The sequence below is a fragment of the Carettochelys insculpta genome, chromosome 26 (assembly GCF_033958435.1).
Source record: "Carettochelys insculpta isolate YL-2023 chromosome 26, ASM3395843v1, whole genome shotgun sequence".
In the NCBI taxonomy this organism is placed as follows: domain Eukaryota; kingdom Metazoa; phylum Chordata; order Testudines; family Carettochelyidae; genus Carettochelys; species Carettochelys insculpta.
This window is the reverse complement of record NC_134162.1, coordinates 2479278-2604232: the sequence shown is the minus strand read 5'-3', so window position 1 is coordinate 2604232 and position 124955 is coordinate 2479278. Positions and strand designations below refer to the sequence as shown.

The 124955-nt window shown below is 60.4% G+C and overlaps 5 protein-coding genes across 10 annotated transcripts; 1 reads left to right on the top strand and 4 right to left on the bottom strand.

The window, feature by feature from the left end:
• Positions 1 to 13971: 13971 nt before the first annotated feature.
• Positions 13972 to 15327, bottom strand: GPR61 (G protein-coupled receptor 61). The gene has a single exon (XM_074977680.1). It carries the CDS (start codon positions 15325 to 15327, stop codon positions 13972 to 13974), a length of 1356 nt encoding a protein of 451 aa, XP_074833781.1.
• A 47166-nt stretch (positions 15328 to 62493) lies between these two features.
• AMIGO1 (adhesion molecule with Ig like domain 1) lies at positions 62494 to 68616 on the top strand. The gene has a single exon (XM_074977714.1). It carries the CDS (start codon positions 62638 to 62640, stop codon positions 64144 to 64146), a length of 1509 nt encoding a protein of 502 aa, XP_074833815.1. The 5' UTR covers positions 62494 to 62637; the 3' UTR covers positions 64147 to 68616.
• A 3205-nt stretch (positions 68617 to 71821) lies between these two features.
• On the bottom strand, positions 71822 to 86218 carry CYB561D1 (cytochrome b561 family member D1). 2 transcript variants are annotated; one of them, XR_012642578.1, is made up of 4 exons: positions 86037 to 86218; positions 84176 to 84213; positions 82746 to 83313; positions 71822 to 73338 (listed from the first exon to the last, which is right to left on the bottom strand). XR_012642578.1 is itself a non-coding variant. In XM_074977468.1 (3 exons), exons 1-3 carry the CDS (start codon positions 86158 to 86160, stop codon positions 82810 to 82812), a joined length of 666 nt encoding a protein of 221 aa, XP_074833569.1. In that variant the 5' UTR covers positions 86161 to 86218; the 3' UTR covers positions 75355 to 82809. The 2 variants fall into 2 exon arrangements, 1 of the variants encoding a protein (XP_074833569.1); XM_074977468.1 differs by lacking the exon at positions 71822 to 73338 and having other exon boundaries at positions 75355 to 83313.
• A 2641-nt stretch (positions 86219 to 88859) lies between these two features.
• On the bottom strand, positions 88860 to 104514 carry ATXN7L2 (ataxin 7 like 2). 5 transcript variants are annotated; one of them, XM_074977378.1, is made up of 12 exons: positions 104179 to 104293; positions 101518 to 101595; positions 99610 to 99678; positions 98405 to 98509; positions 96829 to 97033; positions 95893 to 96206; positions 94708 to 94790; positions 94163 to 94407; positions 93723 to 93915; positions 93276 to 93397; positions 91046 to 91889; positions 88861 to 89533 (listed from the first exon to the last, which is right to left on the bottom strand). In XM_074977378.1, exons 3-12 carry the CDS (start codon positions 99626 to 99628, stop codon positions 89519 to 89521), a joined length of 2145 nt encoding a protein of 714 aa, XP_074833479.1. In that variant the 5' UTR covers positions 99629 to 99678; positions 101518 to 101595; positions 104179 to 104293; the 3' UTR covers positions 88861 to 89518. The 5 variants fall into 5 exon arrangements, with proteins under 5 accessions (XP_074833480.1, XP_074833476.1, XP_074833477.1 ...); XM_074977379.1 differs by lacking the exon at positions 101518 to 101595 and having other exon boundaries at positions 88860 to 89533; positions 99610 to 99681; positions 104179 to 104514; XM_074977375.1 differs by lacking the exon at positions 101518 to 101595 and having other exon boundaries at positions 88860 to 89533; positions 104179 to 104391.
• A 4900-nt stretch (positions 104515 to 109414) lies between these two features.
• SYPL2 (synaptophysin like 2) lies at positions 109415 to 123866 on the bottom strand. Its single transcript, XM_074977380.1, has 6 exons — positions 123728 to 123866; positions 123577 to 123648; positions 118815 to 118939; positions 113729 to 113930; positions 112982 to 113173; positions 109415 to 112376 (listed from the first exon to the last, which is right to left on the bottom strand). Exons 1-6 carry the CDS (start codon positions 123773 to 123775, stop codon positions 112248 to 112250), a joined length of 768 nt encoding a protein of 255 aa, XP_074833481.1. The 5' UTR covers positions 123776 to 123866; the 3' UTR covers positions 109415 to 112247.
• Between the last annotated feature and the right edge of the window lie 1089 nt (positions 123867 to 124955).

The following is a 124955-nucleotide window of genomic DNA, read 5'->3' as shown; positions in this document are numbered from 1 at the left end:
CGCGGCCGTAGGGGGCTGCCGTGGGACCAGGTTTCCACTGTGTTCGCCGGCACTGCTCACTGGGGCCCATCTGCACCCCCCAGCCCTGGGGGCACACCCACCCCAGCGCCTGGCTAGGAGCCCAGGAACAGCTGGCACAGACCATTGCTGCTGGCAGCACCGCACGCCCTGGTACGCACCCGGCGCTCTCCCGTGCATGCCGCTCCCACTGGGAACGGCACAGCCGCCGCAGGGCTAGATCCCAGCTCCCTCCCTGCTCCTTGTGCGAATAGCCAATTGCTCTGGGCTGCGTGGAGCTTAGGGCAAAATAACATGGCAGCGCTCACTCCAGCCCGCAGCTGCAGCATTGATTGTAGGCACCCACCTCAGGGCGTAATAGTGGGGACACCACCCCCACGGCATGGGCATAAAACGCAGCTGGTAGGTGCGCAGCAGAGAGAGGGCCAATGCACACCCATAGCTGGAATTTGGAACTGGACGATTTGGACAGGAAATAAGGTGTAAATTTTAACGGAGAGAGTAATTCAGCAGCTGAACAGTTCCCTTGTTTCAGTGGAGAGGGGCTGGTTTTTTCCTAAAAGATTAGCTCGAGGAATTATTTTGGGGCTGGTCTCTGGCCTGTGTTGCGCAGGAGGTGAGAGGGGACAATCACAGTGCTCCTTTCTGGCTTGGGAACCTGAGAAGTCCCCGCACTAGCCCTTTTACCTCTGGCACCCAAATAACTGAGCACTGTGGAAACTCTGGCCAGAGACTCACTGCAGCACAGGGCTCTGAGTTACAAAACATCACCTGCTACTTGCACTGGTGGGGTGTGAAGCCCAGACTGGTAAGCAAGGGGTTAAGTGTACAGTTCCTCTGGGCCCCATCCTGAACAGGACTGGACTAGTCCTGGCCAGTTTAGAAGGCAGTAGAGGTGAACTAACCTACTCCTGAGGTCATGGGATGTAGCACCCCAGGGGCCCTGCTGCTGCCCAAGATTCACCTTGTAGAAATTTTGTTACACAAAGGCAGAGTTGATGATGGCTATTGCTTTACCACTGGGAAACGGGCCTGGTGAGGACCCAGGGCGTGTGTTAGGTGTCTGGACTGAACCCTGGTGAAGAGGGCTGGCCTCAGAGACCTGGGTTCCCCTGCTGACCCAAATGGTGTGGAGAGGGGACGGGACAATTGTAGCAGACATACCTGCTTTCTTGGCGGTCTCTGGATAACGAGTAGAATGTCTTCATGTCACCCTCCCATTTGTGAGTCCTGACCAGCCTGATTCCAGAGCTGAGGGTGTTGGTAGCTGTTGGAAGGGAGTGGAACCGCTACACCCCGAAATGCACACAAAGAAACCAGGAATAATCTGGGCAAGGAAAGACCCTGAAGCCCATTGCCTAACCTATGGAGATACCCCAGTAGTTTCTATGGCCTGAGAAGGGGAGGACAGAAAGGAGTGACCAAGCTGGACTGGAGAAGACAGCCACATGGCCACAGCAGCTGCCCCCACTCCTACTCTGCCTCTGCTTGATCACAAGGGGTTTCCCTCATCTCTACTGGGCCCCCAGCCTCCCAGCAGCACTAGGGCCACAAGGCACGTTGCCCCCTTTGGGGCAGTCCAGCTATGCTCCTACTAGGGATCCTTCACACCCAAGTCCTCCCTGAGGGTGAAGAGGGAGCAGGCTGTGAATGTGTAACAGCCCACAGGCAAGTATCAGAGAGGTAGCCGTGTTAGTCCATAGCTTTGAGAACAACAAGAAGTCTTGTGGCACCTTATAGACTAACAGATATTTTGGAGCATAAGCTTTCGTAGGCAAACACCTGCTTCATCAGATGCATGAGTGGGGTGGTGGTTTCAGAGGGGTATTTAAAGAGGGGGGTCCCAGTAAGAGGGAGGGCCAGAGCTGACAAGGTCTATTCAGCAAGGTGGAAATGGCCCAGTATCAACAGTACTTATCAAAAGAGGAAAGAACAAGTCAGATCAGACAGGCAGAGTCAAACCTGGGACCTCAAGGCAGGCTCCTCTACAACTTGAGCTAAAGGCCAGCTGGGTCTCAGCTTAGGCTGTAGAGGACACTTATTCTTTCTCTGTGAAGTGGGCTAGGTACCATTTCATGGGACAGTTAACCACACCTTGGTGTGTGGGGTTAGGGTTGCACCTGGAGGACAGGAGCAGGGAGTATCATGAGCCCAGAGAGGGTGTAGTCGTCTTCTCCATTTTTAAACATGTGGAAGGTTGGGGTCACACACTGCAGATGGTATGTCTGGGCGGGTCTCGTATTTTTGGTATGAATTCAGTGCCAGGCCTGTCAGCTCTTGGCAATGGGCCCTCAATGCCCCAGCAAGTCATAGAATCATAGAACACTAGGACTGGAAGGGACCTTGAGAGGCCAGCGAGTGCAGCCCCCTGCCCCAATGGCAGGACCAAGCACTGTCTAGACCATCCCTGGTAGACACTTAACTAACCTGTTCTTAAATATCTCCAGCGATGGAGATTCCACAACCTCCCTAGGAAATTCATTCCAGTGTCTGACCACCCTGACAATTAGGATCCTCTTCCCAATGTCCAATTTCAGGGCATGCTACTGTGCCACAGTGTCCCCTGCCCATGTCTCCACCCTCGCCCCAGGGAAACCCTCCAAAGTATTCAATCTGTTGTTACAGCCACAGTCGCTGTTCTGAGGATGCCACCCATCAGTACCCAGCCTGGTGCCAACTTTTGTGATGTAACCAAACAGCAGTCCCGTAGACTTTAAAGACTAACAAAATGATTTATTAGGTGATGAGTTTTCATGGGGCAGACCCACTTCTTCCAGAAAAGTTTCCAGATCTGAAGAAGTGGGTCTGCCCCATGAACGCTCATCACCGAATAAATCATTTTGTTAGTCTTTAAAGTGAACATAAGGACAACAGAACGGCCAGACCGGTTCAGATCAAAGGTCCCTCCAGCTCAGCGTCCTGTCTGCCAACAGCGGCCAATGCCAGGTGCCCCAGAAGGAGTGAGCCGAACATACAACGATCAAGTGATCTCTCTCCTGCCATCCATCTCCAGCTTCTGACAAACAGAGGCGAGGGACACCATTCCGACCCTTCCTGGCTAAGAGCCGTCCATGGACCTACCCTCCGTGAATTTACCTAGCTCTCCTTCAAACCCTGGTAAAGTGCGGCAGGGCTGCTTTTCGGTTTTGTGATGATACAGACTGACACGGCCACCTCTCTGGGACTATCATGTGATGAAGACACCTGTCTGTGGAGCCAGCCTGAGACCCACCAAACTCATCCGTCCTGGAAAAAGAGCCCCCCTGCACTGGCAGCACCCCTGGAGCACTGCCAATGGGAGCATTCAAGCCAGTGGCTTTTTATTACCGACTCCCAAGCCACGTGCTTCCCAAGGAGCCCAATGCGCCTTGCCAAGAGCTAGCACTGAAGGCTTCTGCCTACCCATCTAGGATGGCAAGAACCTCTAACCCTATCCCTCCCCACAAGCAATAAGCACTCCCCGCTCCGCATTAGGGAGCAGAACACAGCCCCATCTCCTCCCCAGGCTGGATGGACACACAGACACACTCTCCGGCAGCTGCTCCCAGAACAGCCGCCACAAAGGAAATAAAAAAGCAGTAAAGTAGCACTTTAAAGACTAGCAAAATAATTTATTAGGTGATGAGCTTTCGTGGGACAGACCCACTTCTTCAGACCAGAGCCAGACCAGAACAGACTCAATATTTAAGGCACAGAGAACCAAAAATAGTAATCAAGGTTGACAAATCAGAAAAAAATTACCAATGTGAGCAAATAATCGATAATTATAATTAATTATAATTAATAATATTATATAATTATACAATAATTATAATTCTATAATAATATAATTAATAATGTAATTATTAATGGTATTATAAACACTTATAATTAATCAATAATTACCTTGATTTTTTTTTTCTGATTTGCCAACCTTGATTACTACTTTTGGTTCTCTGTGCCTTAAATCTTGAGTCTGTTCTGGTGTGGCTCTGGTCTGAAGAAGTGGGTCTGTCCCACGAAAGCTCATCATCTAATAAATTGTTAGTCTTTAAAGTGCTACTTTACTGCTTTTTTTTTTTTTTGATAGTATACAGACTAGCATGGCTCCCTCTCTGTCACAAAGGAAATATTGTGTCTGCCACCAGCCTTCTCCAATCTGTTTGCCAGATATAGAGAAGTCGCCATAAGGGGCCTTCTTCCGCCCTCTTGTGCCTGCTGTGGTCCATAACATCAGCACGGTTGAAAGAAATCCCCAAGCAGGTTCTGAAGTCCAAGAGCGGGCAGAGCCTTCCAGGGGTACGCTAGCAATGAGCAAGGTGCATCCTTGGCATACCTGGAAGGGACAGGGCAGAGCACTGCCCCCTGATAACCAGACCATTTGTGAAAGGCATAGCCTGAGGGCCACAGGTCTGGCATGGCCAGCCAAATCCCAGCCCAGGAAGGGCTTATTGGCCAGGGATGTGTGTTCCAGGCGGGGTGCTGTAGGAGGCCTTGGAGGGAGCAAGAGAGAGCTGGGGGCTGGGGGGGCGGAGAGGAACTCACCCTGTGTATGTGTCAGTACAGGAAGCATTAAGCATCCCAGGGAGCAGCAACCATGTGTGAAAAATAGGTGGGGAGGTATTTAAACCCATGACCTGAGGCCCAACCTGTGTTGCAGCATAGGGGTGGTGAGTGGCAGGGGGAAGCCCTGACATCTCTTTTGTCCCTGCAGGAGTAGTAATGAAGCAGTTAACTCCCGTTTCCAGCACGCAGCCAGCAAGGCTGCTAGAGGAGGTGGGTTTCAATGCCTTTTATATCCCACGCCAGGGGACAATGCAAGCCCTGGCTTAGCCCCTCCTGCAGCTCGCTCAGACACAGCCAGGGGCTGCCAGGCTCAGGGGTTGACCCACGGGCTTATACCCGGCTAGGCTCCAAGGCTAGTGAGTGCATTAGGGGCCTCAGGGCCACTCCCCATGGCACTCAGCAGCCGCAGCTCAGAGGGGCCCTGCCCCGGCCAGCAGTCCCCCTCCCTCCATTGCAGGGCTTGCTCCTGCTCCAGGAATGAGCAAGACCCCAGTCCCCAAGGCAGGAGCATCCCTAGTGAGATGAGGTGGGGAGCGAGCAGTGGCCTTGCCAGGCTCAGGCTGGCTGGCAGAGCAGCTGGGCACGCCAGGGACCAAATGACCACGCAGTTGGCTCTCCCCTGGTATGACAGGAGCCAGCCCTTTCCCGTGTCCCAGGCAGGGTCCCAAAGGAGGGAGGCTTGGCAGACGGCCCAAACGCCACGCGGTCCCAAGAGAAGCTGCTCCATCCCGCCCGCAGGCTTGCACCTGGGGCCAGCCTGGCTCCTGTGTCCCTTTGCTGCCTGGCTCCATGACCCGGAGAGCTGACCTCAGCGATTGCAAGGCTGGCCCTCCCGGCCCGGCCCTGCCCTGCCCTGCCCGGGCGTGGAGGACGCGCTCGTCAGAGCAGAGCTGTTTCTGGAGGCTCTGGGCTCCAAGGGAGAAGTGCAGGAGACAGCGCAGCGCACACGGGGAGGCTCTGCAGAGCACGAAAGGTCAGAGCTGCTGGATCCTGCCGAAGGAGCGGGAGGAGGAACGGAGCAGGAGGTCCCGGTGTGCAGTGCAGGGCTGGTGCGTCCATTTGGGAAGGACGCGCTCGTCTGGGGGGTGGCTTAGCCCATGGGCCTGGGGAGACTCCAGGAGAGGACCCAGGAGCAGGGCTGCTGGGATATCGGCTGCATCACAAGGCAGGTGGCGTTCGGCTTTTCCTCACACAGCCATTCCCAGCCGGCGGGGCTGACCCCCATGGCATGGCCTGGCCTTGAGGCGTGGAACGGAGCTGGGTGTCTCTGTGCCTGACCCAGCACCATAATGGCTCAGAACTTGATTGTGTGCCAGAGAGCTGGGGAGGCCAGCCTGGGGAGGAGGAAGGAGAGGTACGGGGGTGCATGGGACTCAGGCGCCCCAGAGGGAGCCAGTCCCCTCCTACCGCCCAGGCTCCGGCCGTGAAGGGTGCAGAGACTCCGACAGTAGCTGGCTGCGGGGGAAATCACTCCTTTGCCCTGGCTGTCAGGGTTTAACCGCCTCCCCGCAACCCTTTCACACGTGGGGGTTGCTCCCTGGGCTGCTTAACACTTCCTGTGCTGACAAGGAGCAAGGAAACATTGCTAAGGCCAGAGCAAGGGCCAGAGCTCACAGCCCCCAAGCAGCTGCCTCCCCCAGAGTCCTGTGCATAGGTGGGCAGGTGAACAGGTAAGGACATGGGGTCCCGTGTCCCATTCCCAGCTCCATTGTCCCAGGGCCGGTCCTAGCACCTACCTACCTCTGTGCCGTCACTGGATCAAGGCCCTCAGCCGGATGGCATGCTGCCTCCTCTGCCCAAGGACTGACTCTGAGCCTGCAGCAAGGCAGGTCTGTCTCCTCTTCCAGGGAACGCTAAGCAGGAAACTGTGGCATGGAGCAGCCTTATGCTTAATTTTCCCAGGTGCTGAGTGTCCAAAGGTCAAGGGTGCTGCCGGGCTCTCAGCACTGTCGGACAACCAGTGCCTCAGTGTGGATGTGGGAACCTGGTCTCATGCCCATTTGAGAGCCTCTTGGCCTGGTTACAGTCCCAAGATTACATGCGGCACAGGACGCACATGTGTGACCAGAGCCCTGTGCTGAAATCACTGCCCTCTGCAGCTCAGCGACAACTGACAAGGCCAGGAGAGAGGGGCAGAAGCTTCCATTACCGCAAGACCCACTGCCCGTGGATAACAGCCCCATCAGAGCAGAATGACGTCCCTGAGGTCCTGCTCAGGTACCTTGGCTCTGAGCACTGAGGCTCGGGGCCTGCAGGTCCTTCTCAGGCAGGAAGCCATGCCTCAGGGGAAAGAATTTTATTTGGTGCTGCAGGAGGAAACTGTCTGTTATGAATTTGGGGAGTTTGCGGTAGCCTGGCTGGATGTTCTTATGAACATCGCTAAAACAAAACCAGTGGTATCTGGAGATAAGGAAACAGGAAGGAAGATCAGTACAGATGGGATTGAACTCAAGAATGGGGAGAAGTTCATGTATCTGAGGAGCAACACAATGCACGATCTAGACCAGTGTTTCCCAAAGTGTGGTCTGCGACCCGGTACCAGTCCTTAGAAAAAAAATACCCGTCCTCAGAAAATACATAAATTATCGCTATATACTATTATTATGGTGAATAAATAACAAAGAGTGAAAATGTATTCATTTTTCATTTTTTTATAAGTTGTTTATGTTTCTGGGCCACAAAAAAGGGTACTGAAAAAAACCGGGTCCCAACTATATAAAGTTTGAGACACCCTGATCCCGAGTGTAAGAAGGAAATAGCAGCTAACAAAGCAAAAGCAATAGCGAGTTGGAAGGTGATGAGTAAGATCTGGAAAAGCAAAGCGATTAGCTTAGGAATGAAGCTGTGTGTCTTGAAAACATGTGTATTCAGCAGCGTGTTGTACGGATGTGAGACACAGGTGATAACGAAAGATTCAAAGAGAAGAATGTTGGTATTCAAGAGGAGGTGTCATAGAAAGAGCCTGAGAAGAAGATGGGTGCAGAAGGTCACCAACAAGGAATTACATGGGAAGATACAGCTGAAAGAGAACCTATGGTAGAAGGTTGTACAACGGAAGTTACAGCTATTCGAGCATATTTGCAGAATGAACGACAAACAAAAAATCAAGACCCTGGTATTCGGCATAACGGACGGTTCGAATAGGAGAGGCAGACCCCTCAGAGAATGGGCAGATGATAGTGTAGATTGGTGTGGAGCTAGTCTACAGAAACTAAGCCACTCCGCACTGGACAGGGAAAGATGGAAGGAAATAGAAGACCAAGGTTATACCTCGGCCTGTTCGGGAAGAGCCCGGCACTCCTGTGATCACAGCTGCTGGTACCGTCCTTAAGGGCTTCGACAAGTTCCACAAGCTTGGAAGTGTACTATCCTCTAGTGTAAACATGGATCACGACATATCTGCTCAGTTAGCCAAGGCCAGTGCTGCCTTCATATACTTGACCAAATGCCTGTGGAATTACCATGGTACTAAACTCCACACCAAGGTAGCAGTTTATCAAGCAGTTGTCCTGAATATCCTGCTCTATGGTTCAGAGTCATAGACAAGATATCACCGTCTTGTTTGGAAACTTGATCAGTTCCATATGTGCGGTCTGAGGACGATCGCCCACAAAACTCCTAACGTGGACGTTCTTAAGCTGTGTGGTGTCATGGGCGTGGAAGCAATGCTTATGAACAAAGAGTTTCGCTGGATTGGTCATGGTATGAGAATGGATGATACACGGCTACCAAAGATGGTCTTCTCTGGCCAGCTTGCTCATGGAAAGAGCTCTATTGGTGGTCAGTATAGCCGTGTCTACACGTGCACGCTACTTCGAAGTAGCGGCACTAACTTCGAAATAGCGCCCGTCGCGGCTACACGCGTCGGGCGCTATTTCGAAGTTAACTTCGACGTTAGGCAGCGAGACGTCGAAGTCGCTAACCTCATGAGGGGATCGGAATAGCGCCCTACTTCGACGTTCAACGTCGAAGTAGGGACCGTGTAGACGATCTGCGTCCCGCAACGTCGAAATTGCTGGGTCCTCCATGGCGGCCATCAGCTGGGGGGTTGAGAGATGCTCTCTCTCCAGCCCCTGCGGGGCTCTATGGTCACCGTGGGCAGCAGCCCTTAGCCCAGGGCTTCTGGCTGCTGCTGCTGCGGCAGCTGGGGATCCATGGTGCAGGCACAGGGTCTGCAACCAGTTGTCGGCTCTGTGTATCTTGTGTTGTTTAGTGCAATTGTGTGTGGGAGGGGCCCTTTAAGGGAGCGGCTTGCTGTTGAGTCCGCCCTGTGACCCTGTCTGCAGCTGTGCCTGGCACCCTTATTTCGATGTGTGCTACTTTGGCGTGTAGACGTACCCTCACAGCGCCTATTTCGATGTGGTGCCGCGCAACGTCGAAGTTGAACGTCGACGTTGCCAGCCCTGGAGGACGTGTAGACGTTATTCATCGAAATAGCCTATTTCGATGTTGGCTTCACGTGTAGACGTAGCCTATAAGCGCTATAAAGACAGCTTAAGAGCCAACGTGAAATCATGTGGCTTATCTCTAAATGATCTAGAAATTCTAGTCCAGGACAGGTTGTCCTGATGGCAAACCATCGTACAGGCTCTCGCGTGCTTCTCAAAGCGGCGTACCCAGGCTCTACAGGAAAAGTGTAGGATCTGAAAGGAACATACAACAGGTGCAGGTGGCGGATTTTTAGGTGACATCTGTAATCAGCGCTGCTGGCCAAGGACTGGTTTAGTCACTCATCAGCGTTGTCATAGAAGATGAGATCTGTCAATCGAGAGCTCAGTCCACACACACCACGACAGTCAGATCACTGTTCCACTAACTGACCTTACCAGAAAAAACAACCAAACACAGTCAAGTGGATGGACCAGTCTTAGGTAGCTCTTGAGTGGCTTAAGGTTGCCCTGATGTCTGACCTGGACTCAGATCCCCCGACTATGCCAAGCCTTTCGTCATCACCACAGAAGCGTAGTGTAGGGGCAGTTCTGATGCAGACACGACCCGATCAACAATTCCACCCTGTTGTATTTCTCACCAGAATCTCCCTTGGAGGGACAGCCACTGGTCTGCCTCAGGGAAAGAATGCTGGGCTCTTGTATATGCTCTAGAGAAGCTACAACCATATGTGTGGACCAACTATTCTGCACAGAAGTGGCTTCACGGTCAAAAAGTCTACCAAAAAACTCCTTCGATGGCATTCAGCCCTCCAAGACTTTGACATAGAACATATTTCAGGAGCATCTAATAAAGTGGCTAATGCACTCTCTCGTGAGGGGTTTCCAGACTCAGCTATCTAGGATTCCTCCTGGATATCAGGCATTGTACTCCACAAATATCCAAGTGTTTTGTTGGTTCTTCATGTAGTCTATAGTAATGTCAAAGTGTGCACAGATATTATTAACTATGTTTTCTCCTAAACCTCAAGAAGGAAATTACAGCCAATGTGGATGTACCCTCCAGCGCTCTCTGTAATTTAGAGGGGAGTAGCGTTACGATTGGGAGCTGCAAGGGAAAGTTACCTGGAGATCCAGGAAAGGGTGAAGCTAACCTGCCTCTGAAGAAGGAGATTGGAGGAAGGTGGCATAGAGCCAATAGGAGTTAGCAGAAAAATTCAAACCTGCAACTGAATCACAGCAGCACCTCCTTTGTTAGAAATGGAAACTGAAAAAAAAAAAGAGACGGATTGCTCTAGGGAGGGAGCAGAAGCAATGAGCTCTTCCTGAACAGATCCCCTGGGCTCATCCGAATGTGTAAGTACGGAAAAGCTTAGATAGTTGCATAAGGTTTATTCTTTTCATTCTTCAGGGGGCTGGAAATTACGTCTGAGCTGATTATTTGTTCCTTTTGTTCTCTACTGTAACCAAGAATCTGACCCAGGGAAAAATCCCTCTGTGGTGTTTCAGTTCCTGGTTGGGTTTTTTTTAACACCAAGTCATTTGCAATGCTTGCAAAGATAGTCTTGTTGCTTGCTTTAATAATAAGAGTGCTTTTTTCATTGTTAACAAGTACTGGTTTATTCTTTGTGTCTTACAGGGGCTTCAAACTATATGCCTGGCTGCAGACGTGTTACTAGAGAGCACACAGCTCCCTGCAAGGTTTTTATTTGTGGGGTGCTCTGATTATTTTTTTTAACTCCTTGAGAAAAGGTGGTTGGCATTTTGCCCTCAGGAAAGAGGTTCCAAGTGATTTGTTTCCTGGAAAAGGGGGATTTTGTACACTCGGTGGTGGCAGCTGCAAGTTGATTTTGGGGAAAACTGAAATCAGGAAAACTTTTCAGTCTCTGGGAACTCAGAGACAGGGTCTAGCAATGGTTTATTTGGCTAGCCGGCCCCATTACCTGCACTTGAAGCATCAGGGTGGGGAATCAGCAATGTCACCGTCCTACGTGCGCATCCTTGAATCCCCGCGCTCGGGAAGTGGTGACAGTGCTCAACCTGTACTGCTCAGCTGGGTGTGCTGGCTCAGCTCAGCACATGGGGCCCCATGGAGAGGGGGCTTCCAGCCAGAGCGAGATCGTGCAGGCTCAGAGGTCAGGATGCCCTACCTTGCACTTAGTGTATAATCCCATGACAAAGGTGTGTCTTCTCCCGGCTATTTCCCATTCTTCAGCCCAGCCGGGAAAGGCTCAGTGACTACAGGGGGACCTTCAGTCCCAGTTCTGTCCATGCCTGGGGCAGTTTTGCCAGAGATCCTGGCCGGCTGAGCAGCAGAGGCGTGAGTGCCATTATGCACTCTGACAGCAGAGAAGAGGCAAAACCGGAACGTACCCGGCCCCACTTCCACCCATGCGCCTCACTGCTCTGCACTGAGCTCTCTAGGGGTCAGAGCAACAGAACCTGTCTCAGAGCCAGTCTCTTGTTCTACCAGCCCACAGCCTGACCACAGAGATCTTGCCAGACCCGAACCCCCTCCCTTCCGTTTCATGTGACAGAGAGGGGCCAGGTGCAAGCAGAGAAGGAGGTTGGCTCTCATGGCCCCACAGCCTGGACCACATGATGGGCAAAGGCTCAGGTTCGGCTCAGCTCTAATCGGACACAAACCCACGACCCACGTCTGTGCTGTGGGGGACCACTTGGCCCTATGACTGCCCCACTCACGTGTCACAGGGGCCACTCGCCTTAGATTCCCCCCTGCCCCAGGTGGGCGGGCCAGCGGGGGTGGGTCTGGAGGGGAAAGATGATGGTTATCAGTGCAAGTCACCACTGCTTTCTTCCTCCTACCCAGAGGCCCGGGACTGCCTGCCCTGGGGCACTGCTTCCCAAGGCGCTGCACCTTGCCGGAGGGGGCTCAAGGGGACGCGATCCAGCCAGTGTTCCCTCTAATCTTTCCCATCCTGGTGCAAAATAAATTTTATTACCTGCGCAGAAGCAGTCATGGCTGTGCACCCCCAGTAGAGCCCCACGCGGCCGGCGGTGGGCCCTCTGCCAATCAGCTGGGCGGCACCTGAATCTCTCCTGAGCGGCTGTCCAAGCGCTGAGCTTCCAGGGAGCTCTGGGTCCAACCCTAGGCCATGGAGCAGCAGTGGGGGACAGGGCAGGAGAAGCGTGAGGACTGGGAGAAGCGTAGGCCACAGCACTGGAGGTGCAGGGGCATGGGGAAGAGACCCACAGTGGCTCCCAGGCCCCACCTCCCTCTTGGCAAGCGCCGCCCATACAGCAGCTCTGCGAGGAGTGGGAGACAAAGCAAAGGCCTGGGCCAGCTGGGCGGAGGAGACCCTGGGAGAGGGAGGGAGACCGGGCGGCAGCCGGGCTACGTTCAGGGCGTGCCTGGCAGGAGGTGGGTTGGAGGCAGGGTGGGGTGCTAGAAAACCCCTATCCCGGCCAGAGGAAAGGCCACTTGCTCAGCTACGCTCCCGTGAACTGGTTCACCTCTCAGCCTGCTCCTTGCGCCTGCTCCATCCGTGTCCTGGCACTCCCCCTCTCCCTCGAAGGGGTCTCAGCAGGAGCAAATAAGGGAAGTGCTTTGGAGATGCCCAGTTCTCGACTGGAAAGTCAGGTCAAAAAGGGGACCAGCCCTTGACTGGACACCGAAGCCTGGTGACTGTGAGCAGGGGAGGCAGCGGGAGATGCCTCCTAACTGTGTCGGGGGACTGAAGGTCCTGGTCCCGGTTCTGCAGACAAGTCCTCTCTGACACTTACAGCTGGGGGGCGGGGGTGTTAGCAAGCAATGGTAGGGAGTGGGAAAGGGGAGTGGACGGGGCAGGGCCTTGGGAAAATAGATGGCCTCAGGGGAAAGAGGCGGGGCAGGGGAGGTTTCAGCTGGAGTCAACGTTCCTGCTAATATTTTCCATCCAGGGGCAGAATAAATTTTGTTCTGTACACAAGGCCTGTGTGGAGGTGCACCACCCATAGATGCACACATGGGTGCCTGTGGGCACGCTGCTAATCATCTGAGCGGCACCTGAATCTCTCCTGGGCGGCCGCCCAAGCGCTCAGCTTGCAGGGAACCCCGCTGGGGTGCCCAGGTTCTAAATGCTACCTACCTGAGCTGGGACAGAGGTAGGTTCACAAGGGAGTGAGGGAAGTGGGGATCAGCTTAGAAAGGGTTAAGAGGCCGTCACAGAACCACAGGGCTGGAAGAGACTCAGGACCATGGATGGTGTTTGGTCCCAGAGCCCTGGCAGCGAGGCGCAGGAGCCAGCTGGGACTCCGGTGAAGGGAGCCCTGGTTGGGCCCAGGCAGTCGAAGCTGGGCCAGCAGCAGGCAGGCAAGGAGCAGGGGCTGGGGGGATGCAGCGGGAAGCCGGTGGTGTCTGGGGAACCCCCACTGGGCCAGCAGCAGCAGAAGAGCACAGCCGGGAGTCCCAACAGGGGCTGGGAAGCCGCAGCCAGGGCTGGTGGCCAGGAATGGGCCAATGGCCCAGAGGGGAGCCCAGGAGCAGGGCCGGCTGGCAGCGGGGAAGCATCCACCTCCCTGTGATCCATCAAAGTCCCTGGTTCGGGGCCACCCAGGTCTCAAGGATGCCAGACCAGGGAGATCCAACCTGTATTTGCTATTGAATTAGAGACCCCAAAATATCTGTGTTCTCCCAACAGACTCATAGAAACATGGAGCAGGAAGACAGCGAAGAGACCAGCTCGCCCAGCACCCACCTCCCCTCCGGCCCGTGGTAAGCCAGGGCTCCCCGGCCACTTACAAGGGGCTCATTGGAAAGTCCAGGGACTTTTGAACCCCCAGAGGCTGTTTCTGTGCCAGGCCAGAAGGGACAAATCCCAGAAATGCTGCGCTATTGATCTCAGCCAGGCAACGTGACTCAGCCACCAGAGCCAGCTGCTTGTCAGCGGGGGCGCGCAGGTGGAGGGAGGACACGTCCGTCGCCATGGTGGTGTTTATTAGGAACTCGGGCCCTGTTGACAGCTGGGCTCGGCATCATTCCAGCCATCAGGCAGACCAAGACGCCAAGTGCCAAGGGCTGCTACAGCTCAGGCTTGGGTGTGGGCGCAGCCCGGATGTAGCTGTCGGAGACCAGGATGTGCTGGTCAAGGAACTCAGAGGTCTCCTCTGCAATCTGCCCAGGGATTCGGAAATCGACGCCAGGTGGCTCCCTTTTGGGAGAAGGCTGGGCGAGAACATTCCTGTTCTCCGTGTTGCAGCCTGTCCCCTGCAGAAACTGCAAGAAGTTCTCCTCGATGGAGCCTTCGCGGCTGGGCAGCCGGAGGTCCTCCTCCGGCGGCTGCTTGAAGAAGCAGCTGAGGTGCCTGCTGAGCTCCCGACGAATCTGCCGGTTGAGGCACCCGTAGAAGAAAGGGTTGGAAGTGAAGCAGAAGTAGCCAATCCAGGTGACCACGCTCTCCACCTGCCGGCCCGGGAAGGGCTGGGAGCTCAGTGCCGAATAGATCTGGAAGGAGAAATAGGGCAGCCAGCAGAAGAGGAACTGCCCTCCGACCGCCAGGAGAACGATAGCAGCCTTCCCGCCCCCGAACGTCCTCTGAGGGGTGGTCCGAGGGCCACCAGAGCTGGTCACCATGGTGGACCTGCTGCTGAGGGATTCCGATCGTTGCCGCGGGGTGTCCATCCAGGTGGGGAGCGGGCCGTGGTGCAGGGCAGCCACCCTGGCCACCTTGAACATGCTGCAGTAGACCACTAGGATGATCAGGACGGGCAAGAGGAAGTAGCAGACGGCAAAGGAAACCACAAAGACCTTGCAGTAGGAGCTCTTGCTCCACTGCAGCGAGCAGCTGCGGCTGCTGTAGGCGGGGGCGGTGCCCATACGATCCGGAGAGAGCCAGCCCAGGACAGGGATGACAGACATGACCACCGCCTTGATCCACACCCCCACCAGGACACAGACCACCAGGCCCACGGTCATCTTGACCTCGTAGCGCATGGGATGCACCACGTAGTAATAACGCTCCACGTTGATGGCGGAGATGGAGAGGACGCACAGGCAGATGAAGCAGACGCTCAGGAAGAGGTAGACGCGGCAGACGGCCTCGCCGAAGATGGTGCTGTTGAAGAAGGCGGAGCTGGACAGCATGGCCAGGGGCATGAGGGTCAGGGCGGCCAGAAGATCCACCAGACAGAGGTGGAAAACAAAGACAAATTTCCTCAGTGCGGGTGTCTTGATGATGACGGTCATCACGGCCACGTTGCCCACAATGGCCGTCAGGTCAATCAAGAGCATGAAGAAGAGCCCGATGGACTCTGAGGCCACGTCCTTGGTCTTGGTGTCCAGGCTGGAATTGGGGTGCATGGTGCTCTGGGACGTATGGAGGAGCCTGCCCGGCCTGGAGGAATTCCAGGCCCATTGGGTAGGGAGCGAAGGCTCCATGGAGACCGGTGTTGACACCCACGGCACCTCCCCTCGCAGGTCCATCACCCATCCTATTCCGGGTCCCTTGGAGTGATTAGAGAGAATTAGCTCACAGCAAGGGAGCAGTCCCAGCCAACGCACTCACATGCTGGCTGGCCCCTTCACCGGCCGCCAAGCCCCCAGGGCAAGTCCATGCACCGAAGTCTTTTACGCGTTCCAAGGCAGCTGGGTTACACCAGCCATTGTGCTGCTCAGCTGGGCTGGGTTTAGCCCCCTTGTTTGTATCCCGCTGCACTGGGCTTGGATGGCTGATGCCGCTGCTCCGGAAAAGCCATGGAATTGCAGAAGGGGCTGTGCCCTGGCTAAGGTTCTCCGGCTAGTTTGCAGCCCTCTTGGTACGTCATCTCACTGCTCGCGTTCCCCCAGCAAAGCTTAGCCCCTGCAAAGCAATATCATTCTGCATTAGTTGCAGCAGTGGCCACGCCGGGAGCCAGGGCCAAACCTGGCTCAGTCCGGCAACAGGAATTGTGCTGTAAGGACGGACGTACAGGAGCACAGGCTTGCATGCCAGCTTTTTGGCGAGGGCTTTGCTGAATCAGGACCACAGGTCTGAGCAGACCCAAAGGACAGTGATCAGGTTCTGTCCCCCAAGATGGGCGAGGCAGACAGACCCGGCTATCGTTATCAGGACTCGGGAGAGCTCTCCCTGGAGCGGGCGGGGAAGGCGAGATTAACCCAGCTCTGCCTACTCCTGGGGCTTTCCAGTCCCAGACAGCATCCCAGGCCGGCTGGACCCTAGATCTGACCCAGCCTGGCACTTCTCAGGCTCTTGCAACCCTTTCACCACTCACGTGAGGTCTGCTGCTTCTGCAGCCAGGTCGCAGGAGTGCCCAGTCCACTCAGAATTCTGCCCTTTCCCCTGCCGCATCAGGAGCCGCCAGGTCTGATGCCGGCCAGTGAGTGGCTGTTCCGTACCCCAGCACTGAGGAAAGGCACAGGAAGGATGAGCCATGCAAAGAAACCAGCCAGGGACCCCTAGGAAAACAGCCACAAAGGGCCATAGGTGGCTCCGGGGGGCTGATGCCCCATCAGCCTTCTCCAGCCACCCCCCACCTCCCTGTTCTCAGCCAGCCCAGAAATTATCCTTGTGCTGAGTCCTTGAGCAGAGCCTTGGGTGGGATAAATCAGCACAGCTCCCCTGCAGGGTCATAGCTTCAGATGGGTCAGTGGAGCAATGGGGATTCACACCAGGTCCTAGCCCTGAGCTGCAGGTTCTCCCATCCCACTGCGTTGGCCGGCTCTGCGCCTGAGCTAGCCAGATCTCACCCACGGGCTCTGCATGTTTCAAAGTGGTGGGACCGCCCCGGGCGCAAGTATCCAGCGTATTGCTGCATGCAGCGAGGCAGCAGTCACTTTGCTCATGACTGAAATGCGGCCGCTTCTGGAGCAGAGCACAACAGCTGTTTAACAGCACACAGCAACACTGCCCACCAGCTGATGACAAAGAGTGAAGAAGACTATAAGCACATGCTCATCACAAGGGGAATTTCAGGCACCCAAACGTAAGGTCTTAACCTGGAATTTGGCCAGGACACTGGGATTCACGTCCTTACCTTCAGGGGAAGCACGCTCACGACAGAGACCAGAGCCCACCTTTCTGAGAAGTGTAAAACCCCCCGGCACTTGGGGACCCATCTCCCAGGCCTCACACTTGGCACAGTCCTTTCTACCTGTGTGTCTTGCTGCCGGAGCTTTATAAGTTGACCTCACTGTGAATCCCAGGGCTGGGCCCCCTGGCACATCTTTGAGATGGGAACGGATCACAGATGTCCTACTCCTCTGGACAGAACAGCAGCTCCCATTCACGGGTCATATGGCACACTCCAATTGTAGCAGGCGCTCTCCCAAACTAGCATCAGAATCTGCCTCAGTTTCCCCTTACAGTCGCCCACTCCCAGTGCTTTTGGGTCACTGCAGTGACTCAGCCCTCCAGCCGCGCCCACCCCTTCTGGGCTTCAACTTCTGGTCCAACACCTCAGGGCTTGGCTCTTCCACCCGGGAAGGTGAGCTGGGACCCAACTCCACAGCTACAGAAACTGCTGCATGGCACAATTTGGTCACCCTCCAGCCAGGGAGGGGCTCTCCAGCTGCAGCGGGCATCCACCTCCCTTAGAGACAAGGGCAGCTTTGTCCTAGCTCTGTCTACATCGGGGGCCGGGTCAGCTGAGTGTACCCTGGGTGGTGACAAGTATCAGAGAGGGAGCCGTGTTAGTCTGTAGCTTCAAGAAGTCTTGTGGCACCTTTTAGACTAACAGATATTTTGGAGCATAAGCCGCAAGACTTCTTGTTATACCCTGGGCAGCACAGCTGGGTGGACGACGTGTTAGTGTAGACATGGCCTTGAAGGGCTGCCTCACCCCACCACCCCAGCATCGGGGTGCGCCTACACTCCAGAGACCAGATCTCCAGAACCTGGTAGCACAGACGCCGCATACGCTGTAGGCCAGCCTAATTCTGTCACTTCGGAGAGCCACCTCCCCAATCCAAGCTAGGACGTTGCAAGCCCCTTCTATCTGCTGCGTTGCAGCTGAGCTTGGGGGGGTCTGTGCATGTACCGCGATGAGGGAGTGGATTTTTCACATCCCGGGCCAATGTAGCTGTGCAGGACAACCGGTCAGCGCTTACCACTTCTAGGCACGCGCAACCCGGTGAAATTAACCAAAGTGAAGGAAACAAACAGCAATGTCTGGCGTGCACTGAACACAGCCTGGCCCAGCCAGCTTGCTCAGGGGTGTTCCTGTACGGGTCCGTCCCCCCAGTCTAGACACAGCTAGACTGGCAGGAGACTGCTTGGAGCTCCTGCCACTTGGAGAGGTGGATTGACTACAGACAGGGACCAAACAACTCCTCCCCCTGCCATAGGAAGTCTCTACGTAACAGCGATACAGCACATAGCACTTGGCTGCAGCCCTGGTAATGGACACATGGGCAAAGCCTCCAGCACTGTAAAAGGGAGGGAACTTATTGCCACCAGCTGTGGAAGTGTCTGTGTCCCCGAAGCCAAAGGCCCTGGGGATTCAGGTCGATTTTGCTGCAACTCTCCGGACAGGTGCAAAAAGTTCCAGCAGCGTTGCAAACTCCTGCCCGGACATTCTCCGTATGAAACTTCTCACTGCGGGGGTTTGAAATAACCCTCCGTGCTGGGTGCCTCTGGTACGAGGCTCTGCCCTTGCATGCAGGTCTGGGCAAAAGAAGTAAAAAACAAAGCACCAGAAGTCTTTTTTTCCACAATTTTGCTACGGGGAGAATTTGAAAATGCTCCGTTTGCACTCTGATTGGGAGTGAGGCCAGGCTCAAACCTCGGACCTCTGGAGCATCGACGGTTGAAGCTAAAAGCCAGCTGGGGCTCAGCTCAGGTCGGAGGGGAGCCTCCTTCTTTCCCTCTGTAGGTGATCCAGCTGCCACTCCCTGGGACACTGAGCTCCACCCAGCAGCAGTGTGGGTTACACCCGATTTGGAAAGCTCAACATTCTTTGCAGCACACGACTGCCATCCTCCGCCCCAGTCTAGTTCTGGGGTGTTATGGGGGGACCTGAGCTGCTCGCCCCAGCAGAGCTCTGGATCGAGACTCCAATGCAGAGAGCCGACATTCCTAATCCCCAGCTGGCAAACCCCGGCCTCGCTTCCTTGGCTCAGGCTGAAGATGTGGCCCTACAAGGACTTGCTGTGGTGGCACAGCACCCCCAGGAGAAGCAGTGCTCAGGGATCTGGAGAGAAGGGCAGCTCGAGGAAGGGACGGACAGGGCAGAAGTTCAACCAACAGCAGGCACATGTGCAGTGGTGGGAACAGTTAGAGATTGACCACTGGGGGAAGTGAGTGCCATGGCTGAAACCAGCTCAGAAATCTGCTGCGTGCGCCAGCATCTCTGCCTTACGTGGGGAACCGGGTAGGACTCACCTGGGGACAGCAGGGTCGGGTCCTGCCAGGCCAATTCCAAACACCGGCCTGCCTCTTGGCCACAGGCAGCAGCTCTGTACCACTCTGAGAGCCGGGAGGGACCTGGCGTCGGGGGTAATTTGCTCCCTGTGCAATGGGAAGGGGCCGCTGGGCTGTATTGGAGGAGTGGGGCACAGTGCCCCTGAGCAGGAGGCTGGAGAACTGGGGTCAGCCCTGACAGCAGGAGAAGAGCACCCTGAGAGGAGCTCCGTGCCTAGCACCAGGCCGGGCGCTGCAGTCTTCCCTGTCTCGCCCGCAGGGCCCTGCTGGAGCAGCGGCATCAGCCCAGGGCTCGCCTGGCCCAGCCGGGTCCAGGTCACAGCAGTGAACGGTCTCAGCGCCAACGGTTCATACGAGAGCCCAGCGCTGGCGCTCACTGGCTGCGTCTGGCACGACGTGCGGCGCACGGGGAGGTGCAAGCAGTGCAGGTCACTTGGGGTGCAAAGCAGCTCTGCCTTTGTGGGACGCACCCCAGGAACATCCCCCCGGCCCACACTGCCCCCCCGAGCGGAGGCCCCGGGAGCCCGCTCTGCCCCCGCCGGAGGAGCAGCGCTGCAGCAGATGGGCCCCTGTCTCGCGGATGACTCCTGCTCACGTTCAGCGAATCGCCCCGTCCTGGGGGAGGCGCAGCCCTGCGGCCGGAGCAGGGCAAAGGCACCGGGGCAGGAACCCCGGGGAATGTTCAGCCCTAGCAGGAGCAGGTGCAACTCCAGCCCATTCAGCGCAGTCCCACCCGCTGGCTCCAGGCCTGGAGCAGGGCTGCCTGGCATCAAAGGTTCATCAGCTGTGATGCTTCAGGGCACCCACGGGGGAGCGGTCCTTCCTCTGCAGCGCCCCGGCTCTGCCACCAGGCTGGAGGGCTCGGTGTTCTCCTTCCCCTGCCCACCCCCAGCAACGCGCCCTTCCGCTGCTCTGGTCTCAGCCCTGGGCCCCATGGCCGGACGCCCTCTGCCCAGCCAACACGCCCCGGGGTGCGGAGCCCTGGTTGCATGTGCCAACCTGACCGATCCCAGGGGGACACCCCTCCTGTCCAGTGTCTGCCCCAGCTGCCCCCACAGCCTCCTGTTGGCCCTTCTGTCCACACACCCTTCCCCGGCAGGGCCCGGGTTCTTACCCCACACCTGCGCACTGAGCCCCATAGCAGGCCCCAGCTGGGCGCAGGGCACCACAGCTGGGCTAGGATCCAGCTGGGCCCTGCTCACTCCTGCGCCCTGGCACTGCTGGGCTCGCGCCCGGCTCAGGGCCTTGCCCTGCCATTCCCACAGACCTTCCCATCCCTGGTGGCTGGAGCTCAGGTGCCCAGCCCCAGCTCCTGGAGGCTTCAGCCAGGAGAAGGAACCTGGCCCAGTGCATCTCTCCCACCACCCAAGCCACTGCAGGCACCTGGGGGTGCAGAGGGAAATGCTGGAGCCTCGCTGGCCCCAGCCCTCTCCTGGCCCCAGTGCAGGCGTCAGCACCTACCTTCCCCAGTGCAGCTGCCAGAGTCCTGGGGACCAGACCTCTCAGCTGATGCTCCTCCACTGGAGATGGTGCACGGAGCCACTGCAGTGAAGGGTGAGAGGCAGCCGGCAGCATGGAGATCATCAAGGATGCTGGGTCCTAAAGACCTCCTGCTTTGCTCGTCAGGGTACCTGTTCCTGCCCCTGGGCACGGCCCACACTGAGAGGTGTGGAGAAGGAGTGGCGGGTCCTTACCTGCAAAGCAATCAGCCCCCTGCTCACACCAGCACAGCCTCAGCGGCTCCCAGGGAGTCAGGCCACTGCCATGGACAGCTTCGGCCAGCCTGCCTCCGACGCCTGCCAGCAGCCCCTGCGCCAGGAACAGCACATCCTGGGCCCGGGCTGGGGGGTCCAGCGTACCCACCCACCCACGGCAGGCTGTCTCCTGCAGCAGGCCGGGCTCTGCCACTGCAGAGGTGGGGCGTGGCCAGGTGGAGGGAGCACTTTCAGGAGCCCTCGGGCCACCCTGGGCAATGGAGCGTTCCCAGACAACGAAGGCCATAAACTCCAGCAGCCCAGCCCCCTGCCCTCGGCGCAGGGAGGTGGAGGAGGAAAGCATTTGACAGCCCCATCTGCAGCCTGGGTTCCCAGCTTCCCTCCTTGTTTCTAAGTCGAATTCCCCAGGGCCAGCGCATGCAGAGACAGGAGGAGGCCCCAGTAAAGGAGACCAGCCTGGATTTGCACCCCGGCACAGGCCGTGATAGGTCCTCAATGCAATGAACTCAGCCACTCTTTTCCCATTGCAACACCAGGTCGCCGCAGAGCTGCAGGAGAGGATTCAGGTGTGGCCCATGGACTCGTCCGAACCCGAAGCGCCCACAAACAGGTTTAAAATAGCTGTAGCATGAGCCAGGGGGTGGGATGCAGGCCTGGCAGTCAGCCAGTTAGTCCCACCTGAGTCACATTCTGCCTCAGTTTCCCCATGTGCGACAAAGGAGCAATGACCCTGGTCCTCCTTCATAAAGGTGACTGCTAGAGAAGCGGTGTTACCTCTCCTGTGCCTGGGACAGGACCACCGGTGGGGGGCTGTGCATCTCTGGTGGTCTAGCCGGGGGGCAGACATGCTATAGCTGGGGAAGGTGAAGCTTAAGTGGGGAGAGAGACGCGCTTCCACCAGAAACCTGCGTCTCCTGCAGGGACAGCTTGGGAGAGGCGCCACGTCCAGGGGGGTGAAGGACACAACCAACGTTCCCTGAAAGCAGAGCGCCCGGGCGGCTGCCCAGAAGAGGCCAAGCACCCGCCGCTGGCAGCATCTTCTCATGGGTGGTGCGCATCGGCCCATGCCTTGGTGCACACAACCAACTTTATTCCCTCCATGGCTGGAAATTAGCAGGAACTCTGGACACAACGGAAGGGACCCGGACAAGAAGGGTTGCTACTGGGGCAGGCGCGACATCACGCAGGGAAGCAGATGGGCAGTGACCCTCCTGGGGCAGGGGCTGGGGGCTGCAAAGGGCCCCACCCCAAATGCTGCGCAGGGGGCAGAGTGGGTAAGAGGGAAGGCCAGTGGGGCAAAGCAGGGTGGCTCAGGCATGATGGCTGACCAGTAGCCCTGGGGAGGGACCAGGACGAGGAGGGGCCTGGGGGCTAGAGGGTGATGGGGAGAGAGGGAGGGCAGCTGCGGGTGCGTCTCCCCCTCGAGCCTACGGGGCCCTGGTTTCCAGCCAGGGAACACCCCGCTTGGGCAGCAGCGCTGGGTTAGTGTACTTAGCATGGGGCTGGGGACCAGGACTCCAGGGTTCGGTTTGCAGTAGCAGCACTGCCATGCCATGTCCAGGGGCTCCGGCCATGCCATGCCCAGGGGGTGAAGCGTAGGCAGCCGAAGTTCCCCACACCGCATGGACAAATCCAACTGCTCCAGTGTGGCCTTTGCAGATGAAATGCTGATGGGGTGGGGCTTAATGCCTCCCGGGCTGGGCTAAGGCACCCTAGGGGCAGGGGTGCCTCCCTCTGCTCCCCTCCTTCCCGCTAAGTCCCCTGCCACAGCCCATGGGACACCAGCGTCCAAACCCCTTGGAGCAGGGACTCGAGACCAGGTGTGAGTCCCCGCTGCGTGCTGTGACCCTGGGGTATCTGCCTGCTTCAGCCAGCACCCAGAGAGCCCACCCTGCTCTGCCCGGCCGGCTCCCGGGGGCTTGCACATGCTCAGCGCCCCTCTGAGGACTTGGTGTCTGCTGAGTGGTAGCGTCTGGGGCATCGGTGACTCCTCTGACCATGACACAAAGCCTCACGGGGCACATGGAGCAGAGGCAGGACTGGCGCCTGGGGGAACCACAGAACCATCCGGCCTCTGCTCCCAGCTCAGCTGCTGCCTCTCGGGGCCCCCGGAGCCGGTCATTTCCCCGCCCCGTGCCTCAGTTTCCCCTCAGCTTGCCAACCCTCCTGGATCGTCCTGGAGTGACCAGGAATTAAAGAACAGCAAGAAGCCCTGTGGCGCCTTACAGACTAACAGATATTTTGAGCATAAGCTTTCGTGGGCAAAAACCCGCTTCATCAGATGCATGAGTGGGGGGTGGTTCCAGAGGGGTGTTTAAAGAGTGGGGTGCCAGTAAGAGGGAGGGCCAGAGCTGACCAGGTCTATTCCGCAAGGTGGGAATGGCCCAGTATCAACAGCACTTATCAAAAGAGGAAAAAACAAGTCAGATCAGACAGGGGGATGTGAGCCTTTGTCAGAGTCTAATGGGGAGACATTAGCACCCGGAGCAGAGAAGCTGCATTTGTAAGCTGTGAGCCGCTCCCAGTCTCTTGTTTAATCCAGGGTTAATGGAGTCAAACTTGCAAATAAGCTGCAGCTCAGAGATTTCTCTCTCCCTTTGATTTCTGAAATGTCTTTGTGTCAGGGCTGCCACCCTTAAATCTGCCACTGAGTGTCCAGGGAGATTGAGGTGCTCCCCCCCAGGCTTCTGCACATTACCGTTCCTGAGCTCTGATTTCTGTCCATGTATTGTTTTAAATGAAAAGGAATTAAACACGTCGTCATGCGATGAAACCTCCAGGCACGTGGCCAACCAAAACCGCCAGCCTTGTGTCCGTGCACAGGACCGGCAGCAGCTCTGAGACCAGCACATGGACACAGAGAAACTACGCAGATTGAACCTTTCAGAGAATAAGCTCCCTGGTCCCCCAACCTCGCCCCGGGCACCCAGGTTGGTGGGCTGAGTCAGCCAGCGGGGCAAAGCACATGGGCCTGGTTCCTCTCCTGCATCTCACTAGCAGGACTCTTTTCGCATCAGCTTCCCCCGGGAGACCGTCCCCCACACGGTCAGTAGCCTGACCCCAGCCTTCAGCCTGCTCCTCATCTCAGTCCCTCCTTTCTTCATTGCAACACTGCCGCTGCACGAGGAGAGAGAACAGCCGTGAGCTCCCTCCTGGCAGGGCCCCGGGCCTGGGATCTGCCACCTGCACAGCCAGCTCCCTTGCAGCCCTGCCCTGCCCAGCCCTGCAGCGGGAAAAGGGGGCAGGCCGAGCTTGGCAAACCCTTTGTAGTTGGCTGCGTTGGCAGCCGAGGAGCGGCTTGGAGAAAGTAATGCATATTCAGGCTGCAGCCACTGCTGGTCACATGCGCCGATTGCTAGGTTACAAGGACCCAAAAATAAACCCTTCCAAACGAGATTAGAAACGGTGGGACCTCAGACGACCTGCACTCGGGCGGGAGAGCTGCCGGGGCCGGGATCCTGACGAGTGGCAGAGGGGGAGACTCCGGGAAAATCCCTGCCAGGAATGGAGGGCTGCCCCGGACAAAGCAAGGGGCTGCTCCCCCCGGCTCCTGCTGACCTCTCGTGCTTTGTCTTTGCACGCCGCCGGGGAGGGTGCTGGGCTGCTCTGACCAGGGCTGGCAAGCAGGGCTCACAACTGGGGGGCCGAAAATGAGTCACGGTCCCTTCCCCAGACCAGCCGCCTGCCCCCTGCAGACAGAGAGCCGCAGGCAGGCCCGTGCATCACCCAGCCAGCAGGGCATGGCCTTGCAGAGCTCCACCCGTCCCCCCGGGGACCTCCATGCACCTGCTGTGTCAGGGACCAGCTCCCAGCCTCTGTCAATCAGCACAGCTCCACTGGCAAGCCAGCCCCACGCTGGTGCAAATGGCTGCATTGGAGCCAGCAAGGCAGCCTCCCCCCCAGCGCTGTCGCCTACCCCTGGCTCAGCAGGGGGCTGGTGCGGCAGACAACGCCAAGTCTTGGAGGCAGGACCTTCCGCTGCTAGTTTAAGGCAGGAGGCAGTGGTAATCTGTCCTGGCTCGTCAGCCACACCCATCACCAGGGAACCAGTTGGAGTGGGGCTTCAGCCAAATTAGCCTAACCTTGCAAACACGGGCTCCGGCCACCGGTGCGTTAAGCGGGGCTTGAATCCCACCCCCCCGTGTAAATCAGGGGCCAACCCACTACGCCTGGTACCCCCCTCTGCAGTGGGCCTCCGGAGTCACTGCGCGAAACGGGGAGCAGACCGGCGCAAAGAAGTACCTGCTGCACATGGGCCTTTGGGAGCGGGAAGAAGGCGCTATTCAGGAGCCTGGAGCTGGGCGTTCCAGCCCTGGAACCGAGACCATCTGCAGCCAGCGGAGAACGCAGGAACCCCAGGCTGCAATCCCGCCATCTGACCGGGCCGGCTTGAGTCGCTGTCGCCTCAGAACAGGCGTGTCGACCTGCACAACTCTCTGCGACGCAGGGACACCAACTCTTGTGGGCAGGGAATCCAGCAATGCCGTCTGAGGAGCAGCGAGCTCGAGTCCTGGGGGTCTGATGAAGCCCTGGGACACCGCGGGGCATGGAGTCCGTGTTTGCTTCTAGCAAGACTCTCTGGCTTTCCTTTGGGCATTGGGGACTGACTCAGACATAGTGACTGGCCCGTCCTTTAATCACAAGCTATTAGTGCTCTCCAAGTCGCCAGGCAGATGCCAGACTCTGCACGCAGCCAGGGACGACGCTCCGGCCGTGTCTGTGCAAGGTTGGCCGTGCCCCAGCTAGACACCTGCTGGATGTCAGAGAGGCAGGAGGGCTGCACACCCGTGAGGGAACCGAAGGTGCTGAAGGAACCGGAGCAGCTCTTGCTGGAGGGGCTCGGCCCAGAAGGCTGTCCTGGCCCAAGCTAGCAAACATGCCAGGGATTCCACCGTGCCCACAGCCATGAGCAGGAATGTCCAGTTCGTGGCCCAGCATTGGGAAAGGCCTCCAGGGCCTCCAGGACCAAAGTTCCCTCTAAATTTTAGCATCTGGGGCAGAATAAATTTTGCTATGAGTACCCAGGCCTGTGGGGATGTGCACCACCATAGAACCACACACTGCCGGCTGTGGGCCCTCTGCTAAGCTGGGTACCACCTTGTGATGGAGTGGGTGGGAGTGCATGTGTGAGACTCAGGCTGGATGTGCATGAGACAGGCAGAGCAGCTCTCAGTGGCTAAGGATGACCCATGGGCTGTAACCTCGGCTGGCAGGTAACACCTCTGCCCTGAACAAAGAGCAGGGAGGAGCTGAGCTGGGTTTGAACTGGAGGCGGCAGTGAGAAGCTGGGGGAGAGGGAGCTGGAAGGCAGCCAGCCGGGCGAGGGGGAAGCTACACCCCAGAGGGGCACCCCTCGGGCTCCTCTCCCCAGGATGGGTTGGACGACTGTCTCTGCCGGCTGTACTGACACCTCTGTGCTGAGCTGGGCCTCTGTCGGCTAATAAACTTCCCATTCTCCCTGCTGAGTGAGAGTCACTCCTGCCTGCAGCCGGGGGCAGAGCTTGGGGACCCCTGAACCCCACCACACACCTGAATCTCTCCCGGGTGGCTGCCCAAACGCTCAGCGTCCGAGCACCGCTGGCCAGGACCTCTGCTGGGCGCTTGGGCCCACAAATATTCCGGATGCCTCGGGATCCCCAAGCTTCTGGGAGAGCAGAGGGGCCAGCGCAAACCCAGAGAGGCGCTGCTCCGCAGCCGTCCTTTCCTAGTGCCGCTCGCCCACGGAGCAACGGCAACACATAGCACAACAGCCGCCCTGCAAAGCTGAGGAGGAGGCGGCTGCTCTCGAGGATGAGCTGCATCCTTAAATGGCCGCGTCTCACCCGAGCGCCGCATGCCGACACAGGAGGCGTCGGATGGCAGCTCAGCCCAAGGGAGCTGCCAGGGCTGGGGTGGAACAGACCTCGTCCTTGTGCAAAAGCCTAGGTCAGCCTCAGGCAGGACAGCCGGCGGGTTATACATTCGGGGCCAGCTCCTCAGCTGGTGTAAATCAGCGTAACCGTGGAGCTCGAGGGAGCCCCCGTCACTCACGTGGGCTGTGAGCCGGGCCTGGCCTGCGCTGTGCTCTGAGGCAAGTACTGGACTGGATCTTGTACCAGAAGTTAGGAACGTTGACTCTGCCCCACGTTCCCGATGGCTTTGCTGGGCTGGAGAGCCGGAGCCGAACCCCCTCCGCTGCCTCTTCCAGCTTCCTTCCCCGGAGCTCTGGGTGTGTCCTTCCCCGGCCCTCACCTCCTTCGCCCTGGAGGCCGCCCTGCCCAGCTCCCCCAGCTGCAGCTACCTTCACCTCACCACCTTGCCGGGCTGTCCAGGACCAGCACCTCCAGCCTCTGCTGCAGGCTGCTCCGACGCGTGGGGATCTGCCAGAACCTCCCGCATCTCACCCCGTCCCTCACAGCAACGAGCCTCCTCACGGAGACGCTCTCCACTACCACAGAGGGTTGGCCACCCCGCTGGGGCCTCGCACTGCCCAGGCTGTAGCACCCGTTGGTGCAATTGCCCCATGTTCAGCCAGCACAGAGGCCGTGTGGACTCACGGCCCAGGGAACTCCTCCCAGGGGCCGGCAACCTTGGGCCCTAGCCCGTCTGGCTGCTCTTTAGAGCTGTTTCTCTCCATCTTCGCCCCTGCGGTTGGGTTCCCAGCTGCAGGCTCTGGGGTGGAGGGCTTCTCCCAGAGACAGAGCTGCTGCTTCCCGAGGGGGAGAAGCTCTGCCATCGGGGCAGGTAGGACCATCACTGAGTGCTGCCAGAGCTCCTCCAGATCTCTGTTCCTGGGCCCTGCTGTGGCCAGCTAAAGCCCTGCTCAGCTGGCTTGGTGGGGGCAGAGCCTTCTAACCTCTCCCCGCGGATGCAGGGACTTGCCCTCTCTCCTTTCCAAGACCATAGCCTCCCGCCCTGCTTTTCTGTGCCTGACACACCCAACGCTATCCTCAGAGGACGTCGTGAAGGCCAAGACCGTAGCAGGCTGAGAAGGAGAACTAGAGATGATCCTGGAGGACAGGCCCATGGGTGGCTTGTAGCAGGCTGGGCAGAGCTCCTGTCTCTGGCCCCTGTGTGCCAGACACTGGGAACGGGCTCAGGAGCTGGATTAGCTCAGGGCCGTGGGCCAGCGTTCTCCCTCTCAGGACACAGGGACAGCCACAGCCAGCCAGACACCCCGGCCAATGGGCCAGCCCTACCGCAGGCTCTGCTCTCGGCACCGCCAGTGTGGAGAGGGCGGCTGCCCCCGAGAACTGGGCGTGCCTGCCCCCCAGTTAGAAGGAAAGAGGAATGGGTGGGAAGTCCAGCTTCCCTGGGCACGTCCCCCGGTGGGGCTCAGCCCCAGAGGAGAACGCCAGCCCTAGCATGGAAAGGGCTGGGTTTGTCCCCGGCCGGTAAACGAAGCACATCTGGTTTAGTCTGTGGGAAGCTTTTCTCTTGGGGCCAGATCCTTAGCTGGTGTAAATCAGTGCAGCTTCATTGGCTTCACCTCAGCTGAGGCTCTGCCCCAGGGTTTCCACTGAAGGCCAGGGGGATACGCCGTGGGGAGGGCTTCGGACAGGCCCTCAAAGGTGCTGAGTGTGCAAACCAGGCGTCTGTGCCAAAACACAATGAGGCCTCGGCCCTTGCACCCTCGTTCGCAGCTCGGCAAAAGGGGCCAGCGCTAAAACAGAGTCCCTGCAGTTGCCTGTGTGCTCTATGGGCATGGGGCTTGCGCATGCTGCATCCCAAAGACAAGCTTCCCGCAGACGGTCAGCCCCGAGTGCAGGGCGGGCAGGCCCCTGCGTGGCTTGCTAGCTCATCGGGTGCGGCCCCTGCTGCTTTAATGGCTTTCCTGTCCAGCCCCCGTCCCATCCCAGGCTCAGCGCTGGTGCTGATCTGTCTGGGGGCGTCACCCACTGCACAGCCCCCCCTGGAAGAAGAGAGACACGGAGCATCTCCGGCTTGCAGGAGAGCGGAGAAGCAAACAGATAAACCCGCTGCCCTGCTTGGCAAATTGTAGCGGGTTTGCTGATAACCTCCCACGACTTCTCTGGGCAGGGCCCTGTGGAACTGACAGATTAACAGAGGTTTTGGAGAAAACGCTTCCGTGGGCAAAGCCTCGTCAGGTGCGGCGGTGCTGGCAACGTTACCGTGTCAGTGCCCACCGCAGCCGCAAGCATCTCCCCCCTTCCACGGCCAGGTCACGCTGGAGGAGTGCCACAGGGAACCCTGGGAGTCGACCCTGGGGGAGTGGAGACCCCCATGCCTTGGATCTCTAGGGCACTTAGAGGGAACTGAAACCACAGGGCCAGAAGGGCCCTCAGGGGCCAGCTTGTCCAACCCCCCCACGGTGTAGGGCTTCTGTGTAACCCATCCTAGCCAGCTGCTCTCCAGCCAGGGAGCTTCCCCAGCCTCCCTAGGGCCTGTCCCGCTGCCCAGCTCTTCCGACAGGCTGGGAGAGTGTCCAGACACATCATCTCCGTGTGCTGGGCTGCAGCTTGGCCCCATCGCCTCGTCCTGCCCTCTGGGGCCAGAGAACCACTTGTTTTAAGGCAGCCGTCCCCGGAGCCCCAGCCTGGCGTCAGGGCCCTCTGGGGTCTCCTGTTTGCAGACTGACCGCGCCCGGGCCCTGCAGCCTGGGCTCATATGAGTTGCCTTCCATTCCTGGGCAGCGCCCGGGTCGACTACTGGGGAAGCTGCCGCCCCCAGCCTCCCTCCGTCCTCCTGAGGCCACACCACTCCACACACACACCCCCAGAAGCCAGGTGCCCCCCTGCAGGACTCTGCCCCAGGCTAGCTCCCTGAAGCACTGGGCTGGAGGTCCCAGCCCCGGAGCACCAGGAGAGCAGGCGGCTGGGGCCCCAGCACTGGAAGAATGGGCCTGAGCTGGGGCCACAGCCAGCGGGAAGCAGGACAAGGGGCCTGGGGTCAGAGCACCAGCAGGGCCATGCCTGACTGTTTGAGGCATCGGCGCCATGGCCCAGGATACCCACCAGGCAAGAGTCCATCACTTCGATCGTCTTTGGCAGCCACCCCTGTTCCCCACAGCCTGGCTCTGGCCCCCATTGCGTCCAACGGGGGCTCAGCCCCATGTGCAGGAAATTAGGTATCTGCATAACCTGAGCCTAAGGGTCCGCCACGGACCTCGGCCTTGGGCTGTAGGACCATTGCACGGCCGGGAGATGCTAGAGGGCAGGCTGGAGCTATGCCGGCGTCCGAGCTACAGACCAGCAGCTGCACTGTAGCCTGACAGCCCGAGCTGGCTACCAGTGCAGTGTGGTGCAGACATCCTAAGGGCCGTGCCCCAGGTCACACAGGGAGAGGAACGCAGGTTTCCTGGAACCACGAGGCCACACTTTCTCCAGGCTGTCAGGAAGCTGGGAAGATATCGGAGGCAAATGCTGGTGGTTAAAGCAACCTTGTTCTAGGAGCAAATCCACTCCCCTGCCACGCTCTGGGTAATAGCACGGCGCTGCCGTGCAACCCGGCCCTGCATGAAGCCATTTCGCCAGCTTCCTCTGAGCTGTGCCAGCCTGGGGGTCTTGGGGGGACTCCAAACCAGGCCACCGGGTGCTTTTCCTAAAGCAGGGCTGAATCTCCCCTGGGCCGTCCACCCTGCAGGCACGGCCCTGAGCCACAGGAGGGCAGCATTACTTCAGCTTCAGCCCCCAGCAGGCGTGATTTCGGGGGGCACCAGGGCACAGGCGGCGTTGGGGGCCAGGGAACAAGGGATTCTGGCACCAGGGACAGACACACACTGCAGGAGTCTCTGCAAGCCCCAGGCACCCCCCTCATCAGGTCCATACTCCCAGCCTGTGCCCCCCACTGTGAGGGTCTGTGGTCCCTCAAGCCAACCCCTGCACTGGCCAGCAGGGGTTGCTGCAGAGGGGTGCAGGCCTGGCCTGTGAGACCAGCTGGAGGGGGTCTAGATTGCAGGGCTGGGGGACCAGGGGGATCTTCTTACCCGACCTACAGAGCAGCACAGCCCCGAGCCCTGTCCCTGCCATTGCCAAAGCCCGGCAGTGGGGGCTCCCTTGTCCTCAGTGCTACAGACTGCACCTGGCACAACCACCCGGGGGAGCCTGGCAGGGCTGATGCGGGGAAGGCAGAGCTGGACGCTGGCTCGCCCCCGCCATGGGGGTCAGACCCTTGCTGCTGCGACCGACAAAGCTTCCCGGGATCCCTGGCTCAGCACCAGCCCTGGGGCCTCCAGAGCTCAAGGAGCCGCAGCCGGGAAGGGAGGGAGCTAGGGCCCCTGCTCCGTTTCCCAAGGAGCTAGGGAGCTGCCCCTCTGCTTCTCCCATAGGGCAGTCCCCGAAGTCCTGGGGAGTCAGTGGAGACACTTGCAACCTGCATGGGCTTGGCATGAAGGCTGCAGGACAGATGACCACGCCAGGGCTCCCAGGCTGGTAGGGTAACCTCCCTGCCCTGCCCTGCCCCAGGAGGCACCCCCCCGGGATCAAAAGCTGCAAAGCCCAGATCCAAATGCCCTTATGGGCTGGGGCTGGAGTTGGTCTGAGCTTCCCAAGACCCTGGCCAGGCTCAGACTCCTGGGGTCCCCGTGTGCTAGAAACAGCCTGGCTCGTACAGCTCCCTGGGGCTGGGTTACAGCCACAAGGGCATGGGAACAGGAGGCTGCTCTGTGCAATAGAAACACGGGGTCTTTGCTAACCCTGCATGGGGGTCCCAGAGCTTCACAACATTGCTGGCATACTCTGCAGGGCCGCAAGGGGCTTCCCTATGGCCAGGCCCCCCCTACCCCCCGGGAGGCATCCCTGGGGCTGGGGCATATGCAGGCAGAGCTACAGCCAGCCCAGAGAGTGGCAGCTCAGCACGGATGGGGGCACTGTGTCTCCACTAGCACTAGGAGCAGCAGCCCCTGGCCCCAGCTCCTCCACCCAAGCCACTGGCCCGCAGGCTGCAGTGGGAGGCACAGCCAGCTGCAGAGCCCTGCGCTGAGCGCTAAGGCAGGCTGCTCCCTGGTGCCACCGAGCAGCAGCTGGGCTGTGCGGTGACCGGTCCCCCCTGGGCTGAGGACAGGGCCACTCCTTTGGGCATCATCTCTGGCCCTTTCCTGCTCCAGCTTTTCCTTCCTCTCTCCCTGCACCTGTCCTTCTCGCCTGCCTGCCATCCATCAGCCTCCTCCTCCGGCCACACTCATCCCGGAGCAGGGGAGGTTCCTGGCTGACGACAGCCGACCCCTGCTGCCCCCGGGGCCCAAAGGCAGGCAAGAGGCTTTGCACCCTGTTGCCAGCATTCCCAAGGGCCAGCACCGGCTGGGCAAACACAGCTGCTCAGTTGCTGGTGGGAGCCAGGCTGGAGGTGGGTTTCCCCAGAGAGCTCCAGACCAGACTTGCTGTGCTCAGTGCCCATCCCGGAGCTGGATTCTCCCTGCCTGGCAGCTGAATCAAGGCCAGGTTTTCCAAAGCCTGCACCCCTGCTATACTCCCAGCATGCGGAGCTCCCCAGCCCCGGAGCAGGCAGGGGCCGTGGATGGGAGCAAGGAAGTTCAGTAGGAGCTGCCAGCCAGAGCCGAGCCTGTGCTGCTTAAACCCTGGTCCCTGGACAGTCCCAGCCTGCCCCGTCCATCCCACGCTCTGTGCAGCTCCAGGCTTCCTCCGAGGGATTCTCTAACTAATTATTTCAAGCAGGGCCCGGCTGCTTCTAGCCAGGAGTCTTGCAGGCGAGTCCCAGACCTAGTTGGGGGGCAGCTGAGCTGGGTACAGATCCCAGCCCGAGGCAGGGCCCTATGGCCTGACTCAGGAGTGCCCACTGGCAGGGGAAGCAGCTGCAGATCCTGGCTCTGGGCTGCAGGTCCTTTGCCTCTCCTGCAGCAGATGGGCAGTTAGAGCCTGATCCTGCTCCTGTCGCCCCACCTGTTGTGGGGAGAGCCACAGCAGGGAACCGGGAGTCACAGCAGAGGCTGTAATCCATTACCCCATCCTTCCAGGCACACAGGCACCTCCAGCTGGAAGAGCCCAGGTTTAGGTAACTTGCACTAGCTAGTGGTTAGAGCTGTGGGGCTGGGGTCCTGGGTTCCAGTCCCAGCTGCAGGAGGGCAGTTGGGTGTAGTAGTTAGAGCACCTTGGGCTTCAGTTTCCCCTCTGGATAAAGGGGGTGATGCTGCCGTGACAGATGATTCTCAGCGCTGGTTTTATGGGGAAGATCTGTCCCAGCTGGCTCAGAGCCCTCTGCTGCCTGAGGGCACCACGCCCGGCCTTAGGGCAGAGGGAGCAAGTCGGTGGCCTTGGGCCCTGTGCCCCACTGGCAGCGTGCCCCTTGGTGGGGCCTGGAGAACACCCCCCCCAGGGCATGTACTGCCCCACACTGCTGGGAGGAGCCAGCCAGAAGCAAGGGTCTGAGAGGGGACCAGGCCCTGCAACTGATCCAGAAGGAAACCCTCCCCCCCTGTTTTGTGAGACAACCCACCTGGGGAGGGGGTTGAACCTGGCAGGCCCCACACTACCGCCACCTCTCAGAGCTTGATGGTCCCCTGCCTGGAGCCCCTCCCCAGGCTGCTGCATGACCCCCCCGTCCCCAGCACTCTGGGCCCAAGTCACTGCCCCCCAGCTCCCACCTCTCCCCTGGTTCCCATAGCTTCCACCCACTTGCTCCCCAGGGGCTGGCTGGCGGTGGCTTTGCAGCTTATGTTAACGATCAGATGTGCAGTGGGGCTCAGGCCCGGCTTTGAAGGCAGCGTGCGCTGGAATCAGCTCCCACTAGGGCTGGCTCTGTGTGGTGCAGACCCACCACCCACCAGCTGGCCCTTCTGCCCCTTGGCGCCACGCCACCCAAGGGCCACCAGCTCAGAAGAGGCCTGGGCGCCAAAGGGCAGGAGCAGCCGCAAAGGAAAGGCCAAATCCCGAGCCAGTGTAAATGGATGTAGCTTCAGCGCCGTAGCAGAGGGGTGGCCAGTTACACCTGCTGAATAGCCGCCCCAACGCCACTTCTGCATGAGGCATTGCCCTGCCGTGCCTCAGTTTCCCTGTCTGACCCTTATAAAGGGCACGGAGACAGATTGCTCATCCCTGCTATCACAGAACCACGGTTAGTTTTTGCTCACTGCTTGTCAAGGCGTGCACACCCTTTTCGTTAGCAAAGGCAGGGGCTGAGGCAGGGTCTGTTTCCTGCCAGACGCTAGAGGGAGAATTGTCTGTTACTTCACACCCCTTTGGGGTTCGCCTTTTGGCTTTGAGTTCACTTCCCCTTTCTGTGCTTTTCTCCAGGTAGCAGGGTAGCTCTGACCTCAACAGACCCTGCCTCAGTTTCCCCATCTGCAAAATGGGAATCATGTTACTGACCTCCTTCGTAAAGGGCTTTCAGATCTACAGAGTATCTTTAGTTCAAGAACCATACACTGGTGACTATGGCCGTATGCCCCCGCTGTCCCCATGGGTATCATTACCTCTCTTTTACAAAGGGGGAACTGAGGTACATGGCAATGAGGTGGTTTCCCCAGGTTCTGTTCTTGTGCAGTGTTTGTCACCCTAGTGCCTGAGCCCCTTCCAGCAGGGGCCTCCAGGGCACAGCTACACACCAGCTCGCTGCTTTCCCCTCCCCAGCAGAAACCCCCTCTGCTCCTGCCAGGAGCGGCTGGTGCAAGGCTCCAGCTGGCCATCCTGCCTGCCTGGGACTGACCAGCGAGGCGTTTGTGGCTCCTGCAGAACCTTCGCCCCTGCTGCGGAGCATTCAGCTGCGCTAGAGATGCTGGTTTGTAACCAGCGCTGGGGCCCTTTCAGACACCTTGGCCGCACCCCATGGAGAGCCATGCAGAGACCCCCTGTGGGTTTCATGCCCTGTGGTGCATGGGTACAGGTGAGGGGCTGCCCTGCAGCAGTCAGTACCCGCTGACTGCTTCGTGTCCAGGCCAGTCGCACAGGGAAGACAATGAGAACCTCAGGCTCCATCACACCTGTGATGGAGTGGGGGATACCTGTGTGTGTGTGAGGGGCTCACAGAGGGTGTGGGGCTCCTGCTGAGGGTAACCCTGACGACCAGGTAACACCTTTGTACTGCAGACAAAGGAGGAGGTGGAGCCTGAGGGGTTTGAATTGGAACTGGGAGTTGGAAGCGGTTAGTCTGGGCTGAGAGAGAGAGAGAGACAAAGAAGGGGGCAAGGCCCCAGCTCTGGGGGCCCCTCGGGGCCTCCTCTCCTCAACATGGATGGGACTGGCTGTCTCTGCCGGCTGTACTGACTCCTCTGTACGATGCTGTGTCCTGTCGGCTAATAAACCCGCTGTTCTCCTGCTGAGTGAGAGACTCTCCTGCCTGCGGACAGGGTGCAGAGCTTGGGGGACCCCAGAACCCCATCACAACACCCACCACGCTGGGACAGACACTAATGTGTTACTTGCAGCTGCTGCTGTAGAGCAGCTCAGTGCCTGCGAGGAACCCACAGCACCCCCCCACCCCCCCCACTAGTGGGGGATCAGACGGGCAGCCCTGGACAGGCCAACGGAGTCAGAGCCAAGACCAGCTTCCTGGGGCCTGGCCTGTAACCCCCAGGCCACGCTCTAGTGCCCCAACCCGAGACCATTGCTCGGACCTGAGCGCATTCTTCTGCGCGATCCCAGACTGAAGCCTCTTTGACTCCAGCCACGTCGTGCACCGCCCAGCTTTACACGGCCACGCTCGGAGAGCCAGACGCTGGGGCTTTGCAGGTTCCGGCTGCTATGGTGTGATTACGTTCTCAGCTCAGACTCCGAGGCACAGCCCTGGTTCTGCTCTTCATGCCAGCCATCCTCTGGAGACACAGGGCTGTCCCACCCACCGCCCTGGACTCCACTTGGTTCCTTTGAGAAGGTACAAGCAGGTATCTCCAAGGCTCTGCTACAGGCCTTGGACATAAGGAACCTCCAGCAATACAATGCTGCAGCAGCAAATTGGGGCGTGGGGCCCGACACCAGTGCAGCTCAAGGGCCCTCAGGCCCAGGTCCTACAGCGCCATGCCTTCGCAGCATTAACTCGCGGGAATGCAGCTCCTCAGAGGAAGGCCAGGCCGGCTTGGCAACCTTGAGCTTGAGTTCAAGCCTATCAAGTATTTTCAGGCCTCAGGCCCCTGCTTTCAAATCTCACAACGGTTCTGGGCTGAAGCACCCAGGAGGGCTGTGAGGACTGGCACAGCAGTAGGCTGTGCAGCCTCAGTCAGGGTGCTTGGCCCTGGTGCGCCAGGTGCTGCACATGCTGTGACATCCCCCCCTCCTCTGGTCCTCAGGGCACCTGCATTTCCAGGGGGCTCCTTGGGTGCCTCAGAGATTCAGGGAGGGCCTTTTGTTACCCTGGAGCTTCCCAAAGGCAAGGGGCTCCCTTTACCCAGCCATTCTCATCACAGGCCAGAGCCGGAGCCTCTCCACCAGACTTGGGCTGCCCCAGTTTGGGAAGGGTGCAGGGAGTCCAGTCCCACCCACTGCCCTGGACTCCAGCCCAGGGACCCTAGGAAGGAAGGCAGCTGGGCGGGAGGGGAGCTTTTGCCCCTGCCCCACGGCAGTGACCTTTCCCTGAGCCTCTGCACCTGGTTACCTGATGGCTGGCATCCCTTGGCTTTGCTCAGCCCATCCTGCTCTCCCCTCCAGCCTCCTGCTCTGCACGCCACTCTCCTGGCTGCTGGCTGGAGAAAACCTTTTATAGGGAGCCTGGAGGCTTTAACTGGTAGCAGGTGCTTGACTGCAAGCAGTGGCTGGCTGACTCCTAATGAGCCCCAGCTGCCTATCCCGCCTGCAGGTCTGCACCCCCTGGGCACGTAGGAGGGGAACAAAAACGTGTTTCTCCAGCTCCCGAAATGTTCACCCTCCATCAGGCATTTGCCGGCTGCCGATTCTGGCCTGCCACAGTGGAGATAACAAAGAGAGGAGAAAGGAAGGGTGGGCCAGGGGGTCAGAGGCCAGCCTGGGACAGGGGAGATGTGGGTTAAGTCCCTGCTTTACCACAGACGGGGTGATGCTGGCAAGTCCCTTCGTCGCAGGATCTCCACTGGCCATTCCCAGCAGAGGCCGCCCTCGGCTGCTCTGCCCTGCTGGCAAGGCCGGGGAGAGGGATGCATGCAGGATAGGCCGCCCTGGAGCCATTCTCTGGCTCACAAGGCCCAGGCAAGACACACGCACCTAGCGAACGGGGCATAAAACCTGCCACTGCAGCTCCTCAGACCTCTCCTGTGGGAGCCCCCAGGGCCGTCCTGCGGACAGCAGTTGTAGGTCGATTATCCGTCCTGTGGATCGGGCCCCTAGAGGGCAGCAGCTCTCTCGGGTGCACCCCCAGTGTGGGGAGAGTAGGGCTCCCCCACTGTCAACACCCTCTCCCTGCCCTCTGCTGAGAGGGGGCTCCTGCCTGGCGTCCCACCCCCTCCCAGCGCGGCTCCACCGCTGGGAAAAGGGCTGAGGGCTTCTTCGGGGGGAGCAGAGGGCATCGTAACCTCCAGGAACAACCCTGCCGGTGGGCCTGGCTCCCTGTTCAGAGCCCACCTGATGGTCAGCTTAGGGGTCGGGAGGGAATTTTCCCCAAGGGCCCTTCTTTCACCTTCCTTTGCAGAGTGGGGTCGGGGGGGTCACCTGTGGGGACCCTCTTGGCATCTCCCCTTCATCCCCTGCCACCGCAGGGCCTGCCTGGCAGCCGGGTCTGCCCTGCGCTGTGCCCGAAGGCAGGTGAACCTCCGGAGGAGAAAGACGCCCCAGACGAACCCAGGTTATTGGGCTCCACAGAGAAGTACCCGGGCACAGTTCAGCGGCCGATGCTACACAGGAGCGAATGCTATGAAATCCCACCTGGGGGCAGCGTGGCAGTCTGAAAGGCAGCAGTAACTAGGGGTGAGAGCACCCAGTCTGGCCATCCACTGAATCTCCCCCACCCAGAACAGGGCACAGCCCCAGCGCTGGCAAGGCCAACCCAGCCTCTTGAGGGCCGGTTTCCTGCCTGCAGCAGCAGCCTTGCCTCCTGTCCTTTGCCAGCTCACTAATCAGCAGTGCAGAGAAGAACCCACCAGCTGTCTCCTTCCGCCCACCTGCTCCGCACTGTGCTCAGCGGGGACAGCACAGCCTGCCGTCTGCGACTGCCCACGGGCCGTCAAAACGCCGCCGTCCCCAGGACCTCAGCAGGACACAGGGGCCTCCAGGCAAACGCCGGGAGGGTTGGACTCTCCGAGAGGCAGCTCACAGCGCTGTCAAAGAGGGGTTTGTCCATGTCCTGCATGCCCACCTGCCTCCAGCCAGAGCAGCAGGAGGGCTCTCCCCTGTACGTGGAGAGCCCCAGGAGAGCCGAGCTCCCAGGAGGGACGGGTGGGTGTGCAGCTTCAGCTGCATGCCAAGGAATGAGGCAGCTCCTCCGCCTGGTCTTCCCAGGCCCTCTCGTGTGCAGGGAGAGCCCCAGGCCCGGACGTCGCGCTCCAAAGGCCACCTTGGAGGGAAGCGCAGCTTCAAAGCTCACAAGCCGAGCAAGTTGCTCCTCCCCAAGGTTCACCCCCCTCCCCAGCAATGCAGGTGTCGGCGCCTGCCGCCCAGCCTCCGTCCTGCAGGCACAAGGGCAACCCACGCGCTTATATGTTGTTAACTGTCCCATGCAGTGGTACCTAGCATGCGTCCCAGAGGAAGAGTAAGTGTCCTCTTGTGCTCCAGCTGGCAAGGTGCCTCCAGTGAGCTCAGGAGGTCCCAGGTTCAAGACCCCCTGTGGGAAGTTACACAAGCAGCTCTGCAAACTAGCCACAAGGGCTGAGAGCTGCCTTCTGGGGGGAGCACACCTGTGCAAGCCACCCCCTTAGCCTGGGGATGTATCACAGGCCCTTGGGACTGGCTGCCAGGTGTGGAGCTGGTCACTGCAACAGCTGCCCATGAGCTCCTTTACTGTCCCCTAAATAAAAGTGATACATCTCTCAAAAAGTGCATCTGCTGTGAGCAGGGATATTACAGGATTTACAGACCAGCATGCACAGGGTTAGGAGCAACAGACAGGAGAGTCGGGTCATTCATAAGGGTGTTTTTCAATGCCTCCCTGTGTAGCTTACCTCACTATGCTCACCTTATTGCCCTGGTGTGTAGTTGCTCATAACTAGTAGCCAGGCAATCTGCCCGGCCCTCCAGCCTGGCATGAAATTTTCCTCCTTATTCTCAAAAAAGGTAGCACGCAGTGGTCTGTCCCCCACCTGGCCTGGCACTCCCCAGTGCCCCACAGTGGTCTCTCCCCCCCCCCCGGCCTGGCACACCCCAGTGCCCCTCAGTGGTCTCTCCCTCACCTGGCCTGGCAACCACCCCCAGTGCCTCTGCAGTGGTATCCCCCCCACCTGAAGTCTAACTGAGTCAGGAGGCTTCTGAACCTGGCTTTTAAATGGCCAAGGGCACATTCTACTCCCATTCTGCACTTGCTCAGCCTGCAGTTGAATTGCTCCTTACTGTGGTCCAGGCCACCTGCGTCTGGCTTCAGGAGCCAAGGGAGTAAGGGGTAAGCTGAGTCAACCAGAATCAGTCACTACCCTTCGTAGCGGAAGGGAGCTGATTGCCTTGGCTACCTGGAGCACAGCAGCCCCCAGTGGGGATTTGCGCACTTGGAATTGACTGCCCACCGACCAGCAGCTGTCTAGCATTGCAAACGTCAACAGAGCTCTTGTCACGCACTTCTGAACTGTCAGAGCAGGGCTCATTTTGGTATCCCAGCACTTCAGGGCGAGGAAAATCCATGTGCAAAGTTCCAGGAACATGGCCTTCCCCTTGCAGAAGTTTCGGAGCTGCTGCAGCTGGTCCCACACCCGCAGAGCAAGGCGGTCCCACGAGGCTGAGCTCACTCCACCGCACCAGAGTCAGCACTCCACAGCGTGCAAAGCACCGAGCTCAGGCAGCATCTCCCCATCCCCCTGCTGCAGCAGCTTCTATTCATATAGGTCTGCGTCTTCCTCGGGGCCTCCCTCGCTCCGACAGCTGCTCAGGCTCTGGATGTACTGCAGCACAAGGCATGGGGTGCTCAGCTTACCTGCCACAACTGCTCTAGCCTTCATGGGCTCCTTCAGTGCTGTGCCAACGAGGAGGCCCAGGCAGCAGGGCCAGATCCTCAGTGGCTGGAGGAAAGCATAGCACCAGTGAAGTCAGTTTACGCCAGCCCAGGATCTGGCCTTGGAGGTTTGCTAAAAGCTGGTGCAGTCTGATAGATGTTTGGCAGCCTCAGGGGGAGGAAGCAGGGAACTGGGCCCGGTGGGGTAACCCCTCATTTAGGGAAAGGGGAACCGGGTGTAGAGGGGTTACTCCTGATTTACACCAAGCAGAGGGACAGGGAATCAGGCCCAGTGGCGTTACCCCTGATTCAGGCGGGTGGGAGAGGGGAACTCAGTCCAGCGGGGGTTACTTCTGATTTACACCAGGGAGAAGGAACAGGGAATAGGCCCAGTGGCGTTACCCCTGATTTACATGCACATCAGCAGCATTGAACTCGGTGCCATTACCGACAGCACAACTTGACCTATGGCCTCTGCTTTGGGCTCTAGGCTCCCTGCCCACAGCTCCGGCTCCCCACACGCTGGCCGAAGCCCTGGCCTCCAGCCGCGCAGCAGCTGCCTGCTCCTGGCCCGGGCCCAACTGCAGAGGCCAGGGAAAGGGGCTCTCCAGTGGGGTTCAGAAAGCCTCATTTATGCCCATCAGTCTGGGCCTGATCTGCTAAGAGAAGAAGGGCAACTCACAGTGAGGCTCGGTGCCTCAGTTTCCCCATCTGTCAAATGGGCACGGCAGGCGTGGCTGTGCTCTGTAAAGAACTTTGCTGCCTATCGGTGATAACGGCCCAGCGTTAATAGTGTGAAATGGCTTTGTGCTCGCCATGCAGGGAGCTGGGTGATGAATACACTGTTACACTACCCTACCCTTTATGGAAATTGGCTTACGGATGTGAATATGCATCACTCGAGAACGCTTTCTGCAAACCAGGTCACGTGATGTAGCATTTTAAAGTTGCAGTCTGCTGAATTTCTATCTCCTGGTTTTGTGCGGGTCTCGTCCTTGTATGTGAAATTAGAAATATGACGTGTGAATCGGGTTTCAATGCTCAATGCGTTGAGGAGGGCCATTCCTGACATTTCAGGAACTTACTGAGCCAGTACTCGAACCAACCTCCTCTGAACGGGTTTATTTTTCCTACAGGGGTCGCTGTGTCGGCCTGTAGCTGCAAAACCCACCAGCAGTCCTGTAGCACCTTAAAGACTAACGGATTTGTCAAGGCAGAAGCTTTCGTGGGCAAACCACACTTCATCAGATGCCCTGGAGTGGAATTATGGGGATATATATGCACTAGCAGAGGTGACTGGTGTGAGGATGCCAGGGGGGCACCTACCATGTGCCCAGGTCACCCCCACCCTCCCCTACTCCTCCCCCACTCACCTCTTCCTGCAGTTTCCTGCCCCTGCCCCTGGGAGCAGCACAGCCTGAGAGGAGCACAAGCTACGAAGCATGCACTGCTCCTTGGCTGTGCAGGAGAAGAGGGAGGAACTGCCCCACACCCACCAGAAGCAGGGGGGAGTGAGGGGTGGGTTGCATGTTATCTCCTGTGACCCCCCCCCCACACACATTATCTCTGTGTACTAGCGTGTTCCCAGCGCTGACGGGGAGGTGTGGATACCCGGAGAGGGGAACTTGCCATTGTAGTGAGAGAGCCACTCCAAATCCTTATTCAGCCCTCGTGCAATGGCCTGACGTTTGCAAAAGCATCGTGGCTCTGCTGTGTCTCCTGGGAGCTGCTTTGCAGGGTGGCTACATTTAAATTTCTTACGGAGTGTCCAGGGAGGCTGAAGTCTTCTCCTAGCGGGTGATGGGGGTTCCCTTTCCTGTGGGTCCACTCAGCCTTTGGAGCAGAGACCGTCCAGTTTGGTCGAAAGACACGGCAGAGGGGCAGTAAAGTGCCAGCCAGGGGCTCGGGGCTCTGGCCGAGGGAGGTGGGCAGGGAGCCCATTGATTGCTCTGTCGTGGGGCCTGGAATGGCCTTCGGCAGGCCTGCCTCCAGTGCTCCAGTGTGGGCCTCCTCTGCCTACCTCCTCCAGTCGCCCCATGGTACAGGCTCAGCCTCCCCAGACCTGGCCGGCTCCTTCCCTCATTCCTACAGCCCTGGCCGAGCACGCCTGTAACTCAGCGTGGTTTGCCCCAGCCCTGGCCAGTCCCCCCTAGTAACACTCTTCTCCTCTCACTCTCCCCAACGACCCTCTGGGGCAGCCATCCCCTGCAGCCCTCCCCCGCCGGCCCCTCTCTGCACCTCTGTCACCCCTTATGCGGCCCAGGTGTCTCCTGTCTACTCCCGCGGAGAGGCAGGTGATGAGTTACGTGGGCACATGGCTGCCCCCTGAGATTGAATCATAGACTCCTAGGGCTGGAGGGGACCTCAGGAGGTCACCTAATCCCACCCTCTGCCCAAAGCAGCATCAACCCCAACTAAATCATCCCAGCCAGGGCTGTGTCAAGCTGGGACTTAAAAAGCTCTAGGGATGGAGATTCCATCACCTCTCTAGGCAACACATTCCAATGCTTCACCACCCGCCTGGGGAAAGAGTTTTTCCTAATATCCAACCTGCACCTCCCCCTCTGTAACTTCAGCCCATTGCTCCTTGTTCTGCCATCTGACACCAGCCTCTCTCCATCCTCTTTAGAGCCCCCTTCAGGGAGGTGAAGGCTGCTATTAAATCACCCCTCAGTCTTCTCTTCTGCAAACTAAATCAGCCCAAATCTCTCAGCCTCTCCTCACAGGTCTTGTGCTCCAGCCCCTTAATCATTTTTGTTGCCCTCTGCTGAACCCGCTCCAGCAAGTCCACATCCTTTTTATACTGGGGGCCCAAAACTGGACACAATATTCCAGATGTGGCCTCACCAGTGCTGAAAAGAGGGGAACAACAACCTCTTGATCTGCTGGAAATGCTCCTCCTAACGCACCCCAATATACCGTTAGCCTTCTTGGCTACAAGGGCTCACACATGTGCAGATCCCTCCTGGTGCAGATCCCTCTCTGGGGCGTCTCTCCCTGCCTCTGGGGCACCCTCTGGTTTTGAGGGGTCTCTGAGACATGGCTTCTCTTGCTTATGCATCACAGCTCCGGGGTGAAGTTGCAGGGATTCCCCCCATCAGCATCTGCATTGCCGTCAGCTCACCCGGGACAGTGACTCTCGCCTGGATGCGGGGCTTGCCCCAGGGCCATGCCCGGGGCGTTTGCCTTCTGAAAATGGTTTGCACAGACAACAGCTTTCCAGCTCTCCACGATGCTACTCACTGCCTGCAGCTTGGCTACCCTCAGCTCCCAACAGCACTCACCTACTGGCGTTCAGCTGGTGTTAGCTGTGGGGCGTTTCTACAAGCTCGAGCTCCCCCGTTGTACCCCCTCGGCTGGTGACACTCGAAGCCCAGAGCTGGAAGAGGTTGGACCCAGGGCTGGTTCTCTCAGACCCATTGGCTGCATGGTCCTGGGGCCACTGCCAGCCACCCAGAGGCCCATATGAAGTGAGTTTGCTGGGTCTCAGTTCAATGCTGTGTGGGCAGGTGTCCCAGTCGGTGGCACAAGGCACTACCTCCCTCTGAAGAAAGGCCCATGCCCAGGCTGGTGGACTTCTGTCTCAGCCCCACATCCAGTGGTGAAGCTTGTGAGAGGCACAGCTCAGGGGCCCCTGGCGCCTTTCAGCTCAGGGAGTGGCAGAACTCCCAGGTTCAAGCCTCTGGCTGTTCTCCGAGCTGTTATCTCGTGTCTCTGTCCCCGCCAGCCACATTGTGGTGTGACAGGCCCTTTCCAAACAGAACGCCAGCCCTGGCCTCTACTCCAAAGCAGCTCCAACCTGACCTAGACTCAGCTGGTCCGTGGCAGGGCTGTCCCTGGGGCAGGGTGAGGCACGGCCCGAGGGATCCACCAGGTGGAAGCTGAGGCCAGCGAAGTGCAAACTCAGGCAGGTGGCTGAGCAGGGGCTGTGGCACATCCTGCCTCTCTGGGGGTCGATAATCTGCAACAGGCCAGCTCCTGGTCTAGCTCAGCCACACGCTCCGGGCTGGCTGCAGGAGCGCGTGGGGCTGCGCAGCTCAGACCAGGTGCTCGAAGGTCCCCTCTGGCTCTGAACTCTCGGAACCGCGTGCTGGGGTGGGAGGGGGACCGCATGCCCTGTCCCTCTTCCGGGGAGACGCCAAGGGCCCAGGGCTGCCCCTCTGCCCGCCCAGAGACTGGCTGGGCACCAAGGTCCCAGCAGCACGGAATTCACTGCCGGAAAGCCAGGACAATCCCCACTGGCAGGACCCACCCAGGACATCACAGCATGAGACTCACTGCTGCCCGGCAGTGCCTAACCCTTCTGAGAGCAGAGCCAGGCATGTCACTTTAAAGCCCCCCCTCCGCATCCGCAGTCCTATGGCTTTGTCCTTTCAGCTGGCGTCCTCCCCTTCCAAAAACAGGTCAGCGCGAGCTGCCTGCCAGGGCTCCCCACAGCCGGCCCACACCCTGGCGGGAATCGCACCTTCCCCAAAGCCCTTCTCTTGTGCCCCAGGGCAGCCTACAGCGGGGTGATGCTGCAGCCTCAGGCCCAGGCCCAGGCCCAGGCATGCTGCTCGGTTCCTGGGCTCCCCGCACCCCCAGCATCGCCTTCGCTCGCTCTCCTGACAGTTTTCTTCACAGCTCTGCCAGCTGCTCCCCGCCCGCCCAGGCTGGGTTCCCCAGCAGCTGAGGCCGCCAGATCACACCATGGCAACGGTGCAGGGTGTGCGGCCCCGGCATCCCCATCCCAGCCGGGAGCACGGGCCTCGCGGCTCTCTGCAGAGAGGGCAGCCTGGCGGGGGCAGTAAAGGGTGGCAGGGCCCTGCTGTGCCATGTGGCTCCCAGCCCCAGCCCCAGGGAGGCTCAAGGCAGCAGGAGCTGGGCCCGGTTTTGTTTCCCTTACGGGACTGTGGCCCCCCCAGAGCTGGCGGAGAGCCTGGCTGATGATCCCTGCAGGAGTCTCCCTTGGCCTGCTCTGTGGAGAAACACGCACAGCCAAGGAGGGACCTGGGACAGGGAGCAGCAGCTGCCGGGAGATGCCCAGGGCTGGGACCATCTGTGCAGTACAAATGGCCCTTGCCTGGCTGCTTAATTAGAGGCCGGTAACTGGCACTGATCGGTCCCTGAGCCCATTGTGCCACAGCTGGGGAACATCCGGCTGGCTCACCTCCTCGGCGCTGTTTGCTCAGGTGCTTGCGCCCTGCTTGGACGCGGCCTAGTGGTTAGAGCAGGGAGAAAGTTCACCCCCCAGGGTGACCTTGACCAAAGCCCAGGCCCGCCCCATACCTCCAACAGGCCCAGAACACTTTGCTGGGGCACAACCGCTGAATGCGGATGCTTTAAGACCCTCCAAGGCAACATGTGCTGAGAGCCCTGAGTCATTATGAAACAGACTGGACCTGAGCCAAGCCCCAGGTCTGAACGCCGCCCACGAACATCAGCACCGCCCAGCTTCTGAGCCAGAGGCTGCAGCTCTGGCCCAGCCTGCGGAGCTGAATTATTAATTGATTTCGGCCTACGCTGCCCCTCCTGGTCCCAGCCCTGCCCGGCAGAAGAGGAGCCTGGAGCTGAGAGAGCAGACCCTGGCTGCAGACCCACCTGTCCAGGGGGCCTCTGGTTCTCCACGGTACAGCACATCAGCCAGAGGAGAGCAGGGGCCACAGAAAGGATGGGGCTCTCCTGCCGGGCGTTAAAATTCACCATTCGCCCTCTGGAGGTGCCCCTGCTCTGGAGGGCTCTTTGCTGTCTGCTGGAGTCAGGACCGGACAACAAAGCCTCTGCTGGAGAAAGCATCTTCCCCTGCAGAGAGAACCAGACCTACCTCCCTGTTCACACCCGTCCTGGCTCTATCTCGGCCGATCAGCTGATGGATCCTCTTCCTCAACGTCCTAGGTGCCCCCTTCACCTTCCCAGGAAGGGGAAGGGCAGCCCAGCCCAGGGGAAGGGAGCAGGGCGTGAGAGGCCTGGTCAGCGTCAGCTGGGATGGACGATTACTGCCTGCTGTTGTGAAAGGAGGAAGGGAGCAGGCGAGAGGGAGGCAGACGGCTGAGCGTGCAGAGGCGGTTCAGCGCCAGGACGATGTGTCAGCCCCACGACCGAGAGCGAACAACCGAGCCGTGGCAGGCGCGATGGGGACGAGAAAGAGGAATGACCATTACTTAGGGCTGCAGGGGGACATGCAGAACAAGGTGATGGATCCGTGCCCATGCTGCCTAACACCCGTTGAGGGACCTATTCTCCAGGAACATACTTACTTTCTTTTGAACTCTGCTATATTCTTGGCCTTCACAACATCCCCTGGCAAGGAGTTCCACAGGTTAACGGTGTGCTCTGTGAATACCTCCTTCCTATTAATGTCATTGGGTGACTTTTAGTTCGTGTGTCATCAGAAGGAACAAATAACACCTTTTATTTACTTTCCCCACGCCAGCCACGATTTTATTGACCTTTTATCCTATGCCCTCTGCCTCATCTTGCACCAAAAGCACATGTGCACTGGATATCTATCATGCTACATTGGGTGCGATGGACGGGACAGGCTTCTGCTGATGGGCTTCTGCCTGCATTATCTTAGAGCTTATCCGTTCCTGATGTTTAGCTTTTAAAACCGGGAGGTTTTGGTTTTAGTTTAAAGAATGTGACATCTCTCTAGCCCAGGGGTTCCCAACCTTTTCAGCACCACGCCCCCCTTTTGATTTTTGAGAACCCTTCACGCACCCCCACATCATCCAGCCCCCGTTAACAAAAAATTCAATTTGTAATTTACAGTAAACACAAAATCTTGATATTAAAAATGATATTGAAAATTAAAAATAAGGACAGATAGTTTTCCTCGGCCCCTTGTGGGTGCCTGGTGCAGCCTCAGCTGGCCGGCTGCCTGAGACTTGTGCCAGCTGCCAGAGCCACCTGTGCCAGCTGCCCCGCCCACCTGAGACCTGCACTGCCAGAGCCACCTGCCTGAGCCCCACACCGCTGGGGCCAGCCACCCGCTCACCCACCGGCCACCCACCCCAGCTGTGGGCCAGCCACCTGAGCCGCCTGCCCAACCCACCCTGACTGAGCCAGCCACCTGCTTGCCAGCCTGAGCCACCCGAGCCCTGTGCTACCAGAATCAGCCGCCCACCTGCCTGAGCCCCGAGCCCTGCGATGCCAGGGCCAGCTGCCCAAGCCTCATGAATCCTGCAAGCTGGCCGGCCGTCTGAGCCCCGCGAGCTGCCTGCCTGAACCCCTCCCCTCCCACAAAACCAGCCCCCCATGCTTCCTCCCAACCCACACTCACTGACCTTTGCATGTGGGCCTTTGCCAGCTGCCTGCTTCTTATCGCAGCTGCACCGGCTCATCTGCCTAAAAAGGCAGGGGCTGAGAGCCCGAAGCAAAGGCCGGCTCTTTCTTCGGGTGGGAGAAATGATGCGGGGGGCTGGGTCGCCTCCCCCCTCCCCCCGGAAATTCTTCACACCCCCCAGTTTGGGAACCCCTGGTCTACCCCTCCACACTCCTCCTCTGCCTCTCAGCTCCCTCTTGTTTCTTATCGTTTGACTAGTCCCCGCCACTGATCCTTAGATCACTGCAAGGATGAGCCTCAGTCACCTGCCTCTGTTGATAAACAAGTATCAGGGAGGTAGCCCTGTTAGTCTGTATCTGCAAAAACAACCAGAAGTCATGTGGCACCTTCTTGGCTAACAGATGTTTTGGAGCATCTGCTTTCGTGGGCAAAGCCCCGCTTCGTCAGCTGTGCGTCGGGGATGTTTATAAACAAACTCCCTGCTGCAGAGGCCTGGCTGCTCCCAGAGTCTGAACTCATCCGGCTGCAGTTAACATTGCCAGATCCAGTCCCCAAGCCTGAATATTCATGGGGCCTGAGCCTACGGTCACAGTGGATTATCCACCAAGCCCTCGCCAGAGTCACAGCTCCCCCGGCTGGAGTGGCCCACCCTGTGCCTTCTGTTCCTGGGCCAACATTTACATTCAGCTGCAGTGAGGCACATGCGGTTTGCTGGCGCCCAGTTTACCATGTGATTCAGATGGCTCTGAATCAGAGCCCTGTCCTCTCTGTTAGTTACCGCTCCCCCACGCTGAGATCTCTCCATGAGGATTGCCTGGTTTCTCCCAGGACACGGACAAATGGTAAATAGCACCTTGCCAAGGCACTCTTCCTTGCACCCCACGCACGCCGTGCATGCAGGGGCCAGAAGGCCAGGGTCTTACATGCGTCTGGGGAGGGCAGTCCTCTACTCTCTGCCTCCCCTGTGGCCAAAGGGTGCAAGGACCTGCTTTGCTCCTTCTGGCTCCCCCTGTGGTCTTGCAACACCACTTAACCCCGGAGGCTTTCACTCTCCAGACCTTGGCCAGAAGGAGCCGATCTTCCACCTACACAATCCAAATAATGGAGCAGGGAGGGGAGGAAAGCAATAAATTTCCCTCCCTGTAATCGGTCGGCTTGATCGCCTTTCACTCCGGGCACTTAATCTACTGGCTAATCTCTTCCCGCTGAGCTGGGCTCCCACCACGTGCTGGCCGCCTGCCAGCGCCATGGGCCGGGGAGGGCTGGGAGCGATGTGCCGTCAGACTCTGGCACTGGCAGTGAGGCGCCAGATGAGCAGGCAGAGACGAGGCTGCTGGCCCAGGAGGGAGAAAGCAGGCGATGGGCGCAGGCAGCTGAATCCAGGTCTGGGTGAGAAAGTCCTGACACTCAGACTTAAGGGCTGTATTCCCCCCACCCCACAGTCTATTAATTAGCTGCACGAAGTCAGAGCAGCCTAGCTGTGGGCTCTGCAATGCTGAATTCAGCTGCAAGCCAGGGAAGCAGGAGGCCCTGTAGATTCCAGACCAGGCCTGCGTTCCCCGCCTTTACTGAGGCCTATCAGCCAGCGCAGGTACTCTGGGAGCTAATTAACCCTCTGGCTCCATGGCAGAGGCCCTCGCTCCTGCCAGGCAGCGCTCAGGGAAATCGTTACTGCGCCGTTTGTTATTCCTGGTGCTAATCAGAAGCCTGCTGGTAACGTAACAGAGAGGAAAACAGCTCGAGTCCCAGGGCTGCTGGAGGCTGGGAATATTTGCAGCCTTGGCGCTCGTCTACCAGCACAGCAAAGGGGCTCCAACTCCAGGCGAGCTCGGAAGCTAATATGCACAATTGCACCAGCCTTTCGCGCCAGCGGGGCGGCGGCTCGGCAAAGCGAATGGAGGGGCATGCTCATCTCAGCCTGTTCCGCTTCGCTGCAGCCAAATCACCAGAGCCGGCCTTGGGAGGGAAGGCCAGTGCGGCGGCTGTACAGGGGGGTTACCTCGGTCCAGAGCTGCAGGAGCCAGAGTGGAGGAGGGGAAGGAGCTTGTGTAAGCCCTGAGACAGAGAGAAATGGGGCAAGCGAGGGAGGAGTGGGCGGGAGGGAGCAGGACAGAGGCTGAGCTGGAGGGAAGGCAAACCAAAAGAGATGGAGGAAGGAGGGAAAAGTGGCGGAGAGAGAGGAGGGTGGAGGAGCTGCTGCGTGATGGAGGGCCAGGGCCGGACGGGGGGAGTCAGGAAGGAGAAACGAGCTGAAGGGGGAGCGCGCAGGGAGCTGGAGCCGGGGGAAGGGCAGCGTGGGGGTAAGGGGAGGGCTGCGTCAGGCCACGCGGAGGTCGTGCTCTCTGCCACTGCGAGTCTGGGCAGGACGAGAGTTCTGCACCGTGGTCCCAGCGCCAGTGATACCCGTCAGCACCACCCTTAGCACATCCTGCCCTCAGAGCTCTGCATGCTCTGCTCGCCAGATGGCTTGTATCTCCAGCTAGGGGTGGGGAAACTGAGGCACTGGGCAGGGAAGGGACTTGGCCCGTGGGGAAAGAGGGCCCAGATACCCTGAGGCCGAGCCCTGATCCTTGGACCACAGGGTCAGTTTAGCCTGAGGGCCCAGCCTCACTGCAGAGCAGCTGGGATGGGGCAGAGGTTGCCCAGCTGGAGCAGGACAGCCAAGGAGCTGGCTGGAGACACAGCCCGAGTGTGGAACCCAGCAGTCCGAGGGGGAAGGGACCGATGGACCTTCTGGTCCTGAAATGTCCCACTCTGACTGCACCAGGTCAGCTCTGCTGGTGGTGATAACTGAGATCCTTAGAGCCCACCAGTGGCTGAGCCATCCTGTTTTCTCCCTGCACCTCCTGTTCTGGACCCCCCCCAAACACACCTGTAGGGACAGCCAATGGGCTGGACGAAGCAATTCCTTGCAAGTCCTCCCTAGGGCTCAGTGTGCAGCAGGCCAGCGGGAGGGTGTGGCTGAGGCACATGCCTGGCACTCAGGAGGTCTGGGCTCCATTCCTGACTCCCTGTGTGAGCTTGAGCAAGCCGTTCGTAGAGTTGATGGCCAGAAGAACCCCCAGACCAGCTACTCAGGTCCCCTGTTCATCACCAAACGCTGCCCCACAGCCAGAAGGTGACGGCAGTGCGCCCGCCCTCGGGAGAGGACCCTATTGTGTGCTCCAGGCAGCGAACCAGCCTCTGGCCATCCTGCCTGTTTCGCCTGAAAACTCCTGAGAGCCTGGACTGTCTCTTCCGATGGCCTTGTACAGCCCCGGCACGTGGGGCCTTCTGGGCAGCAAGATTGTCCAGCTGACTCCAGTGAGCCCAACCAGCATCCCCCTGGCAGGAGCCCCCCGCAGCGCTGAGGGGCAGAGCTCCCTGTACCGGGTGACAGGCACAGCGTGTGGGGTGGCGAAGCTGTTTTGGGGATGGTCTGTTCCTTGCATTGCGGTGTGCCCATCTTCCCACCTTCATCAAAACATCTGATTCATATTTTGGTCCCTGTTTGTTTATCTGCATTTCCTTCCCTCTAATTTTGGATCAAAAAGAAATTGCACAAATGTTTGCATCTAAAAATATGCCTGGAGCCCAGGATACAAGGAACTTACATAAGACAAGAGACTGGGGCGGCGGAGGGGGGGGGCTGCAAGGAAGGTCATTCCTGGCAGAAGCAGGTGGAGGAGGGGAAGGACAGGACATGCAGACTGAAGGTCAGAGCCCGCTAGCTGTGCTTCCCAGGCCCCAGCAACGGCGGATCCTCTCGGAGGCTCCCAGCACCCGGAGCCGGGCGGCTTCTGTTCCATCCCCACACAGGGGCTGCGCCTGTGTTCCAAGCAGTGAGCTGGGAACGGGACGGGCTCTGCTGCTTTGCAGGGAGAAAGATGTCATTGTCCATGCGTAAACCCCTCCTGTGGCTGTCAGCTTCCTCCTCCCTGCCTGCCAGGCCCTCGCTTTTCTGGACTGGGCAGATAGCCAGCCTGGCTCTCGCTGTCCAGAGCATAAAGGGCCCGAGGCAGGACGTTCTCTAACCAGCCGCTTTGTGCTTTCTCCCCAGCTGCCCTCTCGCGGGGGCAGAGCTTCCCATAAACACTGGAATTCATTGCCGAGGGAGGTGGTGGATTCTCCATCCCTGCAGGTTTTTAAGTCCCGGCTTGACACAGCCCTGGCTGGGATGACTTAGTGGGAGTTGATCCTGCTTGAAGCAGGGGGCTGGACCTGATGACCTCCTGAGGTCCCCTCCAGCCCTGGGATTCTATGGTTCTCTAAACCCCCGCCAAGCCGTCCTCTCCGCCTCCCTCGCGTCCCCCCGTAACACGCTCCAGTTCTCCAGCGCTTCACCAGAGCTTGACCACAGCTCGGCCCCAGTGTGCTGAGCCTGCGGGCTGTCGCGCCGGCCTGCCCTGCTCCCTGCGACAGAGACCATCTGTGCTTCTGCATCTGAGCAGCACCAGGCACAGTGAATCCTGGGCCGTAAGGGGGCTGCTGGACACTCCCTGGCACGTCATTACGCAATGGCGGTGCTGTCCGTGAGGCATGGCTACGGCTTGCATTGGGGAGGGTGTGTGGTGAGTGCGTGCTGGAGGGCTGTGAGCATTACACAACAGTCGTGCCAGTGTGCATACGGACGTGTGTGTAATCTGGCCTCTCCATACAGCCAGTGCAGCTGTGTGTGCGGCTGTGAGTATATTGTGGCTGCAGAGCCGTGTGCGTACTGGGAGTACACATACAGCCGGCCTCGGGGTGTCTAACAAGGGGGGCAAGTATCTGTCGGGCAGATATATATATGTGTGTGTGATCCTGAGCAAGCCGCTGCGTAGAGTTGATGGCTGGGACCAGACCAGCTACTCAGGTCCCCTGTTCATCACCAAATGCTGCTGCCCCACAGCAAGAAGGTGACCGCAGTGCGCCCGCCCTCGGGAGAGGACCCTATTGTGTGCTCTGGACAGTGAACCAGCCTCTGGCCATCCTGTCTGTTTCGACTGAAAACTCCTGAGAGCCTGGACTGTCTCTTCCGATGGATTTGCAGAGCCCCGGCATGTGGGGCCTTCTGGGCAGCAAGATTGTCCAGCTGACTCCAGCGAGCCCAACCAGCATCCCCCTGGCAGGAGTCCCCCGCAACGCTGAGGGGCAGAGCTCCCTGTACCGGGTGACAGGCACAGTGCGTGGGGCTGGTGTGTATGGATGTGGTATGGGGCCGTGTGGATATGTACGTAGGGGAGGCGTCTTTCCTTCCCTCTCTGGCAGCCCTGCCCACACACAGCAAGGGGCACCATTCTCTCCCTCCTCTGCCCGCAATCCCCCATCGCCACCTTTACCTCACACACCTCCGACGCTCCCCGCCAGACTCCTTAAGAGGCTTTGCTTACGACCTGGCCCTGCCCTACCTGAGATGTACTTTCTCCACGACGGCTCTTGTATGGGATCGTTGGAAAGGTTTTGATTGACTGAGCTGGATTATCCAACTGCACTGCCTGTATCATTTCTACGTCTGCAGCTGGGAATATTGACCATGTGTTTGTACATCAGATGTGCTGCTTTGGGTGTCATGCATCACGAGTCCTTCAGGTACAACTCTGAAAACGCCTGACGGCGCTCATGGCCCATTTTCCTAGAACACTAGGACTGGAAGGGACCTCGAGAGCCATCGAGTCCAGCCCCCTGCCCCAATGACAGGACCAAGTACTGACTAAACCATCCCTGATAGACGTTTATCTAACCTGTTCTTAAATATCTCCAGCGATGGAGATTCCACAACCTCCCTTGGCAATTTATTCCAGTGTTTGACCACCCTGACAGTTAGGAACTTTTTCCTAATGTCCAACCTAAACCTCCCTTGCTGCAGTTTAAGCCCATTGCTCCTTGTTCTATCCTCAGAGGCCAAGAAGAACAAGTTTTCTCCTTCCTCCTTATGACACCCTTTTAGATACCTGAAAACCGCTATCATGTCTCCCCTCAATCTTCTCTTATCCAAACTCAACAAGCCCAGTTCTCTCAGCCTTTCTTCATAGGTCACATTCTCTAGACCTTTAATCATTCTTGTAGCTCTTTTCTGGACCTTCTCTAATTTCTCCACATCTTTCTTGAACTGCGGTGCCCAGAACTGGACACAATACTCCAGCTGAGGCTTAACCAGTGCAGAGTAGAGTGGAAGAATGACTTCTCGTGTCTTGTTCACAGCACACCTGTTAATGCATCCCAGAATCATGTTTGCTTTTTTTGCAACAGCATCACACTGTTGACTCATATTTAGCTTGTGGTCCACTATAACCCCTAGATCCCTTCCTGCTGTAGTCATTCCTAGACAGTCTCTTTCCATTCTGTATGTGTGAAACTGATTGTTCCTTCCCAAGTGGAGCACTTTGCATTTGTCCTTATTAAACTTCATCCTATTTACCTCAGACCATTTCTCCAATTTATCCAGATCATTTTGAATTATGACCCTATCCTCCAAAGCAGTTGCAACCCTTCCCAGCTTGGTATCATCTGCAAACTTAATAAGCGTACTTTCTATGCCAATATCTAAATCATTGATGAAGATATTGAATAAAACCTGTCCTAAAACAGACCCCTGCGGAACCCCACTTGTTATACTTTTCCAGCAGGATTGAGCACCATTAACAACTACTCTCTGAGTACAGTACTTCAGCTTTTCCCACATCATCTCTCACTGGGTTACCTCTCTCATCCAGTAATGGCCCCACACCCTCCCTGATCACCCTCTTATTGTTAACATGCCTATAGAAACCCTTCGTCACCCCTCACATTCCTTGCTAGCTGCAGTTCCTGTTGCGCTTTAGCCTTCCTGATTAATCACCTGCATTCTCCAGCCATATATTTATACTCCTCCTGAGTCATCTGTCCAAGTTTCCACTGTTTATACGCATCTCTTTTGAGTTTAAGGTCACCAAAGACTTCCCTGCTAAGCCAAGCTGATTGCCTTCCATATTTGCCTTCCTCACTGTGCATTGGGATCCCATGTCTTCAATAAGACTTCTTTAAAATTCTGCCCCAGTCCTCCTGGACACCTTCCCCCTTTCTATTATCTTCCCAAAGGACCCTGCCCACCAGTTCCGTCAGGGAGTCGAAGTCTGCTCTTCTGAAATCAAGGCTCTGTATGTTACTGTTCACCTTTCTTCCTTTTGTCAGGATCCTGAAGTCTACCATCTCATGACGGCTGCAGCCCAGGTTGTCACCCACTTTTATTCTCCTGCTAGTTCTTCCCTGTTTGTGAGCAGCAGGTCAAGCTGCATACGGTCCCTGGTCGGTTCCTTCAGCACTTGTACCGGGAAGTTATCCCCAACATTCTCCAAAAACTTCCTGAATTGTCAGTGCGCTGCTGTATTGGTCTCCCAACAAATGTCTGGGTGGTTAAAGTCTCCCATGAGAACTGGGGCCTGTGATCTGGAAGCTTCTCTTAGTTGTCTGAAGAAATCCTCGTCTACCTCTGCTACCTGACCTGGTGGTCTATAGCAGACACCAACCACCACATCACCTCTGTTGCTTCCACCTCTGAGCCTAAGCCAAAGACTCTCAACTGGCTTTTCTCCCACCACAAACTGGAGCGCTGAGCAATCACACTGCTCCCTCACATACGTCACAACTCCTTTTCTCCCCTGCCTGTCCTTCCTGAACAGTTTATACCCTTCCACGACCGTACTCCAATTATATGAGTCATCCCACCAAGTCTCCATTCTTCCAATCACCTCATACTTCTTTGACTGTGCCAGGGCCTCTAATCCTTCCTGTTTGTTTCCCAGGCTTCTGGCACTTGTATACAAACACCTTAGATAACTAGTTGGTTGGCCAACTTTCTGCTTTTGAATCCAGGCTCCTGCTTTGCTGTTCCTTCCTCCTCCTCCACTTACCTCAGGGCTCGTGTCACTGTCCTCCAACGAACCTAGTTAAAAGCCCTTCTCACTAGGTTTGCAAGCCTGCCCGCAAAGATGCTCTTTTCTCTCTGTTAGGTGGATCCCATCTCTTCCTTGCAATCCTTGTTCCCAAAACAGAATCCCTCTCTCTGACCCCACCTGCGCAACCAGGCATCTACTTCTACGATTCGACGGTCCCTACCTGGACCCCTTCCCTCAGCAGGGAGGATGAACAAGAACACCATGTGTGCTCCACATTCCTTGAGCTTCCTTCCCAGAGTTACACAATCGGCAGTGAGCTGCTCAAGGTCGCTCTTGGCTGTGGCATCAGTTCCCACATGGAGAAGCAGGAAGTGTTAATAATCCACAGGTCTGATAATTTTTGGAAGACTCTCTGTCACATCCTGGATGGTAGGTCCTTGTAAGCAGCAAACTTCCCGAGATTCCAGGTCTGGAGGGCAGATGGCTGACTCCGTCCCTCTTAGGAGGGAGTCCCCGACCACCACTAACCATCTTCTCTGGGGGATGGTGGCCGTAGAACTCCCATCCCTAGGACTACGCACCCCATCTCTTCCAGGCAGTAGGGTCTTCTTCTGATCCCTTCCCTGAGAGGTCTCTGCCATGGCATTCTCCACCATATCACCCATGCAGAGAGCATGGAAGCAGTTGCTTATCACCACCAGAACTGGAGATACCTGAGTTGGCTATCTTCTCCTGGAGGTTACATGCTGCCAGTTTTCTTCCTTGTTCTGTGTTGCCCTCAGTGGTGGCTCAGCCAGCTGTGCCTGCAGGACTAAATTCTGCCTTCTGTTGAGGAAGTCTTCACTTTCTGTGGTGGACCGGAGGGTTGATATTTGCACCTCAAGTCCTCTAACCTTTTCTTCCAAGATGGCGACCAGCTTGCACTTGGTACATACAAAATCCCTCCTCTCTTCTGGGAGGAAAACAAACAAGGCACAGGCTGTGCAGGTCACAACAGCTGACTTGTCACTATCCATTTCTCCTTTTCCTCAGAGAATTCTCTCAGACATTTGTAGTGCTGCCTTGAAGGGCAGAAGAGAAAGGAAACTATAAGGCAGAGACCAACCGGTATGGGGCTCCCCCAAGGCAAAGTCCCAGGCAACCTCCCTGTTCACTGCTCACAGTGTTCACTGTGGCTGCCTTTTTATCAGGCTGCTAGCTAGGCTTGGCTCAAAGCCTGGCCTCCGATCCAACCAGCCCTTGAAGGCCCACCTGGCATAAAGCCCTTTTCAGACTTATCAAACACGCTTTCCACCTGCCCCTCTTTTCACACTGCAAAACAAATGCTCACCGACCAACACAGCCCCCAAAAGCCACATCTACCCAGGCTCCTCTTGGATGTTTTCCAGCCAAATTCCCTGCTGGCTGCTGCCCTGGTTGTTGCTGACAGTGTCTGCTCTGGCTGCCTTTTTATAAGGTTGCTGGCTTCGTCTCAGTTTACACACACACACCCCGTCTTGTGGTTGCTTAGAGAAGTGGCTCGATGCTCCAATATTGACACAATGAAAAGAATCCAACTCTGCAGAGCTGTGCACATGCTTTATATGGTTTAACCCACAGCTCTGGTTCTGTCCCACTGCCCGAGGCGCCAGGAGTCACCAGTCAACAGCGGATGGGGTTGATCCTACCCCACTGTCCCAGGTTTCTGTGTGACTCATCGCCTACAGGTGGGACTTAATCGTCCTCTCTGGCGGGTCATCCAGCAGTCAGCTCTTTCAGTGAAATAATCACAAGATGGGCGAGACGCTTTTAGCAATGGCAGGCTCCCACGGCTCGTTGAAGGGACTTCCGTCTCAAATGGTCCCTTACAAGTCTTTGTGCTTCAGCAAGAGTCAGGATGGGAGGGTTGCTTAAAATCCTCAAAAGTGCATCTTCCGCTTCCTTCAACCTCAGCTCTACCACCACCTGCAAGGGGTGCCTTCCTCCACAGTTTGGCTATGGCCCTGCACAAACACCACCCATTATGATGCAACTCGAGCCAGCTAATCAGGGTTAGGTTGGGCCCTATAAAAAGGCTGCAGGGAGGAGAGGTTCTCCCCCTTGCTCTGACCAGCAAGGGAGAAGGAGCTGGGTTCCAACAGGCCAGGGAACCTGCAGCACCTTGGACAGAGCATTGCTGGGCAGGTTCCAGGGAACAGTAGTGCAGAGGTTGGGAACCCCCAACTCCTGCCCAGAGCTTGACTGGATTCTGCTCACAAGGCTCAGGGCTCACCCCACCAGCATCTTACCCACTCTGGAGTGGTGGGTGTGGAGCCTTCAGTCTTACAGCTGGAGTTAGGCAAGCTGGGGCTGGCTCAGGTCCAGGGTCTCTGCCTAGCAAGGGAAGAAACGGCTCTGGGTGCCACCACTGCCCCCGCCCCCCGCACCTCCTGCACCAGCGTGTGCAATTGCTGAGCCAAGAACCGCCGCCTGCAGAGGCTTTGCACCTGCCACTCCGACTGGCTTCAACTGTGGCCAGCCAGAGCAGTGGGGGCCTGGGAGAGGCAGGGGAGCTGCAAAAGGTAAGTGCATCCCCATTGCCCAGATGCCTCATCCCCAAGAGTGCTTGTGAACCCCGCTTCTACTCAGACCCCCACAACTCTAGCCAGATCCTGCACCCCCTGCCCAGACCCCCCACCTCTGTAGCAACCCTGGATAGTAATGCATCTTTTAGTGAGAACTTTGTATTACTCTGTATCTTTGCATCACCAGGTGTTACCCTATATCTTTTTCATAGACCACAGACTTTTGTATTACTCTTTAGATTTGTTATTTTATACTTTGTATTACCCTTTATATTGGTTATTTTATAGTCACAGACACTTTGTACCCGGTTCCATATTGTACTTAAAATTCCATTTTACTCTTGTATGTGCCTGTAAACTTGTGCTGTCGGTGTGAGAGTGCGGGGGGTGAGAGCCGCCTGGAAGTGTGGATGCAGATGCTTGGAGAGTTCCCCTCCGGAGCCAGCTGGTCTGGACAACAGACCTGGCGGCTGCAGAACAATGAGACCTGGACTCCTACAGCAGTGACCCACCCAGAGGGGAAGATGAAGATTAAGTCCCATCTGGAGGTGATGAGTCGCACAGAAACCTGGGCAGTGGGAAAGGATCAGACCCACCTGCCACTGACTGGTGACTCCTGGTGCCTGGGGCAGAGGGACAGGACCAGGACTAGGACTCAGAGCCATGAAGGACATGTGCCCCACTGCAGGGTTGGGTTCCTCTTCTCGTCTTGGCAACATCAGAGCATTGATCCAGATCAACACAACCTGCCTCCACACTCACCTCTAATCCATCTGGCCAATGGGTCAGAGTGAGCAACCTTGGGTAACGCTAAGCAAGCGCAAGATGGGTGTGTGTGTGTGCACACGCGCCTCTGAATAAATTATGTCTATTATATGCATATAATACAATGGTGCTGTACTCTCAACAAACGCAGCCCTCTTGCTTTGTCCCTCTAAAAAGATCTGGTGTGCTTCTTATAAGCATAACAACTCCCAGCCCCTTCCTGAATCACTCTTCTGCCCGGACCCTCCACCTCTGAGCCCTTCCTCAAATCCTGGCCTCTGGTTTCTCACCTCCAGGTTGTCTCCTGGGCTCCTGACCTAGTTGACTCCTGTCTCACCATGGACTCTGGCACTAGGTCTGGCCACCCATGACCCAACTATGACCCTTACCTTATCTGAGCATCTCACAGTCTGGAATATATTTATCTTCATCCACCTCACATAGGCTTGGACGTGTTTTCTCCAAGCAGCTTGGATGGAGGGAATCAAAGAGATTCAGCCACCAGAGCCATCCCATCTGCAAGACGAGGTGGGCAGCCTTTTGGAGTCGCTACCATTTGTTTTACTGGTTGTCTTCACCAGTGACTTGGTCTGACATGGGCGATACCGGCTCAGATGTTGGAAAGGCTGCTGCACACCCACTTTCTGCTGACGAAAGGATGAACCCATTAACACATGTGCATTGCTCATCTTGAGCAGTGCTGGACAGCATATCCTGGAGATAGAGTGGAGGGAGCTGGGGGCATTTGGCTGGTTCCTGTCTCTGCGTAATTCACAGACGGTTCCGGATGGATTCGTGGAGTCTAGCTGGAGAACCACATGCTGAGTGACCACAGCTCCGGAAGGGGTTTGCTGCTTCTCATTAGCAAAGCACTGGGCATCACTGTGCCAGGCTGCTCTCCAGGGACACCGTCACGCAAAGAATTCATCATCATCATCATCATCAGTCCCTGAACCAAGGTCGTTGGGGCACCTTCATGACAACGTTCCTTATAGCGTCTCTCCATCTTTGGCAGTCATGCGTCAAATCTTGAGTTGCGGCAAAGCTCATCCCTGTCCAATCTTTAACGTTGTCTACCCATTGCTTTTTCTGTCTGCCACATCTCCTTTTGCTGTTGACTGTGCCTTGCAGCTTGGTCTTGGACAGGCCTCAGGATCTCGTTACGTGTCCATACCATCTGAGTTTGCAAACTAAGATGGAATGGAAATAATTACAAATCACAATAATAAACTCTTGGCGTATTGAGAAATATGAGATTTAAAAGACCGCCTCCCTGGAGAACTCCAGACGTTCCTGGGGAGCCAGGTGGCTTCTTTCCTTGCACTCATCAGTCTCTGAAGCCCTTGTCTCACGTCTCAGTTCGTCAGCTCTGCAGGTGAGGTCCTGCCCTTTCGCTCTGTGTTTGTCAAGCTCCAGCGCTTTAGGGTCCTGGGCCCTGGCGCCCGATTCTAGGCACGCTGGTAACACAAATGGTAAATAAGAATTCCTTGCAGTGTCCCTCTTTCCAACACACACACAAGCCTGAGCTTCTGGCTAACCCATGGCACTTCTGAAACGCCCTGGCCCGTGGTACCCGGAAGTGACGCGCAGTGGCAACGATGCTCTGAACATACCCCTAACCAGACGCTGTTAGCCATGCCCAGGGAATGCAGATGCGGCACGTTAGGGGACAGGACATTGTTCCGGAGCAGTGTTGCCTCATTTGCATACCCACTGGCTCAGTGCTGGCCCTGTGCTTTATCTCCTGACTTTTAGTCATTTATTTTCTGCTGCGTGCCCCTTGAAATCCTCTCAGTTACCACTGGTGGGACACGTACCACCCTGTGAGAAAAACTGCTCGAGAGGTACTTGTGGTCTGACCCAGCACAGCAGGAGGCAGGATACTGGACTAGCCAGGCCAGCCATTCCACATGCAAACACGTATCCCCTCCAGAAGACCAGACCACAGTTAGCCAGAATTTTCAGAATGTCAAAGAAAGACATGGCTCTGACTGGAGGTTCAGGCTGGTTCTGGTTTTCTCCAACCCTGTTCAGTCCCCCTGAGTCTTGTACAGCTCTTTATATCATTCTGCTCCACCCAACTCCTCCTGAATCCAGTGGGTCAAACTGAGCCGTCATCCAAGCCAAAGGGAGAAGACCCAGCATGTCTCCTTTGACTTGCTCCAGCCCATAATTTGTAAGGATCAGCCATTCTTCCCAGGCTCTCTGAAGAGGGAGAGTTTGCTGGGTTTGTGGCAGTCAGTGTTGGGAAAAAGCCAGTCCCGTAAATTACATGAAAAATTAAATGCACTAATAATTTATGACCTTTAGCAATTTCCTTGTTGCCTCAGCTAAAAGTAACTTTGGAAACCACAACGCAGATGAAAAGTTGGCTGCTTCCACAGCAAAGGACTGACTCATGCTTGGCTGTCTCTCCTCCAGCCCACCGAGCAAATGGCACAGCACATGTGCCAGGCTGCACAAGGGGCAGGAGGAGAAGAGACCACCACAAAGGTATGGGAAACAATGCAAAGGCAAACCTGGAGAGTGTTCCGAGGACACAAATGTTTGCATGCTTTCTGGGCCTCTGCATCTGCATGCAACACTGGGCTGGCTCTGCCCTCATCCTGCCTCCCACTGCCGCATGGGGTCAGACCGATGGTCCATTTAATCTCATATGCAGAGTGGCCTCATCTACTATCTTGCCTGCTACAGTAACCGCTGCTTCAAAAGCAGGCATGAAATGTCTGGGAATTATGTCCATTTTGGATGCACAGATTGCAGGGGGAAGATGGTGTGGCAGGAACCAGGCCCCGATCCAGCCGTGGTCTCCTATTGCCATTTGGGGCCTCTGGTGGGAATTAACTGTATAAGGCTACACCTCAGTCTGGCCCAGCCTTCTAGTACCCACACCAGGCAACCCTGCTACCAGGGACCTCCTCCTTCCATCCCCCACCCCTGCAGTTTGCAGGTAAAGCGACATAAGCAAACAAAACAGGGACCGGATTGTTTTTCCCAAGAAAAATTTCAGCATAACCAAAATATATTAGTTTTGTCCAAAACAATATTTTGTTTCTCTGACTTTTTAAAAAGCACTATTTTGGTTTAAAGTAGAAATTTTAAATATAAATATTTTAGGTTTTGGACAAAATTATCTTATTTTCCCCCCAAAATACACACATTTGTGAAAATGTCTTTCATCAAAAAACCCCCCCCACTTTCTGTTGCAATTTCTCCAGAGGGAGAGTTGTCCATTAGCTGAATTACAATCCTGCCTAAATGTGCACACACATCTCCTCTCTGGCTCATCTCCTGACCTGGCTGTCCACCCTTTCCCCGCCCTGCTCATTAGCCATGTGCTACGGTGCCTGTCTTAGGGAGCTGGGAAGGGGATGTGAATCCACCAGTGCATTAGACTGACGATGAAGAGATCTGGCTCCGTCCACACCGCCTGACCCTGCCGGTGCTTACGCCCGGACACCGTGCGACCTGTCACCGGCAACTGAGTTACCAGACAGGTAAGTGCCCCTTTAAAGGTGCCATTGAGCAGGGCTGACCCTACCAACATGCGACGCACACACCGCCATGGGGCACTGACAACTCTGGGGTGCCAAAATGCCCAACTTTGGGGGTGCCCTAAGCAGCTGCTCCGGGGGTGTGCTGGCTTTGGCGGTCTGTGCCCAGCAGGGGGTTGCAGGGCCAGGACAGCTCCTGCCCCCAAGCCGCTGCCCCATTCCACCCCTTGCCCCCAGGCCCCTTTGGCCCAGAGAGGCAGCTGGGATGGGGCGGTGGAGCTGCTGGAGGGTGCATGGTCGGGGGGAAGTGGGGACTTCCCTGCCCCGCCCAGCACAGCTCCGCGCAGGGCACCCCACGGCCAGGCAGCCGGGGATCCCCACCCCCAGCCCCAGCCCCAGCCCCAGCCCCAGCCCCGGGCCGGGGCCGCCACCCCCGCGCTGCAGCCCTGCCTCGCGCCCCGGCGTCCTCACGCGCCCGATCCGGCAGGGGGCCGCGCCCCATTTCCCCGCCCGGCCCCGCACGGGTTAACCGCCCGCGGCGGCTCATTGGGCGCGGGCGGCGCGGCCCCAGCCAATGGCGGGCGGCGGGGCGGCGGGCGCGGCCGGCGATTGGACCCGCCGCTCCGCCGGCGTTCCAATCCGGCTCCGCGGGCGCCAGGGCCCCAGGCGCGCGCCGCAGCCCTCGCCGCGCCAGGCGGGCTCCCGGGGCGGCCGAGGATGGGCTGAGCCCCGCGCGCCCCTCCCCGGCCGCGGCACTGCGGGGATCGGTGCGTGCGCCGCCCCTCGCCATGCGGCCGCGGCGCCCGGGGCTCGCCCGGCCCGCGGGCCGCCTCCTCCTGCTCCCGCCGCCGCTGCTGCTGCTGCTGCTGGGCTGCGGGCTGGCCCCGGCGGGCGGCTCGGTGCTCAGCTGCCCGCCGAGGTGCGTGTGCGCCAGCAACATCCTCAGCTGCTCCCGCCTGGCGCTGCTCGCCGTGCCGCCCCGGCTGCCCCGCTTCACGGCGCTGCTGGACCTGAGCCACAACAACCTGAGCCGCCTGCGGGCCGACTGGACCCCCGGCCGCCTCTCGCGCCTGCACTCGCTGCTGCTGAGCCACAACGCCCTGGTCTTTATCTCCACCGAGGCCTTCTGCCACGTGCCCGGCCTGCGCTACCTGGATCTGTCCTCCAACAGCCTGCGGGCGCTGGAGGAGAACCTCTTCAGCCAGCTGCAGGAGCTCGAGGTGCTGCTGCTCTACAACAACCACATCCTGCAGGTGGACCGCAGCGCCTTCGAGGACATGGCCAAGCTGCAGAAGCTCTACCTGAGCCAGAACCAGATCTCCCGCTTCCCCGTGGAGCTGGTGAGGGACCGGGCCAAGCTGCCCGAGCTGGCCCTGCTGGACCTGTCCAACAACAAGCTCAAGGGCCTGCCGGTGGCCGCCCTGAAGGGCCTCCCCGCCTGGGTGAAGAACGGCCTCTACCTGCACGCCAACCCGCTGAGCTGCGACTGCGCCCTCTACGAGCTCTTCGCCCGCTGGCATGCGCGCCAGCTCAGCTCCGTGGTGGACTTCCAGGAGGAGCTGAGGTGCAGCCTGCCCCAGAGCAAGCACAGCGTTGCCATCCTCACCCTCAGCAGCCAGGACACCCTCAACTGCAGCCACTTCAGGGAGCACGTGCTGGAGGCCCACCTGGGCGACACGGTGACCATCGACTGCGACACCCGAGTCCGGGGGGCGGCCACCAGGGAGTGGGTGACGCCCAACAACAGGCGCTTCCCCGAGGAAGCCGCCAACAGCACTGTCCAGGTGCTGGCCAACGGCAGCCTGCAGATTCAGCCTGTGCAGGCGGAGGACATGGGCACGTACACCTGCTATGCTGTGAGCCCGGCCTTCAATGAAACCCTCTATGTTGACGTGACGGTCCACAATTTCACCCAGCACGGGCCGCACGACACCCTCAACACGGCCTACACCACGCTGGTCGGCTGCATCCTCAGCGTCATCCTGGTCCTCATCTACCTGTACCTGACCCCCTGCCGCTGCTGGTGCCGCGGCAATGAGAAGCCAGCCGCCCAGACGGAAGACAGCATCAACTCCTCCATGCTCAGCACCACGCCCAACCACGACCCTGAGGCAGCTGGCCGCAAGGCCAGCCTGAGCCACCTCGCAGCGGCCGGTCCCACGCAAGGCCAGAACGGCAAGGTCCAGCCTGACGGCGCGCCGGAGCAGGTGGCCAGGAGGGCCCAGAAGGACCCCAGGAAAATGTCAGACCCGGACTCTGTCAGCTCGGTCTTCTCAGACACGCCCATCGTGGTGTAGGCGTCCGGGAGAGGTGGGGGTGTCACAGAACAAGCACGAGAAGAAGGGCGGTGACCCTGCTCTGGGGCTGAGCCCCACCGGGGGGCCGATAGATCTCATGCCCATGCGCTACACCGCTGCCAGGTGCTGCCTTCTGCTGCGCAGCACCAATCCTGCTATCAGCCCTTGAACATTGTCCTCCCATCTGCCCAAGCGGGGCCTGGCAGCCTGCTTCCCGCAGCCGGCCCAGCCCTTGGAGTGGAACTCCGGCTGTAAGTGCCTCCAACCAGGGCGTTGCAGGGTCTTGCCAAGGAGGAAGCCTCCAGCAGGGAGACAGAGCCAGTGTGCAGAGCAAAGAAGGCCGGATCGGGCATGCGGGTGCAGCTGAAACTTGCTGCAATGCCAGAGCTGTTCTTCCCCTACTCCTCCAGGGCCATCCCAAGGCTGCTCCACAGCACCCTGGCACCACGCCATGCTCGCCGCTGACAGCCTTGGCCTGCGGCTGTAATTTGAAGGTCACCTTCCGCTTTCCTAGCATGGCCACCGAAAGCCTCATTAGCCATGGGGGAGCAGGGGGGTCTCCTTCCAGCCTCCTGATCCCCCGCCTGGAACTGATCAACCCAAAGAGTTTTGGCTCGCTCAGGACAAGAGCAGGAAGTGCTCAGCCCTGGGACCAGCTGCCCCTTCTAGCCTGGGAACTCAGGCCCCAGCTGGTCCTCCCGCAAGCTTCTGCCTGACAGCGTAATGATCAGATCCCCGCTCCTAATTACAATGATACATCACGGCACAAGCTGGGCTTCGGAGACAGCTATTCAGCACTGCAGAATGTCAGCAGCCCCTCGGTGGGCCGGGCCGCGGCTGCTGGGAGACGTGGGAGGCAGTGCGCCTCTCCCCCCGTGTGCCGCCCCCCGGGGCTGTCCACATGGGCTGGTCCAGGGAGCTGGGAAGGGAGGCTGCTGGAGACAGCTAACAGAGGCCCCGGAGCCCTGCCGGGAAAGGGGCAGATGGGGGGAGGGGTGCTCCTTTTACAGCCCCAGCCTGAAGCCTCCCCCCACCAACCTCCCCGACCCAGGGGGATTTTGTGTCCACCAGCTACAGCCGTGCAGTTCAGTGCGGCTGGGCGGGTGGCTCTGGGCTCTCGCCAGGGAGTGGGGCAGTGGCTGGGCCTGGGAAGGCGTGGGGTCTGAGGAGCGGGCGGCAAAAGGGGTCAGCATGGTCCCTGCGCCGGAGACGTGGCCCTGACACTGACGCGGGCTCCGAGCCAGCTGGCAGAGAACTGGCCTGGCCCAGGCCAGCCAGAGGCAGGGTTGGATCTGTGCAGCAGGTGCAGCCAAGGGCTCCGCTCTGGGCAGGCGCCATGCGCAGAGGAGCTAGCGAAGGGCAGGCAGGTCAGAGGCTGCCTGAGGCAGGGGCTGCTGCACACCACGAGAGGGGCAGCTAAGCAGACGCCCAGGGCTGTGTGTTAGCATGCAGGGGCCCCACCCAGCCTACAGCCTGCTCTCAAGCCGTCCCTGCTGCTGGTGGCAGCTGCCTTAGGGAGTGGCGGGGGAGCTGCCCTGGGACTGGCATAGCGGGAAGCCGCTGCTGGGACCTCACCAAGAGCAGCAAGCTCCGTGGTACATCGCTGTGCACTCTGCACTGGGGCCGTGCCGTGCCGGGACTGTCGGAGCCCAGTGGTGGCGGCAGCTGGGCCAAGCAGCAGGAGCGCGAGGCACCATCTCCTCCGTCCCACTCAGCGGCGAGCCCCGGGCTCGGCTAAACGCTTTCCCTGGCATGTGCTTGCGAAGCATGAGTCCGCCGAGAGAAGCATGCGACCAGGTGAGGCCAGCCTGCAAGCCGCCCGGGGGGCTCTGGGTCGTGCTGCGGCGGGGGGTGACTTGGCCCTGGCGGGCTGCGTGGGTGTGATGCTGAATCTTGGCACCTGGGGAACCACAAGGCGGCTGGGCTGGCTGCTCCCCCACCACCACCCCGCTGGTGAAGCCCTGCAGGCTCGCAGCCTTCTCGTGAGCCGCCCTGGGCCCTGCGTGCTGGGCAGGCTGGGGGTAGGGGTGCGGGGGGACCTTACACACAGGAGACAGGAGGACCTGGCTCAGAGATGGTTGGTGCCCTCCACCTCTGCCTGGCCTTCCCAGGAGTGACACGCAAGCGTGCTGCCATATGCAGCACCCCCTGCACGATCCCCCTTGCACACGCACATGTGGAGTGCCCCTGCACAATCCCCCTTGCACACACGTATCACCCCCTGTACGGTCGCCCCTGCACACGTAGTGCCCCCTGCACAATCCCCCTTGCACACATGTAGCGCCCCCTACCCAGTCCCCCTTGCACACGTGCACATGGAGCACCCCTGCACAATCCCCCTTGCACACATAGCGCCCCCTGCACGATCCCCCTCGTGTACACACATGCAGTTCCCATCGTGCACAATCACCATTGCACACACATGCACGTGCAGCTGCCTCCAGCCTGACTGGTGCTCTCCGTGCATGGCTCTGTGAGCTGGTGTACAGCTCTGTGTGCACACGGGGCTGTCGTGAGCGTGGAGCTGGTAGGGGACAGAGCGGCTGAGCACATTGCACACCCTTGTTGAGGTATCTGTGTGCACCCCAGAGCAGGGAGAGGTGCATGTAAATGTGCTGGGGGTGGCTGGGTGTGTTTGAGCACTCACGGTGTGTGTGTGTGTGTGTGTGTGTGTGTGTGTGAGAGAGAGAGAGAGAGAGCGAGCACGATTGCACACTTCCACCCCACTCAAGCGCCCAGCCTCCAAACAGTTTCTCCCCTCCTCCCTTGCCTGCCCAAAGACAGGCACTCAGCTTGTGCTGGGAGGCAAACGCAGGGACAGCCCACGAGGCCCGGGGAATGCAGCCCACTGCCCAGAGCTGTGGCAGGTCTGCCAGGGCCGTGCCTCGCTCTCCGGCCAGACTTGGGGCAGTCCGGCCAGGCGCTGCCCCAGGCTGGGCTAGCACATCAGGTGAGAGCAGCTCAGGGCCTCGTGGTGGGGCTGGCGCCTTGCGCTGCCCCCGCTTGCTCAGGGGCCTGGGACATGGGTCACCCCCCTTTGAGAGCGCCGCCCCCACCCAACTGGGAGCAGCCAGCCTGCCAGGGTGGGGACAGCCGGGCTGGAGCACTGACCAGGCTGGGGCAGAACCCGGGGGTTCCTTGCACCCAGTTGTGTGCTGAGCTGTCACCCGGGTTGTGTACGGGGTCCCTGTGCGGGGCTGGGCAGTTGTCTCACTAGGCTGGGCATTGGGGGGCCATGGGTGACCCCAGCTGGGCCCGCTCTGCCAACTCCAGCATGCCACACTGGGCAGCCTGCTCGGAGCCCCGTCACGTCTGCGCGGGAGGGAAGAATCAGCTCTGGCCAGTCATGTCCCCACTGTTCCGTTCCCCTCCTGAGCCAGGCAGGTCCCCCCATCCTGGGGCCAGCTCAGAGCCGCCCCCAAACCCTTCTATTGCCTCTGACCCGTCGTCTGAACCCTAAACTCGAACAACCCTCAGTGAGCCGTGGTGATAGGGCGCAGCGCCAGCCGTTGCTGGGGCCCTTTCCTCCGTGCCCGTCCTGGGCACCCCAGCCTGTGCCCAGCCCCAGGTCAGGGCCCTGCAGGGAGTGAGCACCGGGACCCGACCGGAGCTGGGAACCAGGGAGCCATGAGCAAGCCCCCCGGCACCCCTGCCACCACCCCAAGAGCCAGGACAGAGACCGCAGCGTGCACACCCGGGCACCTCTGTGGTTGCCAATCTGTGGGCAGGGTCTGGAAGGTGCCGAGCACCATGAAGGATCAGGCCCGCTGGCTCTGCTGGCGGCCGACAGCTGACGCGAGAGGCAGCCCACCTGCTCCCCCCATCTTGGGTGCCGCCGCGGGAGGGTCGCGAGGGAGGGGCACAGCCCCCACCCAGCCGTGCAGATCTGCCCGCTCGCTGCACCCTGAGCCAAGGAACCGGCTGGGGCAGAGGGGTGAGGTGGGGTCACTGCTCAGGAGGCTGCTGGAGGGGAGCCCACAGGGCAGAGCTGAATAGAACCTGGGGGGCTGTGCAATGGACAGAAGTCCCCAGGGGAGTCATGGGGGGAGGATTCTGGTTCCACAGGGGACAGAGAGAGAGAGTGTGTGTGTGTGTGTGTGTGTGTATTGCACAGAGGGAAGTATCCCAGCTGCACGGCTGTGGTGGGGGAGCCCCCAGGCCTGGCCAGAGGGGCGTGTGTGGGTGTGTATTGCACAGGGAGGTATCCCAGCTGCACAGCTGTGGTGGGGGAGCCCCCAGGCCTGGCCAGAGGGGCTGCTCCACTCCGCTCCCACCAGGGCAGGGCAGGGCCAGCCTGTCCACGCCTGCCCCTCCGTGGGCTTGCAGGCCCCCCAACGGTTCCTGCACCACGCACATTCTCCTCGCCATCCCAGTCGGAGCCGCCCAGCCAGCGGCACACCCAAGCTGCAGCTCCTGCGGGCTGTGCTCTGCTGCATAGACATAGGCGAAAATAAACATGTTTCAAGGTTCTGCCTTCACAGGCTCTGTCTGGTTTTTCGCCAGCCTGGGGAAGAAGGGCAGGACGTCTCCAGGAGCTGGGGAGAAGCCTTGGGCTTCAGCCGTCCCCGCTGCTCTATCACAGTGGTGGGGGCCTGGGCTTGGGAGCCCCTGGTTCCCAGCTGTGTGGCTTTGTGGCACCCCAGTGTAGCCAAGGCTGCAGCTGGGCAGGAGGAGGCCAGCTGGACTTGGCTGATTTAGATTGCACCGCTGCAGGCAAATCACTCCTGGCGCCCTGCAGGCGCTGTGGTTTCCGCAGCCCCTGGGGGAATGGAGAGTGGGAGCAATCCCTGGCTCTGGCTGGTGTCTGTCTGCTCGGGCCGGGTGAATAAGTCACACTGGGCAGCCCCTGGAGCACGGTGCTGCAGGGGAGCCGAAGGGGGAGCGAGGCTGTCCTAGTGGGGAGCAGGTACAGCTCATTCAGTGGAAGCGTGTGAGGTCTGGATGTGAAACTGGCTTCAGCTCCCACTGGCCGTACCCTCCCAGGGCGCTGGCTGGCCAATGCCGCCCCCCTTGCAGCAGAGTCCAGGGTCTAAAGCGAACAGAACTGGGTGGGGTGGGGGCAGGGCTGAGCCTGGGGACCCAGCCATTGGTGACAAACCCTCGGAGCTAAGAGCCCTCCCCAGGCATCTTGACCAGGCTTCCCTGGCCCTCCTGGCTGCTGGGTTTCCCCTGCTCTTGGTTAGCTGCCCAGGGGAATCCAAGGATGCTGGCAGGCCAGGGTGCTTGGGGGGGGGAGGGGCGGGGGCTCTGTCTTCTGACCCGGATGGGCTGATCTGGGCAGGGAGACTGCAGCTTTTGGTACAGCCAGCGCCACCTCGAGTTGCACCGGCCCCTGTATCACAGCAAAGCTCAGCTCAGCTCTCTAGAGACAGCTCCACGTCACCAGCCCTCCAGGTGGTGCTCCCAGCAGCCAGGCACTTCCCCGCTGGCTCCACCCAGGCTCTCTTGCCCAGCCCTGCACGCTGCTGGCCGAGGCGGGGTGACCCCCGGCATGCTTGCTGTTGCTCGCTGGTCCCTGCGTTCCTAAGCAGCGTCAGCGTGCCTGCATTCCCAGCACCCCCCAACCTGCCACATCCCTGGGGCGCCAGCAAGGCCAGCCCAGTCAGTCAGGCCCCCGGGCTTATTGCAGCACTCGCTTGTCGAAGAGCTCCCTTTAACACGGGCCATGCACCTGTAAGCAGGCTGCACCCACCCCCGGCCTTGCTGCCTGCCGACCGATGCCTGAGAGAGGGGCACAGAACCACGATCCCCTCTCATCCCCCGTCCTACCCTGTGTAAGAGGAGCATTGCCCCCATGCGCTGGTGCAGGCAAGGCAGAGCGTGGCTGGTGGCCTGCAGGATTTCGCTTATGCCTCTGGACGTAGAAGGCCCCGGCAGCAAAGCTGACCTGTGCGTTCTAATTCTGAGCACAGCGTCTGCTGCCTGATGCAGTGACGGGCCTGCTGGTCCCCTCGGCGTGGTCCTGATAGAGATGTGCCTTTGGCAGAAAGGTGCCAACAGCCCCTAGCGAAGGCCCGTCAGTATGAACGTCCCCTTGCCTGCTGAGCCGACAGGAGCTCAGAGCAGCTGGCCGTTTGAAGGGCAGTTCATGCACTGGGGGCTGGAGGTGCCAGCAGCTCACGGAACTGGAAGGTAAAATCTTTTCCGGTCGTTAATGCCAAAGGCATGGGGGTTGCTGGTGCTGAGCGACGGGAGTGTTGTGGTCAGAGAAAATGCCGCAGCCTGCAGGGACAAGCGCTGTCCACCATAGTCCGTACCACCACCGCTGGCACCCAGCAGGGGCTAGGCCGGCCGAGCTGAGGACAGCTTGTCCCCTGGTTGTCACCTCAGTGACCAGCTGTCTTGCATGGCCGCCAGCCTCTGCTTGTGCGTCCGTCTGCCTGGGAAGGCGGGATAAGTTGCATGCAGCTCAGCTGAAGGGATGGGGCCTCCCCAGCCAGCGGCCTGCCTACAGGTGCCAGGTCAGACCTGTTTCTGGAGCACCAGGAATCAGAGCTGGCAAAGACCTGCTACTTCTCTGGTTCCACCCTGAGCCAGCGTAGGGCAGTGGGCTGAGTAGCAGCTCTGTGGCCTGGCGTCCACCCCTGCCGCTTGGCAAGGCTGTGCCGCGACCAAATGGATCAGCATTAAGCGGGTTTCTTGGAATACTCTGCTTTCTTCATTTCCTCCAGGCAGTTCTCCCTGTGCTTCTGCCTCCTTGATGCACACACCTGCAGCGAGTTAACCTGTCTCCCCAGGGCCCGATTGGCAGAGATGCAGGCTGCTCACAGCTCCCGTGGAAGCTGATGGCAAAGGAAGCCCACAACCAAGCCAGATTTGCTCAGCTCCTTCCATTCCTGCTGCGAGAAAACAACCTCCAGCCCTCCCTGATTTGCTGACAGTTTTCTAGTAGGGAGATGCTCAGAACTGCCCCCCTAGGCACTGGGCGATGGCTGCACGCCCTCAGTCGCTGCATACGAGGGCTATGAAGTGCAGAGAAGGACGGGCACTTTAGTCCTAACACAAGAACTAGGGTATCAGAGAGGGAGCCGTGTTGGTCTGTATCTCTGAGACCAACAAATCCTGTGGGACCTTATAGACTAACATCTATGCATCTGACAAAGTGGGTCTTTGCCCATGAAAGCTTATGCTCCAAAATATCTGTTAGTCTACAAGAACTAGGGGTTACCCAATGAAATTAATAGGCAGTGGATTTAGAACTAAAGGAACTATTTCTTCCACGGTCAACCTGTGGAACTCCTCGCCAGAGGATGTGGCGGAGGCCAGGACTCTAACAGGGTTCAAAAAAGAGTCCGCTCAATGCCTGGAGGATATATCCATGGATGGCTAGTAGCAGGGATGGTGTCCTTAGCCTCTGTTTGCCAGAACTGGAAATTGATGACAGAGGAGGGATTACCTGCTTAGTCTCTGTTCTGTTCACTCCCTCTGGGCACTGGCCACTCTTGGCGGACAGAATACTGGGCTACATGGACCTTTGGTCTGACCCAGTCTGGCCACCCTTATGCCCACTTGGTTTGAGTCCTGAGCTGTTAGCACAGGGCTGAACAAACTTTTTACGTCAGGCCACACTTTTCATTCCTGCAACTAGCAGGGCCCCCCCACCTGTCTAATGTCACCCACACCGACGGACATTTCAGTTCCGGTCACATACAAAAAACAAAGCAGAACCCTGTCGGCATGTGTAAGAACCGAAGTCTGTACAATGGAAAAACTTTATGACTCGCTCTATACATGTGAATACACAGACATCAAAACAGTTGCAGATTTCAACCTTTTTCATGAGCTGGGTGAGCCTGAGACCCAGCAGCCAACTCCCGCCTGCGGAAATTTCACATGCACACCCACTGGGGGCAGAGGCAGGGTACCCCCCCCACCGAAAACAACAAGCTCAGCCCTTGCCTATGCCCTGCCATTTACCCCACGCCCCCAGGGGAGCATGGGAGAAATGTGGGGCCGAGGCATGGATGCTTGGTGCCCAGAGCTAGCCTGGCCCACCGCCATGCTACAGAGGTGTCCAGATTTCACTGTGCGCCCCCTGCCTAATCTGGGACCTTCCCAGCCCACACACAATCACAGGTTTTACACGTAGCTGCTGACTCCACAAGCCACGGTCACTCTGGCGGGAGAAGACAGGTCCCTTATCCCTGTTTAATAGACCGGCATGCCCCTGGCACCAGCACACGAACTGACCAGCTGCTCACAGTTGGTGGAAAAGCCAGGAGTAAAACCCAGAGGCCTCACGCCCAGGCCCAAGACTGTTCTGCTTCCCAGGTTGGGACTGCACCCGGGGGTTCCTGGCACCCCCCCACATAGCCCTCTGCTCTGCCCATCATCCCACAGTTCCGGCCACCAGCCAGCACCTCCCACATGAAAGCAGGGCCCACCCAGAGCCCCTGCCACCCGTCCCTGAGAGCACGTCTAGTACCAGGTGTCCCGGGAGCCGGTCGAGCAGCAAGGCGCTGAGCTGCAAAGGAGAGGCGCTGGGCTGCGTTGCCTGTCCTGGCCATGGAGCATACTGATACCCAGGAGCCTGCAGGGCACAGCATGACCCGAAGAGGGGACTCTCCAATGAGCTGCGTTCCCAGCGTTGGCCTGCTAAGACGGTGAGCGTCAAGCCAGGCCCCTCAGGAGACCACGGCTCTGTTTGCATCCACTCCCCACTCAGGCCTTTGGTCCAGTGCACGGCAGCCTGCTGGGGTAAGGAGCAAACTCTAGAAAGCAACACTCCACATAGGCCACCTTGGAAGGACTCCGTCTGGGGCCCCCTCTTCCCACCCTGGTTAGTTTTGGTGGAAAAACTGGGCAGACACAACCCGGTCTGCCCACGGCCAGCGGCCTACGTAAGGGCTGTTGCCAGCAGTCTGGCCGCCGGCTGAGGCAGAGTGGGGAGCTGCAGGGGATGGGCCAGTGCCGTGCATTCGGTTCTGGGTAAAGAAGGGTGGACATACGCACGCACAGGACACCACAGGGAAGGAAGGGGCTGGCCATGGCCACAAGAGAGCTGCCAGCCCGACCTGGCTCTGGAGGGGCTCCGCTGCTGGGAGGATCGGCAGATGGTATCCGATTTCTAATTCTCGCCTTCTCTCCCTGAGTAATTGGTCTGCTGCAGTTGCAGGCACGTATCTTCCTTCCACTTACCTTTCGCAGCGGCTCTGGTTCTAGTTACGTTACTCACCCGGTGCTGTTTTCACCCTGTCAAATAAAAACCTCGTTTATTGGTACCCAGCTTTGCAGCAGTGCGTTTCTCTCCGGGCTAAACAGACCCCACTGATAGAGGAGGGCCTGGGGTAACGTTCCTGGGTTGGCTTTCTGCACCAACAGTGGTCCAGGAGCCGGGGCCGTGGGGTCCAGCAGCCTGGGTGTAGCACTGTGGTACAGCTGCTCTGGAGAAGCAGAGGTCCCTGGCTTTCCGACCGCCCAGGGGAGGGCGCTGAGCCTCTCTCCAGGGGCCACCCAAAGTCTGGGCAGCAGCGGGTGCTGCCCTGGGGGCATCCTGGCAGGTGAGGGGCCCTGGGTGAGTCTGACAAGGCGGAGAGAACAGGGTCCCTGCTGCAGAAATCCCCTCTGCTCTCTGGCCAGACTTTGGAGCCAGCTCCAGAGGAAGGGGCTAATGCCTTAGCAGTACTGTCAATGCTCGTTCAGGCTCTCTGAGCTGCAGCTCCTTGCAGCCCAGCAGAGGCTGCGCTGGTGCCATTTCCCTCCCCGTGGCCCACAGGCAGCAAGGGGACGAGCTCCCCTGCAGTGCTGGGTTTCAGAGGCTGGTTCTCTGCCTCTAGCCCAGCCAGGACTGATTCTGAGGCAGCCGCTGGAGAGGGGGCGCAGAGCTGGCTTCTGGAGGGGCCTGCCCCCCCCCGCAGCAAACAAACAGAGGTGTCCTGCAAGCCCTGCACCAGCAGGGTCTTGGGATGATCTTACTGGGCCCCGCGGCCCCATGCAGGTCAGAGCCAGGCTCCTGGGCCCAGGCCTGGACCCAGCAATGCGGCAGTCCCAGAAAGTCGCTCACTGTGCCCCCTTCTCTGGCACTCAGGGGCCCTCCCTGCACCTGGCAGCCCTTGGCTTTCAGCCAGACCCAGCCCGAAGCCCAGCCCACCATGCCCCGCAGGGCTCCTGCTTCGGCTCACCTAGAGGCCTCAAGGCAGGCAACTAATGCCATCCATAAAAGGCAGCTGGATCTTCTGACACATGGGAGTATGTCTGGCTCCTGCTGACGGAGGCTGGCTCTGTGGGGGCCCAGCACCACAGACAACGGGCCACTGGCACGCAGGTGCCCACGCTTGGGCCACACTGCTTGGAAGGGCTGGCCTAGGTATTGAGACCCTCTGGGGCCAGGCAGTGCCCAGGGAAGTGGAAGGAAGACGGGCAGAGGCGTGGAAGTTGCCAGGCCCGCAGCAGGAGAGCCTGCAGCTGCTCCCAGGCATACGAGGGAGGTGGGAACCCCACTGCAGAGTGCAAGGGACCAGAGGCAGGGCCTGCAGGTAGCAGCCAGGGCGGCACAGGAGGCCACCACCCCGCACCAGAACGCAGGGCTGGAAGCGGAGGTGGAAGGAGGTCAGGAGGAGACTCAGGGCTCGGGCGCGGGGGGATGTGGTGGGAGTGGCAGGGCTGGAAAGACAGGCTAAGGGAGAAGAGGGGGCTGCAGCGCCAGGCAGGAGGTGGCGCAGGGCTGGCAGCCGGTGGGGCGGGCTGGGAGCCGAGCAAGAGGCCAGGGCACTGCTGGGGTGGGCTGCTACGACTGCAGCCAATGCCTGACATGAGAGGCTGGTACCCTGCAGGAGCCAGGCCCACGGCAGGGAGGCTAGTGCGGATGTGCAAACAGCCATTGCCAGGCCAGGCAGGGGCCCTCGACCGCCGCCCCTTGCTGGCTGGGCACGGGCCTGCGCAGGGCGCTGCAGAGCCCTGGATAGCTACATTGCAGCACAGCGCCCCATCTGCATGGCCTGACCCAGCTGGCTGGAGCGGAGCCTGCCCAGGGCAGCCATGGGCCTGCGGGGCACCTCCGGCCAGATGCCCACCCCAATGCCCGCTGCGCCTGCCCTACCGTGGAGCGGGACCCCAGGGGTGTCCTGCGCCGCCCCCGCCCCTTGTTCCTCTGCCCTGTGCACTGGGAGCTGCTGCCGCCCCTACCCCCTACGCTCACAGCCCCCTGGGCTGTAGCCCCCTCCCCAGCCACGTGAGACTCACCAGGCAGAGCCAGGACACCAGGCAGCCCCACAGCTGCTCCAGCCACGGCTGTTCCCCCCACACCTGGAACCCCCGTTTCTCTGTCCGGGGCTCCCTCCACGCGTGCTCCAGAGCTGGCGCTGTGGGAGAGGGCTGCAGGGGGCAGCAGGGGGAGGGTCCCCGGCATTTCCTATCAGGAATCCCCCTCTGGTTCCCCTTTCCTGGGAAATGTGTATGGAACACCCCCCCCGCCCGCCTGCTCCGCCTGGATGTCCGCAGTCACTGCTCCCAGGCCTTGGGGATGGGGATGGGCGCTGAGCGCTCCACGGGCCAGGCCAGAACCCACCCAGCGATCACCGGACCGGGGGGCTGTGTGGCACAGGCAGAGCCTGGCCCCCAGGTAACCCCCGCCGCACAGCGCCGAGGAAGAACCCTGGGGAGTTCAGCCCTGCCCCTGACACCCAACTCACCGCCCCCTCCGGAGGGGCAGCCCCTCGCTGCTTGCACCTGGCACCACGCTGCCCTGCGTGCCTCAAGCTGGAGGGGGTGTAGCCTGGCGGCAGAATGTTTGAGGCCACTCACGTGATCCTGGGTTCAAATCCAAGTGCCCCCGTGGAAAGCTGAATCTTGACATTCTTTGGCCTCACCCTCCAGCCGCTGCATCGGGCGGTACCTGCCTCGGCTGGGCCCGAGTCAAACAGGTGTTACTCTTTGCTAAGCAAAACACAGGGTGCTCCTGCAGACTGGGGCTAGACGGTGCTTCTTTGTCCCTCTCTCTGCGCCTCTCCTTGGCCTGAATTCAGGGGCAGCGGGTCCCCACAGCAGACCCAGATGAGAACGGCCAGACTGGCTCAGACCAAGGTGCATCTAGCCCGGTCTCCTGCCTGCTGACAGTGGCCAGTGCCAGGTGCCCCAGGGGGAGCAACCGGAACAGGTGTGGTCCCTCCCGTCACCCCTTCCTGGCCTGATAGACAGAGCCTGGGGCGCCATTCTGACCCGTCCTGCCTAGCAGCCATTGATGGACCGAACCTCCATGGATTTATCTAGCTCTTTTTTGAACCCTGTTAAAGCCCTGCTCCTCACAACCTCCTCCGGCGAGGAGTTCCACAGGCCGATCCGGCGCTGCGAGAAGGGAAACTTCCCTTTCTTCCTTCGAAACCTGCTGCCCCTTCATTTCCTCCTCCTCCTGTGACGGGAACAAGTAACCAACTTTTCCCTAACAGTGAGGAGCCCTGGGGCGCCTTGCGGAGAACAGGACGTAGCCACGGGCCTTCTTGTGGTTTGTGAAGACACAGACTAACCCGACTGCCTCTCCCACACGTCCTCCTCGCTCGATTTCCCCGCCAGCCGGGACTGTCCACTCGGCGTCCTCAGCCCCTTGGAAAGCTCAATCTTGACACTCTTTGGCCTCACCCTCCAGCTGCTGCATCGGGCGGTACCTGCCTCTGCTGGGCCAGAGTCAAACAGGCGTTACTCTTTGCGCAGCTAAACACAGGGTGCTCCGGCGGCCGCCCCGGCATGGGGGCTACCCTCCACCGAGGCCTAGCTCGATGCTGGCGGCCATGGGTCATGGGCCCCGCACTGCAGGGGGAGGCGATGCTTTGAGTTGGTTTCACCTGCTCGTGCCAGGGGTGAAAGCGGCTGGGAGCCTTTCCAGGCCCCCGGCCCACCAGGTTCTGGGAGAGCTGCGGGCCAAGCCCAGCTCGGCTCAGCTCAGCTCACCTCCACGGGCCTGGCTGCCCACCCCAACCCCACTGCACGCCCGGGAGTGGGGGGTCCCCAGCCCAGCCCCGCATATCAGCCCCAGAGACCCCCCCGAGCCCGGCGCTTGCTCGCAGAGCGGGGAGCCCGGCCCGGCCATGCGGGAGCCGCGCTCACACCCGGGCTAAGCCCCGGGGAGCGGCTGGAGCGGGCTACGCGCTGCTGTTCCGCGCTCCCGGCCGGGCTGGGCGCTGCTCGGGGCCCGCGGGCGTTACCGAGCGCCCGGAACGGGTCCGGGCCAGGCTCGGCACAGCGCCCACCGGCCTCCCGCAGCCCGAGCCAGCCCCGGGCGCCCGGAACCCAGCGCAGCCTGTGCCAAGAGCTCCCCCGCGTGGGCAAGCGCCGCCCGACACCCGCCGCTGAGACAGGAGCCGCCCGGGCTGGAGGGGCCCCACCTAGGGCCAGGCCTGGGCTCAATCCCTGCTCTGCTGGCGGCAGCCTGGCCCTTCCCTGCGGGTGCCACGGGCCCCGCTGGGTGCAGAAGCGCCCACTGAAGGGGGGCGAAGTCCTGCCCCCTGCCCGGGGCGGGGGGTGCTAAAAATACACAGCTCCAGGGACTCTCCAGGCCAGCCCCGGGGAATCACACACAGCCCAGCTGGCCTCCTGCTCAGACAGGCCTGTGGGGCAGCAGCTTCCCCACCGGCCTGAGCCCCACTGGACTTTCCTCCCCCGTCCATGGCTGGAGGGGGGCAGCAGCATTCCTGCTGACCCAGCCGTGCCCCACCCGCAGGAGCACAGGCTGGTGGCGCTGCCGTCCGCACGCTGCCATTCTAGGTCCTGGGGGCCGCCAGCCGGCCCCTGGGCCCAGCACCTTCCTTATCTCCCTTCGCCCACCTGCAGCTGGGTGGTTACACTAATGGGGAGGGGGTGTCACGAGGACCCCCAGCAGCTATGACAGCCCTGGGCGCCGCCGACAAGCGCCATGCAAGGAGTGGTGCCCCTCCACCCCACTGGCTCTGCAACAGCTGCATGGTGCTTGGCCCAGAGAAATGACCACTTCCAGGCCAGCGAAGGCCCACGCCAGCGCCGCAAACAGAGTCCACAGCAGGCAGAGGTTCGTTGCTACACACGCAAATTACATTCCATGCCCGGGCCCCGCTCGCTGCAGGGCTGGGTTAGAAACATCACACAGGTGGAGGCCCACGCACACCCCAGGGACACAGAGGCTACACGCTTCCTGCCTGTCACAACGCTATGGAAATGCAGAGCACGCCGACAGCCATAGCAGAGGAAAGAGCCCTCTGCCCTACCGTGGAGCGGGACCCCAGGGGTGTCCTGCGCCGCCCCCGCCCTCCGCCACAGCCTATTCCCAAGGAACCTGGAGATCACGGAAGACAGGTATGCCCTCGTGCCACAGGACGGCTTCCTTGTGAAGGCCCAGACTTGCAAGTTCATGCCCAAGTTTACCTGGGACCCTCTTCTGCTGAAAGGACTGTTTTTCGCTGCCGCCCCTTCCCCTGAAGCCGGCAGTCACTAGCACAGAACAACACCCAGCAGCTGTGGGATTTGATCAGAGACCTTCTTTCCACCTGCCCCCCTACCCAGCCTTCAGTCACCCCTAGCCATCAGCCTGTCTGCTCTGTCTCCACCCAGGCTTACCGCCACCCCGCTGAAACAAGCAGTGCCGTACTGAGGTCTTTGGGGTCAGACGTTGTGATGTGGCATCCCATCACATGGCCCATCCTTCCCAGGGGAGTAGATGGGAACCCCGAGAAGGAGATGCCAGACTCACCCGCCCAAGAAGTGATCTCGGAGACAGCAGCTGCGTTTTGTGTTTCCTTCCCAGCACGTGGTGGGGAGCGTTGGGATCTGTGTGGGATTTCAATGCCGAGGGCTTCCCCTCTCCCCCACACCTGAGGGCAGGTTCCCGTCAGTGTCCTGGGGCCTGCCTCGGTCTGGATTAAAAACAAGACGTCCTGTGGCACCTTGTAGGCTAAAGACCTGCTTCGGCTCATGCATCCCACAAAAGCTGATGCTCCAAAATATGTTAGTCTATAAGGTGCCACAGGACTTCTTGTTGTTCTCGAAGCTACCGACTCACATGGCGGCCTCTCTGATGCTCAGTTTGGATTGTGACCAGACTGGCAGGCCATGCTGCATGGGGACGGACAGACAGACAGACAGACTCTCTCTGCATCCTGTGATGGGGCCAGTTCCCTCTGAGCTGGAGTGCAGCTGCATGTCCACTTTTGGCATCCCCAGCACCCAAGCCTGAGCTCAGAGGGTGGGGTGGGCAGGGCCACCCCCGGTCACAGCAGGAGACACCCCCCACGTGGAAAGCTCCCTGTGAGCAGGGAGCGACGGGGTCCTCAGTGTCCGGGATCACACTTCATTGGCTCCCTGAGATGGGACATACCCACCACAGACCGACAGCGGAGTCGGGGCCTGTTGGGTGCAGGGCACAGACGCAGCCTGGCTCTTTGGACGCACCAGAGAAGGGATTTAGATGGGTGAGCGGAGCAGGAGCTCCTCGGAATGCAGCTAAGCAGAGCAAGGTCCTGAGCCTGGGAAGGGCAAGTACTGTTCCTGCCTGCTGCTGCGCGCTCCCGGCCATGAAGGGTTAATCCAGAGCGACCCGCAGGTGAGTGTCAGACAGAAGAGCAGGTCCTGGAGGAGGGGGAGGCGAGCGGCGCACACCGCAGGCACAACGGAGTCAGCACCCGGCCCTTTCGCGTTCCACTCCGGCAGGGGCTGAACAGAAGACACCCCCGGGGTTTCAGCATGAGCCAGCGAAGAGCACCACAGCTCTTGCATGGGTCTCCGCCCCGCTAGCACGTCTGCCTTGCCTTGCTCCTGCAGGGTCAGTCTGCCAATGACGGGGTACCCGGGCTAGCAGTGGGGCTGAGCCTCAGGGTTAGCACCTACATAAGAACGGCCATACTGGGTCAGACCAAAGGTCCATCTAGCCCAGTACCCTGTCTGCCGACAGTAGCCAATGGCAGGTGCCCCAGAGGAGGTGAACCGAAGACAACGATCAAGCGATTTGTCTCCTGCCATCCATCTGCCGCCTTCAACAAAAGGCTGGTCACCATACCTTACCCCTTGCTAATAGCCATCTATCGACCTAACCTCCAAACATTTATCGAGCTCTTTTTTACACTCTGTTAGAGTCCTGGCCTTCACAGCGTCCTCTGGCAAGGAGTTCCACAGGTTGGCTGTGCGCTGTGTGAAGAAAAACTTTCTTTTATTAGTTTTGAACCTGCTACCCATTAATTTCATTTGGTGTCCCCTAGTTCTTATATTATGGGAACAAGTAAATAACTCCTGTATTCACTTTCTCCACACCATTCATGATTTTATATACCTCCATCATATCGCCCCTCAGTCTCCTCTTTTCTAGACTGAAAAGTCCCAGTCTCTCTAGCCTCTCCTCATATGGGACCCATTCCAAACCCTTAATCATTTTAGTTGCCCTTTTCTGAACCCTTTTCTAACGCCAGTATATCCTTTTTGAGGTGAAGAGACCACATCTGCACACAGTACTCAAGATGTGGGCGTACCATAGTTTTATATAGGGGAAGTATGATATTCTTCGTCTTATTTTCTATCCCTTTTTAAATTATTCCTAACATTATATTTGCTTTACTGACTGCTGCTGCACACTGCGTGGATGTCTTCAGAGAACTATCCACTATAACTCCAAGATCCCTTTCCTGATCTGTTGTAGCTAAATTTGCCCCCATCATATTATATGTATAATTAGGGTTATTTTTCCCAATGTGCACTACCTTACACTTACCCACATTAAATTTCATTTGCCATTTTGTTGCCCAATCACTCAGTTTGCTGAGATCTTTTTGAAGTTCTTCACAGTCTACTTTGGTTCTGACTATCCTGAACAGTTTGGTGTCATCTGCAAACTTTGCCACCTCACTGCTTATCCCTTTCTCTAGATCATTGATGAATAAGTTGAACAAGATTGGTCCCAGGACTGACCCCTGGGGAACACCACTAGTTACCCGCTTCCATTGTGAAAATTTACCATTTATTCCCACCCTTTGTTTCCTGTCTTTTAACCAGTTCCCAATCCGTGAAAGGATCTTTCCTCCTGTCCCATGACCACCTAATTTACACCTCCAGCTCCACTTCTCCCCTCTGCTCCTCCATCCCCACAACTGCCCACCCTGAAAACTACCAGGAGAGAAGGGGTAAATGTGCAATTTAATTAAGCACCTGCTCCCCCACCCCCAAGGGCCCCTCCCAGAGCCAGCAGGTCTCCCAGATGCTGGCGGCACAGCCGTGGAGGGAAAGAAAGAGGGTGAACGGGCAGCACCCCTGGATGGGAAATGCAGTGCAAGGGGTTGGGAGCCTTCCTGAGATATTGGAGACAGCCCTGAGATTGAAATGATTCCAACTGTGCCGCTAGGGAAAGTCAGTTAGCTCCCACCCCAGACCTGGGTGCTGCTAAGGCTACATCTGCACTACGGGGTCTATGGCAACGCAGCTACGACACCAGTACACGCCCGCCGTGTCAATGCAGCCGAAGGATGGATGGGGGGTTCCCCCGGTGCAGGACACCACCCACCGAGCGACAGGAGCTGGGCCAATGGCCACCACTTCCACCAGCCCAGCTGTGCCAGCCCTGGGGCCATGAGCTCTGAGCTACGCTGCCTTGCATTTTAGTGCAGCCCAGGTCCACAGCCGAAGTCACCGCGAGTGACGAAGCCCACAGCTCGTCATCCTGCAGCTGCCGTGCCACCCACGGCCCACGACAACCCGCTCCGCTAACGCGCAGCCTCTGCCCCACAGCGACGTGGCGCTGCGGCAAGGGAGAAAGGGGAGCAGAAGTCAAGCGTTGCAGCTGGCGTCTGATGCAGCTGCCTCTCCGAGGGAGCATCCCAGGCCCTCCCCGGAGCCCCCGTACATCTCGGGCTAAGGTCAGCTCCGTGCACGTCCAAGGGGCTGTGCTGATGATCGTGCAGAGCCCAGGTCTTTGCTAACCCCACCAATAGGTCCAGCTTCCAGGCCTGGTGCCCCCCGTCTACGGCACTCACGGCCATGCCTCAGGCAGGCACAGCTCGACCACCAACTGATTTCACGCAGGGCCCCTGGGAGTTAGTACTGTCAGAGCTGCAGTGCTAAGCGAGCCAGGGGCTTGAAACCCAGCCTTGGCCCAAACCCGAACAACAATAAACCGAGAACCTGTCCTCTGTGACAGGACAGCTCAGAACCTACCCAAGGGTGGATGCTCATCTGTGCAGGGAGGGAAGGGGAAGGAAGGCAGAAGGGGTGGCTGGACCTCAGACTTGGCGGTGTGGGAAAGAGAGAGAGACAGGCAGGACAGAGCTCAGATGTGGGGGAGAAGGAGGGGATGGGCAGGCTGGAGCTCAGACCTGTGGGGGAGGTAATGGGCAGGGGAAAAGAGGGGAATGGGCAGGCTAGTGCTCAGATGTGGGGGGAGGAAGAAGAGATGGGGAAGGGCAGACTGAAGCACAGACCTGTGGGGGACGGGATGGGGTAGGATAAAGAGAAGGGGAAGGACAGACCGCAGCTCAGACCTGTGGGGGACGGGATGGGGTAGAATAAAGAGAAGGGGGAGGGCAGACCACAGCTCAGACCTATGGGGGACGGGGTGTAGTAGGATAAAGAGAAGAGGGAAGGCAGACTGAAGCACAGACCTGTGGGGGACGGGGTGGAGTAGGATAAAGAGAAGAGGGAGGGCAGACCGAAGCACAGACCTGTGGGGGATGGGGTGATCGGGGGAGAGAAGGTGTGATCAGGCCGTAGTGAGACACCAGAAGCTCAGGTGTGCACTCTTTTCTTCAGCAGGTGACCACCCGTGGTCTGGTTCAGGATCACCAGGGCAGGGTAGAAGGGCAGGGCAAGGCAGAAATACCAAGCCACCCCTTTGATCTGTGCCTGGAACCAGTCCGAGCACATCCCAAGGACCACAGTGAAGGTGGCCAGCAGACAGACAACCAGGCCGCAGGAGACGTGGTAGAGCTTCAGCCGTGCCACCAAGGAGAGCCCCAGCAGGTGGGGGAAGCACAAGCTGAGCCCGCCCAGCACCTGCCCACAAGTAGCAGCCAGAGTCAGGACGCCCAGGAGGCTGTGCCAGGACACCAAGTGCGGGAGCTCGCTTCGATTCTTGCTGGCGACAATGAACGCCAGGCCCAGCGCGGCAGCCACCAGCGCCAGCACCTGGGCCGTCCAGTGCAGCCAGACTTTCACCTGGCGGGAGCAGAGGCAGAATGGGGAGTTCTCAGGCGAGAGCAGCAGGATGGCTTCAGGCAGGCAGAGGCAGAACTGGGGAGACAGGAGACAATTAGCCACACGATGCCCTGCTGCCCTCCACCCGCCCGGCAGAAACGCTGCCCAAGTCCCCCGTGGGGCACAGCGTCTTAGCCAGGGACAGCTGAGCACAAGGGGCACTTGGGGAGGCAGAGTTTGCTTCCAAACCTGAGCCACTCCCAGGGCGGTGGGGGAAGCCATGAGACCACCAAAATCCCAACAAGAGCCCTTCCTTCCAGCTCAGGGCCCAGCATGTGCCGGGGCACCTGGGAAACCGGGTCTCCCACGTGGGTTAATACAGTCCTAGCAAAGTCATGCACGCTCCTGCTCCCGCCAGCAAGGACAGGGCATGGCAGACGCAGGGCAGGCTGCACAGATCTTCCCTCTCGTTCCCTGGTGCTCCGCAGCCCCCGGGGTTTCTCTTCTGGGCAGGGGGAAGGGTCAGATGCAGGGCCCTCCAGGCTGGAATGTGCATCCCGCTTTTTTTTTTGAACCCGCAGGGCGTATCGCACAATCCTGCCGATTGGGAGAACGCCGACGTCAAACGGGCAAGCGATAAATTCACTGCTGCCACCGGATCGCTTACTCTAGAGACCTGAGGCTAGAGCGTCTGCTTCTCTCCAAGCACCACAGCCACCCACTCGAGCCCTGGGAACCAGCAAAGGGAAGCCAGCAAGGACGGGCGTGCAAGCCCTCCAGGAGGCAGCCGATCCTGGTGTGACTCCAACAGGTGCGAATGGGTGCATGCTCCCAACGGAGCGACCGCTGTCTGCGCCAGGAGCTATATGGGCCCATCTCCAAACACAAACCAAGGCCGCTCTAAACCTGGCACCTTTCTAGGGGATGAGCAGGAAAAAAAAACCAAACAAACACTTACTGCTCCAGACATGAAGACAGGGTGCCAAGAAAACAGACCTGCAAAGGAAAGAGTCAATACTTAGGGCTGGGCCAGCCTTTTGCGCTAACCAGGAAATGATTGTTCCGTCCCACACTCTGCACCAGAGCGCTTCTTCTTGCCACTATGGGTCCTCTGCCCTGGCCAGGGAGCGATGCCCCTGCGCCTGTTGGGTCAGGACCCTGTGCCCCGGCAGGGTGAACTCCTCGCTGGCTCTAGCCACGGGTGGCGACCAGAGCGTTGTGGGGTCCTTCTGGCCACTCCTCTAGGTCACGCCCCATCGGCACCTCTGTAGGCAGGTGCAGGAGCAGCCCCACTTGTTTAGGGCCCTGCTTGGCTCCCCATTTCAGATGCCCCCTAAATGGGGTCCCGTCTATGCCCCTCAGGGCCAGTTGGGTGTTGGGCACCATGCAGCCGGGGCCAGTGTCCCCTCCGCCCCATGTCCCAGACGCCCATCACCTTCCTGCCTCCACCTCCAGGGGCACAACACGAGCACAGCTTTTTAAACGATTCCCTGGCCTGGGTCCGTGTCCTGCAACTCCTCGTGGGTGCACCCCATTTCCCTCCCTCCCCCCAGACGAGAGACAATTGGCCCCCTCACAGGGACGGCTGAAACTGGCGGGCTGGGGGACTTCGTCGGCAGGAAAAAACTGGGGTCCGTAATTTCTGGCCACCCTGCCTCTGCGAGGTCCAGCCACACTTACAGCCAGGGCCACCCTTCTTAGCCAGGCGTGACTGACAATGCGGGGGGTCTGTGGCCCCCTGCTCCCTCCCCAGGGGGTAGGAAACAGGCCGGTGGGTGATGCTGGGATGGGGGGTTCTAGCCAGCCCCCCATTTCTCAGCCAGGCCAGGGAGGGTGAGTGGTGTGGTGCAGTGGGGGTCCAGAAGGGGGCTAGGAACTAATTCTTTGCAGCCCCAATGCCCCAGCCCCAGGAAGGTGCTCCAGGGAGCAGGGCGAAGGCTTGGGAGTGGGGGGTTGCTCAGCTTACCAGTAACTGCTAAGAGGGGACCCCTGGCCCTGAGTTCCCCACCCTCAGCTGCTGCATCCTCCCCACAACAGCTCCTTGGGCCCCTGCGCCCTGCGCTGTCTCCCAAGGGCTGGTCCCTCCCCCAGCTCCATTCACCCCACCCCACCCAACCCAGCCCAGCCCAGCACAGCCCGCACAATGCAGCCCCCCACTTCACAGCACCCCCCTCCCCGGGCCCTGCCCCCCATCTCACACCCCCTCCCCGGGCCCTGCCGCCCCATCACAGCCCCACCCCCGGACCCTGCCCCCCCATCACACCCCCCACCCCCGGGCCCTGCCGCCCCATCACACCCCCTCCCCGGGCCCTGCCCCCCCATCACACCCCCCACCCCCGGGCCCTGCCCCCCATCACACCCCCTCCCCGGGCCCTGCCCCCCCATCACACCCCCCACCCCCGGGCCCTGCCCCCCATCACACCCCCTCCCCGGGCCCTGCCGCCCCATCACAGCCCCACCCCCGGGCCCTGCCCCCCACCCCCGGGCCCTGCCGCCCCATCACACCCCCTCCCCGGGCCCTGCCCCCCATCACACCCCCTCCCCGGGCCCTGCCCCCCATCACACCCCCCACCCCCGGGCCCTGCCGCCCCATCACACCCCCTCCCCGGGCCCTGCCCCCCCATCACACCCCCCACCCCCGGGCCCTGCCGCCCCATCACAGCCCCACCCCCGGGCCCTGCCGCCCCATCACACCCCCCACCCCCGGGCCCTGCCGCCCCATCACACCCCCTCCCCGGGCCCTGCCCCCCCATCACACCCCCCACCCCCGGGCCCTGCCCCCCATCACACCCCCTCCCCGGGCCCTGCCCCCCACTCACTGGTGCCGGGCCGGGAGAGCAGCAGCAGGAAGACAGCGAGGCCCAGCGCCGCCAGGTGCGCCAGGAGGCCGGAGCCCCGCCGCAGCCAGCGGGACAGACGGGACCCCGGGGGCCCGGCCGGCATGGTGGGAGCGGAGGGGCCGCGCCCCGGCGGGCCCGGCCGGCAGGGGGTGGGGCGTGGGGGCAGAGGGGAGGGGCTGGAGGGGAAGGGGCGGGGCGTGGGGCCAGAGGGCGGTGGGAGGGGCTGGAGGGAAGGGGGCGGGGTGTTGGGGGCAGAGGGCGATGGGAGGGGCTGGAGGGGAAGGGGCGGGGTGTGGGGGGCAGAGGGGAGGGGCTGGAGGGAAGGGGCGGGGTGTGGGGGGGCAGAGGGCGATGGGAGGGGCTGGAGGGGAAGGGGCGGGGTGTTGGGCAGAGGGAAGGGGCTGGAGGGAAGGGGCGGGGTGTGGGGGGCAGAGGGCGATGGGAGGGGCTGGAGGGGAAGGGGCGGGGTGTTGGGCAGAGGGAAGGGGCTGGAGGGAAGGGGCGGGGTGTGGGGGGCAGAGGGCGATGGGAGGGGCTGGAGGGGAAGGGGCGGGGTGTTGGGGGGCAGAGGGGAGGGGCTGGAGGGAAGGGGCGGGGTGTGGTGGACAGAGGGCGATGGGAGGGGCTGGAGGGGAAGGGGCGGGGTGTTGGGGGGCAGAGGGGAGGGGCTGGAGGGAAGGGGGCGGGGTGTGGGGGTAGAGGGCGGATGGGGGGGCAGTTGATGAGGCCCGAGGGGCTGGGGGGGCAGCAGAGGGAGGCTCTGCAGGACGGACGTCCCCGTGGTGAGGGAGGGGTGGTGGCACCCCCCCGCAGGAGCCGCCTCCCTTAGGTGGGTGGGACCCAGCGGGGCCCTCGCCCCCGTGCAGCCCGTCTCCCGGCAGGGCAGTCAGCCCGGGGGGCAAGGCCCCATCGCCCCCCTTTGCTCCTGGGCCCGATCGCTGCTGTGCCGCAGGCCAGCCCCCCAAGGGGCCGCTCCGGGGTGGGGGGCGAGACCAGGCCCACCCCCCGCAGCGTGAATTCAGTCCTCCCCGCGCTGGGACGTCCCGCACGGCACGGGTGCTCCGCTGCCCCGGGCTAGCAGAACAGGGGGCCTGGGCGAGCTTCACAGCCGGGGGCCTGGTCACCCACACCTCCCTGGGAAGCAGACGCCGAGGGCTGTGGCTCAGACAAGGACCCAGTCCTGGCCAGGGTCAGCTAACTGGAGCCAGGCCTTCCCCCACTCACCTTCACCATCCCACAGCAGCTTGCCAAGCGCCGTGGGTCGTACCCCCGAAAGCTCATCGCCTAAGCAGGAAAATGGCAAATCTTTCCAGCACTACAGCAGGGCTTGCTTTCTGGGACTTCCCGTTATAAAAGCCTGTTTTCAGCTGCCTGTAATGGCACCGGACTTGAACCAACGGGGCTGAAATTGTCCACGCCGGGTGCCTGTGCCCAGCAGGTTTCGGGGCAATTTCAGCCAATGAGTTCAGCTGCATCTCTGACGAAGAGTAGAGGAAAAAAATACCTTGTTTCTCCGTGTAAAAGCATGCTGATCCTCTTTGCTTTGGAAAGCTCCAGCACTTCCCATCCTGGGGCAGGGACTTGGAATTTGACAGAGTGTTAGAGATGTGCCCTCTGCCACCCCTAGGGAAATCTGCCCGTATTTGGCCAAGTTACGAGTGTCCGAAAAATTTCAGCTTGCACATGCTCAGCTGAGACGCCAGTGTTTGCAACTCAGTTCTCCAAAGATTCTGGCTGCGTTGGGGCCACTGAAGGCTGGGCCCCACGAGTGCAGGTGCGGGTTGGTGTGGGTCAGACCCAGGCCCAGCCAGGCCACACGGAGCAAGGAACCTGGCTGGGTCCAGGCAGCTCAGGCAAGGAAGCGGCCTGATGCCAATGCAAGAGCTAGAACTGTGAGCTGGGGCCTGGGCTTAGATTCAAGCTGTCTACGCTGCACGCCAGGGTCAGCTGCATGGCAAGGACATGGAGGGACAGAGCGCAGTGAAGAGCGAGCTGTGTCCACACTGCAATGTGTAGCTAAACACATCAGCAAAAGGCTGGCAGGGCAGGTGAGGGGGAGGCTCCAGGTGCTAAGACAGGACGAAACCAGCAGTGCAGAGAGGCAGGGCTTGGCCAGCAGTGAGCCCTAGTGCCTTGGGGCCCTAGGCATGGACCATTGCTAGGCACCCAAGCCACGCCCCCACCGGCCGGTTTAAAGCCAAAAAGGGTCTCTCCCCCCACCTGTCTGGCATGCACCCCCAGCCTGTCCCCCTGGATCTCACCCTCCACCTACATCTCTGGTACCACCCAGCTTTCTAGGGGGAGGAGGAGAAAAGGTAGCTGGACTGAGGCCCTGGACTTGGCTGCCAGTTGAGAGTGGGACAGAAACTTTCTCTGACCCCGAACTTGTCCAATGCCCGGCCCACTGGGGCCTCGCGCTGAGCCCAGCACTACAAATAACTCATAACAGCAGCCTGGCAAGTTGGACCAGTGCAGGAGGGAGCCCAGCAGCAGATACGACGCTCAGCTGGCTCACGACTGGCTCAAGCCATCCTGCCGGTCCTACTGGCAGCGTAAACTACTCGTCTTCTCACGCAGACCTGGGCGCTCCCGGAGGGGAGTCCAATGAGAACACTGAGGTGGTTTGAGGCTCCCCGTGGGGGAGGGGAACTCCTTCCCATCACACGGCCACGTCGTTACCCAGACCGAGAGGTGAGGTAGAGAGCGAGCCGGGCGCCACGAGGGCACCAGAAAATCAGAGGCCTCAGGCTGTAGCCCGAGCCATCACACTAACGGGCTGGCGGGAATATCGCGTGCTCCTGACATAAGCCCCCTTCCAGAGCTGCGAAACACATCAGCCACCAACCGTGGCCTCGGGAGAAGGGAACTGCCAGCCGGGGCAGCCACCTGGGCACCAGGCCCTCGTCAGGCCCCTGGCAGCAATGGGCAACGTGAAAGAAAACCACGCGCCCTAGGGCGTGGCCGGCAGGGGGGTTTCTCCACCCCCCCAGTGTAGATTTCTGGAGCATCTACCTCCCAGCCCTGCAGGGGGGTGAGGAGGTGCCTGGCCCCGCTCCTGCCTCTCCCCCCAGCTGGAAGCCACAAGCCAAAACACCCTTTCAACACTGGTTTTTCTTTTTTTAAAAAAAAAAAAAGAGAAACAAAAACCGCGATTATAATTCTTATAAATATCCCAGCCCGGCTATGTGGCTGCCTCCTCGGTCCAGTCCATCCGCTTCCAACCTCCTCCCAGGTGTGGATCGGGGTCGCGTCTGTGTTTTTTCTCCCCCTCGGGATTTTGTTCGTTCAGGTTTTTTAGCAGCAACAGAACAGGAAGAGAGTCTTGAGGTATTTTTATAGAGTTTTTTCTTTTTAAAAAAAATAATATAAAGTTATAAAAAGCAGCGGCCTCTGAATCCGACCCGGGGCCTCCCAGTCCTCAGGACCGATGGCTCTGTCTGCACAGCACAGGCACTTGCTTGTTAATGCGCTTTCGACTGCAAGGAGACAAGAGGACAGGGTCAGCCCAGAGGAACAAAGGAGCAGAACAGATGAGCACGGAGGACCAATGTCCCTCTGCTGCAGGAGCGCAGCGACTAGGGTGACTTGTCAGGAGCTCCAGGGCTGCGTCTACTTGGCATCTACTTATAACAAAAGGCCGCCCCTGAGTTTGCATCTGAATAGCTGACTGAGAGCTCTCCGTGCCAGAGCCCCGTCGGAGAGCCACAGCGTGTACTGTGCTGTGAGAACCGGCATCGCCTGGCTCCCCCCGAGATCTGTGACTTCCCCCTCCCATTACAAAGGCGATTCTCTGCCCTGTAAACCTCCCCGGGGAGCTGAGAATCCGGCCGGGCTCGGTCCTTGTCACACATCATCAGTAATAAAGGTTTGAGAAGCTGAGCAAAGTGACCCCAGTGGGCTTTCCCAGAGGCCACTCACCGAGTCTCTTAGTGCTCAGCAAGGGACAGAGTCTCCCACCGACCACTGGCCCTGCCCCCTCTGCTGCGCCCAGCCAGGCCCGCCGGGCTCATGGGAATCACAAGGAGAAATGCTAGTGACTCCAGGAAGCCGGCAGCTGCGACAGACACAGTCAGAAAGCAGGCTGGCTGACTTCAGGGGACCGTTCGCCTCTCAGAGCAGAATAGCACATCAAAGCGCCCGCCCCTGAAAAGCAGGTCAAGGCCGTTCTGCCCATGCTACAGATGGGGAAAATGAGGCTCAGAGAGGGGAGCAGTTCATCCAGCACAGCTGGGGCAGAGATGGGAACAGGGTCTGGTTCTTGGCAGAGTTCAGCCGCTGCTCAGCCCTGTTCCCCACCCAGACAGGGAAGTGCAGACCACACTCTGGACCCCCAAGTGTGCATCTGACCCTTGGGCCAGCCCGACCCATGTGCCCCCATCAGCAGAGGCCATGACCCTTCCCAAAGGCCAGCAGCTGTGAGCTCCCACAAGGCAAAGCCTCTGCCTCAGCCCCATGGCACCTCCTGCTGGGGAAAGCATGGCCTGGCGGCGGTCCTCAGCCTGCTCCCCATCCGCCCTCTGCCCAGCATCCTGCGGGAAGTCAGCAGCTGTGTGCCGCCCCCCCAGCACGACCCACCGGGGAAGGCAGGCCTCAGAGAGCGCTTACAATACAGACCTCTATGCACATGACAGCACTCCAATCCGCCCTTCTCATGCTGGGGATCTGTACCATCTTGGGGCCCGGGGCCGAGCTGCCAGCTGGCTGGGCTTCAAGAAGCCTGCTTGCCAGGCAAAGCCTCAGACCTGGGGCTCCTGGCACCCCCTGCCTGGGCCCATTGCTCAGAACGCCAGAGCAGAGAAGGGCCCCGTGAGCCCCAGCGCCCATCGGGGCCGGCTGCGAAGCTACCTGTGGCATCACTATGTGCCATGGTGCCCAGCCAAGACGACCCACCGCGGGGCACGGGGAATGACAGAGCCGCAGGGGGAGCCCAGGGCCCTCTGCATTCCGGGTGGGCAGAGCCGGGAGTGCAGCCCCGGGGTAGGCCGTACCTTCAGTGCGTTCCGCTTCTCCTCGAAGGCCAGCGAGGCGACGGCCTTCTTCCTCCGCACGGCGCAGCCCGAGTCGGCCACGGCATTAGCAGCAGGGTGCTTGGCCTTCACCGGCCGGCCGTAGGTGGCCGCGTTCTTGCGCTTCCTGGCCTCCTCCTCCGCCAGGCAGCTGGCCTGCAGCGCCTTCGGCCCGTTCAGCGGGGAGCCCCGGTTCTCCAGCTGGGAGGCTTTGACTTGAGGGTGGCCGGGGGCCCTGCAGTCCAGGGGGCCGGCCCGCTTGACTCGGGAGCCTGGCGAGATGGCGCCGTTGAGGGCGGGGGAGCCCAGGGAGGGTTTGGTCTTTGCAGGTGGGGGAAGCACCTGGCAGCCGCCCACCTTGCCCTTGCCCGGGTCCAGGAGGCAGGTCCGTTTGTACGGGGGGCCGGTGGCGGCGCCCAGGGGCTGCTTGCGCTTTCGGGCCAAGGCCTCCGGCTCGGCGCCGCTCACCAGCTCCTTGGCTCTGGAGGACTTGCTGGCCTTGGTGGAAGGCAACTTGCTGAAGGAAGGGGAGGGGGTGTTGGCTGGGAGTGGGGAGGTGATGGACTGGCTCCCGCCCGTGCAGTCCGACTGGCTGCAGGCGGCCGCGGCGTGGGGGGACCCCACCGTGTAGCTCAGGCTGGCATGGCTGCGGCTCTCCCTGGCGGCCGGCGCTGTGCAGGACACGGAGCTCCTGCCGGGGGCACTGTGGGGCAGGCTGCCCACCTGCGAGGAGCTGCCAGTCTGGGCCGGGCTGGAGCTGGAGGAGCTGAGGCCGGCGGGCGACGGGGCCGGGTGTGGCTGGGGGTCGGTGGCGGGTGGGATCTTCCTAGTGAGGCCAAGGAGGCAGAATCAGAAAGATGGAGGGAGGGGCCACTGCTTATTTCAACGCCCCACAAATCCCAGCCCCGGCCTGTCCCCCATCTGTTCCCAGGCTGTGTCCTCCCTCCCCCGTACTGTCCCCCATCTGATCCTGGGCCGTGTCCCCCTCCCCCCACCTGATCCTGGGCCGTGTCCTCCACGTCCCACCCCCTGCCCTTCCCCCATCTGGTTCTGGGCCGTGTCCCCCATCCCCCACCCCTCTGCCCTTCCCCCACCCGATCCTGGGCCATCTCAAGCTCCTGCCAGTCCCCACCCCCACCAGGCTCTCTCCACCCACCCACCCTTCCACCGTCCAATCCCAGGCAGCCTCCCTTCACACCCCGCCCACCTGTCCTTCCCTTAGCCAATCCCAGGCCTCTCCAGCCCTGCCCGCCCCCTCACTCATCTATCCCGGGCTGTCACCTCCCCCAGCTGATCCAAAGCCATCACCCCACCCCACTTCCGCCCCTCATCTGCCTCCCACCGGACCGTCTCCCCCCCCACCCCCGTGCCTGTCTGGCAGGGCTGTGCGTCCAGCCCAGGGGCAGGCAGGGCAGAGAGTCACTGCAGACGGGTGGGCTGGGACTCTGGGCAAGGAACAGGCCAGAGAGGCATTAACCCTCCCCAGGAAGGTTCGTAAGAGTTACTTGCGTCCCTGCCTCAGACCCGGCACTTACTGCTCCCTTTGGCTGAGATCTCAAAGCACTTTCTCAGCACTAGCTCAGCCTCAGACCCCTGACAGCCTGGGGACGGCGCCCCACTATACAGACAGGGAAACTGAGGCACGAGGCCGTACCAGGGCTGACCCCGGTCGCTCAGAACCTCAGAGTGAGCTGCGAAGAGAGCCCTGCTGTAACCGCCCCACACGCTGCCACCCTATTTGGGGTTCTGCCCACAGAAGGGCCCCCGCACGCTGACTGCAGACAGAGGGGCGGGAGCAGGCATTACCGTACTGACTGAAATAGAAGCCACCCTCTCATATTAGTAAGGCTGACAGGAACGACAGGGATCGTCACGTCAGCTGAGCTCCCTTCCTGAAAACTGCTGGCTTAGCACTTCCTCTGTGTCCCCCAGGGCTTTCTCTGCAGCCCGCCCCAGCTCTGCTGGCCTGGGTCACCGTACTGGGGACACCACACCCCTGGGCCACAGGGGGGATGAGCTTCCCCCAGGACTGTACCCCACGTTTGCTCACAGACCGGCACGCTGAGTGCCAACCCAGCACTAGAAACGTGACTGGGGAGCGGGCACCCCACAGCCAGGCTCTGTCCCTGCACTGAGCTGCCTTGCACCTCAAGCCAGGGCCAGGGCCAGGGCACAGACACGGCCTCCCGGCTCAGCCCAGCCAGCCACTCACTTCCACATGTGCGAGCTGAGGTGTCTCTCCAGCATGGAGCTGAGGGCGGAGCAGAAGCGGTCCAGCCGTCGATTGAACACGTAGCAGCCAGGGCTGACCAAGCGGCTTCCGAAGGTGCAGAACTGTTGGGAGTGAGGAGAGTCCCGTGTGAACCACGTGCCAGCTCCCTGCCGGGGGTCAGGAGCCCAGCCCGGAGCGTGGCAGAGAGGTGGGACTGCCTGCTGCGTTCCCAACCCCCTCCCTCCTCCTGCCCTGCCCCACGGGGGCCTCTCCACGCGGGGACCAGCTGGATTCTGAGCTGCAAACACCTCCATGCCAGCGCGGAGCCGAGAAATGGGCCTGGCGCTGGGTATCGCAGCTGCCCGAGAACCATCAGCCAGGTCATGGGCCCCCGCTCCCTGCCCACAGAGGGGCCAAGCCCCACCCCGCCATGGGCCACACGCTCACCGCCTGAGGGCGTGGAGGCCGCGCCACGTAATGACAGTCCAGCCCGTGGGATTCCTCGGCCGTCTCATCCTCGCTTTCATCACTCGAGACCCGGCTGCTGCCCTTGGGCACAGGGAAGGGGTACAGGCCTGGGTCTCTGTCGCCACAGGTTGGGGACGGCTCCTCCGGGTCGCTCTCGGAGGAAACCGTGGGCCTGAACAAACAAGAGGCAAGGGCGTGAGTGCGGCCGTCGCTGGGGGCCTACGGGTTGAGGCTGCAGAGGGAGGGATCAGGCCAGCAAGGAGACAGAGGCAGCTGCATGCTTCTGCTCGAATCCCTGCAGCAGGACAGCAGACCCAGAGAGGCCCGGCGCAGCTCACCCTAGGCCAGGTGAGTCTGCCGGGACGGACCCACGCCGCTGGTGCCAGAGGCAGTTCCACGGTTCCCCACGGCTGCATTACCTGGGAAGTGCACAGTGCGGGTGGGGCTGCTTTGCTCGGCACGGCGAGGCGCTGAGTGGACCTGACGCGGGCTGCGTCCCAGCCGCGGCATCCTGCGTGAGTCGGTCGGGCAGCGCTTCCTTCCTCAGCGGGCTCTTTTCCTTGGGTGATTCCCCCTTGCGAGAACTGGCCTTCAGCTCTGCCACCAGGAGGTCAAAGTCCTTCGCCCGGCCCTGCACCTCCCGGCGCTGGTGCACGGAGTGAATCTGTGACAAGGGCAGGACGGGAGAGCGTCGCCGTCTGGGCTCCTCTCTGGGCGCCAGCAGGCCCCTCCCTGCGTTTGGAGCCGAGGCCCGAGGCCCAAGGCCCCCGGGTGCCCTGTCTGCTGCTGAGACGGGAGACACAGCGGTGTCTCTAGAGCCACCGGCATTACATTGCCTGCCCCTCTCCCTCTTTTCCCCAGCAGGTCGGTCCGCAGGCCTCCTACAGAACCTCCAACCGCCCTGGGCAGTAGGGACCAGAACTGCCCCACTCACACAATTTCCTAGGGGTTCACCATGCCATACCTTGCACGTCAGCAGCCGGGTGCAGATCTTTTTGGTGTCAGGATTCACGACTCCACATTGCCTGTTCAAATCACACTCCTTCCCTGCAGGGCAGGAAGACAGGGCTGAGACGCAAGAGGGGTAATTACTGGGCACAGCGACAGGGCCTGGCTGGACTCTCACGGCTCATGCTGCCCTTTGGGGTCCTCTCCAAACCTTCCAAGGCAGCGCAGACATGGCAGACTGCCGGAACTAGCTTTTGGGTCGGGGGGCTCTCGCCTTTCCAAAGGAAAAATCGTGCTTCTTGCCTCTATTTTCAAGGGACACCCTCGCCGCAGGCTTGTGAGCTCTTTGTCCCTGGCCGCAGCTCAGGTACAAGGGCACTATATGAAAACTTCCCCTCAAGACAGGAGGCCCAGGACTTAGGGTCTGTTATTGCAAAGCAGCAAGGTGGGGACAGGAGCTTACTGCAACGGGTGTGAACGAAAGGTTCTCGTGGGCTTGCCAAGGTGGGTTTACGCACCCCGAACCCAGACTAACACGGTGTTGGACCAGTTCAGGAGATGCAAAGGCAAACACCGCCTTTTCTGAACGCTGCCAGAGCAGCTCATTCACCCTCCCGGTTGCTGGGAAGCCAGCGTTAGTCTCATTGGCCAGAGGGCCAACTGAGGTATTGAGCACTTAAGTGACTTGCTCAAGTCCGCAAAGGGAGTCAGTCGCAGAGGGGGGACTAGGCCACAGATGGCCCAACTCCCATTGCAGGGTTAAGGCCCTGTCCTCAGCTCTCTCTCGGTACGCAACAGGCAGCCCCCTAGCTGCATGCAGCTCTTTAGGGCTATCTAGGCCCTAGGCGAGCCCCAGCGTCTGGCCGGTGGCTTTCTCACTCCTCCTGGGGCCCCAGTCAGAGGAGCCCTCTGTGGCCTGGGGAAGGAATGGCTCAGTTGGCATGTGCATGGCAGGACCGAGAAGGAGATGCCTGGATCCCCAATCCCGCCATGGGGCAGAGAGGAGATGCCCTTCCCTCCTCACCTGCCCGAGGAAAGCTGCAGAATTGAGCTGCTAAGCAACCACAGCTGGCAGCCCAGTCCTGAGCCACACAGGGCTGCTGAGTTTCCACCACCCAAGGGCCCTGCCCAGCGGTCACCTTGGCCCAATCCCCCTCCCTCCCTCCCCACCGAGCCGCAAAGCGGGGCCAGCAGGACTCACGCGCCATCTTCCTGTGGGATTTGGGGGGCCCTTTGGCGGTGCCCTGCTCCTTGTCCCCCGAGGCCGAGGTGCCCTCTGGCTTCCTGCCCAGGCCATCGCTGGGCACAACGGAGTCGACTCCTGCCTTGGTTGGCACGAGCGGCTCTTTGGGCGACGCTGCCAGGGACAGCTTCCCCAGGGGCTCTCTGGAGCTGGCGGCCGGCTGCCCGGGCACAGAAGCAGCAGCAGCAGCCTTGGGAGGCACCTTGAGGCCGTGTCCGTCGGGCTTGGGAAGGCTGGAGATCTTCTCCAGGTTCACCACCGGCATGAACAAACTGGGAGGAGAGGGGACAGCTCGGAGAGCTCAGCTGGGAAGAGAGCTAGCAACAGCTGCCAACAGAGGGCCCCGGAGGCCCCGGCCCCAGCAGATGCTTTGGACTCGTGGGCCTGGCCTGCGGGCTCCCGTTCTGAGCCCTAGGCTGGGTCCGCTGCCCCACAGCCGTGCAGACGCCAGCGTGAGCGCCCGCGGCAGCTGGGCAAATGGGAGGCAGCGGGCACCGGCCAGGGGCGAAGCCTGGAGGAGCTAACGCAGAGCCCTCACTCCGGGCGGCCCAGCCCGAGGGTCCCCTTCGAGGGGAGCCACAAGAGGGGCCGCAGCCACCCACTGACACCCAGGCCAGCCCCAGAGAGCTGCTGCCCAGCCACGCGCCTCCTGAGCTCTCCTGCCCCAGAAGAGAGGGGTTGGGCTCCCCCTCCATCCTCCTCCCCACACCAGAGCCAGCTATTCCCCTGTGCCCACCTCACAGCAGGACTCAGCTCGGCTCTGCTGCCCACCCCCAAGAGCTCGGTGACCTTCCCCAGGCTGGGGCTGCACTCCCAGCCCCTCTCCCCAGGGGTTCCCCACCCCCAAGGCCTGCGCCGAGCCCCCTGGGAGCAGGCTCCCCCCACCCCACTCACCAGAGGTTGTCCTTCTGCGACTTGTCGGGCCTCTCAGGCGGGTGCTGGGCCCGGCTGCGGGAGCCTTGCGACTTCTCCCGCGAGGCCTTGCTGCTGCCGTGGCTGCCGCAGGCGGGGGACTGCCCGTTGACCGCGTGGCACTTCTGGGTGTTGGCGGACGCCTGCGCTCGGGCGTAGAGCTTGCTGAGAGGTCCGTGCCGTCTTTCTGTGGGGGAGGTGAAGGCTCCGTCAGTGGTGCGCACGCGAGGCCCTGCCCATTAAGGGAGTTGGTGGGGGGGCAGCCCTCACTGCTCTCTATCACCCCAGGGGAGGGTGGGCTGCACACAAGCTCCAGGGCACCGAGAGCCTCTGGAGTCTGCTGCAGCCAGGCCAGCCCCTCGGGAAAGGCCCCGCTCCTCTCAGTGGGCCGTTCGCTCTGAAGACTAATGGTGGAGAGTGAAACAGCAAAGGTCATCTCACTGCTGATGCTTTTAACAGGACCATCCAGCTGGCTGCTTCTCCCGCCCCCCCCAGCCGGCCGCCCCGGATGCAGCCACGCCGGCTGAGAACCCAGGAGCGCCGGCTGGTCCACCAGGCGCTCCTTTCAGCCGCGCGGCCTGAGCTGCCTTCTGCTTCACCTCTGCATGCAACGCCTCGTACCTCAGACTGAGCCAACCGAGCACAGCAGGCCCAACATGCGCAGTCGACTCTCAGACCCTCCCACGCCCATGCGGCACCAGGGTCCCAACCAGGCCGCCTCCCTGCGGCCCCGGAGGACAACGCCCAGCACCAGAGCAAGCAGGCCAGGTGGGGTAGCCAGGCACCCCTTGCTCTGCCCGCCCCAGGCCTGCGGCTCCCTATGCTGCTCATGACGCTAGAGGCAGCGTCTCTGCTGGGGTGGTCGGGGGAAGCAGCTGGGACGCGAAGCAGGGTTGAAAGCTCAGGGATGCTTTGGGAAGGTCACCTCTGAGAGTGTTTCCCGAGTGGGTGCTGACACCCCATGAGTGCTGGGAAGGGCCCATGTGGCTCATTGGCCCCAAGGCTAACACACGCTTCTCCCAGCCTGGGGAGCCAGGCCTGGCGCGCCACAGTCACTGCAGCCTGCCTTGGGGGTCACCGCCTGGCTGCCCCCCTCTCCCGGCCGTGCGCTGGTTCACGATACCCCTTGCTCAGACAAGGCCTGGCCGCTCTGCATGGGGGGCAGGGCGGGGCGGGGCAGCCGGCCAAAGCCCCACGCCTGGTCACAGCGCCCAGAGAAGGCAGCCAGGCCCAGCCCCAGCTGGCAGGACCTGCTGCTGGCCCAGGGAGAGCGAGAGGCACCTTTCCTAGCCCTGCGCCCCCTCCAGAGCAGGAGGAGGGCAGGGCAGCAAGGAGGGGGCACACAGGTCACAAGCAAGACCAAGTGCAGGCGGCGGGTGGCTAGCAGCTTCCAGCACTACCCCGGCTGCGGCCTCCACGGGACCCTGCGGCCCCAGACTCGATCCAGAGCGCAGCGGCGTGGCTGGGCCACTGCTCAGAGCTCGGCGCCTGCGGGCGCAGGGCAGGAGCGCAGAACCGGGCCCAGCGGCTGACCCCACCCCGCCTGCCATCCGCTTACCGCAGTGCTTCTGAAAGGCTTGAGGCTTCACCACTTGGCTACAGTGGTTACACACCACCAGGTAGAACTCGTCGTGGGCTGGGCAGTGCCCAAAGATAGACATGTCTGCCGGGGCGAGAGACAGAGCCATAAGGGAGAGGCCAGGAAGGGCCCCACCGGCCTTGGGAGGCTGTGGGTGCCCAGGCCCAGAGAAGCCCTCATGCTGTGCCAAGCGCTGGAGGGAAGTCCTAGCCCCTGGCCTCAAGGGGTCCCCAGGAGCTGCAGCCCAGCACCGCACCACCCGGGGCTGGCCATGGCCTGTGTGAAATGAGCTTGCCAGGTCTCAGGTCTCACCGGACGCAGAGCCGGGCCCCCTCCCGGCAATTTCAGCAGAAACCAAAGGAGCCTGACTCCCCCCCAGCCCTGGCGAGGGCAGAGCCGGCACAGAAGAGGGGCAGGACGACGGGGCGTTGGGCACCTCGGTCGGGGTGCGCTGCAGTGATCCAGAGACAAGGGCCTTGCCCAGAGCTTCCAGACTCTGCATGTCAAGCCTTAACCCAGGTCAGCCTGCAGCCACCACACTGTGCCCTCTGCATCGTACTCCTGAGAGCGCCCGGGCCACAGCGACTGGCTGAGAGCCAGGGTATCCTGGGTCTCCAGCACTCATCCACCTGCACTAAAGAGCTGCCCCCTGGGATGCTGGAGGGAGTACAGAGCGGGCCAGCTTCTGACCTCTGCAGCAGCCTCCCTCCTGCGGGACGGAGGCCCCAAAGCCAGGACAGTCAGGGCAGGGATGGAGCTAACACCAGCTCTGCCACAGAGGTCAGAGTCCTGGAGGAGCACGGCCAGCTCTGGGCAGCCCTGCATGGCTCCACAGGGAGCAGCGTCGGGGGCCACAAAGTGCCATGGCCGGGGCTGAATCTGTCCCGACCACCTCTCAGAGGGGGGCTGATGGGATCCAGGGCCAGGAGCAGGTCTGCTCTTCGGGAGCGTTCTCCTCCAAGCCAGCGTCGGGCCCGCCCGAACGGCCCCGATCCAGGCAAGCGATGCTCACAGCCTCGCTCCACGAGCAGGGCCAGAGTTACCTGCCGACGCCAAATTCACTGCCGACCCTGTGCCAACCAGCCCCACCCCACGCTGGCAGAGACCCAGAGCCGGGGCCGCAGCACCGTCTCCCCACCAGCCCATGCTGGAATCAGGCCGGCGGGAGTGGGAGGCTCTCTTACCTTCCTTAATGAGGGTCATTGCATCCAGTTTCTTGCTCCCGTTCTTACGGCTCTCCTCTACCTCGGCCCCTGCTGGAGACAACCAGCCCCATCAGCGACGGGCCAGGAGCCTGCCCAGCACCCCACAGCCCCCTAACCCAGAGGCCACGCTGAAGCCCGGGGAAGAGCCCGCTTCCTGCTGGCTGACGGGGAGGGGTACTTGTCTGCAGAGCCCCAGAGGCAGCCAGTTAACAAGGTGCTGGGCCTGGGTCTCAGGGCCGTCGTTTGGCCTCTCTGAATCAAGCAGGACGTGCAAGGGGCCATCAACGGGCTGTTTGGCACAAGACAGGTGGGGGTGGAACCAGGTGCAGCCCCAGCAGAGAAGGGGTCTTTGTCAGGGCCCGGGAAGGGCCTCTAGGGCAGGTCCTTTCCCTGCGAGCAGTACCACTCCCTGCTCGCTCCTGCCAGAGTTCGGATTTGGCTACTTGGGGAAGCTGCCCCCAGGAATGCGAGGGCAAAGGGCTGCGCCCCTCCAGAAGAGCTCCTTCAGGGACGCCAGGCCCCTCGCCAGGCTGGCCTCGTCCATTTCCGAAGGGCTCGCCAGTTCCCTGCGAGCGTCTCAGCGGAAACGACCGGCCAAGGCGTTCAGCCACGTCACTGGCCCTCCCGGCACCGATCCCCCGGTGGGTGCTCCTGGCCTTAGCCGAGAGCAGCTCTAGGAGTCCTGGGCTACACAACTCCCCCCACACCCCGGGACACCACCCTCCAGCCAAGTGGGTCTGCATAGGGTGGGGAAGAGCCCGCAGACCCCCCCCTCGGGCCCTTTTCCTTTCCTTAGCCTCACAGATCCCAAGCCAGGAGGGAGCCCTGTGACCACCCAAGCAGGCCGGAGAGCCGCCCCAGGGAAGCTCGTACAGAGCCATCCCATCTGCATCCTCGAGCCGCTAGCGACGCAGAGGGGCAGCGGAGAGGGGCAGAGGAAGCACAGAGGAAGAGAGAGGGCTTGGGGCAGGAGGAGCTCCCCCCTTCTCCGGTTCCCCTCCCTGGGACCACCTCTGCGGTGTGCAGCAGACCAGCCGAGTGGGCAGCACAGCCCCACGGTGCACATGCAACGGGGGAAAGGCGCAAACACGCCAGCTCCAGGGTCCCAGACGGCCCCGGCGTCTGAGCGCCGCCCGGGAGCAGGTGGGCTGGCTGGGTAGTTCGGGGCACGGGAGCCGTGGCCAAGTTCAGTTCTTTGCGGGTGAGCAGAGGCAGAATTTGGAGCTGCTGCACCCGGCCCTCTCAACTCCCAATCTGGCGGTCATGTGGTTAAAGCCCCAGAGAGGGACTCAGGGGGTCGGGGTCACACCTGTGCTCCCTACCGAGTCCCCGTGCAAGCCACTTTGTCTCTCTGTGCCTCGGTTCCCCCCGCGAGGGGGGCTGATGGGTCTTCCATTCCCCCACCCTTCCCCTTGTGGGCGAGGTCAGCTGCATGCAGCGCACAGGGTCCTGAGCGTAACCACCCTTGGGCCTCTTCCTGCTACTGTGAAAGGCACAACTGGGTTCCCAGCCCTGTGCCCGTCTCTAGGTCACTTTCCCTGGAACAACCAAACCTCAGCAACCCCCTTGGGAAACTGTGTGGAGAGGCTTGTCCAGCTGCCATCACACAACAGCACAGCCAGGGCCAGAAGTCCCGACTCCCAGGGCCTCGCTTTCCTCTCTCCCGCTTCCTCCCTCAGCATCAGACAGCTGGACACCCCAGCTGCTCTCGCCTGGGCGGGACACAGCCGGTACAAAGCGCGGGAGGCCGAGCTCCGAACACAGCCCACCTCTCCCAAACCTGCAGTTTCAAGCAGGCAGCAACGAGGCTGCAGGGTTTGACGCCCATTCGCTCTTTGGGGCGTTGAACCCACCCGACGCTATTTAACAAGTAGCTTTGAAACTGACCCCAGAAATTGGAGCCTGGCAGGGCAAATCCACAGCCCAGTCTCGGGGGGAAGGCAAGAGGCCATCAGCAACCAGCAGCTGCAGAGAACGGCACCAGCGTGTACTTTTACGAAGTAACAACTTGTAAAAAGTTGCCTGGATGTTAAACGCTACAGGGTGAGTTAATTCAGGCCAGCCAGGACAAACCCTGACACAGCCCAGGGAGATTCCCGCATGGCACCCTACGGAGAGGAGCCACCAGAGAAAACCTAGCACTGTCTTCACCAGGCCACATCGCCGGATCTTTATTCAACACACAAGTGAAAAACGTCGCCCTCAGCAACAGCCTGAACTTGTCTGCAAAGGGAATTTTCTCCCCAGCCAGGCTATAAATCCCTGGCAGCACAGGAGTCATTATGCAAACTCTGCCGGAGCGGAGCCGTAAGGAGCTCGGGAAGCAGGATGCTCTTAACTCCATCAAGAGCAAGGGAAAGATAATGGAGGGGGAAGGGACGCGGCTCCACCGTGTAAGAAGCCTCAGACACCAGGGACAGCTCCTCCGGCCTCTGCTCCCCCACTTCTAGGGCCTTTCCAGAGCCCAGTGTCAGACTGCACTGGAGAAATCAAATTAGCCCCCCACACCTCCCAGCTCCATTCCCAGGATTTCAAGGACAAAAGTCTCATGAGGCAGCTCTCAGCTCCACCCCCCGGGGGAAAGAGGCAGACAGAGGGAGTGAGGGGTGGACGGTGGAGCAGAGGCAGGATGCGGAGGTGCAGGCTGGGGGGGTGGGAGCAAGACAGGGGCCTGGCAGCAGATCAGGTGGCAGGACATGAGGGACACGCCCGGCTCAGGTTTAAGGACCAGTTCACCATCCTGGTGCCAGGGGAAATGGTCAAGTTCAAGGGGAAGTGCAGATCTGGTGAGGAAGCAGGCGGAGGAGCAGATCCACTGTGAGCTCACGAGACACTCGGGTGGGGTTGGGAGATCGGCCTCAGGGGACACCACGTTGCAGGTTCCAGGATCAGGGCTAATGGGTCAGGGGCGTGGGTTTGGGGTGGTTAGTACGTGGAGGACAGAGGAGGGGCAGATCAGAAGTTCAGGGGGCCACAGGGCGGGTGAGGCACAAGGGACAGGTGCCAGGGACAGCCGGGAATCAGGATGGGGATCACGGGGCTCAGGAGCTGAGAACAGGGGTCATGGTGGGATCTGCTGGGAAGGAATGGGAGAGAGGAGCCCTGTCTGCAGGTCAGGCAAGTTCAGATCTCAGGTGCACCCAGTGGGCAGGCCGCGTCTCAGACGGAGCAAAGGAGGACGGCGGTCACATGGGATCAAACGGGGTGGGGGATGATGAGCCCCAGGACTGCCGCATGCTCAGCATCTCATGAGGGGGGGCAGGGACCTGGGAGCTTAGAGTCACGGGGGGCCTGGAGGGGTCAGGAGGGACCTGGCAGGGTCGGGCAGCCCAGGGGGACCCAGCTTAGTCGGGTGGATCTGGTGCTGCCTGGACACCCCAAGGATCAAGTAACCCGAGGCAGATTTGGCAGGTCAGGTGGAGCTCGTGGGGTTGACAGGATCTGGTGGCATTGGGAGGACCCTGGGGGCTCAGGTGGCCCATGGGAGATCTGGCAGGTCATTTGATCCGGTGGGGTACAATTGGGTTGGGGGACATGTGGGTGTCAGGTGGCGGGGAGATATCTGGGGTGTTGGGGGGTACCTGGCGGGGTTGGGAGTTGCCAGGAGGGGTTGGAGAGCCCCTGGCAGGGTTGGGGGACTGTGGGGTACCTGGCGGGGTCGGGGGGCGCCAGGCAGGGTCGGAGGCGCGGGGGTACCTGGCGGGGTCGGGGAGGCAGGGGGGCTCCTGGTGGGGTTGGGGTAGCTCCTGGCGGGGTCGGGGGTGCAGGGGTGCGGGGGGTACCTGGCGGGGTCGGGGGGGCTCCTGGCGGGGTAGGGGGTGCGAGGGTGCGGGGGGTACCTGGCGGGGTTGGGAATTGCCAGGAGGGGTTGGAGAGCCCCTGGCAGGGTTGGGGGACTGTGGGGTACCTGGCGGGGTCGGGGGAGCTCCTGGCGGGGTCGGGGGTGCAGGGGTGCGGGGGCTCCTGGCGGGGTCGGGGGTGCGGGGGGTACCTGGCGGGCTCGGGGGGGCGGGGGGGCTCCTGGCGGGGTCGGGGGTGCGGGGGTGCGGGGGGTACCTGGCGGGCTCGGGGGGGCGGGGGGGCTCCTGGCGGGGTCGGGGGTGCGGGGGGTACCTGGCGGGCTCGGGGGGGCGGGGGGGCTCCTGGCGGGGTCGGGGGTGCGGGGGGTACCTGGCGGGGTCGGGGGCTCCTGGAGGGGTCGGGGAGGCAGGGGGGCTCCTGGCGGGGTCGGGGGTGCGGGGGGTACCTGGCGGGGGCGGGGGGTACCTGGCGGGGGCGGGGGTGCGGGGGGTACCTGGGGGGGCCGGACGGGGTCGCGGGACCCGGCGGCCGCGGGGATCGGGCGGCGCTAGGACCCGTGCGGCAGCGCGGCCGGGCGGCGCTAGGACCCCGCGGCTCCTTTGTTCGGGCCGGCGGCGCGGCGGCCGGGCGGGCGGGGTGAGGAGCCGGACGGCGGCGGCGGCTGCCCCGCTCCCGCCCGGCCCCCCCCACGCCCGGCCCCGCCCCGCCCCCCGGGCCCGGCCCCCGGGCGCGCGCGCGGCCCCTCACCCGGCTCGGCGGGCGGCCCCGCCCTCTCCACCCAGGCGCTCCAGCTCTGCCCCGCGAAGTCATCGAGGCTCGGCAGCCGCCGATCCACAGCGGCCATTGCTGCCGCCGCCGCCGCGCGTCCACGCACCGCCATCACCGCCGCGGGAGCGCGCGCCCCCCGCCGCCCGCCCGGGGCGCTCTGCGCAGGCGCGCCGCGCGCGGCGCATGCTGGGGAGTGTAGTCCCTGGGCGGGCGGCGCTGCGCAGGCGCGCGGCCCGGCCCGCAGGCGGCGGCGTGGGAGCGAGGCCGGCTGCGGGCGCAGGGCGCCTGGGTTCTCCCCGGCGCGGCCCTGGGGGCTCGGGTGTCATGTGACAGAGCAGGACGGGACCGCGCGAGGCCGTCGAGTCCAGCCCCTGCGCTCCCGGCAGGGCCAAGCACCCTCCAGAGCATCCCTGGGGCTCAGCTGCTCTGAGATCCCCCCAGCCGTGGGGATCGCGCAGCCCCCCGGGCAATTTACCCCGGGTCTGGGCACCCTGCTGGGAGGAGCGTTCGCCTCGTGTCCAGCCTAAGCCCCCCCTGCTGCAGGTCGCGCCCGTGGCTCCTTGTCCTGTCCCCAGCGGCCAAGGAGAACAATTTTTCTCCCTCCTCCTTGTGACCCTCTTAGGTCGGGGGAAACCGCTGTCATGTCCCCTCTGAGTTCTCCTCCCACACGAAACAAGCCCAGTTCTTCCGGGCTTCCCTCAGCGCTCACGTTCTCGAGAACTTTCATCACTCTCGTCGCTTTTCTCTGGACCTTCGCCGATTTCTCCACGTCCCTCTTGAAGGGCCGCGCCCAGAACTGGACACAATCCTCCAGCTGAGGCCCAACCAGCGCAGAGTGGAGCAGAAGAATGACTTGTCGTGTCTTGTTCACAACACACCTGTCACTGCATCCCAGAATCATGTTTGCTTTTTTTGCAACAGCAGCACACTGTTGACTCATATTTAACCTGTGGTCCACTCTCACCCCTGAATCCCTTTCTGCCCTACTCCTTCCTAGACAGTCGCTTCCCATTCTCTATGTGTGAAACTGATTGGTCCTTCCTCAATGGAGCACTTTGCATTTGTCTTTATTAAACTTCACCAATTCTCTAGTTTGTGCAGATCGTTTTGAATTCTGACCCTGTCCTCCAAAGTAGTTGCAACCCCTCCGAGCTTGGGATCATCTGCTAACTTAGTAAGTGTACTCTGTCTGTCAATATCTAAATTGCTGATGAAGATATTGGATGCCTGTGTTCCTCTCCTGCCATTGGGACGCGCCGGATTTCACAGCCTGCTGTTGTGTGTGGTACTGGATTCATGGCTGCTATTTCACAGAGTGGGGGTGCTGGGAGTTCGAGATGCCTGTGAGCTCTGTCCCTGCCTTTTAAAAGGCAGGGATGAAGACCAGGAGCCAGGACACTTTGGTTCTGTGGTAGGGTCATCAGATAGCAAGTGTGAAAAATGAGTATGGGAGAAGCCTTCAACCATCTGAAAGGGGGGATCCAGAGAGGACCGAGAGAGGTTGTTCTCAGTGGTGACCTATGGCAGAACAAGGACCAATGGTCTGAAGTTATGGGGTCTGGGGTGTATGTTGGATATTAGGAAAAACTATTTCCCCAGGAGGGTGGTGAAGCACTGGAATGTGTTACGGAGACGGGTGGTGGAATCTCCATCCCTAGAGGTTTTTAAGTCCCAGCTTGACAAAGCCCTGCCTAATTATAGCTCTCTGCTCGACTGGCCAGAGTGAATGTTCCTGTTTTTCTCAGTAGGAAATACACCTCAGTGTAGGATAGGCCATGAAGAAGTATCCTGTCTCACTGGAAGCTGCCAGGGGGAATCAAGGGAGGCAGAAGGTAATGACCCGAGATCAGCGCCTAGGAGTAACCATCCATCAGAATACTGAGGTGACTGGTCCCCTGCAGCCTCACCCAACACCTAAGAGGAGGCTGTAAGAAGCCTGCACCAATACCCCTGAGCAGCTTCAGCCATGTTGGCCTGCCTGTAATGTCCCGGTGACAGAGGACTCCCCGGCGTCAGAGAGGACTGCAGCCAAGGGGGCCCTGAGAGCTTTGGTCTGGTTTAGTGCCTGTGCGGGGCTGTTTCTCTCTCTTCCACCCGGAGATCACTGCAGCCAGCCCAGCCTGCAGAGTGAGTTCATCCATCACTTTTGCTCCTTTACTAATGAATATTTTCTTCCCTAGAAGGGCTGCTGCTCTGGTCTCCAGAGGACGCTATTTCTCCAGGAATCTGTCACTCCTCTTAGCAGGCTGGGGCAGAGCTGTAATCACAACGCCCAGCTCCTCCCGCCCCTTCCCATCCACAGACACCCATGAGTCAGTCTCACTGCGGGATTCTGCCCCCCCCCCCCCCCCGGGTTCAGTCGTTGGCCTGGAGAGGAATGAGGCTCTGGCAATGCCCCTAGGGTATGGGAAATCTCAGGGCTGACAGGTGGAGGGGCCCAGTGCAGCTGCGTGGGTACCAGGGTTAGACACAGCTACACAACCAGGGGCGCATGGCACAGCTGTACCAAAGCAGCTGCCGCGTGGCCGACGAGGGCGCTCGGTGCTGATGAGGCAGAGCTCAACCGTCAGCAGAATAACCACCTCCGCAACCCACAGCCGCAGCTCTCCCGCCGACAGCGCGTCACACGCACAGGCGCTCGGGTCAGTGCTGTGCACGGCGCTCGGGGAGTGGTTCCGTCACCCGCCGGAGCGACAGAAGTTCTGCCGCCAGAGGCTGCGGTGCAGACGCAGCCGAGGTCTGTGGAGCTGCAAGGTGGTTCTCCCATCTGAAGGGCTTTGCACAGTTGGCCCTGGCCTGCCACACCCAGGGGTGTGAGTTGAGTCCTTGAGGAGGCCATTTAGGGGCCTGAGGCAGATAGATTTCAAAAAAAGCTGTCAGGGATGGTGGTTGGTCGTGCCGGGAGGGCAGGGGACTGGGCTCGAAGACCTCTTGAGGTCCCTTCCAGTTCTGTGCAATAGGTATGTATTATCCCACATGGATGACACAAAACTAGGGGAAGAGGTAGATACACTGGAGGGTAGAGGTAGGATCCAGAGGGACCTGGATAAACTGGAGGACTGGGCCAAAAGAAATCTGATGCGGTTCAATAAGGAGAAGTGCAGAGTCCTGCACCTGGGGCGGAAGAATCCCAAGCATTGTTACAGGCTGGGGGCCAACTGGCTAAGCAGCAACTAGCTGCTAAGCTGGCTAAGCAGAAAGGGACCTAGGGGTTATGGTGGCTGAAAGGCTGGATATGAGGAAACAGTGCGCCCTTGTAGCCAAGAAGGCTAACAGCATAATAGGGTGTATTAGGAGGAGCATTGCGAGCAGATCTGCAGAAGTGGTTGTTCCCCTCTATTCGGCACTGGTGAGGCCACATGTGGAATATTGTGTCCAGTTTTGGGCCCCCCCAGTGTAAAAAGGATGTGGATGTGCTGGAGCAGGTTCAGCGGAGGGCGACAAAAATGATTAAGGGGCTGGAGCACATGACCCATGAGGAGAGGCTGAGGGATTTGGGCTTGTTTAGTTTGCAGAAGAGAAGACTGAGGGGTGATTTAATAGCAGCCTTCAGCTTCCTGAAGGGAGCTCTGAAGAGGAGGGTGAGAAACTGTTCTCAGTGGTGACAGACGGCAGAACAAGGAGCAATGGGCTGAAGCTAAAGAGGAAGAGGAGTAGGTTGGACATTAGGGAAAACTTTCCCCAGGAGGGAGGTGAGGCACTGGAATGTGTTACCGAGAGGTGGTGGAATCTCCATCCCTGGAGGTTTTTAAGTCCTGGCTTGACAGGGTCCTGGCTGGGATGACTTAGTTGGGGTTGATCCTGCTTTGGGCAGGGGGCTGGACTAGACCTCCTGAGGTCCCTTCCAGCCCTAGGAGTCTATGGTCCCACAGCTGTTTTACTTGTGGGTCTGTGTGGGTCACAGTGCAACGGTGAGGCCTGCCCTGGGGGGCGTGCAGCAGAGGCTCTTTGGAGCCCCTCTGGCTGAGGGACATGCGGGTGTAGCGGTGGAACACGCGGCTCGGGCTGAGAACGAGAGCCCTCGCGAAGGCCGGTAAAAAAAATCCACGAGGCTGTCGCTGACTGCAGAGCTCCTGTGCCTGGCCACAGGGCTGTAAGCCCCCATGCCCACTGAGCGGGTGCAGGGCAGCTGCCCCTTCCTACCCAGCACTGAATGTGGCCTGGGCCGTCGGCCTCGTTCGAAGGCTGAGCCACCAGAAATCCATGGGGCTTTGAGCACCCAGGATCCACCAGTCACTGCATCCCCGTGTACCACCCGTCCCCATCCCCTCCGTGTCTCACACTCTCTGGTCCCCGCTTCCCCTGACGCCAGACCAAGGCTCCTTGCAGCAGCGCGCCTGGGCCAGTGTCTCCATTTGATGACCTGATTGGCACTGGGCTGGGGGACTACTGGTGCAGCAGCTTGCTGAGGCCGATCCTGCCTCCACCTCTTTGCCTGGCGGGATTTGCTCTACCTTTGAATGCTGCCGATTGCCCCTTCCCTGGAGAGTCCCTGGCTGTGCAGCTCTGCTGACGTGACCCGTCACAAGGCCCAAGGCGAAGGCTCTCGCCTAGCAGTCCTGGGGGTGGGGGTTCCCAGGCCGGCTTGGTGAGGATGGGAGGAAACCATGCTGTGGGCAACAGACCACGGGGCGGACAGGTGGGGAGCCCCAGAGCTGGTGTCGTGTCCTGTCAGCAAGGATGCTGGGCTGGGCCAGACAGCCAAGCTGCAGGTGCCCTTCTGGGGAGTGCAGGCTTGTTCCCGCGGGGCGGGGCGGGGCAGGGCAGGACAGCCACGGCCACTGCGCTCCGCTCCACATGGGGAACCGGCGGCCACTGGCTGCCAAGAGCATGCCACACTGCCTCCTCACTGCCACTGCGAATATGACCCTGTGCCAGCACCTTGCGGGGACAGGGCCTGACTGCTCTCCGTCAATCAGGGTGCTGGGGGCTTAGCCAAGTCCAGCCCACAGCTTGCTTGTGCTAACTCTGCCCCCCACATCGTCATGGGTTTTCACCCAGGACTCTCCGCTCCAACAGCACAGGCCTGTTCCTCTGCAGCCAGGGGAGCATCGGCCAGCAGTAATAGGAGGCTGGACTGGCCCCTGGAGGTGGCAGCCACCATCCCCTGCAGGCAGGACCGTGCAGAAGCCAAGCCTGGTCCCTCTAGCACTGTAGCACAAACGGGCTTGCCAGCGGCCACCGGAGACAGGCAGGGAGCACAAAGGAAACCAGCCCCGAGCAGCACATCGGCGCTTTTTATTCAAACAAGCGGCACCAGAAAACCACGCAACACAATCCAGGAAAGCGGCCGGGGTGCCAGGCCTGGGGAGGCTGACGGGGCTCCAGAGACCAGTTCCCCTGGGCCCGGGCAGGAGAGCTGGGCAGTGGGCCACTGCCCCCTTCTCAACTCCCGCTGCAGTCCGGGGCTGTAACCGCGGCCAGGAGGGTTAAAGAGCAAACTGCCCCCCCCACACCCGCTGCACTGAGTGACACATGCAGTGCCCTTTGCAGGACCAAACCTGCCCCACCCCAGCCAAGAGAGCCTGGCCCCAGGGAAATGCCAAGCCAGCCCCGGCTAAGGCTGGTCCCTCCCCCACCAGCCCCAGGAGCCCCCTCCTCTGCAGAGCTGTCACAGGCCTGACCTGGCACCTGAGCTGCCTTGAGGGAGTCACACAAGAGAGGCCAGGCTGGACTGCACAGGAGGTAGCATGAGTCCTGCTCCCGGTGCTGGGCAAAGGGCGAGGGCCAACCTGAGCACCAAGCAAAAAATAACCCCCCACCCCAATAAATAAATACAGCCAGACCAAAACGCGCCGGCCGGTAGAAAGGGTTCCCAGCCCCGGCTACCCACGCGGGCTCGGTACAAGCTGCAGAGCTGCTCTGGGGCCGGGACGGCACCGGCCAGCAGCTGCTTGTGTGACGTGAGCAGCACAGGCCCCTGACGTGGGGTATGCAGGGAGCCCGAGCCCCAGCCGGCACGGAGCAGCGCCACTGCCTGACCCGGGCGCAGCCGGGCAGCTGAGGACTGGCGCCGACCACCCCGCAATTAGCCAGCAGGGCCACAGGCGAAGCAGAAGGCCCCAGATGCACTGGGCTGCCCAGGGACAGAAGCTGGCCAGCCCGCACCAGCCCCCCTCAGAGCCAGCACAGGAACTCCTGGTCTGGGGGCTCAGCTCACCAGTGGCTGAGAGGGAAAAGTGCGAGAAAACCCATACTGGACAATTAGAGAACAGCCCGGCCCTGGGGAGGGCACTTCCTGCCCCTGGCCAGCTCGTGGTGTCTTCTGGCCAGGAGACGTTGGCCCAAGGGATCAGCTGGACGAGGAGAAAGCCTGCTCCATGCTCTTGTCCTCTGGGGCAGCCCCTGGCCGGGAATGGAGCATTGCTGCCCTGTGGGGCTCGGTTCAGGGGTAGAAACCCCCGCCCGGGGCCTGTGGCCACGGCCAGGGCCAGGCTGCCACGGAGGGGCCCGAGGGGCTGGTGGAGAGGAAAAGGCCAAAACATGCAGACCTTGGTCGTTGCCTAACAGAAGGTCCCCAGCGAAGAAAGCACCGTTAAGATCAGTCTCTCCTTCAGCAAAGGGAGACACCCCGCGGGGTGCAGGGAAGAGCAGGAGAGTCAGAGGGGGCCAGGTGCTTCACGCCTGCCTCCAGGGGCGGTAGGAAGTCCTTGGGAACAGAGCCACGCTCTGCGGCCCAGGGGCGTTTACAGGTTCAAGGGCACCAAAGCAGCTCCTGCGAACGAGGCGGGGCAGCTATGGGCCGGGGCTGCCAACCTGCCGTTCTGCACAAGGACTCTGGGGCACAGAGCCCCTTGGCGGAAGGGCTGGGCCAATGCCAGGGGGCTCTGGGTCAGGGGCCTAGTGCCCCAGGGGTACAACAGCGCTGTTGGGGGGTTCTGCGACCCAGCACTGGGATGAGCTGGTGGAGTACCTGCGGGTGAGGGGCCAACCCTGCTACAGCAGACAAGGACACAGATGATCTGAATGCTCTGGACAAAGCTCAGCGAGAGAAACAGCTGCAGCACAGCCCTGAGTCCTTCTGCTGGGGCCTTGTGTCTGGTTAGGCTCGTGGATCATCCGGCTACGAGACCAGCCTACCGGGAGCCAAGCAAAGCTCTATGGGTCAGGGCACCGGAGAGGGGCAGGCTCCTGGTGCTGCCCCCCAGGGAGCGATGGAGCTGGTTCTCCGGCGGCCACAGGCTGAGGAGGGAGCGAGCCCAGAGAGTGGCTAAAACAGCTGCCCAGGGGTGGGGAACTGGCTGGAGACTTAAGCAGGAACCGCTGATCCCCCACCCGCTGCCCGCGCAGGAGCTGGGAGAGGGGAAAGCGCTCCCCCGGCACTGTGCTGCAAGGCAGGGGCACGCCCCGGCAGGAGAGGGCTCGGGTCCCAAGCTGCCGCTACCCGAGATTATGTGGCTGAGCACCTGGTCTCCCCTGAGCTGACACAGAGCTCACGAGCAGCTGAGGACCCTTAGGAGCGATGGCAGGAGACCCAGAATGCAGCCAGGAAGAGAAGAAAGAGGGCAGCCTTGTCCTCGGCGCAAGGAACAGCCTGGCCCCACTCCGCTGCCCTTGCTGCAGCTTCAGCTGCCCACCACCCTCCCCACCACACACAGCCCTGCCTCTGCCTCTCCATGGCTGGCAGGGGGGCTGCTCCGGTGTGAGAGGTGGCCCTGCAGGACCCCCAGTCTTAGGGTCTCCCCAGCAAGTGACTCCTCACCTCTCCACTGGCACCTAAGCTCCCGGTAGGTTTAGACTCATCCCAGCAGCCGCGCAGGGCTGTTCCACGCAGCCAGGGGCCAGGAACGCAGACACAAAGTACACTTACCAACAGAAACTCAAACACCCTGCTACCGGGCCCTGGAGCGGTGTAATAGCCCCCAGCGTCTGCAAGAAGGCAGGTACACCCGGGAGCAAGCCAGTCCCTCAGAGGCGGGCGTCCCCGGAGGCTCCGGAGTGGACCTCACAGAGGACGCAGCTCCCAGGGCGCTGGGACAGCAGCGCGTGTGACAAGGGGCGGGCTGTCCCATGCGGGAGAAGGTCTCGGGGGCGGGCAGGGCAGGTCTTTATTGCTTGTCGATGGCTCCCTGTTCAGCAGCGTTCTCTTTGCTGGCGGCCTGCGTGTGCCACGAAGTCTCTTTGAACACGAACCAGCAGTCTCCAGCCCAAAGGATGAAATTGATGAAGCCGAAGAGCTGGGGAGAGCCAGAGAGACAGCAAAGCGCACGGTTAGCGGAGACGCAGGCCCAGCAGGAACCCCCCCAGCCTCCAGCAGGAGCATCTCCGGGCACGCACGCCCCTCTGCTGGGCGAGTCAGAAGAGCTCAGCTCCCTGCTGCGTTCCCCGGCTCCCAAAGGATACCCGGCCGTCTCCTGCTACGGCGCTCGCCAGGCCTGGGGGCCACAGACTTGGCAATGTCCCCTCAGCTGCATCCAGCCCGGCATGGGGCTGAAGCGGCAGCTAAGTCACAAGGGACGCACGCACCCCCCTTCCAAGAGCCGCCTCGAGGCAGGGCGCTCGGCCAGGGACAGCGCCAAGGCAGCATTTGCACGAGGGGGTCCGGGCAGCTCCGGCGCCCTGACCACGCTCCCTCCAGTGGTTCACCCATGGCAGTGGCAAGGGGAGGGTGGCGGGCAGTCCATGTACAGAGTTCAATAGGCTGCTCTGGCTGACAGAGGCGCATCCCGGCGCTCCGTCAGTAACACTCACGGGCCCCCGCTGATCCCCCTGCCACGCCGGGGCCACGGCCCAGCCCCCTCCCCCACTTCAGAGGCCCTGTCCCCTCGGTCCAGGCTCTTACCACCGAGATGTTGGCCAGCCCCATGGCGGGTGTGGTCCCGGCACTGCACACCGCCTGCTTGTACTGGCACACCGACATGGCGGCGATGAGGCTAGAGGGGCGCGTGGCCCCCTTGACATCCGACAGGCCTTTGCCCCAGGCTGCGGCTGCCACCAGCCAGAAGAAGGTGAAGGAGACGCTCACGCAGAAATCCTGGGGGCGGGTTAATGTCAGTCTGGCTCTGGTGCTTCTTCCCAGCCCCACAGCTCCGGGAATTCCACCCCCCGGCTCCCAACAGCCCTGGCCCAGGGACCAGCTCCTCCCCTCCCGCATCCCCCTCTGGCCTGGGCCCAGCACCTGTCTGCCCGCGTCTGACGCCCCCTTCCTTGACCGGATGCTCCGTGCAGCCCTGCAGCTGTGCCCTTCCCCAGGGCCTGCAGGCTGTGTGCCTAGGACCCCGACTGCAGGCTCCAGAGCCCGCTGGGATTAGGGGGAAGGTGCCTGCTATGGGGCGGCTCTGTCCCATCGGGGTCCCACATGAAGAGGCTGAATGAATGATTGCTCCATGGCGGGGGAAGCCACAGAGGCTCAGCCCTGACTTCCTCTCTCGAACAACGGGAAGCGACTTGCCCAGCATCCCACAGCAGGTCAGTGGCAGAGCCAGAGCCCAGCCCCGAGCTCGGGCTGCAGTGACATAACCCAGGTCCCCTTCAGAGGAGGAGGAGCCAGCAAACGAACCCCAGCCTGGGGCACAGGCAGGGCTCTCACCGCAAAGGGAAGCTTCTTGTTCTCTGTGTAGAGGGAGTGAAATCGCAGGTAAATCACCAGGGCGGCCATGCTGTAGAGGAAGGAGAAGACCCCCAGGGTGACGAAGAACTCGGCGGGGGCTGAGAAGTCCCCCATAAGATGTAGAGTCCTTTTCGTGGAGTTCTCCTCGCAGGCAGGCATCTCAAAGGGAATCCGGGATAACCTGCCCACAGAGAAGGGGGCGGGGGAGAGAGAGAGGCATTTAACAGGGAAGAGAGCGTTTGCCCGACTGGGGACTTGAACCTTGCACTCTCAGGTGAGGGGTCTGATGTTTGACCAACAAGCTGGCCAGGAACCACCTTGGAGAAGAACAGGGTGAGACCTACAGTGGCTCTCTTGGGTGGATGAGCTGCTTGCCGGAGGCCTGGGGTTGGCGAGTAGAACTGAGAGGGCCAGTGCCTGAGATGGGGGAGGGCCACAGGACCCAGACATGGACTGAGCAAACAGGGCTGGTTAGGGGACTGGGTCCTGGGATGAAACCAGGGATGCAGAGGGGGACACTGGACAGAGAACCCAACACAGCAGCCACTGCCTAGAGCAGTCCAAGGAGATAGTGGATGCACAGGTGCCTGGACCTCCCCCATCTCACCCCATCCTTTCCCCACTGCCTTGTCCCGGCCCTGCTGCTTCTCAACCCCCCACTTTCCCAAGCTCCTTTCACCCAGGGGGGTGGCTACAGGGCCCCCAGAGTGTACGGCATCCACAGGACCCCACCCAGATGCATGCGTGGACTGGGGCCTGGAAAAAGGTCCCAGAGAAACCCTGTCCAGCCCTCTCCTCCTGGAGGGATGGAGGCCCACCTGGCCTGCCTCTCTAGGTGGTGCTCTTGGAGCTTCGTGTGGTCACGGCAGGAGTTATCCACAGAGCCAGGGCAGCCCAGGCAGGGTTAGGCCCCCACTCTGCAGCTTGCCAACACTGCTCATCCTTCTAAGGCTTCCTCTGCACCAGCAGCCCTGCCACGGCCATAAGGAGGCTGATGCCAGCTCTCCCCAGGAGCAGCACTCTCCCTGGATGACTCCTAGTGTAGACACCTTGCAGGAAAGAGCTCAGGCTCCCCAGCGGCCAATCTTTGGCCACTCTTCCTGCCTGGGGTTCCCCAAGGTTGCCCATCCCCGTGGTATCCAACCCTACCTCTGCAACGGGGCCGAGTCAGCCCATCACAAGGGCTTTGTAACTTGGCCCTTGTAACTGGACACCCACCAACTCATTCCACACAGGCTGCCCAAAGCCACCAGCCAACATCGGTGCTCCTGTCCGCCCCGCTCCGACCAGCCTGTGCCCCGCCCGGGGCAGTGGATCTCCTCTGTCCATCACAGCCCCACACCCAAGACTGGTGCAGGTTACAACCGGTAACCTGGACACAGCCACTGGGGGGTGAAAAAGGTCCTGGCCCCTCCAGCCCTCCGGCTGAGTTTGACCTTACAGGAAAAGGGGGATTTTCTCTTCAACCTGACCCTCTCCCTGCACTGCACCCCAGGCTAGCGCCGAGCGCTACAGCAGGACAGGACTGAACCGGCAAAGCTCCACTCTACAGCAGGAAGGTGGCCCAGGGCAGACTGGGATGAGGGCAGGTCTCTTCCATGTTGTGCTGGGAGCCAGGCAGGAGCCTGGCAGATGTTGGAGGTCCTGTAGGGACAGGCGCTCTGACGGTGACAGCTCTTAAGGAGGAACTGGGGCATGGCCAAGGGCTTGCTGCACCCTCTTGCCAGCTGTCCCTATCAACCAGGGACAGCCACGGTTATTTCAGTAGCACAGTTCTCCGACCCCCGCCGCCCCTTCCCCCAGCCTCCTCGCTGGGCTCCCAGTCAGATGCAGCAGAGATCAGAGGTGCGCCGCTATTTATAGCTACCCAGTGCTGGCAGGCAGGCGAGATGTGTGGCTAGATATAGCCAGATTCACACTTCTCACATGTGGAGTTTCGCAGCATGGATTTCAGTCTAATTCGGGCCGCTTTGCTGCTCACCCAAGAGGCTTTTTCGCCGAGCCCCAGCAAACAGGGCTGTTCCCGCGCCCACGCCGAGCTCCTTGCTGCTCGCCAACCCCTTCTGCTTTGGGGCGGCCGAGGCATTGACGCGTGCCGGCCAGAACGGGCCAGCCCACGGAGAAGCGGGTGGGGACTTGGGAGCACGACGCGAGCTGGTGGATGGCTGGGACAGTCGCTGTCTGCATGAGTCGGTTTAGTTTGCTAAAAGGAGAGGGGGAAGGCAGCACCCTGGCTGCATGTAAGCAACCACTGGGCATTCAGAGAGGGGCTGAGGCTCTTCACTGTGAACGAAGGGTCCTGTGGCGCCTTATAGACTAACAGAGAAGTTCTGAGCATGAGCTTTCCTGAGCACAGACTCACTTCATCACATGCTGGTCATGGAAACTGACCAGCATCAGATGCAGCGAGTCTGTGCTCACGAGAGCTCATGCTCAGAACTTTCCTGTTAGTCTATAAGGCGCCACAGGACCCTTCGTTGCTGTTACGGATCCAGACTGACACGGCTGCCCCTCCGATACTTCACTGTGAAGTTGCTTTTTCCAGGCTCCCAGCAACTTACAAAAATAGTTCTTCCGCTGCCAGGAGCCAGGAAGGGTCTCCTCCCCCGGAGGGGCAGTTGCCTGGGAACAAGTTGTGGGGACAGATAGCCACAGACACCCATCTGGCTGTCCGCAGAGCTGGGCCTTAGGTAGCAGACCCACTGGTGCCGAACCCCTTAGACCTGTCAGGGTAAGAACTATAGATGCCCACGGTGGCCAGTCTGTGAGCAGGAACCATGCGATTCCACCCCACGGCTGTAAAGACACAAGGCCTGACACAGCCGGCAACCGGGCTCAGGACACAGCCAGCCCTGTAAACAGGACAGCAGCTCCTAGCACTCAGAATTCACACCTGGTGGCTAGCAGGGGATAAATGATAAAGGTTTCTCCCTGCTCTCTGCGCCCTCTAACCAACAGAGAATTGAGCAGAGAAACTCCCCAGCTGGAACAGATCAATAGCTTCTCTGGTCCAGCGTCTCCTCTCTTACTAGCTTAAGAGAAATAACTCGTTTTAAATGCTGTCCGGGGGGCAGGAAGGAGGGAGAATTTCTTCCTGACCCAGGTGGCGAGCAGCGCGTGCCCCGAAGCACGGGGACAAAAAGCTCTTCCAGTTATTATTGGCGCCGCTGGCGCTGGAGGTGCTGGTCTGATTCACAGAAACCCTGAATCACCCTTTGGAGGTTTGCTAAGCAATCTTCCACAGACACCGACGGCACCAATTCTCCTCCTGCGGGAACTCAGCTCAGGTCTGCGGGGCAGCCAGCCTTACAATGCAGCCTGAAGGTGTCCCGAACGGTCCACCTCTGTCACACGCCGGCTCCTCTTCCCTGGCACGGGGGTCTGCGGTTTAAACTCTCTCCTGGCTGAGGAGCTACAGGGGGAGGAACAGATCGGTTCATAACAGTCCCCAGGCCGTGCTGGGAGAGGGTACACCCTTCAGAGTGATGCTGTCAAAGCTGTTCGAGTGGGTATTAACCCTGTTCTCAAGGTCCACAAGTCTCTGGCAGAGGACTGGGAAGGGCCCCCACGGAACACGGCATTCCTGGGTAGATCCCCGCGGCTATGTCTGGGTCACTGGGGAGAGAGAACAGAGCCTGCCCACAGCCCAAGCAGGCAGTCTGCTTGCGCTGGCTGTGAGAAAGCGTGGCCCGACTCTGGCCTTGGGAGCGGAGCTCTGCTCAGGTGAGCGAGATCTGCAGCGGGTGGAGGGGAAGGTTCCTCCATTGGCCCAGACCTTAGTTATCACGTGTGGTTTGACTGCCCCATCCCTTTCTAAGGCTGCTAACCCGGCCAGGCTGGAAGCCCTCCAGAGGCAACAATGCAACTGACCCTGTTTTAAGCACCCGGCCGTTTGTTTTCAGAGTCGGTCTGAGACATGCACAAAGGAGACAGCGCCAGGGACTTCCATGGAGACAGGTCGATTCCCTCCGACCACTGGCTGGCCTTCGGTGCTTCCAGTGGCCGCAGGAGCCAGACAGGCTTTGACGGAGAGGGAAGGGAAGGCTGGCAGCTCCTCTCTCCAGCTCTCCCAACCGGTTCATTTCCAAACACCCAGGGCCATTCCTCTGGATCCATTCCCTCACGGCTTCCCCTCCGCAGTAAGTGTGAGGTCACACACTCCCACCCCAGCCCACCTGCTCCCCTCCCTTTGCCCACACCCCTTGCAGAAGGGGTTTCCAAAACCCCAGAGCGAGCCCAAATGGGGTCATTTTTCAATACAGGCAGCTAAACAGCCACCCTTCAGCTTCCAGGGTCAGGCAAACCTGTTCAGGTTGCTTTAACATTACACAAAGACCTGCATCAGAGAGGGAGCCAGGTCAGTCTGTATCTTCTAAAACAAGAAGTCCTGTGGCACCTTGTAGACTAAGATATTTTGGAGCATAAGCTTTCATGGGCAAAGACCCGCTTCATCAGATGCATCTGAAGCATGAAGCATCATGAAGATTTATGGTGAAGAGGGTCCTTGCCCACAAAAGCTTATGCTCCACAATATCTGTTAGTCTATAAGGTACCAGAAAGGCCTGCGGGGAGCCTCCTGCTCTATCAGAAATATGCTGCAGCAGTGAGTTCCACTGATTAACAATATAACCACATCAGAAAGCTTTTACTTGTTGAAAAAGGTGATAGAGGTAGGTGAGGGTGTGCTGGGTTGGGAAGAGGGCTCCTCTGGAGAGCTGAGGGTAGGAAATGGGTTCTGGTCCCTTCCCTGAGTTGAACTCCATCATCAGGCTGGTTATAATATACGGAGATACACCTCACATAGAGCTGGAAGGGACCTCAGGGGGTCACTAAGTCTAGCCCCCCACCTTCTTGGCAGGGCCAAGCACCACCCCCCCTTTTTTAAATCCATTTACCCCACATCCCTAAACGGCCCCCCCTCAAGGGCTGAGCTCACCACTCGGGGGTCATTAAGCCCATGCTAAAACCACTGAGCGATCCCTCCCCCAGCCAGATTAATCACCGTCTCCTGCGGCATGTGAACCCAGCAGCTTCTGGGTTTGTGCCCTGCCAGGCCGCCAAGTACCTGAAAGGGTATCCGAACTGCACCGTGATGGCGGTCATCTCCTTCACATCCCCATCGCACTTCACGGTGGCTCCCGTCTCCCCACTGAAAGAGCCGCAGCATCCAAAGGCAAAAATGGCAAAGAGCTGGAAGAGAAAAGCAGAAGGGGTTGGAGCCAGAGGGACTCCGGCTGGCGAGACTGAACTAGCAACGTGCGGGAGGTGCCAAGTGGTTGCTCTGCTGCGGTCAGAAGCTGGCCCCAGAGGTCACGGGTAGATAATCCTGAGCTTCCTTGGGGCATCGCAGCCACACCCCGCCATCCAGGCGGCATCCTCAACATTGCAATGCAGTGTCGTAGTCACAGGACATCCCTGGTGTCACAGAGTGGGGGGTCCCCAGGCCCTGCCCCCCACCCGCAGCCAGATGCAACTCTCACTCTGCAGGGAGAGCAGGAGGTTACGAGGTGACAGGGACACAGCGTAGCACAGACTGATCAGCACAGGAACAGAAGCCGTCAGTACCATCCATCTTGGAGAGAGGGTCCCTGAGCCAGGCCCTAGATCCCCTTCTTCCCTCTCCAGCCAGGTCAGGCTGCCCCAGTCCACAGCCCAGTTCCAATTCAAACCGGCCAGGCCCCTCCTGCCTCCTCTGTCCTGCTCCAGGGGAAGAAGGGTGTCGCCTGGCTGGCTGGAGCCCCACTGCCTGCGCGGGGGAAGTCCTCATACTGAAACTCCCATTCCCACTGATGTGGTGCCTAGGGAAACTGAGGCACCCGCCTTCAGTTGCTACAGGACAGTAGAAAACACATGTAACCAAACCCAGGGAATAAAATCCTCCCGCCCGCCACTTCGTCACACCTGTCACCTGGTGCAAGCACCCTGCAGAAAAGGACTACGTGAGCAAACCATGCGAAAGAGAAGCCAGGGCTCCTGAACCACCCTGTCTCCTAAAGAGCTGCTCTTAGGCCTTGTCTCTACCAGGCACTGGCTGGAAGCTGCAGCAATTCATCCATCCCCCGGCCGCTCACTTATCTCCTGTGCTTGGACGTGATCTCTGAGCCTGCTGCCCTTGATAACAGCGCTCCAAGACGAGAGGCGTACCAGAGGGGAAGCAGTGTTAGTCTGTATCCATGCAAACGGCGAGAAGTCCCATGGCACCTTACAGACTAACAGATATGCAGGAGCATAAGCTTTCGTGGGCAAAAACCAACTTCATCACATGCATGTCTGGAGCTTATGCTCCAAGAACTCTGTTAATTCAGAAGGTGCCTCAGGATTTCTGTTGTCAAGACGAGAGGAGTCACTGGCATCTCCGGGAGAGCAGTCCCTGCCCGGAGGCTGGACGTTGAAGGAGATATCTGCACTGCGTCGTGCCGGCTAAGGCCTGAGCGCCCTGCCCTGAGCAGCAGCGCAAGCGGGGAGGAAGTGGAGGTGGACGAGCAGGCGGTGCTTGGACCCTGATGGAGACGGGAGCAGTCTCTGGAGCCCATTCTGGGCAGCGTGTGCCGGCTGGATGGGCTGTGACGTGGAGCCGGTGGGAACCGGGCTGACAACACCAGCCATGAGCCGTTACCAGAGCTGCACTCTGGACCCGGAGCTGGCCATGCCGGCAGCCTCACAGCAAGAGCTTGCCACATCCCCTTCGCTATAACTTGACTCCTGGCCCGGTGATTCCTACCGCGGGCAGAGCCGGGGCACAAAGACCAGCCACAGAAGCGCTGGGAATAGGCTCCCCTGTGTCTTACCTCGCCGGCCCCCGCCTCATACAGACACCACCACCTCCCACGTGCGCCGGCCCCAGGGAAGGGAACACTGGCACTGCTAGCAGGGCCCTCCAGCCCGGCCTTTCACAGGCTCTGGGGGCGAGAAGGTGGGCCCAGGCAGACGGCGTAAGAGCCAGGCTGGCAGGGTACTTCCTGAGCATCCGTGTCTGCTTCCCACCACGCCCACCTCCAAGTACCAGTGGGTCTAAGAGCCACTTAGAAACCAATTGCTGAGAGCAGAAGCTATCTTGCTGCTGGAGACAACGGGGCCGACGCCTGCCCTGCGGTGCCCGGTGGCCTGGCAGCTCTGCTCACCACGAGCCGCATGGGCAGACAGACCCCAGTGCCTGCGGCGAAACACCTGGCTAGCTGAGCGCACCACTGGCTAATGAAGCTTCCCTGTTCCAGAGGTCTGTTCCCCCTGTGCTTCTTGTTGGGGCTCCACAGGGCCTGATCCTCACCGCCCAACAGCTGACAGCTCCTGTAACCGCCAGAGCAGTTGACAGACAGCCCATGTGCTACGATACCTCCTCCCTGCTCTGCTCCTCTGTTCCATCTATCCCTGCCCATCTGTGCCAGCAACACAGGCTGGCCAGGCGCCACGGCGGTGCTCTGCGTTTGCTGGCTCCCTTCCCCACCTCGCTCACTGCCCTGGGGGGCGGGAAAGCCTTGTAAATGTTCCATCCCCAGCAGAGAAGGGGCCCAGGTTGTGTCCCAGGAAACCTAGAGCTGGGTGTGCTTCCTCCCCACCCCGCTGTGGGCACAACCTGCCCCATGCATGGGTGAGCAGGTGCCTTGGGAGCTTTTGGAGAGTTTCTGTTATTGCCGCAGGGCCACCTGTCCCCTGAAGCCCTGAGCCAGCAGCTCAGAAACCTCCCAGAGGCGCTGCTGTTTCCAGAGCGGCTGAGGCAAAGATGCAGGCAGGCGGTGCAGGCAGACCCAGAGAGCCTGTTAGCAGAAAAATCGGTATTTTCACAAGAACATCAAGCTTCCTAACCCCGCCTGCAGTGCCCGAAGCATCGGGCTCAGAGCCAGGCAGCTGGGGGCCCGAACCCCCAGCAGGTTCCTTTTAATTCACTTCCCAGGGCTGATGATGCTCCAGGCCCTTTATTCTTCTGACCCCACGTCAGTTTTCAATTAGCGGACCCAAAAAATGACGCCTTGTTTTCTTTGCCCACACCCACACTCCGAACGCGGGTGTAATTCATCCATGCAGGAAATGGTTACGAGTCTCAAATGACATTTCCTGTTCTTGGGTCTGAGTAGAATTTCTCTTTCTCTTCCCCTGGCACAGGGGAAAGATGAATGGGGCTTCTGAATAGTTTTCTGGTAACTCACTGCAGAAACACTCAGCTCTGGCTCCTCTGTGTGTGCCGAAGAGGGAGAGAATGAACTCGTAGGCTCAACAGACTGAGGAGCTCCCAGGGCATCAATAAAGGACGGATCTAGGTACCAAACCCTGAGCAGAACTGGCAGAGAAGGCTCAGTATGTCACCTAAGCCATTCCCAGCCAGCGCAGACCTGTCCTGTACTGAATATCCCCAGGGCTCTGCCCAGCCGAACTGTAAAGGGTTAAAGCAATGTGTCTCTCCCTTGAGACTCTGCACTGCAAAGAGCTCCTGGCCCACATGTTGTAAGGTACGTAGGCTCCTAAGTACCTTGGGCGAGCTTGGTCTTCGTTACCGCTCGCTTTCTGGCATTCAGCAGAGTTTCTTTGTTTGGGGCTATAGTATCCATCCTTGTGAGGCCACTTCAAGCAACCCTGGATCATCCCCATCCTTCCCCAGCATTTACACCCTTTGGTGGGAGGGCCTGATCCTGCAGCATGCCAAAGCGCTTTCCATTTCCACTGATTTCAGCGAGATTCCAGCTCCTCAGCACCTCTCACCCAAGAAGGGAGGCTAATGGTTTTGAGACTGCCGCTGGCTCGGGACGCCTCTATTTTGGGGTCTTTGACTTGGAGCTGAGGCATGTTGAACTTTCAGAGCTGCTGAGCTCGGGCGGCTCCTGTCCGCTTTCGCTGGGTCGGCAGGCGCTCAGCGCCTCTGAAAAGCAGCCCCTCGCCGGCACCCGGCAATGGAGGAATCCCAAATGTGAGGGGGTGGGGAGAGGTGCCACCCTTGGCATGTGCCCCCACACAAAGAAAGAGAGTCCCAGCCAGCTTTGCAGAGGCCGTGGGGCTGGTTGTGGGGGAGGACACAGACCAAGCAATGTGGGGTCATTTCTAGCCCTGCCAGTGACCTTGTCCAAGCCACCTCCCTCGCCTGCTTCACTGTGCCCAGCTACAAACTAGGGCCATGGCACTTCCCTGCTTTTGGGAAGCGATTCTGGGCTGTGGAAGACTGGAATGCTATATCCTGCCACGCCAGCCTGTCCCTACACACCCCGCATACCTCCAGAACAGGTCTGCCCCCCCACAGGGGCATGAAACAAACGCAACACTCCTGCTGGGCCCAGGAGACAGCCCTGCACCGTGGTCACGGGGAGGCCTTTGAACCGGTGACCTTTGCAATAGCTCACAGCCAGTGTGAGCAACGCCCCCGCCAGCTCCCCGCTCTCCTTCGGCTGCTGCGTTCACAAACCGCGGCTGAAAAGTGGGCGCGTATCTTCCTTGTACAGACGCGTACACTGAGGCTCAGCCGGCGACCTGGACTTGCCCAAGGTCACGGGGGAGCAAGTAAGAGCAGCGCCCAGGGCTGCTGGCTGTCAGCTCCCTGCCTCAGGCAACTGCCCCTGAACAGCCAGGGTAGGGCCCTTGGGGCAATGCCTCACACCCAGACTGCAGCCTGCCCGCAACAGGGCGCAACAAGCCTAACTCTGCCCTGGGGAGGCGTCCCTTCGCCACGGAGCAACAGCCGCCCACCAGAGCCCGGCTGGGGGGCGCGGGCCTGCGGGGGGCCGGTCCGGGCGGGGAGCCAGGGGGTGCCCCGGGGCCAGGCCTGGTACGTGCAGGCTCCGAGCTCTGCACCCCCCTGGCCCCGGGTGAAACGGCCCCGCTCCGCAGCCTCGGGGGCGACTCACCCACTGCAGCACCTTGATGAAGCCCAGCGGCTCCTCCAGGCGGGCGCAGCGCAGCCCGAGCAGCCGGCGGCCCTGCGGGAGAGACAAGCGGGGAGCCGCGTGAGCAGCCGAGCCCGGGGGGCCGGGCGGCGGGGCCGGGCGGGGGCGGTACCTGCTGCCCGGGCTCCTTGTCGCCGGCCGCGGCTGCGGGCTCCGACATGCTCGGGGGGCCGGGCCGGGCCGGGGCGGGCGGCGGCTCCTGCCTCGCCAACTGCTGTCAAAGTGGCCGCAAACTTCGGGGGTCACGTGGAGCCGGCCCCCTCCCCCCCACTCTGCCCCGCCCCCAAAACCCGCCCCCACCACCCCAAAACCCCGCCCCCAGCCCCAACCCGGCCCCTCTGCCCCCACCCCAAACACCGCCCCCGCCCCGGCCCCCTCTGCCCCGCCCCCAAAAACCCGCCCCCAACCCGGCCCCTCTGCCCCGCCCCCCCATACTCCGCCCCCAGCCCCAACCCGGCCCTTCTGCCCCCACCCCAAAAGCCTGACCCCTCTGTCCCGCCCCCAAAACAACCCCGGCCCCTCTGCCCCGTCCCCAAAACCCCACCCCCCACCCCTAACCCAGCCCATCTGCCCCCACCCCAAAACCCTGCCCCCCTCTGTCCCGCCCCCAAAACCCTGCCCCCAGTCCCAACCCGGCCCATCTGCCCCACCCCAAAACCTCCCCTCTACCCCAAACCTGCCCCCGGAGTAGCTGCCCATTGCACTGCTGGGGTGGGGGCTTGTAACCTGGGTGGAAGGCAGGAGCCCACCGCTCAGTGAGCAACTTGGCCAGCCCCCGGCTCGCCGGCCACCCCTATGAGCAGTGGGTGAGGGGAGACACAGCAAACAAGGGGGCAGATGTGCAAGGCTGGGCACAGGGCCAAGCTGCACCCCCCCCCCCCGGGTTCAGCAGGGCCCTGCCTTCTGTGTCTACGTTACCTCTGCTGCCCACCTCTCCATCCTTTGCTCGCTCCCCTGCTTGCTGCTCTCTTATTTCCCTTGCTGGGCCTGTCTTGTAGCAGGTGGCTTCTGGGTACCCCTCTGGCTCTGTCAGCCTGTTTCCTCACTTCCTTAGGGGGGTATTGCAGTTTCAGGAAAGCTTGGTAAAGGTACGGAACAGTAACATACAAAACGCCTGGAAGAAAACGCTTCAGTCTCCCTGGACACTCAGTAGCAGATTTAAAAGTAGCCACCCTGCAACAACAACACTTCATAAACAGACTCCAAAGAGAAACTGCAGCGCTGCAATTCAGTCGCAAATTTGACACCATCAGCCAAGGACTGAAGAAAGACGTGGGGCGGCTGGCCAATTACGAAAGCAGTTTCTCCTCCTTGGTGCTCACACCTTCACATCAGCTGCT

Coding starts and splice junctions, on each gene's coding strand:
- SYPL2 (XM_074977380.1), bottom strand. CDS start 123,775: ATGTCGGAGCCCGCAGCCGCGGCCGGCGACAAGGAGCCCGGGCAGCAG. Junction 113,174..113,728: donor ACAAGAAGCTTCCCTTTGCG/GTGAGAGCCCTG, acceptor ACCCGCCCCCAG/GATTTCTGCGTGAGCGTCTC. Junction 112,377..112,981: donor GGCTGGCCAACATCTCGGTG/GTAAGAGCCTGG, acceptor GGCTCTCCCCAG/CTCTTCGGCTTCATCAATTT.
- GPR61 (XM_074977680.1), bottom strand. CDS start 15,327: ATGGAGCCTTCGCTCCCTACCCAATGGGCCTGGAATTCCTCCAGGCCG.
- AMIGO1 (XM_074977714.1), top strand. CDS start 62,638: ATGCGGCCGCGGCGCCCGGGGCTCGCCCGGCCCGCGGGCCGCCTCCTC.
- ATXN7L2 (XM_074977379.1), bottom strand. CDS start 104,311: ATGGCGGTGCGTGGACGCGCGGCGGCGGCGGCAGCAATGGCCGCTGTG. Junction 97,034..98,404: donor AGCCTTTCAGAAGCACTGCG/GTAAGCGGATGG, acceptor CCTCCCCCACAG/AAAGACGGCACGGACCTCTC. Junction 93,398..93,722: donor GGCCTCCACGCCCTCAGGCG/GTGAGCGTGTGG, acceptor CACTCCCAACAG/TTCTGCACCTTCGGAAGCCG.
- CYB561D1 (XM_074977468.1), bottom strand. CDS start 86,160: ATGCCGGCCGGGCCCCCGGGGTCCCGTCTGTCCCGCTGGCTGCGGCGG. Junction 84,214..86,036: donor GCTCTCCCGGCCCGGCACCA/GTGAGTGGGGGG, acceptor TTTCCTTTGCAG/GTCTGTTTTCTTGGCACCCT. Junction 83,314..84,175: donor CTGTCTTCATGTCTGGAGCA/GTAAGTGTTTGT, acceptor CTGTCTCCCCAG/TTCTGCCTCTGCCTGCCTGA.